The sequence below is a fragment of the Heloderma suspectum genome, chromosome 2 (genome assembly GCF_057233095.1).
Source record: "Heloderma suspectum isolate Gila_16-S chromosome 2, 16-S_ref, whole genome shotgun sequence".
In the NCBI taxonomy this organism is placed as follows: Eukaryota; Metazoa; Chordata; class Lepidosauria; order Squamata; family Helodermatidae; genus Heloderma; species Heloderma suspectum.
In genome coordinates this window covers 362,058,230-362,190,603 of record NC_139459.1, presented here as the reverse complement: position 1 = coordinate 362,190,603, position 132,374 = coordinate 362,058,230, and the positions used below count along the sequence as shown (strand labels likewise).

General features: G+C 46.8%; 2 protein-coding genes and 2 pseudogenes across 8 annotated transcripts; 3 read left to right on the top strand and 1 right to left on the bottom strand.

Annotated features, from left to right (window-relative positions):
- LOC146355665 (zinc finger protein RFP-like) overlaps positions 1-7,190 on the bottom strand; it is an 18,400-nt pseudogene extending 11,210 nt beyond the window's left edge.
- Positions 7,191-29,812: 22,622 nt separating this feature from the next.
- Positions 29,813-66,605, top strand: LOC146355664 (E3 ubiquitin-protein ligase TRIM7-like). Of its 6 annotated transcripts, none has more exons than XM_084841089.1 (9): positions 37,463-37,665; positions 38,726-38,829; positions 48,103-48,263; positions 53,445-53,540; positions 54,144-54,374; positions 55,475-55,497; positions 57,338-57,453; positions 60,924-60,956; positions 65,089-66,605. In XM_084841089.1, exons 3-9 carry the CDS (start codon positions 48,105-48,107, stop codon positions 65,604-65,606), a joined length of 1,176 nt encoding a protein of 391 aa, XP_084697215.1. In that variant the 5' UTR covers positions 37,463-37,665; positions 38,726-38,829; positions 48,103-48,104; the 3' UTR covers positions 65,607-66,605. The 6 variants fall into 6 exon arrangements, with proteins under 6 accessions (XP_084697216.1, XP_084697217.1, XP_084697218.1 ...); XM_084841088.1 differs by having other exon boundaries at positions 38,683-38,829; XM_084841090.1 differs by lacking the exons at positions 37,463-37,665; positions 38,726-38,829; positions 48,103-48,263 and adding exons at positions 29,813-29,969; positions 31,000-31,272.
- A 4,461-nt stretch (positions 66,606-71,066) lies between these two features.
- LOC146355663 (zinc finger protein RFP-like) lies at positions 71,067-84,552 on the top strand. Its single transcript, XM_084829959.1, has 6 exons — positions 71,067-71,348; positions 71,758-71,853; positions 73,180-73,272; positions 73,682-73,912; positions 75,111-75,133; positions 84,306-84,552. The coding sequence occupies exons 1-6, from the start codon at positions 71,067-71,069 to the stop codon at positions 84,550-84,552; spliced, it is 972 nt and encodes a 323-aa protein (XP_084686085.1).
- A 3,031-nt stretch (positions 84,553-87,583) lies between these two features.
- LOC146355662 (zinc finger protein RFP-like) lies at positions 87,584-92,847 on the top strand (annotated as a pseudogene). Its single transcript, XR_014788646.1, has 4 exons — positions 87,584-88,062; positions 89,680-89,775; positions 90,120-90,350; positions 92,821-92,847. The product of XR_014788646.1 is annotated as a zinc finger protein RFP-like (transcript).
- Positions 92,848-132,374: the final 39,527 nt, after the last annotated feature.

Here is a 132,374-nt window from a genome sequence, read left to right as displayed (position 1 = left end):
ATCATGGAGGCACGTCTCAACAAGGCCCAGCTGCACCCCCTTTTTCTCGGCTCCAATACTGCACATTTTTCTTTCGCCAATTTGTGCAATTTAATACCCGCACACCTTCTCCGGGACATGGAATCATGCGGTGTGCATGGCTGCTGGTCTTAGAGTGCACGCACAAAATACTTGGGGGTGGCTTGGTCTTGATCTTGAATGGGCAATTAACAAAAGGCATATCATACATGTGCGCAGGCCACACACAGATAGACAAATGGAGCGTGCATGATGAGCGCCTGCACTTCAAAAAATTTTCACACTGCTGTCCATGAAAGCAGGGAGTTTGAAGAACCATGAAGATGTACGATGGGGTGGGTGCTGCTGCTATACGAAGGGCTTCCCCCACCCCTCATTCACCACTGCTGTCCCCCTCTGCCCTCTCTTGTGTTTCTCTGACACAGACACTATCGGGGGAAAATGTCCTGCTCGCCTGCCTGCTGTCAATACATGCCCCACTACTCAATACCTCGGTCAGAGAGTATCGTCATCTTTATGTGTTTTACCTCAGCTCTAACCAGATCAAAACTGTATGTCATCATGTTCCTGTATGTGACGGAGCTGGTTGTCAGCACTGTTACAGAATTTGCTCCTCTAGACACATGTACAAGCTTGGGTGTATTATTTGAATACGCATTCCTTTTTAAAGCACCTTTTAATGTTGGCAATAGGGCGTGTCGAGCAAACGGTGAGCCAGTGACTCTCCCAGACACTGGCTTCTTCAAATAATGGAGATTTTCTCAAATCAGAAGAATTTCAAAGAGAATCTCATCAATTGGGGAAATTAGATAGTACAGCATTGTTCATAAACATGCAAAATCAAAACGATCCATTAAGCGAACAGGAGTTCCTAACGCTGCTGGCCTAACGCTGCTGGGAGAGGAAAAGAAAGGTTTGGGGTGAGCTTTCCAAATTTGGGAGGAAAGAAAGGTTTCAAAAGGGGCTTGCCCTAGTGCAGGGTGGTGTGGTCGGGCTAATCCCAAGATATTGTCAGAACACACACACACACATAACAGACAAAGAGTGTGAAGGGTAGGAAGCCACTCCCTGTACAAGAACCTCCGAAAATAGGGTAGAATTTCAAAGATACCTCTCCCTGGGTCTCTGTGACCCATTCCTGAAGCTGACATTGGGGGCGCTGTGGTGTTACAAGTCTGTCTATAATGAGTCTATGGTTGTGGTTATGAATTCCTGTAATGGGGTGGATTTGCACATGTGAGCTGATGGGCTGAGAGAGTGAAGGGGAGGTGAAGTGTGTGTGGTATATAAAGCTTTGTTAGATAGTGAGTAATAAGATCAGAGCTAGGATTTGTGAGAGGCAGGATTTTAGGATTGAGAGCTGATTGGGAGAGAGACGTCTGTGGTGATTTGGGATGTGATTGTTTGAGAGCGTGATTTAGAGAACAGTTCACGAGAGAACCTATATTAAGAGAACCCTTAAGAGTTACCTGTTTATTATTCGACCACGTATTGCTGTAATCAATCAAGCTTTCCCTGTTTATAAATCCTACGCCTTCTGCTTTTGGCTACGTGAGAGGGAGGTCATAAAGGGAACAGCACAAGGTTATAGAGAAAAGTCTGTGTGTTTCCTCACAGCACGAGGATAGAGTAAAGGGTTGGGCCTCAGCCTTAAAGGTCCTGGGGGCAGTGAAACTCAGCGTGTGAGAGAGAAGGTGGTTCCTGGTGGGGGTGAGAAAGGCCTCGGAGAAGGGGAATTCTCACCAAGGAGAAGCCAACTCACCAACGCCTGAGTCTCAGCAGGCGCAAGAAAAATGTGTCTGTTTAAATGGGGGTTTGCAAAGGATCTCTGCTTATGGCAAGGCGAGAGCCTGAGTGGCCACACTCGGATGGGACTGGGCAAAACATGGCAGAGCAGTGAGAGAATCATGCCTCTTGGCAGTTCTCTCTGGACTTGCCCACAGGACTCCGGAGTTTGTCCTCCGAGACTTGGGTGGAACTCCTGCTGATTGTGGGATGGCCAGGAGACCGACGTGTTTCTACACTGTGCTCTCAGGATGGTCCTGGTCCCACAGCTGTGAATGGAACTGAGCTAGAGAGTCGGCGCACCGAGGACTCAGATCAGGCAGCCTTTAGACTGTTTGAACAAAAGTGTCACGCCTAGTATGACAAAAACACGAGGACCCAAGGAAGGCTTCTCCAATTGTCACAATAGCCGTTTCAGGACGTGAGCAATAGGCGAGAACTACTCTGTGGCCAGAACCATTATTTACACAACAGGTGTGGGATGAGCAGTGTAACCCGGTATCCCTTTTGCATGGATGTATGCCTGAGTGCACACTTTCAGACATGGGCTCTCATCACATCTGGCATTTTATCCCATTACAAACTGGTCCTTTTGACTTTGGATCCTTTCCGGGATTTACACTGGCCCTGTATACAGGCATCCCTCATAGTGCGTCCCTCCGCCCTATACCTTTTCATGGCAGGGCGGAGCTGCACGGAAAAATCAGGACAGAAGGGGGCTGCTGGCCCCATACCCCCTCCCCTGATCATTGATTCCTGTAACATGATTGATGGCTCCACCCTGTCCCTACACAGAAGGAGGGAAGTCGGAAGCCCTGGGCTGGATTTGGAGCCTCAGTGAAGATAACTGCAGATTTTTGAAGTGGTTTTCAAGGAGGGGAAGATGCCAAAGGATTAAGTTTGGGGAGACAAAGATCATGCCAGATGGAATGATGGATGTGCATCACCTACAGAGGCATGCTTTGAGTGCCAGCCTGGCTTTCAGAATGGCAGGTTTCTCCAGAGCTTTCCAAAGCAGGAATGAATCCTCCCTTTCCATATCAAAAATAGCAGAATATTGGGGTGTCTGGAAACAGCAGAAACATTCAGAAACTCCAGGTTTTACACCTGGATGCTAACTTAATCATGCTTTGGGGACCTCACTTTGGGGTGGTGCATGCATAAATAATTAGATTAACCTTTCCCTGTCCTGGATGTGCTACATATTTGCAATTTTGATTTGCTCAGGAATGCCAGATCTGACTTTGCGTTCCTGACTTGCAACACCATAAAGCAAGGTCACTTTGCTGTCAATTTTCCCAACTTTCTGTGGCAAGAATTCTCTTACAGGACCACCTCACAGTTGCCACCTGTTTAGGGGGTGTGCAGAGCCTGCCTTGGGCGCCTTCCCTCTGTGGATGAAGGAGGCGTGAAAGCTTTGAAGTCCGCTTTCGCCTTGAAGAGGTCCCTGGGCTGTGCCTAGGGACGGGCGGATTCCCTACCTTCCAGTCCCGGCTGCATTTAGGTTGAACTAAGGGATTTATGGCCACAAGTGGTGTCCACTACGCCACTTGAGGCTGTATTCATTCCTCACAGAGGTACGGTAATGGCGGCTGCCATTACCATATCGCCAGCAATACGGAGCCAGCATGCGGCTCCATGGAATTGCTACAGAGAGGAGCCGGCTCCCTAGCATTCCGGAGGGAGGTGGAGGTAAGTGATCCTTTCTGCCGCTGACTCCGGAAGCTGTAGTCTTTTGAATCCGGCCTCACTGGGGTCCACGGCAGAATTCTCCGCCATCCCTAGCTGTGCCTGTCACCATCTTACCTGCAGGAGTTCACTCGCAGGCTGCTGACACTTTGCCTCCATCTCCCAGATGAGAGTTTCAAGAGAGGAGAGTTCTTCAGAGAGTCTGGCCTGGTGATCCTCCCTGTTCCTTGCAATCTCCTTCTCCACCTCTTCCATCTGGGCCAGCAAAAGCTTCTCTTGTTCTTTCAGAAAGTGGCGTAGTTGTCTGAACTCAGCCACCATCTTTTTCCTCTCTGCTTTTGTTTGCTTCTGGAAGAAATGGATGGAAAGGGGAGAAACGGGGGCCAGGGTCAGAAATAGGGCCCCTCTTCACAGCATCCAGAGGCTTAAAAGAGTTTTATAGGAAAGGTACTTGTTGGTTTTCACAGATATGAAATCAACATCCAGTAGAGAAAGAGTTTCCTAAAGATGTAGAAGGCCCCACTCTCAGAATGGCCTTTCTTTCACCATTGCTACGGGAGGTCCGTCCATCCCAAATAATAGCTGTTTTGAACAGCCAGGCTGCCTTGGGGCTTTGGATTCCTCTGCATTTTACATTATATTTTACACCTATTGGTTGAAGCACTTGTCCCCTTCCTAGTAATACTGATACTTACAAGCAGGCCTTCATTTTCCTTTTCTGTGACTGCTTTAAATGCCAGAATTCTTTCTCTCTCTTTCCTCAGAATCTCCAGACGAGGATGGATCAGATCCTAAAGCAAAAACAATAGTTCACATTTGGTGTGTGTGTGTGTGTGTGTGGCTGAACAATATGCTTGTTACCTGCCATCCTTTTTTTACCTGGGGTGGTGGTGGTGGTGCTCTCAGGTTATTTCTCTCTCCCCCCCCCTCCCTTCCTTCCTTTCTTTCTTTCTTTCTTTCTTTCTTTCTTTCATTTCAATACCACCCAATAGCTGAAGCTCTATCCCATTGTACCCTACGAATAAGTTACCTTATTCGTAGGGTATAATGGAGTCTGGGGCTGTCTTTATATGGGGCATTTATAGTGCACTCGTGGTTGGTCACTCAAGGAAGTTTGAGGGTCATTTACATGAAACTCTAGGGTACATCCAACTGTTTTTGATCATTATCCCGCAAAATAATAATAAAAAAACACCCTGAGATTATCTTGTTTGCATGTAAATCCGTTATAATGGCTGTGCGTAAATGTGCATTTCCCACTATACCCGCAGCCTGGGAAGAAGAAGCCATGGGGCAGGGCAGGAGAATCAGAACTGCCCTCCCCCACATCCTCCAGTGCCTCTGCCTGTTGACCTGGGCTGGGAGGAGAGTTTTCTGGGCCAGGCTAGGAGAGCCTCAAAGCGAGCGGGAGCTGGGTGGGGAAGGAAGAAGAAGACGGCGACCCCTATGTAAACAGCTGACAGCAACTAAGCCACACTCACACCCACACCCCTGCGCTGCTTTGCAGAGAGAGTGCGCAGGTGAGTGAGCGAGCAATGCTTGAATCCCTTGGGAGACCCACTGATTCACTGCTTGCTCTCCTCCCTGAGGCTGCAGAGAACTTGCCTGGGTAAAGAGCAGCAAATTGCGAAATCCTAAGCCTCATGTGGTTTAGCATGGACTGAGATGGGATGGGGGGGGCACATCACCACCTGTCAGAACTGATGCAGTTAACTGCTTTCGGAGAGTACTTTGAATTTGAAAAAGAAAATGTTTTTTCTGTCACTATTTCAAGGCCTGCCCTAGAGCTGAAATGGCAAGGGAGCATATTCCTCCGAAGCTTTTCCTGCAAGGAGCACCAGGCCAGACTCAACAGACTGACTGGAAGTCTGCCAAGGCAGCTGTCGCCACAGCGCAAACATGGCAGAGAGGGCAGGAACCTCTCAGGCGGGCAGAAGCCCTGGGGAGGGTCCCAGCTCCTGCAGCCCAGCTCAGATGATGCTTCCCAGCGACAGAGCTTCCCTTCGTCCTGAGATGGATGAGGCTGTGCAGGATATCTGGGAAGATCTTGCAAGCGTGGGGCAGGGGGGATAATAAGCAAAGGGCCTGCAGCTCCTCCCCGTCAAGCTCTTGAGAGCTCGGAAAGTTCAGGGTCTCCTTCTCCTCATTAAAAACAAACCCAAAGTACTGAGTCCTAGTGAGCATTTGCAATGCATGAGCTTAAAGCACACTTAAATGTTTCACGTCCCATTGGTTTTGCAGCTGGAATATCCAGAGCACAGAGGGAGAGACTGAAGACACACACACACACACCACCACCACCACCACCACCATCACCTATGGCAGTACGGCCCAGTGGTTGAAGGTAATCCTGCACTCTATTTAACAATGATAGAGACAGAGAGATAGATTTACTTTTGAGTCTTTCTATATTGGCCATATACAACTGAAAGTTATAGAATCATATCTCATTGTAATGGGCTTTGGCTATATAGAATGAATATTACAGTGCACACTGTACAAAGTTTGCTGCTGGAGGCCTGAAACGTTGTGGCAGAGTGAGAGAGCAGGACGTGTGAGGGATAAGCTGCTGCAGGCGATCGGAGAGCAGGGAGGGAGCTTACTTCCACCGTCTTGCCCCCGCTGCCCTAGGATCAGCAAGGCTGCCAGGCTGCCTTCATTTGGCGGGAGGGGGCGGAAGAGGATATGCTGGTGACTCTCGGGGCGGGGGGGGGGGATCAGTGTTGAATTGGAGGCCCGCGTGTGATCTGGGAGGGCGGGAGGCCAGTTCTTTCCTCTCCACACCATGCCTCATTTCATGCACCTCTGCCATGTCTCCCCTTCCTTGCCTTTTTTTTCTCATTGAAACAATCCCAAACATTGTAACCTTTCCTCACAGGGGAGTTGCTCCAACCCCTGTGTCATTTTGGTTGCTCTTCTTCATACATATACATATACATATATATATATATATATATATATATATATATAACTTAACCCATATTTGGTATAGAGTGCAGAAGGGAGAGAAAGAGTTAAACTCCCCCCCCCCCTCACACACACACCCTCCACCACCCTGAGTCTTCTCAGGCTTCCCATGGCTGCTATTTACTTAGCAAAAACACCCACGTTAATTGCATTCATGTTGTGAAGCACCCAGAGAGCTTCTACATGTAATAAATAATAAAAGTTTTCACCCGAATACAGTCATATTGGAGTGAATTTTCAGAGAACTTCCTGAGAGGAGCCCACAGCTATCCCCGCTCCAATTCAAGTTCTGCATTGTCTTCCTGCCTTGTACTCCCGGGAAGCCTCCTCCAGAGGAACCACCTTGTGACCTCTGTGCTCCTTGGCTCTGTCACACACCACGCAGATGGGGGATTCGTGGTCTTGGCAGAAGAGCTGCAGGGGCTCCTGGTGCCGCTCGCAGACTCGCCCCTCCCCGCCTGGCCCTTTGGCCCCCTGACCCCTGGGTTTCTTGGCAATTTCGACAACGTTGGCCAGCCGCCGATTTGGCAGGAGGCTCCTCCTCTGGAAGGTTCCTCCGCACTGAGGGCAGGAAGCCTCAGTGTCCGACTCCCCCAGCACTGGGCCGGGCAGGCTCTGCAGAAATTGTGACCACACTCTGCAGTGATCACGGGGTCCCTGAAATACTCCAGGCAGACGGGGCAAGTGGCTTCCTCGCAGAGGCCCTGGACGGGGCTCCCAGCAGCAGCCATGGCTGCTTCACATAGAAGGACACAGCAGTGGAGCCAGTTTCACTTTCGTCTCAGGCACTGGGTGTTTCCCTTCCTGTGCATGACTCGAACTAGAACTCACCAGCCACTGAAAGAGACACAGTGAGCTGGAGGAAGCGTCTCTTTATAAAGACAGTTCATTTGCCAAAGAATGGGCCTGAATTTAGGGGAGGAAAGGCCACATTTCGATACGCTGAATGTTTTATTAACACATTCCAGGGTGGACTGAAGAAGAGGGGGAAGAACGGAGAAGAGGATGGGGGAGTCCTGTTTCTCCAGTGGTTTCTGTTCTGCTGGCAGAACAGCTAAGCTGGAACCAGGCCCTTGAGTGCTTTGGCAGAGAGGCAGCATGTTAATATAGCAAATAAATGAATGAATCCTGCTTAGCTTCACATCAGGAACAGTGACTGTCTCATGAATGGCAATGAGAGTATTTTTTCCCAACACAGAGATACAGACCAGGAAGCTCCTGCATGTGGCTTCAGAGAGGATGACCACCGCAATGCGTTTGCGAGAAAACCAAAACCCCAAGTAAATGCTCGAACTTCCATTTGCTTCCAAAAAATTGAAACTAAATTGTCCTTTTTAAAAATTGTTAAACTTTCCCGGTTATGAATGCTATTCGACGTCGAAGTTAATGCTTAACACCAAGAACAGGACTGTAATTTAAGGTGTTATGTGTTTTTAAAGACCCTTCAAAAATGTTGAAAATACAACTTGGAATAACATTAAATCGATCTTTTACCCAAGTTCAGACTGTACGATCCCATTTCAGGAAACTGCCCCATTAGGACAAAACTTCCCGGAAGCAATTTTGCACGAAATGAGTTCTCCGAGGAACAGTGCTGCCACCTTGTGACTAGTTGAGGTAATGACTGGGATTTGTCCTGCTCACGGAACAGCAGCAGCTGATGTGGAAATGGGTCAAACGTGCCCCTCGCGCACAGTGCTGAGTCTGACAGCAGCAGGCTTTTAAACTGGGAGGCCTTCCAAACCCGCCTCCAGCCTGGCTGGTGCAAAGAACAGCCCATGTTTCGTTTCTTTATTTGAAGTATATTTATTCTGCTTTTCAGCCGGAAAGGATTAGAACAAAAGAACATATGGAAAGTCACACTGATTTGTCTATGGCACAAAGGCCGTTACAAAGTACAAACTATCTACGTAACAGCCTCTACTCTTACTGAAACCTTGAACAGAGGAAATTCATATAGGAGGCATTCATGCAGACACCTTAGCAATGGGGAGGACCAACAGTTCCTTCAAGAACGTATTCTGTAGAATCTCAGCCGCTGAGATTAGTCCCTGCCCCCATATCTCCACCCCACATAGAAGACTGGGGAGTCCTTTAGCTATATTTAGCTTCCGAACGGGGGCTACCAGGGAGCCACCTTCATATCTCCCAAAAGATAGAATTGCTTTTGCTGTTCTCCTGGCTGAAAGGTTTGGGGCCTCCACATGAAATTTCCAGCTGCCAGTATAAGAGAAATGTACCCCCCAATATTTGAAGCCGGGACATTGTTCACTCAGATGTCTGACGAAGCACTATCTATGAAGTCATTTTCAAACTGTACAATTCAGTTTCAGTAAACTGCCCGCGGCAAAGACAATTATTTTAGGGATGTTGGAGAATTTCGCCACGGACTCCAGTCTGTGGAGGAGTGGATTACCCCCCTGGAGGAAATTCATGTAGAGGAAACAGAGGAAATTCATATAGAAGACATTCATATAAAAGGAAATCGTACTGTCAGGGTGGACACTGAGCCCATAGAATCCCAGAGTAGTTCTGATTCTGAGGAAGAGCAGTCGCTCCTGGGAGGGGAGTGCGCTCCTCTTTCCCAGGGCCGACAGCTGATGGAGATTCCTCCCACCAGCATTCCTAGCTTAGATAGCAGTCCAGGGAGTAACGGAGCGCCGATAGCAGACTTGGTGGACGTGCGACGCAGACGCAGAGAGCGGCGCCAGATGGAGGGCGCGCAAACAATGGCTGCGCCCAGAGGATCCAAGGGAAAAGGGGAGGGACTCTCCCTAGTCCTTAAGTTCAGGGGTCTGCCAGTAATTCCCTTTCAAACTGGGACCAACTGTTCCAACTTAGGGCATAGGTACTGTGCTGCTCAGATCTAGTTGGAAACGGTATAGTTGTTAAGTTGTAAAAGAAGAATAAAGCTTTGAAAGGAATCCCTTTGTCTGTGTCTGGACTTGGCTACTGGATTAGACTGAGAGAGGCCTCCAAGGAGCCCTTGACACGTACAAAGGAACAGAATTGAAAAGGAAGGCTAAAATTTGACACTGGTAACACAATATAGACCCCAGTGACAATGCTAGCAGGACATTACAGCAGGACTCCTCTCTGCGGTCTACACCCAGCTTCTTTAAAAAGATTCAATGGATTTGGGGGGGCTGCTACAGCAAAAGTTGCAACCTTGATCGTAATCCCTTTGTTATAATCTGCCAACAAATTGCAGATAATAACAGGCCAACCGGCTCCTGCTCTTAGGAGATCTCCCAAGAAATGATCCCTAATATCTTTATACAAGGAACAACGTAGCAAGTCATGCACCACAGCTTCTATGTCCCCTGCACCACAGCTACACGTCCACTCTACCACAGGGCTCCCTTTATGCTTCCCCTCCAGGTGTGCTGTCGGCATGGTTTGGAACCAGAGGGCAGTAAAGACCTTTCTGAGAGCAAAAAAGGTCAGCTCTTGAAAATACTGCGATAAGGATTGTTCTCTCTTAAGAGAGCTGAACCATGGGGAGGAGAAGGCTTGACATTGGCTGGCAAATACGTTTTCATAAAAACCTGCCTCAGGAATTCTGTCTCTGATAAAAAGTGTATCCTTATGGACCAGAAGAGTCTGAGCATCCTCTAGAGAAGAGTGTGACAATTACGGGCCCACCCGCCCTTGACGAGCTGTTTGTTAAAACATTGTTTCACCCAATTACTTTCCTCAAAAAAGATCAGTCTTTTCCCATAGAGCATAACTGCCGTATAAATTCTTGCCTTGTTGCAGAACTCAGAGTCAGAGAGACCACGGAGTGAAGGAAAAAGAGTTTCTTTATTTAACGCGCGGGCTTAAGGCTGGAATCACTTCCAAAGAGCCAGAAGCCTCGATTTACATCAGCACATTGTTTTTATAGACATTGTGACACATAGAAAATGGCTCCTCCTCTCCCTCCCGTGTGGGGTTGCAGTCCTCAACATTTCTTCTCCTAGCACCATTGTTTATAATACAAGAAATGGGTTATAGGGTAGCCATGATAAGCAGAGAACAGAAGAGAACAGCAGAGAACGAGATATATGACTCTATGCTGACCTTAGCCTTTGTTGACAAGATAAGAAATTCCTGTGTCTCGTCAGCTTACAAACATATATTTCAGAGAGCAAGAGCTCAGCAAGAACATGAAGCATGAGGCTGCATGAGGCTACTTAGTCTGACCCCTGATATGGCTGCTACATTCCCCCCTTAAATGCATAATTTCATTACAATTATAGCATTTCATTATGCAAATAGACATTTTGGTTTGTGGAGCATAACACAGGACTCTTATAGCAACCCTCTTACTTAATATCTTGTTGAGCTATTAGAGCGTAGAGGGCGGCAGTTTTACTAGCCGAGACATAAAACAGATTGGTTAAACAGCGCATAAGACAAGGAATGCAAAGGCATAACAGTATCTCTATGAACAACACTGGTAGAATTAGGATGAACAATGCCTTAAGTCAGCTAAGATCTGGAAGCCAAGGGGTTAACGAATTTTGCCAACTGTTTTCTTATTGTTATGTTAGCTACTATATTATGCATGCAGATTATTGATTTGAACATCTACAGCATTACTATTATTAGTCAAATTAAATGATGGAGGAGAAAAAGATAAAAAAACCTGTTTGCAGGTATATCTTTTGGCAAACAAAAATGTTTTACTCCAGTGATGTTAGCCAGGTGAAGCCAGTAATTATCAGCGAATTGCTGGGACAGATTTCCCTCTCTAGGGGCAGACCCCCCTTTTTCGCACCTTATTAAGGAAACACAATGCAACCCTACTAACACTACAACACACATGTTTGATCTTCTTTGGGATCTGACCGTACGCTGGGCAGCTATTTACCTGGCAAGCTGCAGTAGGGTCTAGTCCCCTTCTTCAATTCTCTAGTTGCAGGTCTGACCGTACGCAGGGTGGACAGTCTCCCGGTGTGCCCACAGTAAGGTCTAGCCTGAGTCTTCTTACTGCTTTTTCAGAATAATTTTAAAGGATTTTTGAAAAGGAAAGAAATCCTTTCAAAGGATTTCTGTTTACAGTCTACTTTCCCCCTCTCGCTCTCTTGACTCGTGTCCAATGTATCCAGGGTTTAACTCCAGCTGCTTTTATAGCTGCGGGGGTGGAAAGTATGACAGTTTTCAGTCTTCTCTACTTGGGAGTTAAAGGGTTATTTTTTCCCTCTTTAACTCATACTTCATCATTTGGTTGGAAAGGATGAACTTCTGTGATGGGAACTGGGGGCTTATTTTCTAAGACAAAGCGACGCTGGGCTTGAAGAACTTTGCCCAGTGTTTGGACTTCTTGTTTAAGGCTAACGTTTGCTTGCTCTTGATGCCGCTCCAGTGTCAATCATGAAGTCAATGTCACAGCCCCTCACAGTCAATGTCACGGCCCCTCTCAAGCTGTCTTCTCTCTCACCCGTTCTGGCTCCTTTAGTTTTCTTTTTTGTGTATTTGATTCATTTTATTTGGGCATTCATGCCACCAATGTCCATCTTGTCCACATGGTTCTTTCTTAAGAATCTTCTGCCTCTGCTGGGTCTTCTTCTATTTTTTCGTCCACGTCTTCTTGGGCCTTTGGGTCGAGGGGGGTATATTGGCGATAGGCATCTAAAAGATGCTCCAAGTACGCTCTGGGGCCTCAGTGGCACCTTGCAGCACTTTAGACACCTTGGTCATATTAAATGACTTCTTCATACCTGCCTTCATGGCTTCTAACAGCAGGGTTTGATACTGGGTGAGGCGCTCTAGCCCCGCTTGTGTTTTGGGATTCCAGCGGGGGGGGGGTACTTACAAGGAGACTTTATTGGGTAACTTACAGCACACAGGCGTACCTAATGGTTGGATCAGACAGCTTCTCTGAACCACGAGCTATTGGGCTAAATGGGTTTTATACCATACATGTTACCCATGAGGCAGCACAACACTAGCAAGCATTTTTAGCATATGCTACAAGTGTTTGGTTCTCAGGCACAGCTTTCTGTAAACAACTTCGCTTCCCAGCAAAATGCTTGATAACACTTTTATTTATTAGTATGGGAAGAGAAATCTCTCTTTCTTTCTTTTGCTTTCTTTTTCTTGCTGATCTGCCTGTATTGCAGATCATGTTTCAAACTTTTTACATAAAACTCTCTTCTCTATGCACCAGCCTTGTCTCTTTATTTGTCTTTTTTCAAGTTAAACTCACTTACTTAAACCTTTCTGCCCTACACTAGTCCCAATGACGCACATTTGGGATAGGCTCTTCTTCATTTTCTAGTTACATTTTCTTCATCTTAAAGAACTATTACATTATTGTGGCTACTTTACCCCAGGTAATAAGGTCCAGGCATAATCAGCTGCTTCTAATTCACCCTGGGGGCAACTATGGCCATGCTTCTTCTTTATAAATGTTCTTTCTCTTTGCCTCTTGCCTTCTCTTTCTTCTTTTTTTCCTTTCTCTGTCTGCCACTTTCTCTATTTCTCTGTCTTTTTCTACTTGCCTCTGTCTTTCTCTACTTGTCTTTGTCTTTTCTCTTGTCATCCATTGGGAACCACACTCAGTATCATTTGGAGTTGCAACTAACACTAATCTGCAAATATCACATATATTTTATGATATTTAAGAAATCATAAAATATACACAACAAACTTTTTCTGCAATTTAACACAATGAATGGAAAACACTTTTTGCATGGTAAGGCATGATGGAGCAGATCCAGCAATTAGGGGGGAGAAAGCTCTCAGGGCTATCTATCACTAGACAAGCTAGCCAGGGATTTACAACATCACCCCCCCCCCTCTTTTCTTCTCTTCCCCTTCAACTTGGTACACGAAAGCAAAGTGCCGAAACTCAGGACGCTGGGGGGTGATGGGCATCGGCTTATACTTGCATTTTTCAGGCAGCCATTAATCTTCTTCGGGGAGGCGGTGGGGTGATTTGCAGGACTTCAAAAGCAAGCTTCTCAGTTTGTTTGTATTTGTAAATCCCAAGCTTAAAACAGGACACGATGAGGTACAGGGCAGCTAAATCTTTGCTTTGGCACGGGCAACAAATAACTCGGGTCAGCTTTCTTCGCTGGGGTCTCAAACAGGAAAACAGTCTTAATTTAAAGTTGTAACATCACTGACAGCGTCAGCCAGCCAGCTACACAGATTTCACTGTTTTTTTAAGACAGTTACTGCAATATCTTCTTTTCTTCTCAATCAGGTTGGGTCTCTCAGCTTACATAGTTTATTGCAGCTTCCAGGAGCATGGTAGTAGCGTGATTTTAGCTTGGCCAGGAACATGCTGTCTGGTTTCTCAGTCTCTTCAGCACACACACTCAGGCAGTCTAACACTGGACACTCAAGTTAGTGAGATTTCTTCATTGCAGGGAATCCCACGGCAAAAGCTTAACGGTTACACTCTTCAGAAATCATATAGCTGATGGTCTACAGGCTCTATGAAATTTTAGGACAGTTCAAAGCTAAACACGGCTACCTTGACAGAGATCTTCATCGTGGTCTTTCCGCTGCATTCTGCCTTGGGACAGTCTTATGGCACACTTTTCACTCGAAGAGGGGTCTAGCCTGTGCCCTGGGGACTGATTCTTCACTTTTATTCTCCATTTTGCGCCTTCATCTTCTGGGTCTTCATTTCCAGTTTCTATTTCTTAGGGATTTCATCTCAATTAGGCGAGGTGATGATGTTACACAACTCAGAACGTTGTGGGCAATTTTCCTGCCCCCCCCCCCCCTCGGCGCACTAGGCTAACAGCTACTTCTTCGGCCTCACACTCCCATGCTCCCACGCTTCGTTAAAAGCCAGGCTGTCCTGCAACATTTCTCTAATTAACAGCCTCAGGTCGTGTTCTTTTTTCTCTCTCAACTCGACCTTGAGCTTTTTGCTGTTTCCTCTCTCTATTCTGAATCTTTAATATATATATATATATATATATATTCCTTTTTTTTAAACATACATCTCAAGGGGGTGCAAGTCTTGCTTCCCCCACCTCCCATAGCCTCCCTCCTAAGATGAAGATGGACACAAAGAGGGAAGGGGATTGGTCAGCGAGTAAGGGGTCTCACTGACCGACACAAAAGGAATTTCACACCACGCACTTTGCTACTGGCCTGGGCACCCGGACGGTCAACGGTATGCAACAGAAACCGCAGTAGCCACTCACACAATCATCAATTTCATCACTTCATTCATATGTCCCTGCCACCCACTTTCCCACTTTTCCACTAGAGCGAAGCAGTTTCCTCAGCGCCTTGCTGAATATTAGTGCCTGCTCGGGGGAGTGATCAAGTCCCCCCTCCACCCCCAATCGGGTGGGTCACCTTTTGTATACGTATACTAACACTGACCTTCATAAGGTGGGGCCCTCTTTTTTTCTGCCCAGTGGCCTTTCTCCTAAAGGCAGGGCCCTCTTTTTACTCCATATACTTGCCTTTCTCCTGAAGGCTTCCAATGTGGGTTTCAACTCAATTGCAGCTGCAGTATAGGCAGGGCTCAAGTTCCTTCCTCCGCTTCCCAAGGTTCTCTTGCTGCTCGCTGCCGTTTGGGTGGTCCTGGCGCAGGCTTTCTCCCGTTCACCCGACAAAAAGGTCGGTGGCGCCAAGAAAGGGAGGCATGCGCCGAGCCCTCCCTCCCGGTGCGGCGATTAAGAGCAGGCAGCTGCCACCTCTCTGTCTCAGAGCCTGCCACATCCGAGTCATGGCACCATTTATGTTGCAGAACATACAGTCAGAGAGACCATGGAGTGAAGGAAAAAGAGTTTCTTTATTTAACGCGCGGGCTTAAGGCTGGAATCACTTCCAAAGAGCCAAAAGCCCCGATTTACATCAGCACATTGTTTTTATAGACATTGTGACACATAGGAAACGGCTCCTCCTCTCCCTCCCGTGTGGGGTTGCAGTCCTCAACATTTCTTCTCCTAGCACCATTGTTTATAATACAAGAAATGGGTTATAGGGTAGCCATGATAAGCAGAGAACAGAAGAGAACAGCAGAGAACGAGATATACAGCTCTATGCTGACCTTAGCCTTTGTTGACAAGATAAGAAATTCCTGTGTCTCGTCAGCTTACAAACATATATTTCAGAGAGCAAGAGCTCAGCAAGAACATGAAGCATGAGGCTGCATGAGGCTACTTAGTCTGACCCCTGATATGGCTGCTACAGCCTGAATAGAAGGCAAGTCAGCTTCCAGTCTTAGCAATGGGGAGGGAACTCCAGAGGTGAGTGCCTTCAAGAACTTATTCTATATAATCTCAACCATTGAGATTAGTCCCTCATATCTCCACCCCATATGAAAGTTGGGGGAGTAGTTTAGCTACAGTATACGTAACGTCCGAACGGGGGCTACCAGAGAGTCACCTTCCTATCTCCCATAAGATACAATTGCTTTTGCTGTTCTCCAAGCTGAACATTTTGCTGCCCCTGCATGAAATTTCCAACTGCTGTTATAAGAGAAAAGAAGAAATTCTAAAGGCACAATTACAAACAATTCCAACAAGAAGAAAAGGTGGAAGACAACAGAAGAAGCCAATGTGGCTTCACAAAAAGCTTAGGGATGACCTGAAAACAAAAAAGGACACATATAGGAAGTGGAAAGAAGGCCAAGCAACAAAGGAAGAGTACAGGCAGGTAGCACAGAATTGCAGGGATGGTGTCAGGAAGGCTAAAGCTGAGAACGAGCTGAGGTTAGCGAGGGAGGCTAAAAGCAACAAAAAGGCTTTCTTCAGCTACGTGCATAGTAAAAGGCAGAGGAAAGAATACCTCCTCCTCCTCCTCCTGAAGCATTATATAATGATTGTTTCCTAATCAAGGTTTTGAAGAGAACATCCAATCTGGTCTTTCTGACATTTTGAGTATGCCTAAGTAGTTCTTTTTTTCATATTCCTGAATGCAAATCAACACCAAAGATGCCCATACAGCTGAGGGAGACAATAAAGAATTCTCTGGGGGAACATAAACATTAATGCAAAATAAGGCAGCACCATTTTAAAAAACGGCCTGTGGAGTTAAAATATGGCCATTGGGTTGAGTGCCCACAGTTGGCAGATGTTCTCCAATCCCACATTAATGAGGATTGCCAGACCACCACTAAAGCGCCCCGTTTTAGGACGCCTCACTGCTGGAAGAGCGAATAGTCTATAACCCTGCAGATGCAGGCTAGAGACATCCCCCACCCATGTCTCTTGAAGGAAAACTGTAGAGCACTGTTGTAAGTACTTCACCAATTCCTTGTCAGCTAGTTTGCTAGTCCAGCCAGAGACCTTCCAAGACATTATGTTCCAAACTAGAGGCCTCATTTCCTCGGTTTTGCTTCTTAGGCAGCAGTTGTGAGGATCAGAAAAAGGCCAGCCATTCTCTTTCATGTAAGCAGGTGAAACAGAATTTAAATGGAGGTTGAACCCGCTGAAGCCAAGCCCGCCCCTAAAAAAAGTTCCACCTCCTTCAAAATCAATCTGGGTTGAAATATGTGTATACAGTCAGGGCCAGAAATATTGGAACAAGGATAACTGTTTTGGCAGTTGGCCTCCGTACACCACCACATTGAAGTTGAAAGGAAACACACCCAGATGGGAGCAAAGTCAGGACTTTCAGCTGTAATTCAAGGGGTGTGACAAAAGTGGGGCACTAACCATTCAGGAAGGACAGCCAGTGGCATACACACACGCCCATCCTTGGGGGCTCATAAGTAATGAACGAATGGCTGACAAGCAGCTGCATGGCCAGGGGTGGCCTGTTTCCTGGGTACCCCATGACCAAGCAAGCAGATAAAAGGCCTGGAGGTGGTTCTGAGTGTTACATGTGCATTTGGTAGCTGTTCACTGGAACTCCCAACATGAGGTCCAAAGAGGTGTCCATGTGAGTGAAGGAGGCCATCGTTAGGCTGAGGAAACAAAATAAACCCATCAGAAAGATCGCAAAAACAGTGGGAGTGGCCAACACAACAGTTTGGGACATCCTGAAAAAGAAGGAATTAACTGGCAAGCTCAGCAACAGCAAAAGGCCTGGAAGACCATGGAAGACAACTAAAGTGGATGACCGCAGAATTCTGCTAATGGTGAAGAGGAACCCTTTCACAACATCTAGCAAGGTCAAGAACGCTCTTGCGGAGGTAGGCATGTCATTGTCAACATCTACAGTCAAGAGACGGCTTTATGCATGTAAAAATAGAGGTTTCACAACAAGGTGCAAACCACTGGTAACGCTCAAGAATAGAAAGGCCAGATTAGCCTTTGTCAGCAAACACCTAAAAAAGCCTGTCCAGTTCTGGAATAAGATTCTTTGGACTGATGAAACCAAGATTAACTTTTACCAGAATGATGGGAAGAGAAAAGTATGGAGAAGGAAAGGAACAGCTCATGATCCAAAGCATACCACCTCATCTGTCAAACCTGGTGGAGGCAGTGTTATGGCATGGGCATGTATGGCTGCCAATGGAGCCAGTCACTGGTGTTTATTGATGACCTGACTGCTGAGAAAAGCAGCAGGATGAATTCTGAAGCGTATAGGGCTATACCAGCCGAATGCTGCCAAACTGATAGGACGCCGCTTCATATTGCAGATGGCTAATGACCCAAAACAGACAGCAAAAGCTACCCAAGAGTTTCTCAAGGCAAAGAAGTGGGATGTTCTTCAATGGCCAAGTCAGTCACCTGATCTCAACCCAATAGAGCATGCTTTTCACTTACTGAAGACAAGACTGAAGGCAGAAAGACCCACAAACAAGCAGCAGCTGAAGGCAGCTGCAGTGAAGGCCTGGAAAAGCATCTTGAGGGAGGAAACTCAGCATTGGGTCATGTCTATGGGTTCCAGACTTCAGGCAGTCATTGACTGCAAAGGATTTTCATCCAAGTATTAAAGGCGATCCTTAAGTTTGAAATGATGTTGGCTTGTTCCATTACTTATGAGCCACCAAGGATGGGTGTGTGTATGCCACTGGCTGTATTCCCTGAATGGTTAGTGTCAAACCCCTTGAATTTTTGTTCAAACCAGTGACTGGCTCCATTGGCAGCCATACGTGCCCATGCCATAACACTGCCTCCACCATGTTTGACAGATGAGGTGGTATGCTTTGGATCATGAGCTGTTCCTTTCCTTCTCCATGCTTTTCTCTTCCCATCATTCTGGTACAAGTTAATCTTGGTTTCATCAGTCCAAAGAATCGTATTCCAGAACTTTTGTCAAACCCCTTGAATTACAGCTGAAAGTCCTGACTTCGCTCCCAACTGGGTGTGTTTCCTACTTTCCTTTCAACTTCAGTGTGGTGGTGTACAGAGGCCAACTGCCAAAACAGTTATCCTTGTTCCAATATTTCTGGCCCTGACTGTATGTGTGTGTGTGTGTGGGGGGGCGGGGTATGCCTTATCTGTATGCTATAATCTACTGCTTGACTGCTTGAAGTGTGCACAGGGAGTATTTGGGTGAAAGGGGCTTGCTTGGAACTGGATCGTTAATTCGCTTAAAAAGTACTTGGAGGCCAGAATGTCTTAATAACAACTTGCTTGTATATAAAATATAAGCATTTTTCCTCCCCCCTCCCCAATTCATGACCATTATTTTATGAATTTTCTTTATCAAGAGAGTATTCCTGCAATGAATTCCATATTTTTCACATGCTGAAGTTTTCACGTTGAGTCGTTTAAAGGACAGGAAACACCCAGTCGCTGAAAACTGAGATAGCAAAACTAACTAGGGGTGTATGAAACCCATTTGCCATTCCGTCTGGGCGTCCGTGGGGGGGGGGGAGGCAATCTATCCCTCTTCCCGGAATCCTGCCTGGCCGGCTACGCTCCACGGCGAGTCCTCAAATATTTTGGCCACCTAATGCGAAGAGAAAACTCCCTGGAAAAGACCCTGATGCTGGGAAAGATTGCAGGCAAAAGGAGAAGGGGGCGGCAGAGGATGAGATGGCTAGATAGCATCACCGATGCAATGAATATGAACCTGAGCACACTCCGGGAGAGAGCGGAGGACAGGAAGGCCTGGCGTGCTATGGTCCATGGGGTCACGAAGAGTCGGACACGACTGAACAACAAGGCACATTGCAAGCCAGGCCTATGCATACATTGAAGCATTATAAAACAGATGAAATGTTCTATACTCACTTGTAACAACATCTGCAGAGATTTTACAACAGACTAACAGATAAGGGTTTTTTTTGTCTTAGAGTTTCTTACAGGTGTAGTTTTTGACACTGCATAGAATCCACAGCCAAAGAGGGCAGGAGCCTAGGGATGTTGGGCAAATCCGCAACGGATCCGCTCTCTCTGTGACTGTGGTTGGTTGTTTTGGTTTGTTGGGGGTGCGGTCCTGATGACGATAGCAGTGATGTCAGGGTGGTGAGCGTGTTGGTGTATACTGACCTCCTGGCTTGCCGCCATACGGCCATGCTGTGACTGAATGCATGCACCGACTTTTGCTCCCGACTTCGGCTGCTTACTCCACAACACAGAATGCCCGGCATGCCAGCATTCTAGCCCTTGCTGGTGCCTGCTGGGGCGGGGTTTGGGCAGGTCGGTGGAGATATTACATCTCTATCCCAACCAAATCACCAGTAATCTGCCAGGGGAGGAAAGGGGCAGGAATCACGGAGGAAGTTTTGCAGCGCCCCCTGTGCATGTAATGGCTTCTCTCTCAAAAGTAGCCCATGAAAAGGGAAGGAATGGAATATAATGAATTAGAAACAACTGTGTTTAGGAGCCCGATCTCATACCGCGTTGAAACCGGATGGAGAAAGCCCCGGTACTGGTGCGGATTTCTGCCCCCATGTGATGAACCCCTAGTTGGTAGCCAGTGCAGATGCTTTAACGTGACTGAAATATCTGCTTAGCCAGGTGCCCCATTCAGCACCTTTGCCTCCACATTCTCCCATGGCTACATGTCTGGACCAAGCACATGGTGAGCCTCACAGAAAGTGTATTACATTAATATAATTATGGTGGCCAGACTATCCCTCTCCAGGAAAGGGCAGAGTCGATCCGCTAGCTGAAGCTGGTAATAGGTAGTCCTTGAAAGAGGAGTCACTTCCGCTTCTAATGACAATGGTGAACCCAGGAGTAGCCCCAATCAACATACCTAATTTTTCTCGGACACGTTTTCTCAGGGTCAGTTATCAGTTAGAACAAGGTACAGAGCATCTTCCTAATGGGAGAGCTCCTGTTCAGGATCCAGCCAGCCCTGCTCCAATACGCCATTCCTTCCCCCTTTTCCCTTGTTCAGAGGAGGGTTCAGAGGACGGCAACAAAGATGATCAGGGGACTGGAAACAAAGCCCTATGAAGAGAGACTGGAAGAACTGGGCATGTTTAGCCTTGAGAAGACTGAGGGGGACATATGATAGCGCTCTTGAAGTACTTGAAAGGTTGTCACAGGGAGGAAGGCCAGGATCTCTTCTTGATCATCCCAGAGTGGAGGACACGGAATAATGGGCTCAAGTTACAGGAAGCCAGATTCCGGCTGAACATCAGGAAAAACCTCCTGACTGTTAGAGCAAGATGACAATGGAGCCAATTCCCTAGGGAGGCGGTGGGCTCTCCCACACTGGAGGCCTTCAAGACGAGGCTGGACAGCCATCTGTCGGGGATGCTCTGACTTGGATTCCTGCATTGAGCAGGGGGTTGGACTCGATGGCCTTGTAGGCCCCTTCCAGCCCTACTATTCTATGATTCTATGTTCTTTTCCAAATGCCACTTAGTATTCCACAGCTGTTGAGCTTATGCTTATGCATGGGCCTGGTTCCTCCCCCCCTCCCTGTTTTCCTTTTGTACTGTTGTCCTTCTGTAAACCTCAGAGATCTCCTGATCTTGCAGACACCTTCCTCTAGTCTCTAAATGGGCCTGTTTTGGCTCCATTGCTCTTAGTACTCAGGAACTGAGTTTGCTACGAGCTGGGACTATTGGGAAATCCACAGAATAAACAAGGCAGCAGCCAGGCATGGCAGCCCCTGGACCCTCTGAAGTTCATCTCAGCCTTCCAGGGTTGGCTGTGCTGGCTGCAGCAGTTCCTGGAGGCTTCCCTCAAATCTCTCCTTTCCCAACAGGAATTGCATGGGTGGGGGGAGGGAAACCAGCTCCATCAGGAGCCACCACATGCAGCCTTGTGGTTGTTGTAAGGTCCTGACTCAGTCCTGGAAGCCAAGCAGGAGGATGTCTGGGCAAGCTCCATTGGCAGCAGGCTCTTGAAGGTGAGAGCCATGATGGAGGACAGAGTGGATGAGGAAGAGTGAGGCACACTCAAATGTTCAAATTTTAGTTTTTAGAACGGATCACCCTCAAATTGAAATGCTCTTAATAATGTTAAGCATTAACCTCTACATCCAATAGAATTCTCATGTCTGTGTGCATGTTTTTTTTTTTTTTTTTTTAAATAGGAATATATAGGAATAGAACATATTCCAATCCAGACTGGTGGCTGTTTGGTACACACATGTCTTGATATGTTAAAAAGAATGTGTTGTGTGTGTATGTATGTATGTATGTATGTATGTATTGGCTGCCTTTCAGGGCAGAAGCCCTCCCAAGGTGGCTCGCAACAATAAAATACATAAAAACAGTTAAAATATTAAAAGTGATTAAACATAAACACAATGAAAGCTGACAATTAAAGATGAAAATAAAACCACCAGCAGCAACAACAGCAATAATAGCAACAACAGTAATCATATCAAGAGAAGACCATGGTAAAATAATATGTTTTCAAGGCCTTCTTAAAAGCCTGCAATGGTGGAGCATGGCAGACCTCCAATGGCAGCTTGTTCCAAAGGTGTGGGGCCACTGCAGAGAAGACCCTCTCACGTGTGATCACCCACCTAACTGCTCTCACGGATGGGCAAATGAGAAGGGCCTCTCTTTCTGATCTTGTGTATGATTTTGGGATGCATCAAAGGTTACTGGGGAAAGACAATGGGAAGGATCTGACATTGTGCTAGAGGAAACCGACGCTTGCCCAAGTTCAGTGATAGAAGTCATAGAATTGTAGGGTTGGAAGGGGCCTACAAGACCATCGAGTCCAACCCCCTGCTCAATGCAGGAAGCCTGATTCCCAGGTGGTCTCCCATCCAAGTACTAACCAGGGCTGACCCTGCTTAGCTTCTGAGACCATGTTGTGCAAGAACTGGGTTCCACTAGCACAACGTCAACAGCACATTGCAGCTGGACACCATTGAGATTTCACTGGTAGTATACCTTCCATGGAGGCAATGATATAGTACTTTCCCATTAAGGGATTAGTGATTAATTAGTGGCGCTCCCCCCAAGATTACCACTAAATCACAGATCACATCTTTCTCATGGATTGCCAAATGAAAATCATGGGTCTGCTGCTTCATGGCACCACCATGTGACAAAAACATGCATGCAAGGTATTGATATTAATGGATCATTAAGTTTTTTTTACAGGGGAGGCTTCCAAAATCACTCTCGAATCACAGCTGTAGCCATGGATTGAGCCATACAAATCATGGATCCCATACTTCACAATTCCAGCATGGCAGGAAAACTTGGACTTGGGGCTGAGATCTTCATGGATCCTCTGGATTTTTACATGGTACCCCCACCCCCCACCCAACCACCATCATGTCACGAAGCCCGTGCTTACCCACAGACAGACAGCACAGTACATATCACAGATCTGCTGCTCCATGGCACTGCCATGGTGCAAAACATGGATCTGAACCACAGATGCCAATGCATCTTCTGGAACTTTATAGGATGTGCCCACAAAACCACTGTAAAATCACAGGCCACATCTACTGCCACAGGCCAAACCATAAAAATCATGGATCCCATGCTTTACAACCAGATCCTCTGGATTTGACAGGGGATTCCCCACCCCACCCCAACCTGGCCATCAAATCAGAGATCACATCCATTCTCTTGGATTAGACCAGGACAACCATTGATCCAGTGATTTCACTGTCCCACCATGGTGCAAAAAAGCATGAATATGACAAATGCAATACTGTGAATTTCTATTATTTTTATACCGATCCCCACAAAGCCACTATAAAATGAGAGATCACAGCCACATCCATAGACTGGACTGTAAAAATCACAGATGTTATGCTTCTTGGAACTGTTATCGTATAAAACCATGGTTTCAGGGCAGAGATCTTCATGGATCCTTCTGATTTTCTTTACATGGGATCCCCCTACAGACCAAGGTCAGTTCACTGATCATTTTCATGCCCATGAAGTGAGCTGAAGAGGATCTGTGCCTTCATGCATGTTTTTGCGCCATGATGGTAAAAATAATCCATGATTTTTTTTTTTTTGCAGTGATCTTTGATTTGACTTTGGTTTCAGGTGGGTCATATATAAAAATCATGAGGATCCATGTGTCTCAGATCCATGTTTTTGAGCCATGGCGGCAGCAAAAGGATTTAGATCTGTGATGTTTATGATTCTGTCTGTGGCGGCAGAGGTGATCCGTGATTGGATGCTGGTTTGGGGTGCAGCCCATGTAAAAATCATATGAAATCAAGAAGATCCATTTTTAATTTTGCAGATCCAGCATTTACAAGGAACTGCATCCCAATAAGATGAAAAAATATTGGTTTGAAAATTGTGAGATACCCTTTTATTGGTAAAATGGACTGCATACCATAAATCCATAAATGTGTTTGGTCATGTTAATGAAATATGGAGGTGGCAAAAAGCCCCACGATTTTGCATGAAAACACGCTGTGCTCAGGGTGGGTGGCTGTTTGATTCGGCGGCGGCAGGGACAACAAAATACACAACAGGGGCTGCAGGCAGTCTGTGGGACCCATGTTGCCCACCCCTGCTCAAGAACCAATAATTCCTCAGAGGCAGAAGAGAGACAATGGGTGGGTCTGCACGTCACACCAAGCCACCCTGAGAAGAAGCCACGGTGGGTGGATGGCTTGTCCATTACTCCTGACAGACTATAGCTGAGGTTTTTTCTCCCCCTCCTTCCCCTCAGCCCTCAAGCTTGACTCCAGCATGTAACCCAGGCACCTCTGCAGCAGAACCCTTCTTGTCTCCTCATCCTGGCCCCCTCCCTGCTCCAATCACAACCCCTTTTCAATCACCACTTCTTCTTTTTTTGGTGCTTTGGGAGTTTCCAAATGTTTCCATAATTTTTAACATTATTTCCCCCCCCCCATTCATTTGCAAGTGCACAAGAGCTCAATTTACCCTGTCCGATACGTGTAGCCTTGCCTTTTGATGACTTTGTATGTTGCAGCTGTCCATGGGAACTTGGAAGTAGAGTAGGCAACATACAAGGAAACTGACAAGGCAATAGGCTAATTTGTACACAAGGAAACATAACACTAAGGGGGAGGAGGAACCCATTTGCGCAGTTGAGAAGCGTCTAAAAATGCAAGAGCAGTAAGGGCACCAAAGGGGGAAGGGAGCATCTCCCACTTGGCAATGTGATCCTCTCACTTTTAAGCATTGAACTGACCCTTGTGAGTGTCCTCCTCCCATTCAGAACTTCTCCAAGTCTCCAGCAAGTCCAGAAAGGGGAGATATTGGCTCCCCCATTTTTGTGGCTCTCTTTCACAGCAGTTACTGCTGAGGCTACTGCGCGTCAGTGGATCTGCACAAATCTCCCTGACAGTTTTTTTTTTTGAAAATCCCTTTAGAACGTGGCAACCTGGTATGGAGTGAGTGGGACCCAATTGGTGTGTGCGCGTGTGTAAATGCTGCTGGTGCACCCCATTTGCTCCATCCCGTTCAGCCACCCTCTAAAGTTTTTTTTTTTTTTTTAAGTGTCAGGAATATTTGCACAAATATAAAGGCTTCGAAGTAAATGATGGAGAAATTTGCAAAACTGCAGGAACTGCTCCAAAATGGGGCAGGGGAGTTAATAATTCCTGTTTCTGGAGTAGCTGGAGACTCGGGGAAGCATTGAAAACTTAGAGGACACCAAGATATGTCAGTTCAACGCTTGAAAGCAAGAGGATTACATCGCCAAAGGGGAGATATTTCCCCCCTTCCTTTGGTGCTTCTTGTTGTTCAGTCGTTCAGTCACGTCCGACTCTTCGTGACCCCATGGACCATAGCGCGCCAGGCCTTCCTGTCCTGCGCTCTCTCCCGGAGCGTGCTCAAGTCCATATTCATGGCATCGGTGATGCTATCTAGCCATCTCATCCTCTGCCGTCCCCTTCTCCTTTTGCCTTCAATCTTTCCCAACATCAGGGTCTTTTCCAGGGAGTTTTCTCTTCGCATTAGGTGGCCAAAATATTTGAGCTTCAGCTTCAGTATCTGTCCTTCCAATGAGCAGTCAGGGTTGATTTCCTTTAGGATGGACTGATCTGACCTCCTTGCAGTCCAGGGGACTCGTAAGAGTCTTCTCCAGCACCACAGTTCAAACGCATCAATTCTTCGGCGCTCAGCCTTCCTTACAGTCTAGCTCTCACAGCCAAGGAAAGGTTCCTCCTGTGCGAGCACCGGGTCATTACTGATCCCTGGAGGGATGCCGCTTGCACTAGCGTTTTCGTGGCAGACTATAGTGGGGTGGTTTGCCATTGCCTTCCCCAGTCGTGACTACCTTTCCCCCAGCAAGCTGGGTACTCATTTTACCGACCTCAGAAGGATGGAAGGCTGAGTTGACCTGAGCCGGCTACCTGGGACCCGGCTTCCGCTGGGATCGAACTCAGGTTGTGGGGAGAGTTTTGGTTGCTATACAGCCGCCTACCACTCTGTGCCACACAAGGCTCTTTCCTTTGGTGCACTTACTCCATTTGCCTTGTTTCCTCATTTCTGGTGCTTCTGAATTGCGCTACTCAGTCTCTCCTTTCTCTTACTATTATTTCTCCTCCAGTTCTTTGCAACTCTACACAAATTAGCATATAGGCAGCCTCATCTTCTCAATTTCCTTGTATGTTCTCTACTCCACTTCCCCGCTCCCTTTGACAGCTGAAACATACAAGGACATTGACCAGGCAAGACTACACATATCAGACAACTGTATGGGTGCTGTTGCATACTTGTGAAAGATCAACAAACCATGATCATAAAAATACAACCCCAGCTGTGCAATTTTGAGGTGCATGGGTGGATACGTGCATGCACACACGCACACATATATATTAAAGGTGGCAAACAAGTGACAGTCCTTCCAAAACACCATTTCAGCATTGGTGGAGGGCAGTCTTGGTAAGGGAGGCTGGATGAGATCGCAAAGACTGGCATGGGCTGTTTTGCTACTCTTCCCAAGCGGCTGTAGCCATTCCTGGAAACCCATGATAAAATTGCTCTCCTGGGTTTGGATGACACAAAAACCCGCCATGGGTATGAACAACCATACAACTCCACTTAGATTTTCTGCCTTGGTCAGTTTTGGAATCCCCCCTTTTGGAGCCTCTCTCCAAATGGATGGCATGAGATGCTTGGCATATGAGAGGTGACAGGGCTGCTTCCACAATTTCGGAGGTCAGAGACATGTGACATATAATTTCACGCCAATTACACTTTGATCCATGTTCCCATGCCAAGTCGACTCTACGGGGAAATGCTCATTTAAAAATGGGAAAGAAAATGTTTTTGTGGCAGACCTGGATGGAGAAGATGATTTTTCCTTTGATGAATTATTGGGTCGTGATGGTGAGTTTTCCCCATTTTTGGCTTTGCGAGATAAATTTGATTTTCCTGCTGGGGCTGAATGGCAATACTTGCAACTGCAACACTAGTTAGAATCTAGGTTCGGTCCCGCTGCTTTCACAGCCTCGGAGTCCCCCTTATTACTGAGAATACTTATTGAAGCTGATCAGGTACATCGACCCATGATTCATGTTTATAAATACTTATTATCAGTGAATAAAGATGATACATGGGGTCTTACGCAGGAATGGAACAGGGAACTGGATTCTCCTGACCAAGTCAGTTGGTCTCAAACTCAGTGGTGTCACTCTGTGTGTGTGTGTGTGTGGGGGGGGGAGAGACACATTTCGGCATCAGCTGCTGCTGCTGTTGTTCCATGAGCAGAACAAATCCCGGTCATTACATTGTGTGGTCACAAGGCAGCAGTACTGTTCGTCGGAGAACTATTTCTGGGCAAACATTGTATTGGCCAAGAAGTTTTGTCCTAACAGGAGAGTTTAATGAAATGGAATGCTATAGTTGAAACTGGGGTAGTTATGAATGCAATGTTTTCCCACGTTTTAATCCCAACATTTTTGAAAAACACACAACACTCTAAAATTGAAGTTCCTGTTGCTGATAATGTTAAGCATTAACTTCTTCATCCAATAGCATTCATAACCGGGAAATGTTAACAATTATCCTCTCCCCTGCCCCCCTGCCGAAAATATAGTTTGAAATCTTTGGAAACAAATGGAAGTTAGAGCACTTTCTTGGGGTTTTGGTTTTCTGGCAAACTCATTTCAGTTGTCATCTTCTCCGAAGCCACATGTTCCAGCTTCCTGATTTGTGTCTCTGTGTTGGGAAAAATACTCCCATTGCCACTCATGATATTCTCATTTTTCCTGATATGAAGCCTGGCAGTATTCATTCACGTATTTACTATATTATCCTGCTGCCTTTCTGCCAAAGCACTCGAGGGCTGGATTCCAACTCAGCTCTTCTGCCAGCAGAGGAACAGGACTTCCCCATCCTCTTCTTCCCCTTGCAGCCCTGCGCCCCCTACATCTACTCCGGAGGACCCCCCAACCCTGTTCTAATGACCAGCTGATATGGAAGCAGTTTGGGAGGACGCATCTGATGGAGCTGATCTTTCCATGGGGCTGGTGGGGTGGCCCTGCTTCCCATCTCCCCCTGCTGTGGCCTTCCTGGGGAGAGACGGTCCCCCTGCGGCTGGACTGAAATTTGCAGGGCTACGGGGCAAAGCATAAGGACACAATCTATGCATGTTTAGACATGGCTGGCTGGGGAATGTTGGGAGTTGTAGGATTTTTTTTCTTTCTAAACAAGCACGTGCTTGCACCCTAAATGTGTTTTTCCTGATAGGAAGCCTGGCAGTATTGATGTATTTATTCCATAGATCCAAGTCCCAAAGCATTTGAAAAGGGAACGGCAGCAGAAAACCTGTGGGGTTTCACTACATTGGGTGGCCTCAGTCCTGAGTGGGATACTCTAGGGAAAGGTGGTTCTCTTCACAGTGGCCCCAAAAGGCCATAGGTGACTGGGGGAGATTAGCACCACAAAGAAAGATGAGTAGACAAAGGGAAGGGGTGAGCTGAGAGAGGTCTGTGTGTGTAGCAGGGAGTCATCTGTGCCGGAACTGAGACTGAGGGCGCTTCCAGGCCAGTCTTTGACTGCACCATCACTCTGCCTCATTTATGGAATTGGGGGGGGGGGTCCTGATGGCGTTGTCTCCTACTCCTAACCGTCCCATGTTTTCCCACCACTCCAAGAATCAGGAGGACAACAGAAGAAGCCAATGTGGCTACCCAAAAAGCTTCGCAATGGTCTGAAAATCAAAAAGGGCACATATAGGAGGTGGAAGGAGGGACAGGGAACTCAGGGAGTGTACAGGCTAGTCAGGAGCTGCAGAGATGGTGACAGGAAGGCTAAAGCCCAGAATGAGCTGAGGTTGGGGAGGGATGCTAAGAATAGCAAGAAGGGCTTCTTCAGATACATTAAAAGTAAAAGGAGGACCAAAGTAACAGTAGACCAGCTGCGTAGCAAAGATAGCAAAATGCTGACAGGTGACAAAGGAAAGGTGGAACTGCTGAACTCGTATTTTGGCTCAGTCTGGTATATCTAGTATATTTGACAAACAGGCTGAAGGGCAGCTTGAGGTTGACAGAGAGACAGTCAGGGAATACCTAAGCACCTTAAATGAGTTCAAGACTCCGAGTCCAGATGAATAATGAATTGCATCCCAAGGTGTTGAAGGAGCAGGCAGATGGACTCCCAGAACGTCTATCTACTGTCTTTGAGAAATCCTGGAGAACGAGTGAAGTACCAGAGGACTGGAGGAGGGCAAAGTTGTCCCTATCTTCAAAAGGGGCAAAAAGGAAGATCCAGGGAATTATGGACCAGTAAGCCTGGGATCAACACCTGGGGAGATTCTGGAGCAGATTCTAAAGTGTTTGACCTGTAGGCCCCTGATTGGGGTGATCAGAGGTTGTTTATAAAATGTGGGAGCAGCTTGCGCATGGCATGCGTCCCCGCAAATCATCTTTTAAATCTTTTACCCCACAATTTGCCACTGTGATGTGCAAACCAGGTGAAAATATACAAATGTGATGCTCCCCCCTAAGTTCATGCCCAATTTTCATAAAATAAATTTTCTTTATCAAGAGACTGATCCTCCTGGAAATCATCACATGCTGATGATTTCGAGATGAGTCATTTACAAGCAGGTAAACGCCCACTTACTGAAAGCAAAGAAAGTGGAACGAATTCTGTCTGCCGTGTGTGGAAGCCATGGCTGCTGCTGGGGGTCCCGTCCAGGAGCTCTGTGAGGAAGCCACTTGTCCCATCTGCCTGGATTATTGCACGGATCCCGTGACCGTTGCAGAGTGTGGGCACAATTTCTGCTGAGCCTGCCTGAGCCAGGGCTGGAGGGAGTCAGGGGCCGATTTCATTGTTCGTTCCGTCGGAGCTGCGTTGCGAATTAACACAATACTACACACAATAACACAATACAATTGTAGTAGTAACACAATACTATTAGTGTTGCGAATTAACAGTGGGGGCAGTAGATGAAGTATTAAAGCGGGTTTCCTGAGCTGGGGAGAGCAGAGAGCGGGGAGCTGGGGAGGAGGGGGCGCGGCTGGCATGTGGGACTTGCTTGTGAGTAGATGCTCATAGCAAACCCTGCATACGTGTTTCTGAGGCGGGCGGGCGGGCAGGCAGGCAGCCGTTACCTCGGGAAATTGAGCCCGCTCTGAGAGCAGAGAGCGTGGAGCTGGGGAGGAGGAGAGAGCGAGTAGCATGCAGTCTCTTAACTGCCCAGTCAACAGGCTCCCCCCCCCCCACAAACATAGGCTCGATGAAGTGCTTCTGAGTACATGTTTATGAAAATCCCCCACCCTGGCACCCACCCTTGCTCAACTGCAAATCCACAGGCATCCATCATTTCTCGGCTGTGCTGCTTCGTAGCTGCACGTCTCTGCTCTCAAGCTCGATAGGTAAAGTGGGAGGCTGCGACGTGGAACTGAAGGCAATGAGTTGCTTCCTGGGAGACACGTCTGCCCCTCTGCTCTCCCCCCGCCCCAGGCTACTCTCCCTTCCACCAATCAGCGTGGCTTCCCCCAGCCCGCTCCTTCATGCCTCTGCAAGTGCGGAGCGGCGAAGGGGGGGGGCATCGCTGACCACGCTGCGATGTCAATCCGAGGAAGGGACGGACAGCTCAAACCCCACAGTGAACCCGAAGCAAGTGGAAACTTCGCAGCCAATGGACTCTGAGAAAACCCGGATTTCTCCATGAAAACACACACACCCTGCAGTGAACCCGAAGCAAGTGGAAACTTCGCAGCCAATGGACTCTGAGAAAACCCGGATTTCTCCATGAAAACCATGACTGGGCTGTGAAGCGGGAACTGCGTCATCTGCCACAAAGGTCTTCCCTTCGAAGCAGCACCGGGGTAAATGGCTCATGTAGATGGGGCCAGGGACAGAGGCCCCCTGCCCCCAGTGCAGAGGAACCTTCCGGAAGACGAACCTCAGCCCAAATAGGCAGCTGGCTAACTTTGTCCAAATATGCCAAGAAATTTCAACATTGGGAGGTAAAAGGGGCAGAAGGGAAGGGGAGAGTCTGCGAGCGCCACCAGGAGCCCCTGAAGCTCTTTTGTAAGGACCATGAAACCCCCATCTGCGTGGTGTGTGACAGGTCCAAGGAACATGAAAATCACAAGGTGGCTCCTCTGGAGGAGGTTTCTGAGGAGTACAAGGTAGGAAATCAATCTTGATGGAGAGGGGGAGTAACTGTGGCTTCTTCTTGGGAAGTTCCCTGTAAAGTCACTCCAGTAAGAATAAGAAATCACTGGGGCTAAACTACTTATATATTCCATTTCTATACTGCACAATAGGGACACAGCATAAATGCAATTAACATACATGTTTTTGTTATGTGAATAGCAGCTAAGGGAAGCCTGAGAACACTCAGGATGCTGGAGGGTGGTGAGGCTGCTTCGCTACTAAGCCCGAATAACGAGGCGAAGCGGGCTGATTCGGAGGGGCCTCATTGTGATACGAAGTGGATCAGACAGCACTGAGGCACCCTGAAGTGAAGTGGCTCCTCCACAAGGTGCGTTGTCCACCTCGGAGATCTGTAGCTCTTCTTATGCCTCCGAGCAGCGCAGACAGGGTGTCTCCAAAATGTACCAGGTTCTGAAAGATTATGCGGAGGGGGAGGGAGAGGGGGAAGGGGGGAAGGCGAGAGGACGAGGCGGAGTGAACTATCTATTTCTTTTCTGGAATTGATGCTCCAAAAACATAAATTAAAGAAAGGTTCCCCCCCCCCCCATTCTTTGCTTGCTCTTGGCTCTTATCCTCCTTCCCTTCCCTGCCTCCCTCCTTTATTTCTTAAACTTTACATGTTTTCCTTAAAAAAATTAAATATAAAATAATAAATAAAACCCTTGTCTTGGCTTGTAGGGAGTTCTGTATTTGTTCTGTATCTCTCTGTGTGTGTGCTTGTGTTGTGGTCAAGCAAAGCAATGCGTCCACATTGCAATACAGCGGGCAAAACACTGTCCTGTTTCAGGAATAATTTGCCCTGGTGGGCAAGGCACTGTCCTGTTTCAAGAATAAATCTGCCATGGTGGGCAAGGCATTGTTGATTTGCTTGTGGCCCCAGGCCACTCTTCCGTACAGAATGTGAGGTCAGTGCCTGTTGCCATGTATTAGCTCTAGAACTAGCACAGGTCCCGCCTGGCAGGGTTGCTGTGTCTTCCTGCCTTTGTCAGAAGACCACTGAGAGCCTGAGGTCATCGGAGGTCACCAACGGCAAAGTTTAAACTGGATAGTGATATGCACTTGCTACACTCTCAGCCCCTTCAGTTCCTTTGCATCATTTTTTAAATTAAAAACTGTTTGAAAATTGGCAGGTGTGGTGTGGCTAAACCCCCCCCCCCCAAACATAAATATAAAATATTCATTTTGTGTGTGCTAGAAAAAGAAAAAAGCACATCACTAAAAAAAACAAAAACTCTGCCAGCCTGCCTGCCAGGTAATGTCTGAGCCAAAGAGAGTCTGAGCCTGCGATTCTTCTGAATAAGGGTTGGTTTGCACTTCAGAGAAACCTACAGCAGAGATTAGGGATAGTGACCTCCACTTCAACACACTATCCCTTCTGAGTCTGGGGAGATGATACTGGAGGGCACAGTCAGGCAGAGATGAAGAGATGCACACAGAAGCCCCCTGGCATACAAGCGCAGTGTCCACCCACCCTGGGTCTCCCTATGATGTTCGCAGTCAAGGTGGTGGCAGGAGAGCCGCAAAGACGGTTTCATGGAGAGTCGTTCCGCCGTTCATGTTTAGGGGAAGAAAGAGTTTAAAAGCGGAGGGGGATGCTGCACAGACCATTAAGGTGAAAGTGTGCTTTAAGTCCCTGTTTTTTTTTTGGGGGGGAGGAGGTTTAAAGGGCGGGATGCTGCACACACAACTTTGCTTTTTCGCTCCTTCGTTAAAGTGAAAGTGCACTTTAAAACTCACTTTAAAGGAAAAAACAAAAGGGCTGGAGTGGAGCAGAAGGGGGCAAGGGAGGCAGAGATGAAGAGATGCACAACTAGGATGTCATCCGCTGGCTCTCTTTGCCATTTCCTCCCTGTGTATTTTCCCTTTAGCGCTTTGTCCTGCTTTGTGTGGGCATGTGCTGGGGGTTTTATTTCTGGAGTAAACTCATTGGCTGTAAGGCTTTCCTTTCCTGGGAGTCCTCCTGGACTCTGAGCTAACTGGGGAAGCCCAGGCGGCTGTGGTGTCCAGGAGTGCTTTTTACCAGCTTAGGCTGGAACATGAGCTGCGGCCCAATCTGGAGAGGACGGACCTTGCCTCAGTTATCCATGCACTTGTAATGTCCAGGCTGGACTACTGCAATGCACTATACGTGGGGCTGCCTTTGAAGATGGTTCAGAAACTCCAGCTCGTGCAGAATGCGGCCGCCCGAGTCTTCGTGGGGGTGAGGCGATTCGATCACATAACGCCTATACTGCGCCAGCTGCACTGGTTACTGGTGCATTTCCGAGCCCTGTTCGAAGTGCTGGTTTTGACCTTTACAGCCGTAAACGGTTTGGGACCAAGTTACTTGAAGGACCGCCTTCACCCATATCAGCTGGCCCGCGCTTTAAGATCAGAAAGAGAGGCCCTTTTCATTTGCCCACCCGTGACAGCAGTCAGGTGGGTGACCACAAGTGAGAAGGCCTTCTCTGCAGTGGCCCCACACCTTTGGAACAAGTTGCCATTGGAGGTCCACCATGCTCCATCATTGCAGACTTTTAAGAAGGCCTTGAAAACAGATTATTTTACCTTGGCCTTCTCTTGATATGACTGCTATTGTTGCTGTTACTGCTGTTAACATAATTGCTGGTTTTATTGTTGTTTTTATTGTTCTTATGTTTTTATCACTTTAATATTTTAACTGTTTTTATGTATTTTATTGCTGTAAGCCGCCTTGGGAGGGCTTCTGCCCTGAAAGGCCACCAAGAAATATTTGAAATAAATAAATAAAAATAAAATAAATAACTCTCCAAAACCAGTTTCCCACCTGATACTTTTGCAGTGGTTGGGCGGGTGGTACAAAAGGTCTTGGTGGGACACATTACTAGGAGGAGCGGGGGCCATAGCCAGAAATGAAAATGGGATTGACATTGGAGCTATGAATAATAAGGTGTTCAGAGCCAGATGATATTTGTACTCCATGACACAGTTGCAGCAGTGCTAAGTGGACATACAACCCCAGATTGTACATCAAAGGGCCAATTTAACTTTGGCTTTGTATAAGAATGTCAACCTGAGCTTGGCACGTACTCAGGTAGAAACTAGTGAAGCTTTACTATAAGCTACCATTGTACACAGAATGTGTCACCGTGCAAAATGCCGACCTGATGTTATTACAATGTAGGCTGACCATACGTACCATTTTAAACGGGACAGTACCGTTTTTTTTCATATTTCCCAACCGTCCCGTCGTTTTAATATAAATGTCAATTTTGTCCTGTTCTTAATTTTTTGTAAAAAACTAATCAATGAGTGCAGGAAAACTACTAGTGGGATGAAAGAGGGAGCTCCGTTTCCTTTATCCAGCCAGGGCCAGGCTTCTTGAGCTAGCCACGCTCAGAGGCCGCCCCCTGGCTTGTCTGCAGTGGCGGGGAATTCAAGAGGTGGCCGCTAAGCCCCATTCAGCATGTGGGAGCCAGGAGGGTGGGTCATACTGTTATTTCTACCATCATTCCAACCTTAGATATTCTTTCTTTCTGCCCTACATTCAGTCTGATTCGGGCTTTTCAGACTCGTATTTCGGCCCAACAGGCTGTTAGCTGCTTTTTTATTACAGCGGAACTCTCCGCTGTAAAAAACCCCGTCCTGTTTTTGTCATCCCAATATCCCGTTTTTGTCTCAAGGAAATATGGTCAGCCTATTACAATGTCATATGTCACAGTTACACAGAGGTGAGGGGCTGAGTACCCTCCTACAGGAGGACAGACACAAAGGGAAAGTATGTTAACGTTCAGTGGCCACAGGTAAGAGCTAAGGTAGAAGTGGTCATGCAAGGGAATGAATACATTGGCAACCTCTTTGTGGCAATGCCAATTGTTCTCCAAAACAGGATGTGGATTCCTTATTTTTAGGGTGACTGGGAAGTAGACAATGAGTTAACCAACAAAGCCTTTTGTGACCAACAGGGAGAGGCCCACCGGGTAGGTGATCGCTTAATGACTAGCTTTGGGCCTTGTCTGTTACTGACCTGAGCCATACTGAAGAAGGGGGCCTGTGTACAAGGGAAGCTTTGGGGGATCAATCCCCAAAGGTGACGGAGAATGGACATCACTGTCTGTGTGTCATCACTGCACAACGGCAGGCCCTAGTGTGTGAGGACCCCCTTGTACAGACATGTAAATCTAATGTCACGTTTGTCAAGACCGAACAAGGGTTTACTCGATATAAAACAGAACAAATACAAGCTTGGGAAGGACAAAATCATAGTCTCGGGCCGATTTTTGTGAGCTGCCCAGAGAGCTTCGGCTATGGGGCGGTATAGAAATATAAGAAATGAAATGGAATGAAATGACTTTTTATATTCATCAGCAAGGACCAATTTAAAATGCAAGCTCAGTTGAATGTTTGGTGAAAGTTACTGATGCGATAGAATGATATCAAGATGGGAATGAAATTTTAGGATTGTCTAAGCAAGTGCAAATTTCTTATTGGGAGTTATGAATAGGGTTAGTTCAATGCACTAGCTAAGGTGACATTCAAGTTTTGGAATGTATCATGATGCTTTACCCCATCGTTAGATTGGTTCTATGTATCATGATGCTTTACCCCATCGTTAGATTGGTTATTGTTTGCTTTATATATTTATGCATCTTTGCTTTATATTTAGCCTGTAGACTTAGAAAAATATTGTACCTGCTTTCCTTGCTCAATGGAACACCGTGCATGGATGACCATGAAAACTCAGGGGTGTAGTGTAGCGTGTTTGACACCAGAAAACTGGCAAGGAGTCCAGTGAGTTTCCACAGCCATGCCCTGCACAGTTTTTTAAATGTATAATGGCCTGTCTAGCATAGAATAAAGGACAGTTTTTTGTATACACAGAGTAGGCCCTACAAAGAAGCTTCCAGGTCAATAGTTACGCAGCTGCCTAATTTCCTCTGTTTGCTTTACTTTTCTATCTCACTGAGGAGATTGTTTGATTGATTGATTGATTGATTGCCTTTATATCCCGCCTTTTTCCTCTTGCAAGGAACCGAAGGTGGCTTACATTATCCTCTTCCTCCTCTCCACTTTATCCTCATAACAACAACCCTGTGAGGTAGGTTGGGCTGAGAGGCTGTGAGTGGCCCAAAGTCACCCAGTGAGCTTCCATGGCTGAGTGGGGACTAGAACCTGGATCTCCCAGCTCCCAGTCCAACACTCTCACCACTACACCACACTGGCTCTTGTGTTGGAATGTTGGGACCTCTTAGTCATAGAGAAGGTAATTAATCAACTTCCTGTGATGCTCTGAGCATGTCATAGAATATCGGGAAAGGGTATAAAGGATTGGGCTAAGGCCCACCCAATTTAGTCTCGCTCTATGGGGGGAAATGTGTAGAACCAGCCTGGAGAACTTTGGTCCTAGGAACGATGTTTCGTACACTGCTGATGGGGACCCCGGTGTACAGTCAGCTGCAATGAAGGTGCCAGCTTCATCGGCTGAAGAGATGAGTGAGCTTTATTTGCACTTTTATTCTGCATCCATTTTCTATCCATAAACTGTCATTCCTTTCACAAGTGGTCTAGTTTCATCTTGGCAATCCAAATAATCTGTTTTGACTAGGCCCTGAGTAGATCAGGCCTCCAGATTAATACAGTGGTAAACAATGTAGAACCATAAGAAGCAATAAAGAGTGTCCAACCAGTGAGACCTGGGTTCAAATTCCTGATCAGCTATCAAGGCTGCTGGGTGGCCTTAGACAAACAACTCTCAGTCTGACATACCTCACAGTGTTATTGTGGGGATAAAAATGGGATAATCAGGGGGATTTACTATATAGTCCATTGTATGTATATATAATCCTTTACTGGTTCTGCCTCCACAGGCCATCTGCAAGGCACGTCACACATGAATGGGGACAGAGGTAGCCAAAGTGGGAGGTGCAGCGCAATCCTGTGCACACTTACCCGGAAGGGAGTTCCATTGTGTTTAATAGAGCCTACTCCAGGTTTATTGTGCATAGGATTAACCCTATAGCAATGTTTTAAATGGGGCAAAGTATGACACAGAAGAAACGGGGGAGGGACGCTCCCTACTGCCTTCTTTGCACAGGCAGAAAGCCCCTCCCCTCCTTGTCCCTGAACCTACTTGCAGGGGTTTGGACTTTGTACTTCAGGCTTTGGGTTCATAAATGATAAAGAATGTCCTGGAGCAGCTGTTTCACTCTGAAGCAGCAAAAGGGCAGGAGCACAGCAACAAGAGCGTTGGGCTGCCAACTGCCCAGACTCCTCAAATCCATTCTTTATCACAACCCTGTGACTCTCCATGCAGGAAGAGTAAGACACTGACAGTCCACAAAGAAAGGAGAGACTGCCTTGTGACTCCACACAGCTCATCCTTGATTTCGGCTTGACACAACTAGCAGGTAACTCTGGCATGATGGTTGGGGAGCCTGATGGATGGAGGAGAAGAGCATTCAGTGCTTGGAGCCCCCGGCCTCTTTTCCTGACATCTACACCCCAGCAAGAACAGGGATCAGCCATGGTGTGCATGTCGGGAAGGGGTGGTGGTGGCCTGGGAGTCATGGGGAGGGGGGTGGCTTGAGGGGTGAAGGATGCAGAGGGCTGCAGGTGGGATGTGAGGAGGGGATGTTCCCTGGGCCAGCACAGGAAAGGGGCATCAGGCTTAGGAACAGGGGACCTATGGGGATGGCAATATGCAACTATCTGAATCATTGTCCACGGCCACTTTCTCTGCAGAACCAGCCCAATCTAGCAAGCAGAAAATTCACTCCTCAAATTTCAAGCGGGAGATGAGCAATCAGTTGAAGGCTGTAGATATGAAAATGAATATGCCCATCATTTCAACAGAGCCCTTAAGACAGGTGCAGAATCCAAGGCCTTGGGCCAAATCCATTCCTCCTGGGGCCCCAATCTGACGGTCTGGGGTTCCCCAGAAGGCCATGCCCTTTTCCCTGGTGCCTCCTGTTTCCCCCCAATCATTTGGTGGTTACCTGCCTGTTGTGCAGTTTTTTCATCATTCAAAAGAGTTGAAACACCTCTCCTAAGACTCTACTGGCAGCGAGCGCTTTAAACTAAAGATGCTGGTGTTTTTAGCATTTTTGGCCTTGTCCCTTTTGTATTTGGCCCAACCCACTGGTGGAATACAGCCCCTGAGAGCTTCTTTAGCCCCTTAGAACTTCCAAATTATTTTGCTGTCTTCTGTAATCATTACGGCTGATGTTACCAACGAGCAATTTCATGCTGCCACTTTAAGGCATCACCCTAAGCACCTTCAATCAATAATCCCCATTCTGCCTGGGTAGGATACACAAATGGAAAGTGTGTACAGACATTATCCATAGACCAGAAGGGGCCAAGCTCTGTACCAGAGACACTGCCACCTCTGGGGCACACATTCAGATTCACTATCATCTCTTCAGATTAGATCACTTCACTCAGAATCTGAATATTTCCTCGTCGCAGACCTGCTCCAAGACAACGCTGTGATTCAGCACGAGACTTCCTGATCAGGAGCACTCAACCCCATTCCTGGATAAGAAGGCTTTTTTTTCCCCTGACAAGAACAGGTAAGATTCACATTCTAATTCAGTGGTAGGGAACCTGTTACCTTCCAGATGTTGTTGCACTACCACTCCCGTCACCCTGACTATTGTCTATGTTGGCTAGAGCTGATGGGAGTTGGAGTTTAATGACATCTGGAGGTGCACGTCCCCCACTAATCCTCCGTCTTTCCAACTTCCTCTTGTTCTTGTCTCTCCAACCTCTATCATGCACCTAAAGCCCATGGATGTTGCCTACCCCGGCCTAATCCTGAGTCATACACACATTGCATTTGCCCCATGGTGCCTAGGTGTCCTATGTACCCCTCCCTATCCTTAGCCCCCACTCATCTCCTTTTCTGGCGCTGAGGGGCTCCCTTCCTCCCTCCTTGCCACTTGCACTTTCTCTTTATCTGAATCTCCATAGTTATGTTGATAGTTCTGTTCAGATGCTATTTCTTCATTAGTACTATCTGAATGCTTCTTAATTCTTCCTTTCAGTAATAAAAACTTGTCCAATTATTCTAATTGCTGGTCTTCGCCTCACGGCTAATGTTTCGTATCAGAGAGTCTAGTTACCAATCTGTCATTTCTACATATCCCCACATTCTACACTTGGGTACCCTATGTATTGCCAAAGCGTGAAGTGCCTCTCCGTGAGGCGATACGTGTGCATACTTGTAACATATGAATGTACATGTATGCAAGGCTGTGTGGTAACATTATGTGCTTGGTTCATGTGTTGATCTCTGGTAATCAGCTCTCTCAGGACAAATGCATATTCTGTTAGGATCACGCTAGACCACATGTGAAATCATGATTGGATTTCACATACCTGTCTTTCCTTTTTTAAATTGCAGGGGTGTGTGTGTGTGTGGGCTGATTAAGACTGGGATAAAAATACAAGTAAGGAGGCAATTAACTATTTCCCCCCCACACCATGGTCCCAGTGAACTCCCCCCGCCCCCGCTGCCAAACTGCTTTTTGCTGCAGGAGGGAAGATGGATTTGCACCAATGGAAGCTTCCCTCCCAGGAAAAAAAATATTAGCTTCAAGGGGAGGGATTGTCATAAAGACCACAGTGCAGGAGAAAGGGTTAAATATCCCCTTCCCACATGTTGCACTGCTGATTCTCATCCGGTCCCCTAACGCCTGTTATTTAAAAAAGAAAAACAAGACATGTGAATTACCATCACACCTATTGTACAGTTTTGCACTGAGATGTCATACTTCAAACAGACTTTGGATTCACAAATGTATTGCATATTCCAAGAAGCCCTGCCTATCAGATAAATGTTCCCATCATAAAAGATGGGGGAGAGCAGGGCTTTCAGAAACCACCACCTAGGGCCTAGAGGGTGGGGTTTCTGGGATGGGGAGAGGCCTCAGATGGGCCAGAGGTTCCCTACCACTGAGTGATAAAATGATGACTAATTAACTTATTTGCTGACATGTACAGTAGCAGTTAATATTATACAGAAGAAGTAATTTCCATCTCTGTCTCTCAAAAGAAACAAAGGGCAGCAGCTGAAATAACAGTAGTATGCGGTGCCAGCTGATAAGAGACGTCAAAACTTCCCTTCACTCATTTACTATCATCCTATGATATCTAGTAAATTCTTCCTCTTCCTCCTTCTCCTTCTTCTATCAATGTATAGACTGCTTAGTCATCTCTAAAAAAGCATCTCAAAGCAGTTTACAAGATAAAATTAAAATAGAAAACATCCACTGTTAAACATTAAAATCAGAAAATATAAAACATCTCAGTTAAATATGCTTAAAAAATGACACCCTTAATTAAAACCTTTAGCACTCAGTCATATGCATGTTCAGACAGAAAAAAGGCCTTCAATTCCCAGGGATGCTGGGAGTTATAGGACTGTTTTCTGTCTAAACATGCATAGCTTGTTGCACCCTTAAAATCAGAAAACTAGAACTGGGCAGCACAATCAGTGAGGGAAGGCCTGGGTGAAAAGGTAAGACTGGAATGAGTCATGATTTGAACTCCTTTAGGTTGCACATGAGGTTTTCTTTTTTAAATTTTAAATGTTTTTACCCTTTGTTTTGAAATACAATACTCCGTGCAGGTATAGCTCATGAAAAAGTAAGGTTTAGCAGACTTCTCTTTAATGTGCTACTGTAGAATGAGTAGGGATGTACGAATCCCCCACCTGCCAGTCTGGGGCGGGGGGGGGTCGGCAGGGGAGGAGGCGATCCGTTCCTCCCCCCGGAATTCTCGTTGGCTGGCTTTGCTTTGCAGCGACTCTGCAGAGCCACCGGCCAGCTCCGTACAGCAAGCGATATGGCCGCCATTGCTGTGCTGTATCACTGAGCACTCACTTCATGAGGGGATCCGGATGCAAAGGGGATCCGCTGCGCCATTTGCGTCCCTGTTTTTTCACGCGAAAGGCTATGCATTTGTATTTACGTAGATATTTGTGTAGCCTATCGCATGAAAAAACAGGGATGCAAATGGCATCTGCTACGCCATTTGCGGCCGTAAAGGTTTTAGATTAAGCTAAATGCAGCCATAAATGGCTGCATTTAGCTTAATCTAAGACCTTTACGGCCGCAAATGGCGTAGCAGATGCCATTTGCGTCCAGATCCCTTCCTGCAGTGAGTGCTCAGCGATACAGCACAGCAACGGCGACTGTATCGCTTGCTGTATGGAGCCGGCCGGCGAGGAGGATCCGGCTCCGCATGGGTCCGGCGGGAGGCGGAGGTAGGTGGGGCTGTTCCGCCACGGTCTCCGGAGGCTGGATTCAAAAGAATCTGGCCTCAATGGAGTCCGTGGCGGAATTCTTGGACATCCCTAGGTATGAGAGCTTTTTACATGGGGACACCTTTGAATATATACCATCTGATGTGGTACAGACCAGAATTGCAAGCAGTAGTTATTCCAGGATGTTTGAGTCCCAATCCCCAACCTGCATGAAGCTCACAAGTGACCTTGCATGTGACATAGGTAATTGAAGGCCCAACTGTCTACTAATGTGACTATCACTGGAAGGGTCCAGGCATGGTGCTGTGCCTCAGGGAAATCTGCCTGGCAGGTTTCAGATTAGATATTGACCCTTCATTTTAGAATCAAGGAGAACTACAGTCCCTGCAGGTAGAGCAATACGATTGCTGGAAAATAAACAAGGTGTGTTCCAAGGAGTGCTTTTGTACCGCTGTCTGCATTAGACCCCCCTTCCCCCCCAATCTGCTTTGCATTCATGACCCTGAAGTTATTTGCCCCAATGTGCAGCATGTATGTGGAATGGGCTGCTGCTGGAGTAGAAAATTGTTGCTTGCACTACGATGACACTATTGTTGCCTGGCTCGGCCTACTTTCCTCACCCAAGAAATTCAGAACTGGATTAGTAGACAGCCCCTGCTCCAGCCCTAGGGCTTAGTCTCTGTTGGGGTTCATCAGGAGCCACTTGGAATAGGAATTTCTGTTATCAAACACCCAATGTAATAGTAAGAGTGCTACTGAGTATAGAAAGAGTGCATTTCTCTCTTCTCCTTCTTCACCCAAGAGACAGGTGCCTTGGCCAGGAATTAGGAGGCAGAACCCCCAGCTAGAGATGTGCCAAAACATTATATATGCAGAACCATTCCATCTATTCCAGTTTCAACTGCATAATGGTTACATAGAACAGTTCCAAAATAATGTCATTCCGGGAAGGGCTTGTAACTAGCAAGAGATGGAACTCTTAGTTTTGTTATAAACATTATGATGCTACATCGTTCCTGGAAGGCTTTTTATACTACCTATCTACTTTAATGATTACAACAGATTAAATCATTAATATAGGTTAAAACAAAGCAGAAAAATTAGATAATTCACACTGTTTTTAATTAAACGTGTTATTGCACCTAAAATAATGAAATTAATAAAACATAATTGGCATACTATACAATTGAAATCAAAAGGAACTTAATTTTTTTGTTTGCTTCGGTAAGTAAATATTAAATAAAACTGAAATTAGTTTAACAAATTGATTAAATATATAATAAAAAAATAAAACAGCTTACTGATGGACTAGAGTAAATATAGACCAAGTCAAACTGCAAATATAATATCCTTGTGAAGTAGATAAGAGTAGTTAAAACACAATACTGTTAGCCTTTGATAGTACTGATTGCTGATTGCACATTAGATTTATATAAAATAAAAAAAGGAATAGACCAGACTAGATATAATATATAATTAAATTAAAATAAAAAATAAACAGGAACATATTACTAATATTTATTTACAATAGCAAACAATTAAAAGCTACTTACATATCATAACAATATAGGTACCTAAACCTTATTAAAATTATAAGGTACTTTATAATCTCAGGAATTTTTCAGTGGCCGTTCAGATCCACTCTCCCCTTCCTCATTAATACTATAGAAAGTTGGGGGAAGGAGAGAGAGAGAGAGAGAGAGAGAAGAGACCATGACTGCTTTTTTTCATATTTATACTGGTATGTTCTTTATTTAAAAATCTTTCCATTCTCTGTTTTGGGGTCTGGAGAAATTCATGGTGCTGGGTTGTAAAATGCAACAAAAAACTTTGTTTCCATCTTGTTTAAACTACCCCTGCCATGACTAGAAAAAAAAAAAAAATCTTTCAGTGGCCTCTGCTAGAAATTGATTTCTCTGTGTTGCTATTCTGGATAAATTGGGGTGGTGGTGGTGATGGTGGTGGTCTAAAGTGCTTTGAAATTGGGGCCTTTTTTGTCCTCCATTATACTTGCCTTAAGTAATGAATTATGGTCCATGCCTGGCCACCATTTTGTAGTGCTATACACAATGTTTCTCAGGTTGTCTCTCCACGAGTGATTTATTGCACTCTTGTGATTGGCCACTTGCAGACGTTTGCGGGTCCTTTACATGACACCATCAACCTCCAGGATGTCTCCCATGCTTTTCCCCATTTATCCTGCTTTCAAAAGTTCAGAGATAAGCTGATTTTTTTTTTTAAAAAGTGGGATATTGCTAGTGCATAATGCTGGCGTAGCACTATAATTCGGCCACTAGATGGTGGTGTTTCATTGAAAATATAGAAAGCTACCAAGAAAGGGCCTTTTCAATTCCACGTCATGTGACGTGTTCGGTGTTTAAAGAAGCCCATCCGAATCGCACCACAGAAACAGGAGCAGAAAGCCACGGTAAGGCTGTGGGATTTTTCCATAATGTGGAGAAGCCCTCAGTCTTTTTTTTTTTTACCCTTTCTTTTGGTGGTGCAAAGTAACGCCTTAGAACAGACTGGTTAAATTTCTCCTGTTTTCTATGTGCTGGGCAAAATTAATGTTCTGAACCCAATAATTATGTAACCCATACTCAGCATCGACTTGAATTGCCTGCTGCCTCAGTTTTCCTGTGTCTAAAATGGGTCCCCCCCGCCCCCTGCTTCCAATAATTGATAAGTTGCCTTAGAACACATAATCCTGGCTAAATTCCTCCTGTTTTGGGCTTGCTGGGCCACACTTAAAAAGCCTGTGATTATCTGTTTCTTCATATAATGGTCATCCATATAACAGAACTTCTGGTCACAATCCTTACTCCTGTAGGTATCCTTGGCTCCGCCTCCAGTGATTCCCCCCCCCCCCGGCTCCACCTCCAGTGATCCCCTTTCTGCCCCACCAGTTAGATTGGCCATGAGCCTCCACTGGAAAGAATACACTATTTGGAACGTGGAACTAGTTAAAATGTGGAATGGTTATAATGGATAAACTATGAAAGTAACTTAACAGACAGGAACTCTACTAGGAACGGTAACTCTTTGGAACATTTGGAAATGACACAACATGGGAAAGTGAAGTAACTGAAGCCACTTCCAGTCCAGTCGTTCCCATGAGCCAGGAAGTTTGGGCATTTCATGTAGACATCAGACTAGGGATGTCAGAGACTTCCGCCACGGATCTCGGTGAGGCTGAATGCCAGTGCATTTGGCCCCCCGAAATCCGTGGCGGAACGAAGCCCCCCCGCCCCCCGAAAGGCGCGCGAAACGGGACACCTACATGCTGCCGTTTGCGCTGCTTTGCGAATGGTGGCCATGTCCGCGGCCGCCATTTGCTTCTTCACTATAGCCGTGATAGGCTACATAAATACTTACGTAGCTTATCATGGCTAACGCAGGGACGCCATTTGCGTCCCTGCGGAAGCTGTGATAGGCTGCGTAAGTATTTACGTAGCCTATCACGGCCAAAAAAAGGGAACGCAAATGGCGGTGGCTACGGCGGCCGCCATTTGCGTTCCCTTTTTTTGTGTGGCTGCGATAGCCTACGTAAATATTTACGTAGGCTATTACGACAAAAGAGGGGGTGCAAATGGCGTAGTGGCTGCCATTTGTGCCCATCTCTTTTGCTGTAATAGGCTACGTAAATATTTACGTAGCCTATCATGGCCAAAAAAAAAGGGAACGCAAATGGCGGCCGCCACAGCCACTGCCATTTGCATTCGCTGTCGTTTTTTTTTTGCCGTGATAGGCTACATAAATATTTACGTAGCCTATCACGGCAAAATACAGGGACACAAATAGCGACGGCTGCAGGCTGTCCAGCGGCCGGATGTCCGGCTGCGGGCGGCCCTGGCCAGCAGCTCCGCGGAATCGCCATGGAGTGGAGCCGGCCGGAGAGAATTTCGGGGGGAGGGATGGAGCGCCTCCCCCGCACTGCAAATATCACCCTTCGAAAAGGGAAGTGACTTTCGTACATCCCTACATCAGACTCATGTCATGGGGTCGGGGGGAGGAAGGAAAAACAACACTCAAGCTAACACTCACCACCTGATCTGTAGTTCTAATTCCACATTGTTTCATTTTGCTCACGTGCTAAACGTTATATTGGAGCTGGATCGATTGAGGAACATGTTATTTCTGAAACTGTTCCAACTTTGGAATGTCATTATTTTAGCAGTTATGTTATTTAACTCCCATCCCTAACCCCAGAAGGTAATGGGAAAAAAAAGGGACTTGGAAAGGGGAAGACATCCATGGACCCAGTTTGGTAGCAACACCACACACTTCCTTCCTCTCTGCCTCTCTCCACATTCCTCTCTCTTATATGTCTCCGTCTTTCTCTCCTGTATGTGTGTGTATGCGTACACACACACACACACACACACACCCCTCCTCAGTTTGTCTCTTCCCTCAACTAATTTTTCAGAAAAAAACAGACGTAGCCATGTTGGCAATTAGAAAAAAAATCCAAAATTCATTTTGGGCATACCTTTCATTAGGCGAACTCAAGGATCACAAAATATAATACAAGCATTCAAGTTCTATAGAACTCTTCATCGGGCAGAATGGTAAACAGAGCAAAAAGAGTGGGGGTGAGGGACAATTTATTTATTTATTTATTTATTTCTATACTGCCCAATAGCCGAAGCTCTCTGGGCGGTTCACAAAAATTAAAACCAAACAACACACAATAAAACAATTTAAAATACATAGAACATTAAAACCACAATATAACAATACAACCACAATAAAACCTAGCAGCAGTGCAGGAGTTTAAAATACAGATTTAAAACAGCAAAGCTAAAAATTTAGAAAGCTAAAATGCTAAAATGCCTGGGAAAATAAAAAGGTCTTCACCTGGCGCCGAAAGAAATACAATGTAGATGCCAGGCAAACCTCACTAGGGAGCTCATTCCAGAGCCGGGGTGCCTCAGCAGAAAAAGCCCTCCTCCTAGTAGCCACCCGCCTCACTTCCTTTGGCAGGGGCTCACGGAGAAGGGCCGCTGACGATGATCTTAAGGTCCGGGCAGGCACATATGGGAGGAGGCGATCCTTCGGGTAACCTGGCCCCAAGCAGTTAAGGGCTTTGAATGTTAACACCAGCACTTTGAATCGGGCCCGGAAATGGACTGGCAGCCAGTGCAGCTGGAAAAGTACTGGCATAATATGAGCTCGCAGGCCAGTCCCTGTTAACAATCTTGCTGCCCTATTTTGGACCAGCTGAAGTTTCCGGACCGTTTTCAAAGGCAGCCCCATGTATAACGCATTGCAGTAATCCAGACGAGAAGTTATCAGAGCATGGATAACTGTAGCTAGGCTATCTCTGTCCAGATAAGGGCGTAGTTGGTATAGCAGCCTAAGCTGATAAAAAGTGCTCCGTGCCACTGAGTTCACCTGTGCCTCAAGTGACAGTTCTGGATCCAAGAGCACCCCCAAACTACGAACCTGGTCCTTTAGGGGGAGTGCAACCCCCTCCAGAACAGGTTGAATATCACCTAGCCGGGCAGACAAACCACGCACTAACAGTACCTCCGTCTTGTCTGGATTGAGTTTCAGTTTATTGGCCCTCATCCAGTCCATTACCGTGCCGAGGCACTGATTCAGAACAGCCACTGCCTCACCTGGTTTTGATGAGAAAGAGAGGTAGAGCTGGGTGTCATCATGGCACCTCAGCCCACACCTCCGGATAACCTCCCCCAGCGGTTTCATGTAGATGTTAAACAGCATGGGGGATAAAATAGAGCCCTGTGGAACCCCATGGCACAATTGCCATGGCACAGAGCAATAATCCCCCAGCACCACCTTCTGGAATTGGCCATCCAAGTAGGAGCGGAACCACTGTAGTGCAGTGCCTCCAACTCCCAACCCAGACAACCTATCCAGAAGGATACCATGGTGGATGGTATCGAAAGCTGCTGAGAGGTCGAGGAGAATCAACAGGGTCGCACTCCCCCTGTCCCTCTCCCGGCAGAGGTCATCCCACAGGGCGACCAAGGCAGTTTCCGTTCCAAAACCAGGCCTGAAGCCCGATTGAAATGGATCTAGATTTTTGCTCTGTTATTATTTCTGATGAAAAATTCTGGATTTTAGTGTTTCCAGACTAAATAATAATAACGGATTTTAGTCTTTTAGAGTGAATGGAGTTCTCATGTATGCCAATTTGTCATTCATGGTGACAACTGGTGGTCAGTGAGGCATTTACAGAAAGGAAAACACTAAAGAAAGTGTAACTAAGAGGTTTTCTATGAGGCTTTTATTATGTGCTCATCATTCTTCACTTGTGGTTGTTTATGGGTGGTTTAGAGGACATTAGCATCATCCAGTTTCACACCTGATTTTTAAAAGCAATTTCACTAGGTTTTTGTGGAGTGGGGAAAATCCAGTATTTTTGTGAAAGTGAAACAAAGTGCTAGTCCCCACTAGTGTAACTGTGTTATTCTGTTATATGGCGGAAAGTATGGAAAGGCAGGAAAGGAAAATAATCCAGGTACAGCTCTAATCTTAATTCTGCAATGAAACCAGAAGTAGAAACAGCCTTGTCTAGAAAAGCTCTAACTCTGTTTTCCTTGTGAGACAGCCATGGCTGCTGCTCGGAGTCCCATCTGTGAGAAACACCAAGAGCCCCTAAAACTCTTCTGTAAGGACGATGAAACCCCCATTTGTCTGGTGTGTGACAAATCCAAGGAACATGAACATCATAAGGCGCTTCCTATCGAGGAGGTTTCCCAAGAGTACAAGGTAAGAAATCATTGTACAGCTTGATAGGGAAGGGGAATAGCTGTGAATTCTTCTTGGGAACTTCTCTGTAAAGTCACCCTAATAAGAAATTTTGGGGGCTAAACTAGATATGATAATTGCGTACCATGAGCACCATGGCATCCCCTTGTCCCTTTTGTCACTAGCGTCCAGAATCTAGTTGAATCTCATCCCAGAGTTGCTAGCCCTAGTTCCATCCAGGATTGTCGTATGTACTCGTCCTTTTTCTGGTGCAGAAAATTTTTATACTCCTTACGCAAGCAGATGTAAGTGGTAAAGTTTTCTAAGGGTGCAATCCTAATTAGATAGGCGCCGCCCCCGAGCTCGGGGCGACTGCCTATCCAAAGCAAGGCAGGAGAGGGATGGGGGGATTGTTCCCTCTGTGCCTCTCTTGCCTTGCTATCTTTTGGTAGACAGCTGTTTTCAGCTGTCTAGCGGTGCAGGGGCCGACCGGGAGAGGAAGCTGCTGTATGACACATAGGATGTGTCGTACGCACAGCTCTGCTCTTCCCACCCCGGAATGCCCCCCGGCCCCAGCCCTTTTCAGTCACTCCGCACTCCTCTTGTGAGCGCAGAGGATGGGGCTTCTCCGCACTGCCTCCGAGGTCAGTTCCAGGAAATGAGCATATCCTATGGCCCTCTAGACAGTGTCTAGCGGCCATAGGATTGCTCTCTAAAGAGTCTTCTTTTAGTCTCCTGATTGCTCCTGCCAACCTGCGTTTCTGAGCAGTATACTGCTTATCAAACCAGCCTTGGCTAGTGTGCAAGCCTAAATCGGACGCTTTGGTAGTGACCATAAAGGGTCTAAGTTCTTGTACTATTTTTTCATAAGTTCCCAGGGGATCCGGAGAAGTAAGAAATGGCTCTCTCAAAAATAACATCTTGGCAGTCACTAGGAATACGTTTACTACTTCTTGCAGCTACCATTTCAACACAGCCTTTTTTCTCCTTGCGTTATCAGATTATCTGCAGAAGCAAACACAGGTAGGTATGGACGGAATACTTACCTTCCGTTCTGTTCTGTTTCCGCTGGGGGGGGAAGGCGCTCCGTCCCTCCTCCCGGAATCCTCGTCAGGGGGGGCGATCCGGTCCTCCCCCCCCGGAATCCTGCCCGGCTGGCTCCGCTCCGCGGCCAAGCCATGGAGCCACCGGCCAGCTCCAGCTGCCCGCAGCCAGACATCCGGCCGCTGGGCAGCCCTGCAGGGACGCAAATGGCGGCTGCTGTAGCTGCCGCCATTTGCGTCCCTGTATTTAGACATGATAGGCTACATAAATATTTACGTAGCCTATCACGGCAGGGGGGAAAAAACCCAGCATATGCAAATGGCGGTAGCTGCCGCCCTTTGCGTACGCTGGGTTTTTTCCCCCCTGCTGTTATAGGCTACGTAAATACTTACGTAGCCTATCACGGCCTCTGCAGGGACGCAAATGGCATCCCTGCATTAGCTGTAATAGGCGACGTAAGTATTTACGTCACCTATCACAGCTAGGAAGAGGAAGTGAATGACGGCCGCAGGACGGCCGCCATTCGCAAAGCAGTGCGGATGGGAGCAGGTAAGTGCTCTGTTTTGTGCGCCTTTTGTGGGTTGGGGGAGGCGGGGACTTCGTCCTGCGCGTCTTTCGTGGGTTGGGGGGGCGGGGGCTTCGTTCCGTGATGGATTTCAGGGGGCCGAATGCACTGGCATTCGGCCTCACCAAGATCCGTCGCGGAATTCTCTGACATCCCTAAACACAGGAGGCACTTTCCCAGTTGGTAACAGAAGAGATATTTGAATTGGCATGTGATCACTCTCTGGTCTAGCAAGAACTTTAAAATTGTTGAAACAGGATAAAGCCGATTGTGAGAGGATCATAAAATCTATCACACTCCTATCCCTCGGGCCAACATATGTATATAAGTTCGAATTTGTATCTATATCTGTTCCATTGCATATATGTAAGTGAAACTTTAAAACAAGAGCAAAAAGGAATTGGCCAGCTTTGTTAAACTGAGAGTCATTGGAACTTCTGGTAGGGAGAGAGACCAGATCTTCTGGTATGACTCCCACTTTCTTGCCCATTTTACAGTTATTTTGCCCTATTCTAGCACCCATATTGCCTCCTATTAGAATTTTTGGGTCAGTCTGTGCTTTAAATAAGGTGGAGAAGACCTGATTGAGTTCAGTCCACATAGAAGTACCTTCATGCTTTGAATTCTACAGAGGGGGTGGGGTGGGGTATACATTTATTGAAAAGATTTTTAGTCCTGAAGGCCAGTCCACCTGAAGAATTAAGATATTACTGCTAATGCTTACATCAAGCTGTAAAATATTTGAGTTCCTATCCACTGAAATCATAGTTGCTAGGCCGCCCTGGGCATGACCTCTGCTATCTGATTTACTTGCTGGTTGGATGTGTGCAAGGTGCCCAGGAAAGGTGGGAACAGCCGTAGAGGTAACCCAGGTTTCTTGAATAAAAAACACTTCAAACTGGGTACAAAACTGTTTACAATTTCCATCTACCAGTTTGGAAGCCCATCCTGTGACATTCCAGGAAAGTACTCTCGTTGAAGTAGTGATGCCAGCCTGTGAGGAGGAAAATAGTCAGCACTGACCAGCCCTCTTAGGCATAGCAACAGTTTGTTTATGAGATCCTGTTCCTTGAGATGTAATTCCACTATCCCTGTCACCACATGGCCTATCTATTGCTGGAGTCCGAGAGGGTGAAGTTGACCACCACTCACATACAAGTTCTAATCCTAAGGAGTGTTCATTTGCTGTACAGTTCTGTGCAGCATGATACACAGTTTGAGGGAGAAGCAGAGCTGTGGGCCTATTTCTCAGAGGATGCACAGAAGGAGGGGATAATAAATTATCTCCACTGTAACATTTTGCAATTTGTTTTCAAAGAATCCCAGCTCAGTTAGATTCAATTTTCCTGAAGAGATGGTCTTAGGGGGCTCAGTAGCAGATAGTGGCAAGGAGTATACAGATGGTATCAAGCAAGGTTGCGACTGTACTGCTGTTTGCTCATCTGCAACATTCTCCTCCAAGGGACTTAAAATAGGTGGGTTTCAGTGTTCCCGTAAGCCAGTGTCATCTGATTGCAGGGCTGGAACCTTATTTCTTTATTGCATTTATATCCCACCTTTTTTCCTCTTGCAAGGAACCCAAGGTGGCTTACACTCTCCTCCTCCTCTCCATTTTATCCTCACAACAACAGCCCTGTGAGGTAGGTTGGGCTGAGAGTCTGTGGCTGGCCCAAAGTTACCCAGTGAGCTTCCATGGCTGGGTGGGGCCTAGAACCCGGATCTCCCGGCTCCCAGTCCAACACTCTCACCACCACACCTCGCTGGCTTTTGCGAAGAGTCCAAAGTAGAGCGTCCTTTGGCTATTCTTCTCAACAGTGCATGGAGCCTGGTAATGACAGACTGTTGTTCCATTACTGGCAAGTAGGGATGGGTGGATTCCCTACCTGGTGTTCTGGGTGGGAATCCGCCCCCGGGGGGAGGCGATCCGTCCCTCTTCCTGGAATCCTCTTCGTCCGTCTCCGCCCTGCAGCAATTCTGCGGAGCCAGTTGCCGGCTCCGTATTGTTGGCGATATGGCTGCCATTGGCATGCCATATCACTGGCTGAGGGATCTCCGGACACAAATGGCATAGTGGACGCCATTTGCAGCCGTAAAGCTCTTAGATTAACCTAAATGCAGCTGTCCACTACACCATTTGTGTCTGTGTTTTTCCCTGCGATAGGCTAGCGGATTCAGGGGGGTGGGGGGTGGAGTTGAGTGCACCGGACTCTGGAGGCTGGATTCCTTTGAATTCGGCCTCATTGGGGTCCGCGGCAGATTTCTCTGACATCCCTAACCACAACCCACCACGGCTAATGAGCCACGGTGGGCTGCAGTGATCATGCAAACCAGGCCAATATCTCTTCCTGCTTTCCCAGTTGCTGAACTCTCACATGCCCCACCCTCTCACTCAGCTGCAGTTTTGCAAGGCTCCAGCAAGAAACTCTGTAATTTTTAGGTAATTCTTATTGTATATAGCCAAAGGCCATTACAATGAGATACGGTTCTATAAATGCAATTGTGCATACCATATACAAAGATTCAAGAGTAGACCAAAACATAATATCATTAAATAGAGTACAGGATTGTCTTCAACCATTAGGCTATACTGCCATAAACAATGTTTGTGTGTGTGTTTGTTCACACACACCCTGTGTTCTGGATGTTCCAGCTCTAAAATGAATGGGAGAAAAGCATATAACTGTGTGCTTAATGCTCATTGATTTCAATTGTTCAGTTAGGACTTCGGAGCCCTTAGGTCTCTGGGGTTTGTAGTTTAGTTTAGTTTTATAATGGAGGGAGGGAGACTCCATTTTGTTTTATAATGGAGGGAGACTCTGAACCTTCTGAGCTCCCAGATCTTGACGGGGAGGAGCTGCACGCTCTCTGCTTCTTATATGTCTCTCTCCCCACCCCGCTCCTTGTAAGATCTTTCCAGATATCCTGTACAATCCCATTCCTAATGAATTTTAAAATCTCAGGACAACGGGAAGCTCTGTCATTGGGAAGCATGATGCTGGATGTGGGCTGGGCTGCAGGTATTGGTATATTTACCAGGGCTGCATCTTGCCTCAGAAGTTCCTGCCCTTTCTGCCATTTTTGCACTGTGGTGACAGCTGCCTTGGCACACTTCTAAAATGGCTGCCCGTCTCTTGGTGTTTGGCGTTTGTAGCAGGAAGAACTGAGGAACAATGCGATCCCTTGCAATTTTGGCTCTAGGGAAGGCCTTGAAATACTGACAGAAAAAAATGTTTGGCTTTCCTCATGTATTCATTTCATACATTTATTACATTTCTATGCTGCCCAAAAGCCATAGCTCTCTGGGTGGCTTAAGATATCAAAAGATATTTCTAAAGTAGAGAATTCTGCAAAAGCAGTTAACTGAATCAGAGTTTCGACAGGTTGTGGTAATATGGCCCCCCTCAGCCCGTCCCATCTCAGTGCCTGTTAAACTCACTCTAAGTAGGTGTAGTAACCTATTTGTACGCTGCAATGGGATAAAGAAAGCACTTGGGAGCCCCCTTTGCCCGGTATAGCATTGCATGGTAGGGAGAAGTATGTTGTTCAACTCCTCTTTCTTCGAGCCACACCGGAACATTTTCTTTTCTCATCAGGATCTGATGCTTACTCGCCTGGAGATTCTGAGGAAGGAGGGAGAAAAAATTCTGGCATATAAAGCCGACACAGAAAAGGCAAACCAAGAATTGCTCGTAAGCGCCAATATTATTTATTTATTTATTTATTTTATTTATTGCATTTATACCCCGCCTTTCTTCCTCTCGCAAGGAACCCAAGGCGGCTTACATTATCCTCCTCCTCCTCTCCATTTTATCCTCACAACAACAATCCTGTGAGGTGGGTTGGGCTGAGAGTCTGTGAGTGGCCCAAAGTCACCCAGTGAGCTTTCATGGCCGAGTGGGGACTAGAACCCGGATCTCCCAGCTCCCAGTCCAACACTCTTGCCACTACACCACATCGGCTCTCATATTACTAGGAAGGGAACCAGTACTTGAACAAAGATGTGGGTGATGTAATATATAGTGCAGAAGAATCAAAGCCACAAGGCAGCCCTGCTCCACAGAACATCTGTTATTTGGAATGGCTTGATCTATCATAACAATTGTTAATGAGAGGTAATTCTGAGAGTGGTACATCTTTCAGAAAATCTTTCTCTATTGAATTTTGGTTTAATATCTGTGTAAACTTAAAAGGGCCTTCACTATAAAATGCTTACAAGGCTCTTGACGCTGTGAAGACTGACCCTATTCCTGACATTAGCCTCCTTTTCTCCCCTTTCCATTCACTTCTTGCAGAAGCAAACCAAAGCAGAGAGGGAAAAGACAGTGGCTCAGTTCAGACAACTACGGCAGTTCCTGGAAGAACAAGAAAAACATCTGCTGGCCCAGATAGAATTGCTGGAGAAGGAGATTGCAAGGAAAAGGGATGACCAGCTGGCCAAACTTTCCAGGGAATTCTCCTCTCTTGACAATATCATCCGAGAGATGGAGAAGAAGTGTCAGCAGCCAGCAAGTGAACTCCTGCAGGTAAGATGGTGGCAGAAACCATTCAGGACTCTCTTCAGGGGGACACTGGTTCCAGAAACTTTGCCTCCTTCACAAGCAGTAAGGAGGCCCATTTACTTTGATGTATTGAGAACCAGCCCTCTTACATACAGGAGCATCCAGGATAAACAAGACCGTATCTTTACCTTTGTATAAAACTAGCAGTTTCTATGTAGCGACGATGGAATCTCTTGCTGTTTCCCCCTCTCTGCAGTGTCCTAATGCCTCCAAATTAGACATTGTTCATGCTTTGCTTATGGCCTTTCCAAAAGCATCTGTTTGGCCATTATTGAGACAGGATGCTGCAATTAGGGATGTTGGAGAAATCCGCAGTGGATTCAATGGTGTTTGGATTTCTATGAATCCGACCTGAGGGTTGTGAAGCGGACTGGCTTTTCCCAAGTTACGTGGATTCTGCAGACCAGTTTTCCACTTTTTGGAGTGGGGAGTTGCACTAATTCACATTAGCGCAAATTAGTGTGAATTAGTGCTAATGCCAATTAGATCAAATAGAATGAAATGCTGGTTAAAAAAAATCAGATCCCATCAATGAGAGGGATGAGCGGAATGAAAGATGCCTGACAATCTGTGAAACATAGTCAGAATGGATTTAATGAATCCATACATCCCTAGCTGGAATAGATGGAGCCTGGTCTCATCGAGCAGGGTTTCTCTTATGTATTACTTCAGGGCTGGATGCACTGTCATTTTTGCCATCCCTCTTATTTTATAAGGGATATGCTACCTTTTGAGAGTGTTTTCTTACAATATACGAAGAGTACCAAATTTATCAGACCTTGCAAAGAAAGAAACAGGTAGCCCTCTCTAGCTCCCAGCACAGCCCCAACCCCCAGAGATATGTCCCTTAACATACATATCAGCTCCTCTCTCTTCTGAAAGCCTGAGACTTTGGCCAAGGCCTCTTTAACCACCATTATGGGAACGTATATCCATTTTCCTTAGTCCTTGAGTGGAGGGTGCTGTGCAGAACCATCACCAGTTGAATATACCAGAGTGCATTTTCCTAGAGTGATGTGTGGCGGGCACTGAGCTCCAGCTTCTGTCTCTCTTTTCCCCTCTAGGATGTGAGAAGCATCTTGCAGAGGTAAGTGGATCCCACCCATTTCTAGGATGCTAGGGCTGTGCATCTCTTCGGATCTGGATCCAAATTCTGAACCAAAGCAGGGTGATTCGGACTGAATCGGTCCAGATTCAAAGCGGATCCGGATTGGTCCAAAGTGGTCTGAAGCAGGTCGGATCAATCCGAATGGCTTCGGATCGCTTCGGACTGATCCAGATGATTCTGAAGCCCAGAAAGCCTGTCTGGGAAATGCAACAATTTGCTTAAGAATAGGGAGGGGGAGAGGAGGAGTTGGGAGTGGGGAACTGAGCTTTGGCAAGTGACATCTCTAGCTGCCAATAGGGCTGAACTTTTAACCCAGCAGTCTCCAATCACAGTGGTGGAGGAGGAGTTGTATATAAAAGGAGATTCTGCTTTCATTTCCCAGTGTGAGAGGGAGTTGGCAGAAGTGTAGGAGGAGAGTTATTATTGGATTGTGCTAGTGCAGCATTTACTTGTTTCTTCTTCCCAGTACCTACCCAGCCCTACTCATTTCCATTTCTTAGTGTTCCCTTTCCCTGAAATCCTTCTTCTAGATTGTTTAAATTCCCTTAAATTTCTTAGTGTTCCCTTTCCCTTAAATCCTTCGTGTGTGTGTGTGTGTGTGAGAGAGCAACACCAGTAGCCAGGCTGGCTTACCCCTAGTCCAGATAGTGCGTCCTGTACTTGGGCAGAGCAGCAGTGCAATAAATAAGCTCCAATAAGTTCAGTGTGACTTACTCCCAGGTAATGTGTATCTCCGTCACAGAGAGGTTTAACTTTTTTTTCTTCCCTTATTGAGAAGAGCCACAGGTCATCCAGTGAAGCTGAACAGTGGCAGAATCAGGACAGACAAAAGGAAAGTACTAGGGGAGAGGGGTTGTTTTGCACTTCAAAAATCCTACACCAGAGATTAGGGATAGTGACCTCCTAGTGGTCACCTTAAACACCTTCTGATTAGGATCTCTAATCCCCTGTTTGACTTGACAGTTTTTTTTAACCTTTATTTTTAGTTTTTGAGAAAAGTTTATGCATGGCTAGCACAAAAGCCACTGAACCTAATTGTTTGAAACTTGGCAGGTTCAGTCACCTCCATAGGGGCTGTCATATCCCCAAATTCCATGCACTTATGTAGAAGCACTGAGAAATTATAGGTCTTTGGTTTGAGAGATTTTCTTGAAAAAAGCGAATTTTACCTGTGCCTGCCTAGCACAAAAGCTCCTGGACCTATCTGTCTGAAATTTGGCAAGTTCAGTCACCTCCACAGGGGCTGCAAGGTCTCAAAATTCCATGCACTTATGTGGAAGCACAAAAATATACATAGCTCTTTGCTTTGACAGATTTTCTTGAAAAAAGCAAATTGTACCTGTTGCTAGCACAAAAGCCACTGGACCTATCTGTCTGAAAGTCAGCAAGTTCCATCACTCCATAGGGGCTGCCAGGTCTCCAAATTTCATGTATTTGTCATAAAAACTAAAGAAGGTATGACCATTTCTGTTTTCCAATGCAAGTCAATGGGAAAATATAAAATCCAAATAATTTGGATTTCCGAAACTTGCTTCGGATCTGGATTCTGAAGCAGGTCGGATCAGGTCCAAATTGGTCCAAAGCAGATTGGGCCAAATCTGAAGCTCTGAATCAGCCTCTGAAGCGTTCCATCCCACTCGCCTCCAGCCATGCCCACCTCTGCAACTGTTGAAGGGTTCTGACAATGTGGCCTCACCCCCCCCCCAAAAAAAACCTTTAGTCATCCCTGCTCCAGGCTTCCTGCGGTTTTCTTTTGCTCCATTCAGGAATACTGGATTGGAAGGGTGGTGGGTTACCCTTGTTTTTTTATTTCCACCAGGAGTGAGAAAAAGGCATATGAGAATCCAGTGGCTATCCATCCAGAGCTGAAGTGGAAGACCTGGGACTTCTGTGATATAAATTACCTTATAGAGGGTGTCATGAAGCAATTCAAAGGTGATGTAATGTGGCTGTGAGGATTTTATGCTGGTCGGGTCCTTACCTTATTTTGTTGCTACAATTTGTGGTAGCAGCAGCAGAGCTTCCATTTTGGCAGCTTGGGCACCATTTCCTTTCTCCCAGGAAACCCTGGATACAGTGTCGTTCTGGGGCATTGTCAGGGTAGAGGGGATGGTGATCACCACACAAAAAGATAGAACACACCCCTGTGTATATGTGAAGTTAGGATTTCTTCCCCCAACCTGTATCAGTTCTTACTTCCTTACACTGAACCTCCTGTTCATTTTGTTGCCAATCCACCCAGTTTAGAGACATCTGCTTGGAGCTTCTCAAAAAATGCCTGGATTTTCCCCAACCTGAATAATTTGAATATCATCCACAAACTTGGCAATCTCACTGGTCACCCTTGACTCCAGGTCACTCACTAATGAACTGAACTGGTCCTCGTACATCCTTTGGAGACTCCACTACTTCTAGATGGGGCTTTATCGCGCACTCATCATTCCTCACTCACAGTTGTTTATGGACACTTTAGATGATGTTGTCACCATCCAGTTTTGCTTCTGGTTTTTAAAAGCTATTTTGCGGGGGGGGGGGGGTTGGAGTGGGAAAAATCCAGTATTATTTGTGCTGGTGAAACAAAGCACTGGTCCCCACTAGTATAGTTGTGTTATTTCACTATACCATCCTGCCACCTACAGGTTATGTAGTGGATTGTACAGAGAGGCAGGAAAGGAAAATAATCCATGTAGAGCTTCAATCTTAATTCTTTAGTGAAACCGGAAGTAGAAATAGCAGATTGAACAGCCTCACCTAGAAAAGCTCTGTTGTGAGAACTGTCCATTTATTTCTCTTCTTCCTTTTCTTTAAATAGTTATGAATTCTTGACAGGACCCATCCTCTTGTAGGATGACAACTAAGCATACAGAGATGCCTTTGGTGAAGGACTTTTTCAACATCTTTTTGGAGGCTGAAGTATACAAAGTTTATGAGATTGCCTCTGTAGCACCCAAGGGCTGTTCCAGCCATAGAAAGGAGGATTAAGTACATCCTCTATCCTGGTTCTGCCTTTGGCCCTCATGGTTTTTCCTTCCTTTGGCCTCAGAAACGGAAGGGAAGGGGTTCACAAGTAGCCATTTCCTCCTCCTCCACCACCACCTCCTCCTCCTCCTCCAGCTCAGCCTTATCTCCCAGTAGCATGGGAAGCCGTCACCTCTTTGGCCTCCCACCAGCACCTGCCATATATAGTACGCCAATCATCACAATCTCACGAGAGCTCCTTGGCTTCTTGAGAGACTATGGGGCTGCACATTGCCCTCTGACAGCTCCTGAAAGGGGCCTTCCATGTACTGCTGCCCTGCTGTAGTTACTTAGTTTCTGTCGCTGCTCGAAATGGTGGGAAGATGGACAGGGAAGCGATAGCCCCATAGAGGAGGTAAGTGCATAGTCCTGGATAGCCTCTTAATTACATGCTTTCTAATACCCTTAGGTAGAATCCTATGCAGAATCCTATGCTTGCTTATACAGAAAACAGTCCTACAATTTTTAATTTTCAAAGGACATTCCAGGCACCTGGGCTAGATGGACGCTACTCTTTTTATTGGTATAGAAGTGAACTGACAACTGTTGGGGCACATTACACGTTCTGTTTACTGCTTCTCTAGCATTATTTCCTGCTATTTATTCCGTATTATCCAAAATATCACAACAGAAGTCACTGTGTGTGCTACGAGGTATCAGTGTGCAAGAGGGATATGGTGTCACCATGATGGGAGTGTATCAGTATGACACGAGGTGAAGATCTCGCCCAGATTTGCACATAACGCAAATTCATGGGTTGTTTAAGCCATGAATGGGTGGGGCTATGCTGGAGGGAGCAAGTGCCCTGCTTCTCACATGCCTGCCACTTTGGCTTTGCATCAGCTTTCATCAACAACCCAGGAACCAATTCAAAACAACCCAACAACAAACCATGGGTTAAAATTCTGGGTTGTTTAAAGAACCCATGGGTTGTCATTACATGTGAACTGGGCTTTTATATTTTATTAATTTATTTATTGCATTTATATCCCACCTTTTTTCCTCTTGCAAGGAACCCAAGGCAGCTTACATTCTCCTCCTCCTTTCCACTTTATCCTCACAACAACAACCCTGTGAGGTAGGCTGGGCTGAGAGTCTGTGACTGGCCCAAAGTCACCCAGTGAGCTTCCATGGCCAAGTGGGGACTAGAACCCGGATCTCCAGACTCCCAGTCCAACACTCTCGCCACTACGCCACATGACTTATGATTCCATGATAATGGACTCTAACTAACCTCTAATTACATGCTTCTTAAAACTCTTAGGGCACAATCCTGTGGGGATAGGCTAGGATAGGATGCGTCGTACCAGCATTTCCGCCTTCCCTGCCCTGGAATGCACCTCGGAACACCCCATTTTGGCCACTCTGTACTCCTCTTCGTTGCACCTATGGCCGTCTAGCCACTGAGTAGCAGCCATTGGTTTGCTCCCTTTTGAAAGCTTGATGAGGCAGAACATTCCTTTGGTTAAGCCATGCTGGTTCTTCCTCAGCAAGGTTTGTTCTTCTATATGTTTAACCCTTCCAGCTTTAATAAAGCTTTCCTCCAATTCACCTGGGACAGATGTTAATTTACCTTTCAGCATTCCTTTTTAATTATTGGCATTATATGCCCTATCTTCCAGTTCTCCAGTATAGACACCAATTTTAGGGGCAGGTTTCATATAAAATCAGACTTTATGCTGAGTGATTTTATCCTCCTTTAATGTTTGTCATAGAATTTTTTCATTTTTAATTATTTATTGTTAAATTGTTTTTCCTTTTGTCCCCCACTTTGGGAATTTGTTTACAACTTGGAAAGGAGTCTAAAATATTTTATATATATATATATATATATATATATACACACACACACACACACACACACACATACACACACACTTACTAGAAGATGAAAAATGTCTTGTTTGAGTGAAAACTCTCTGGTATATAGCATTAGTTCTGGACCCAGTGACTTGTTAATTGTAAATTTGTCCATTTGCCCTAAAATTTGAATTCTCATCAATTCTGTTTGATCTAATTCCTCCAACCTGAGGTTATTTGACTCTCCCTTTGACCTCCTTTTAGCTACTCCCTTCCTCTTCCTCTTTTGAAGTTGAATGTGAAGTGAAACTTGCCTCGGCCTGGAGAATACTTGAATGGGAAGCTACCCAGGAACCACTACCACCCATATTTGGTACTCTCAGTGTATTGAAGAGGGCTGCCAAGATTTGTTTCAGTTTCTACTTGATCCTTGACTATATATATATATATATATATATGTGTGTGTGTGTGTGTGTACACATACATACACACACAATGTTATGAACTGATATTTTTGTTAACAAGTTTTTTTTATAAGCACAATGGTGTGCTGCTTCAACTTTATTTCTCCCCCCCCCCTTCCCCAGATGCCCTGCTGCCTGGACTACAGCTGAAGAAAGGTAAATTTCCAATGAAGACCAAGTTCACAGGAGGAATAGGGTCAGAAATTTGTCTCATTGTATTTCATTGGGTTTAAATTGTTCTGTCCTGCAGACCGTGGAACCGTCAATAAGTTAACTATGCATAATCAGCAGTCCAGTAGTGATATTTGGGCTCTTCATATGTACAATGAATGAACAGACAGTGGGTGATGGCAGTAAGCTCCTCCTGTCCATGCTCTCCATGCATTCAAATGCACATTTGCAACATGTGTTCCTGTATACAAGGACCTGTGTATAGTTGGGACTCCATACAATCAGGAACCCTGAAAAGGCTGAGTTCCTAATCTTGTGGAGCCCTAGCCACCCATGAACTCTTCCGGATCAGCCTAAGGATCCATCTAGTCCACCATTTTGTTTCTAATGGTATCCAAACAGATGCCTCTGGGAAGCCCACAAGCAGGGCCTGAAGGCACAGTTGCTTCTCCCCAACATCTGGTATTTGGAGGCAGGTGAATTCTCTCGGCCCCCCCCCCCCCGTCCCCAGCAGTTGTCCTTCCCTGCCTTCAACTAACACTCTCAAAAGGTTATAGGTCCTGGAAGCTACTGAATACATGTCCTTGTCAGGGTGTTTTAAACAATGTTTTATTTTAATTTACCAACTAATACACTAAGTGGGAGACCATTCAGAATGCAAAAACTACCACCTGCTGTTGGTGTGGCCCTGTTGTTTCAGAGGAAGCTGCCTCATACCTAGTCAGGCCACCCAGCTCGGCTGCCACCAAAGCTTTCTGAAATTCCAACCAGAAATCTTTCCAAGCCCTACCCGAGCCCGGGGCCTTTTCCACCCAGATGTTGCAGGCTAATGCCTGGATAGCCCAAAAGGAAAGAGTCGTCTCAGGATGCTACAAAAGATTTTATTGATGAAAAGCCTGACATGTTTGGTCCTCTTTCTTTATTATTAGGCCTTCTTCAAAGGGCTGTAACAACAATCGTAATGGAATATATTTAAAAAAAAGAAAAAAAAAAGAATAGTAGGGCACATTGCCAGCAAGGCCTTTGCATGCATTTAAGAAGTATAAAACACTTTAAACATTCCATATACATCCATACCCACTTATAAAAATATCTGCAGAGATTCTTATAACAGAATGTTTCGTGCTGTAAATCACTGGCAACTGCAAAGACTATACTGAAGGCTATGTTTTTATACTGGTGGACAAGGTTTTTTTCTTAGAGGTTCTTACAGGTTCTGCCATGCCAGGGCAATTCACTCCAGGTCTTTCATATCTGGCCATAGGGAGGGGCCATAGCTCAGTGTGACATAGCACCTGCTTGGCATGCCGAAGGTCCCAGGTTCGATCCCCGGCTTCTCCAGGTAGGGCAAGGAAAGAATCTTCCCTGAAACCCTCAAGAGCTGCTGCCAGTCAGTGTCGACAATACTGGGCTAGATGGACCAATGGTCTGGCTCAGTATAAGGCAGCTTCCTATGTTCCTATCTGGACTAAGCTACAAACACCAGGGGGTATCTCAAAACTGCATGTCAGTTATGGGAATAGCAAGAATTCCTACTCTTCCTTTAGACCTTGTGGACATTGAGAATCTCTGCAGACATTTTTATAAGTGAGTATGGATGTATCTGGAATGTATGGATGTATGGAATGTATGGATTGTATGGAATGTATGGATGTATCTGGAATATTGAAACTGTTTTACACTGCTTAAATGTATGCACAGGCCTTGCTTGCAGTGTGCCCTACTAATTGTTTAATTTTTTTAATATGTATTCTATTTATGTTGTATCTAGGGATGTATGGACTGTGTAAACTCCACTCCGTCTGTGTTTCACAGATTGGCAGGCACCTTTTGTTCTGTTGTCCACTCACAGATGGATGCAAATATTTTTTTTCTGTCATGCGGAAAAATACGCAAATAATTACATAAGAGGTTTCATAAGAACATACAGTCAGGTCCAGAAATTATTGGAACAAGGATAACTGTTTTGGCAGTTGGCCTCTGTACACCACCACACTGAAGTTGAAAGGAAACACACCCAGATGGGAGCGAAGTCAGGACTTTCAGCTGTAATTCAAGGGGTGTGACAAAAGTGGGGCACTAACCATTCAGGAAGGACAGCCAGTGGCATACACACACACCCATCCTTGGCGGCTCATAAGTAATGGAACAAACCAACATCATTTCAAACTTAAGGATCGCCTTTAATACCTGGATGAAAATCCTTTGCAGTCAATGACTGCCTGAAGTCTGGAACCCATGGACACGACCCAATGCTGAGTTTCCTCCCTGGAGATGCTTTGCCAGGCCTTTACTGCAGCTGTCTTCAGCTGCTGCTTATTTGAGGGTCTTTCTGCCTTAAGTAAGTGAAAGGCATGCTCTATTGGGTTGAGATCAGGTGACTGGCTTGGCCATTAAAGAACATCCCACTTCTTTGCCTTGAGAAACTCTTGGGTAGCTTTTGCTGTCTGCTTTGGGTCATTATCTATCTGCAAGTTGAAGCGGCGTCCTATCAGTTTGGCAGCATTCGTCTGAATCTGAGCAGAAAGTATAACGCTATACACTTCAGAATTCATCCTGCTGCTTTTCTCAGCAGTCAGGTCTTCAATAAACACCAGTGACCGGCTCCATTGGCAGCCATACATGCCCATGCCATAACACTGCCTCCACTAGGTTTGACAGATGATGTGGTATGCTTTGGATCATGAGCTGTTCCTTTCCTTCTCCATACTTTTCTCTTCCCATCATTCTGGTACAAGTTAATCTTGGTTTCATCAGTCCAAAGAATATTATTCCAGAACTGGACAGGCTTTTTTAGGTGTTTGCTGACAAAGGCTAATCTGGCCTGTCTGTCCTTGAGTATTACCAGTGGTTTGCACCTTGTTGTGAAGCCTTTGTATTTACATTCATAAAGCCATCTCTTGACTGTAGATGGTGCCAATGACATGCCTACCTCCGCAAGAGCGTTCTTGACCTGGCTAGATGTTGTGAAAGGGTTCCTCTTCACCATGAGCAGAATTCTGCAGTCATCCACTTTAGTTGTCTTCCATGGTCTGCCAGGCCTTTTGCTGTTGCTGAGCTTGCCAGTTAATTCCTTCTTTTTCAGGATGTTCCAAACTGTTGTGTTGGCCACTCCCACTGTTTTTGCTATCTCTCTGATGGGTTTATGTTGTTTCCTCAGCCTAATGATGGCTTCCTTCACTCGCATGGACACCTCTTTGGACCTCATGTTGGGAGTTCCAGTGAACAGCTACCACATGCACATGTAACACTCAGAACCACCTCCAGGCCTTTTATCTGCTTGATTGGTCATGGGGTACCCAGGAAACAGGCCACCCCTGGCCATGTAGCTGCTTGTCAGCCATTCGTTCATTACTTATGAGCCACCAAGGATGGGCGTGTGTGTATGCCACTGGCTGTCCTTCCTGAATGGTTAGTGCCCCACTTTTGTCACACCCCTTGAATTACAGCTGAAAGTCCTGACTTCGCTCCCATCTGGGTGTGTTTCCTTTCAACTTCAATGTGGTGGTGTACAGAGGCCAACTGCCAAAACAGTTATCCTTGTTCCAATATTTCTGGCCCTGACTGTACATAATTTACCTTAGTACGTAACATTTACCATATTATTTCCCATTCCGTTCAACTTTTCCTCAGCTGAATCCTGCATATTTTCCTACGAATAATTATGCATTAATTTTGGGAAAGTAAAAAAATAATCTGAAAGTCCATGGACTCCACATGGCCTGAGGGGGTCACTCCGCAGCAGATTCTGCAAGTCAGATTCTTAGAAATCCAAGCTCATTTTAGTCCATCTCAAATATCTCTAGCATCCCTAGTTTTGTCTTACCCTTATCCTGTATGATTGTTGTTACAGACCTTTGAAGAAGGCGTAATAATAAAGAAAGGCTGAAATGTGTCAGACTTTTCATCAATAAAATCTTTTACAGCATCCTGAGACTACTCTCTCCTTTTGGATTCACTTTGGATGCTCACCCGCCTTTGCATCTAATGCCTAGATAGCCCAGTTGTCACAGATACTTGTCATGGCCTTCGGCTAGTGCAGTAAACTTCGAATGAATGAGTCGTCACAGATAATTGCACTTATCTTCTCTTCCTCATCTCTCTCCATTCTCAACAGCAAACGTAATTCTGGATCCGGCCACAGGTCATCGCAAACTCATCCTATCTGAGGGTTCTAAAAGCTTGAGAGTGACTGAGAAAAGTCAAGATCTGCCTAACAACCCTGAAAGATTCGACTTCTATCCCTTTGTGCTGGGACTTGAAGGATTCAGGGCAGGAAGGCATTTCTGGGAAGTCACCGTGGGAAGTGAGGAAGATTGGGCTGTAGGGGTCGCTAGAAAGTCTGTGAGGAGAAAAGGTGAGGTTGACTTGAGTCCTGAGGAAGGGATCTGGGCTGTGAGGAAATGGAAAGGTGCATTCAAGGCATGCAACCACCCTCATTACCCTCTTCTGTCCCTGAGTGGGACGCTTAAGAGGCTTCGGGTGTCTCTCAACTGTGATGGGGGGCGGATGGCCATTTTTGATGCTGATAGAGGGACCCTTCTCTACACATTCTCTGAAGCCTCATTCTCCAAGGAGACCCTGCTGCCCTTCTTTTATATACAGGGAAAAGCCCAGCTCAGGATCTCTTCTTAAAGCAGCCAAGCCTTCTTCACTGGCAATCTCAAATGCCCCTGGGAACAATGGTACATGATGATGCGGGGTCATTGGTTTTTCATGTTATTAATGGTTTTTTGCTACACCCAGGCACATCTCTAACAATGTGCCAATATTTTAGAATACTTTTCCGTATAAAATGGGTAGTATGGCCAAATGTTAGACCACACACGACCCTTTGATCTTTAATATGTCGCTGAGGCTTTAGAAGCTCTTCCCTGGATCTGCAGTCTGCTTTTTTTTTGCCTGATCTATAACACCAAGAGGATATCCACTACTACTCAGTTGTTGTCGTTATACAATGGCTTCTTTTTATAATCTGATGTTACTGAGCAATTCCGTTTAATACGCAGAAATTGCCCATATGGCAAGCAATTTTTTAAATGATGTGGATGGTGACTGGAATAGGATAAATAGGTGTTTCGATCTGTAGGCTTCCTGTATAGTCGGGTGTGTAATTGCTCTGATTCTTTTTCAACTACAATGTCTAAAAACTTACTATTAGAGCAATCGTACTGTATATCAAATTGTACATGAGGATCACATGTACAGATCCATTCCTTAAATAACTGTAAATAATCAATTCCCTCTCCAGACAGAAAAAATGCCCCACCACATGATTATCTCTGAAGCAAAGGGTTTAGAAGTGGTATATATAAACTTCTCCTCAAAATTAGCCGTATAGTGATTAGCTATTTCTGGAGCCATGGAACAGCCCATCACTCCACCCTTCTTCTGCCAATAAAACTTACTATTGAAGGAAAAATATTTTTTTCTCTAATGCCATCTGTGCTAAAGCCATAATAAAAGGTGTGGGTGGATGTGGGTCTTGTTGCCTTTGTAAAGCATCATGCACAGTAATTCAGGCTTCTCCTGTGGCATACTTGTGTATAAAGATTTTACGTCAAGCTTCATCAGTATATCCTCCCTCAGATACTAATATCTGTTAATTTTTGAATAAAGTGTGTGGAATCTCATACGTATGATGTCGTTAATGGAATAAAAGGTAATACAAAATAATCGACATATTTGGACAAAGGCTCCAAAACTGAATTATTTCCTGAAACTATTGGCCACCCTGGGGGCGGGTACAAATTTTTATCTTAGGTATCATTTTTATCTTAGGTAAAACAAAAAACTGGTCTTCTCGGTTTATCATTATACAGAAGATCATATTCTGAAAGGGAATTATAGCCCATCAATTATAGTTCCTGAAGAAGAGATTTTGTCTCAAAATGCGTAGAGCATTTTAGAGATCTGAACAACAAAAAAATGTAATTTATTTATTTATTTCATTTCTATACCGCCCAATAGCTGAAGCTCTCTGGGCAGTTCACAAAAATTAAACCAAACAGCACACAATAAAACCATTTAAAACATATAGAACAATAAAACCACAGCATAACAATACAACCAGAATAAAACCTAGCAGCAGTGCAGGGATTTGAAATACAGATTTAAAACAGCAAAGCTAAAAGTCTAGAAAGCTAAAATGCCTGGGAAAATAAAAAGGTCTTCAACTGGCACCTGAAGGAATACAATGTAGGTGCCAGGCGAACCTCACTAGGGAGCTCATTCCACAGCTGGGGTGCCACAGCAGAAAAAGCCCTCCTCCTAGTAGCCACCCGCCTCACTTCCTTTGGCAGGGGCTCATGGAGAAGGGCCGCTGACGATGATCTTAAGGTCCGGGCAGGCACATATGGGAGGACGCGATCCTTCAGATAACCTGGCCCCAAGCCGTTAAGGGCTTTGAATGTTAATACCAGCACTTTGAATCAGGCCCGGAAATGGACTGGCAGCTAGTGCAGCAGGAAAAGTACTGGCATAATATGAGCTCGCAGGCCAGTCCCTGTTAACAGTCTTGCTGCCCTATTTTGGACCAGCTGAAGTTTCCGGACCGTTTTCAAATGCAGTAACCCAGATGAGAAGTTATCAGAGCATGGATAACTGTAGCTAGGCTATCTCTGTCCAGATAAGGATGCAGTTGGTATACCAGCCTAAGCTGATAAAAAGTGCTCTGTGCCACTGAGTTCACCTGTGTCAGGGTTGGATCGGAGCCCAGAGAGCCTCAAAGCACTTCTGATTCTGAGGAAGAGATAGAGATTGTGGGATAGGAACCTGCGCGCTGTTCAGAGGCACAGCTGGAGGGAGAGCCCCTCCCTGCGCACATTCCTGAGAGTGCCAGTGACCCTGGCAGGGAGGGGGAGGGACAACAGGAGTTTCTGGATGCTAGGCGCCGGGACAAGCGGGAGATGGCTGATGCCGAGATGAGGCGCTCAGCCTGCTTGGCGCGACGGCAACAGCTGCGCCCCGATGCCCCACGGGAAAGGGGTGGACTCTTTCCTCCTAGCCCATAGGTTCAGAGGCTTCCCGCCTTTTCCCTCCAAATGGAGTCCAAATGATTCACTAAGGCTAGAACCCCCCTTGTGGGAAGCTTTCTTAAGTCTCCCTCTTAGGCTCAGGTAGGGATGGCGGAGAATTCCGCCACGGATCTCAGTGAGGTTGAATGCCAGTGCATTCGGCCCCCCAAAATCCTTGGTGGAATGAAGCCCCCCCGCCCCACCACCCTGCGAAAGGCGTGTGAAATGTTGGTCGTTTGTGCTGCTTTGCGAATGGCAGCCGCATCTGCGGCTGCCATTCGCTTCACGATTTTTGCCGTGATAGGCTACATACTTAAGTAGCCTATCACGGCTAATGCAGGGATGCCATTTGCGTTGCCGCCGCCATTTATGTTCCCATTTTTTACGTTTCTCTTTTTTTGCCATGATAAGCTACATAAATATTTACGTAGCCTATCACGGCAAAAAAAGGGAACGTAAATGGTGACGGCGACCGCCATTTGTGTTCTTGCACAGCTCAGCAGCGGCCGGATGTCGCTGCGGGTGGCCCCGGCCGGTGGCTCCGCGGAGCTGCTGCGGAGTGGAGCCGGCCGGCAAGGATTTCGGGGGGAGGGACGGAGCGCCAAGTCTTATGTGTCCATAGGCTTATATGCAAGATTCACGGCTCTATTTTGCGTCTAAGTCTATGGGCACATCCTGCCGATCGCCATTTTAAAAATTTATTTATTTAAAGAGAAGACATGGAGATCGGCAGGGACAGAGAGGAGGCAAATGGCTCTGGCTGGCAAGAAGCAGCCGAGTGCCATTCCGCCTCCTGGAGCAGAGGTAAGTGGCCCTGATCTGCTGCAGATTCCTGAGGCCGGATTCTTTGGAATCCGCAGCGGATTTCTCTGACATCCCTAGGTTGAATATCTGTTCAAAGAATTGTTATAGAGCATACTCAGGGGCGCGTTTGGGTTTTGTCCTTTCTGGACCCCATCTACATGGCACCGCTTTCACCCCCCACCCCGTTGCAACTGCACAGCAATGCGGCTTTGAGTCAGTATGTCCTGCGATAACACTCGCGATGTACTGAGCGCTTCCCTAACAGACGTGTTGTGCCATTTTTTTTTGCCATACTGAAATGTGCAGCTGCGCAGTCCCATGAGTGTGGGGGTGCACACGTCAGTGGCTGTTTTGTATTTGAGGGTCTCTGCTGTGTCTTTCCATCCCTTTTTAGGTAAGAAGTGGGTGTTTTGTGCCCCTTCATTTCTGTGCCATCAGTTTGTCAGGTCCCCAGCCCAAGACTCATGTGATGGTTCGCACTCACAAGCGTGAACGCTACGTGCCCAGCCATCGCTCTGAAATGGTGGCTGGAGCGAAGTTGGTCCTCCCCCAAGACCCCCCCCCCCCGGCCCTTGGGTATTGAGTCCAAAAGCAACCGTTGCGAAGATACGAAGCTGCAAAAATGTGTGAAAGTATGATTAAATAGATGAAAACGCCCCCCCTGTGCCTCTGTAACTGTGCAGCTGCGAAGGAATGGGGGGAGTAAAGAGGTGTCACAGAGTGACGCAAGCACTACGCATGCCTACGACACACCCACTGCAAAATGCAAATTCGGTCTGGGGAAGGGACAGATGACTCACAAGCACAGGGAAACCCGGAACAAACGATAAACATCACAGCAGAATGACTACTTGGAACTCCACATTTTCTGGGCGAAAACCACGGATGGCTGCAAAATGGAGACTATGTCATCTATCACGAGGGACCTCGACTTGCACCCGCCCCAGAGTAAAAGTGGGGTGTAGAGGGGCCTCTGGTGTTTTTTAGAAATTGTTTCATGTTGCTGTCTTAGGGGTGTGTGTGTGTTCTTAAAAAATAGATAGTCATTTCAAATGTTTTGTGATACGAACTGTAAGCCTCCTTGAGAAAATGCTTGTTTTTGAAAGGCGGCATATAAGTTCCTGAATACAAATATATACACAAAGAAACAAACCAAAACACACATGAAGGAGGCGAACCTGAAAAGGGCCTGAAGAGAAATGCATGCTCTACTTGACCTCCAGTTTCTTAATACGGCTAACGTGTCTGGGGAATACTCTTCGTAAGAGAAAGCAGGCACAATTCATGTCCTCAGCTAGACGTTTCTGTCTCACCTGGGAGAGGATGTCGCGCATCCGGTCATAACGACCCGCCAGGAATGTGCGCAGGGGGACACGGCGGGACTCTACCGGGAAGCGCTTCCTCGGTCAGTGTGACTGGCACAGAGGGTTGGGTGGAGGGGCTTCCTTGCTAGCTGTTCTGGGTCATTCCAAGGCTTTCAAAGTCATATGAGGTTGGGGTGAGGTAATCACAGGCTTCCACAGTATCACTTGCCACGGTGAGTTGTGTCACCGGCCGCTGGTGAGCGTGGCAAGGCTTCCTCCCAACCTGGGAGCGGCAAAGGTGGGTGAGGAACACCCGAGCAACTGCGCGGTGGTCCCAGCCCACTCCCCCCAGCTCTGCACTTGGGAGGAAGGCTGGGTGTGTGTGGCTGCTGCATTGCAGAGGCTCCTGTGCCGTGGAGCAGCCGGACAAGCAAGCTCTCCTCCACTCTCTCCTGCAGGGAAGTCTGGTGGGGCAAGTCACTGGCCTCTAGGAGGCTTAGGCACGCCGAGTGTGCCTTGCAACTGCCGGGATGATCCCCGCCCACCCTTGCAGCGCTAAGGCTGGGGGGACATTTGGGCGTTTGTTCTTCACGCTCAGCAACAGCTGGTACTACAACTCACCGTGGCAAGCAATGCCGCGGAAGCCTATGATTCACCCGCGACTGACTTGGCTGCAAAGCAGCCAGATTTGATCCTGGTGATCACAGTAGTTAATAAAACCTGCTTTTTAATAAAACCCCAGCTTTTATTTTTAAAAATCCCTGTTGTTCTAAATGGGGCACAAATTATGACCAGTCCCTGCCCCCCCCCCCCACAAAGGAATTTTACATAGCACAGAGGCGGCATCCAAGCTAATCCCACATTCGCAGCCGGCAGAGCTCCGGAGTGAGTCCCCTCCTTCCAACTCCCAGTTGCTGAAGGCAAACAGAGAAAACGAAAGTGCTCCTTTCTCTCCCGAGCACGGGGCGGCCATGGCAGCGGGGGGTCTCTTGAAGGAGCTCTGCGATGAAACTACTTGTCCCATCTGCCTGGAGCTCTTCAAGGATCCAGTGACCACAGGATGTGGGCACAGTTTCTGCCACGCCTGCCTGGCCCGGGGCTGGGGGGACGCAGACGCGGAGGCTGCCTGTCCGCAGCGCAGAGAAACGGTTCGGCAGAGCAGCCTCAGGCCACATCGGCAGCTGGCCAACTTTGTGGAAATCACCAAGAAACTCAGCCTTCGGGACGGAAAGGGGGGAGGAGAAAAGGGAAAAGTCTGTGAGATACACCAGGAGCCCCTGTTAGAAAAAGAGACTCCATAACTGGTTGGCGCCTCAGTTACGTAGAAGCCCGAGTGGCGGGAAAAATGTAGGCGGAGCAAGAAGGGAACCATACTGACGCGCTCATGACTAACGGCTTGGTAAGCTGGTGTACTGGCTGTTTATTGGCTATTGGCTTGGTAAGCTGATGTACTGACTGTTTCATTGGTTACTGGCGAGAACAATAGAAGTAATAAGGTATAAAAGGTTTTTGCACACGTCCTTCGGGGTCCAGACTGCTCTGCACCCGTTTTGCAAAACGATCAATAAAATAGTGTTGGATCCACTGCTGCCTGCCTGGCATCCTTTCTTTCAACCAGAAGCAAGAACTTTTTATCTAACACCCCTGAACCTTTTCTGTAAGGACGATGAAACCCCCATGTGTGAGGAGTGTGGCAGATCCGAGGAGCACAAATACCGCGAGGCGGCTCCTCTGGAGGAGGCTTCCCAAGCGCGCAAGGTAGGAAACCACTGTGCATCTTACTGGGGAGGGGGAATCGCTGTGGCTTCCTCGTGGATGGTGCCTCGTAGATTCATTCGGATAGCAGCCCTCTGCGGGCATTCGCCTGCTTGCATGTGAGGCCGGAGTGTGGAGGGGGACGTGTGCGCGCCCGGCTTCCAGGTAGACCTCCGCACATTGAGCACGAAGGTCTGAAGAGGGCTGTATAAGCTCATTCAGCTGAACATGCGTAGAGTTCCCATGATCTTGAACCCGAGGCATGGATCCTGTTGTGTCCTCTGGATTTTTACAGCGGATACTACAAAAATCACCACCAGTTCACAAATCATCTCTGTGGCCAGAGATTGCACCAGAAATCCATGGATCTAATGATTTACTGTGCCACGATGGCACATAATCAGAGATTTGAGGCATGGATCCTCCTGGATCTTTATGATTTGTGCAGGGAAAATCCCCCAAACAGCCTTATCACAGATGACCTCTGCTGCTAAAGTTGGAACCTTAAAGTAATGGATCTGGCAATTTGGGGCAATTTGTGATACGGCACAGCCTGGAGAGCTGGTGTCCTTACTAGGGCTGTTTGCCAACTCAGAAATTCCAGCACGTTCCACCATTTTGCACTGGTCTGAAAGCTGCGTTGATGCTCAGCCCTTCGAAGATGGCTCTTGGGTTTGGCCTTCCTAAAAGGAAGGAAGAGCCCCTCACTGTAGGAAAGGGCTTGAGTCATATGGCAGAATACAAAACACAGACGTGTTTCCACACTCCAGTGTTTGATAGTCCTGCATTGGTAGATTTCTGGATAATCCACTGATAGTCTGTGGATTAAAGATTTACATAGCCTATTACTTGAAGAACAGGGACGCAAATGGTGTCTGTGTAGTGGATGCTATTTGTGTCCCAGCGGCCGGAAGTCTGCCAGCAGCCGGAGGCGGCCTGCAGCTCCACGGACTCGCTGCAGAGCAGAGCCGGCCAGGGCCAGTGAGGATACTGGCGGGGGGGAGGGATGGATTGCCTCCCCCGCCCGCGGACCCCCACGGACCCAAGGTGAGGGGGTTTCCGCACACCCCTGCGGCCCAGTTGCTAACAGGACACGGATCGGTACCAGTCCGCGGCCTGGGGGTTGGGAACTCCTGGTCTAGTGGATATATAAGTGAATGTTACGACCAGAGCCCAGCTGGATCTAGCAACTTATTTGTAGACTACTATGGGATAAAGACCTCCTCCCCCAAACTGCATTAGCATATAGGGTAGGGAGCAAGTATGTTATTCAGCTCCCCTCCACCCCCACCTCAGTGAACTTAACCTGAATGTTTTATTTCTGTTTAGGCTCAGATCTGTAGCTGGATGGAGATTTTGAAGAAGAGACTAAAAATTCTGGCATATAAAGCAGGTGCAGAAAAGGAAATCCAAGACCTGCTTGTAAGTGGCACTGTTACTGGGAAGAGAGAGAGAGAGAGAGTGTGTGTGTGTGTGTGTGTGTTGTTGTTGTTGTTGTTGTTAACATCATCATTATCAATGATAATTAAAGCATTTAACATGTGAAAAACTGAATATAAAATGCAGAAGAGTCAACAGCCACGAGGCAGGTCTGTGCCTTGGAATATCTAAGATTTGGATGTCTGATCTCCCAAAGTAATTGTTTTTGAAAAGCCATTGCAAAAGTAGGCCCCGGTACATCTTTATGAAACTCCTTCCCTGCTGAATAGTGAATTGTATATCTACAGAAACTCACAGGTGCCTTTTCTACAAAGTTCTCTTGAAGCTGCAAAGCCTGCCTATATTCCTGACATAAGCCAGCTTTTCGCCTCTTTCTGGCTACTTATTGCAGAAGCAAACCAAAGCAGAGAGGGGAAAGACGGTGGCTGAGTTCCGACAACTGCACCAGTTTGTGGAAGTACAGGAGAAGCTTCTGCTCGCTCAGATGGAAGAGGTGGAAAAGCAGATCCTAAGGAAAAGGGATGAACACCTGGCCATATTCTCAAAGGAGCTCTCCTCTCTTGAAAGTCTCATCTGGGAGATGGAGGAGAAGTGTCAGCAGCCAGCGAGTGAACTCTTGCAGGTAAGACAGTGACAGAAGCGTCCCAGGATCCTCTCCACTGGAAGCCTGGCTCCAGACCTTTCTCTGCCTCCTTTCCTCCACAAAGTGTAAAGGGGCCCAATTAGTTTAGCACAGAGAACCATCCCTGTTACATACACAAGAATTAAAGATGAACAGGACCATGCATTTACCTTCATGTAGAACTAGAGGTTTCTTTGTAATGTTGTTGGAATCTCTTGCTGTTTTTACCTCTCTGCTAATGTGCAGTGTCCTAATGCCTCCCAACTAAGAACTGTTCATGCCCTCCTTAAGGGGCTTCCAGAAGCATCTTTTTGGCCACTATTGGGAACAGGATTGTGGGCTAGGTTGTTAGGTAGATCCTTGTTGTCTTCCTTCAGGGCTTCCTTCTTGTGTACTGCCTTAGGCCATTTCTACACAAGACATTTATCGTGCGCTCGTGATTGGTCACTCAGGAAGTTCGTCGGTCCTATACATGACATCGTCATCTTCCAGGGCACCTCCCACTGTTCACAACGTTTATCACCGTTTCTTTCATAGTGACAAAAGTCCGGCATTTTCCTTCCTCCCGCTATGAAGTGCAGTAAATCTATGGTGTACTGATGAAATGGTGTGTTATCACAGCAGTATACAGCACCATATAGTGACTTTATAATGAAACACACAGAACTTGCCCAGAAAGAAAAAAAAGAGAGGGGAAAAAAACCACGTGGAAAGGAGCTGATCATAATCCTGCAAGGATTCCAGAAGCAGAAGCCCTGGTAAAGTTGTGGGATTTTAGCTTCATGTAGAGAAGCTCTTAGAGCTGGGACGTTTTGTCATCACTGGTATCTCACTTAATTTAAAGGGTTATGCTACCTTCTCAGAGTATTTTCTTGGCATGACAGAGCATCAGAAGTATCAGACTGACTATATTGAGGGAAATGGGTTAGTACAGGGGAAATGATAGATAGTCCTTTGTAGCCCACATCTCCCAAATACCCCTCCCTTAACATACATGTACACTTCCTTCTCTGGTGAAGCCCCAAAGCCCTCTTTAACCATCATTGTAGGAAGTTACATCCATTTTCTCCAGTGCTTGAGCAGAGGGTGCTGTGTAGAAGCATCACCAGGTGAACATGAGAGGTCCAGAGGGCATCCCCATAGAGTGGTGTATGCCAGGCACTGAGCACCCTCTCTCTTTCTCTCTTTCCCCCTCTAGGATGGTAGAAGCCTCTTGCAGAGGTAAGTGGATCCTATATAATGTATTGGTTTTAAACTTATAAAAACATACACACAGCAACGTATCCAACATTTCATGAGATGGATTGTGTGTTCAGTCTGTGTTACAATTAGTGAATTCCTTATCATTCAGAAACCTCTGTCTTGTCACGTGGCTATATTTCTTTCAGCTCAGTGTGTCTTTCCATAAATTGTCATGTGTTGTCAGCGGTTTAAGATTGGTCCTTATTTTCATTTGGACATTGTATAAAACATCTCCAAGTCACATAGAAGTCTCCATCATGGCTGTGTTGTCTTTCTGTCCATTTTTGTTTGGTCTGTTTCCCCATTAGAGCAGTCATCCATAATCTCTGTTGCCACAGATCTATTGATATTTCTGAGCTTCCCTTCCAGAATCTTGCAATTTTCAGTCATGCAGCCGCATAAAAAGGTTAATAATTCTTTATGCATACGGTTTTTATTTCCTCCATCAGATGCTCTCAACAATCTAGTCACACATCAATTTGTTGTTTAGTTATTTGGGTTATTTTCATACGTTCTAGGAAAACATTTGACCAAAAAATTACTCTACACATATTTCCATGATGCTGGAAAGGCTCTGGATGGAATGTGGACAACATGGCCTTCCAAGCTCCTGGGGAGACAATGTAGCTCTCCAACATGTCCCAGACAAAAATAGGGACCTGCTTTTGAACTCACACCACTCTTATTAACCTACCAAGGATCACTGCCAGAGCTCTTTCCCTCCCCTCCCTCTTACATGGCTGAAGGCTCTTTTCTGTCTCTTCTCTGTTTGACTCTGCAGTAGTTACAGAAAAAACAAAACATATAAGAATGTCCCAAATGTGCTTATCTCTCTCTCAATACATACTAATATGCTTGCCCCACTTCTCTGAGTGGTGACAGGTTCTGAGGTGCATGGGTTTAGTTTCCTTTGAAAGGCGGTCACTGGAGGCTTTGGACACTTCGTAATACACATTTACAAACACGTGGGTTGAGCATAGGTGGAGGCACAGCTTAACCACTCCCATGGTCAGCCAAAAGCACTGACCCACTTCAGATCTCCTGAGAGAGGCACCCCCAAATCCCTTGATGCTGTTAGCTTACAAAGTCCCCAGAACTTCTCTCTCTCTCTCGCTCACTCACACACACACACACGTATGTGACTATAGTGATCTGTTTTAAATAGACCACTAACACCCACTACGTTCATTGTGTTTTCATATTGTTACAACATTATACTAGTATTACCTGACCTATTTACAGTTGTGTTCTTGTTCACTCATTTCCTATTGGTTTTCAAAACTGTGGCCCTTTCTTGTACTTAGGGATGGATGGACCCATCTCTGTCCGGGGCGGGGGAGCTCGATGAGCTGCCCTCACCCACTCTCACAGCCGGGACCCACTCGGTGAGCCTCCCTGCTCGCCCCACCCACTGCTCCCCCCCTCTGCGCCAAGGACTGTAGTCACGCCCTTGTGCTTTATGGACTCCTCCCACAGTGCTTCCAGGTGCTTGTCGAGCTCCGGGGCACTCAGCGGTTGGGTCCATCAGTGCCCCAGGGCTCAGCGAGCGGTGTCTGGGAGGCCGGACTTTTCAGTCTCCCGCACCATGCAGAGTCGAGACCTAATTGATTTGGGTCATTGGATCTTAACCTCGGCTGTTGGCCCATGCAAAGACGTCTTGGATGTTTCAACAGGAGGAACTGGTGGAGAAAAATCTATCCTTCAATTTGGATGGTCTCCTTAGTAACAACTCCCTGGAGTTATTTTCCAAATACTGGTTTTTGACCTCTGTCAATCACCAAAATCTTCCAAGGAACCCAGAGTATAAAGCAGTCAGTAGCTGGACTTGAACCACAATTTGGGGTGCTGGTAGAATTGATTAACTATGAAGTTATCATTGTTAACAAGCAACTAATGTCAGCAGAGAAGAATTCCACCTTGGAGCTTTCTGTGGATGAGTCTCCTTCTTGTCTAAATGAAATCGCTCCATTATTACCTCATTTGAGTTCCTTAGTTAAGGAGGTGGGTTTGCTGGACCCCAAGGCAGCTAAAGCTGATGCTCTCGATCAGAGTAGGAATAAGAAACCACCAAAAGGGTGGTTAGAAAAGAGGGAGGTTAAAAAAGGGGCCCATTAACACCCAAGGCTCTGAAGCTGGGAACTCGCAGGAGAAAAGGGCAAGAAGAAAGGAGAAAGCCAAAGGATGGCTTCCCTTCCTTTAACCCCCTTTTAAAAATATTGGATAACCAACAGGAGATCAATAAGAGAGGAAAGAAGAATAGGCAGAGTAAGGAGAGTGAAGGGAGCAAAAAGCAAGGGAATGTTCCTAGTCTATGGGCTAAAATCATCCAAGACAGCAGAACCCAGACTGATCCTAGAGATATAAGTCCTCCTGATTAGCAAATGCCTGTCAGCAAGAGGTCCCCACCCCAAGGAATCAATCAGCCCTCCCTAATTTTGATGAGAAGACATTTAGTCTTCTCTATCTTTCCCATCCATTGGGCCCACTCCCCATATGCAAAGAAAATTGAGCATTTTCTATATATACTGGGGCAGCTTGGTGTTAACCAGCTTAGCGGATCAGACATAGTGGGCACTGAGTACCCCACTACCTACTCAAACAGAAGAGTTTTGGTTTTATTTGCAGATACATCCATTGTTAACTATCTATTAAAAGGTAGAATGACTTTGGAGAATACTTGGATTACCAGGTACTTTAGGCAGTCAAATCTCCCTTGCTCAGTCAGTCTGGCAAAATTCTCCAAGTTTTACGTGAGGGAGGGGACGCCAAATCACCTCCTGGGAAGTGTTCTGGTCGAATTGGTTCAGGAGGACAGGAGAATGTTAGGTGCCAAAACATGTCTCAGGCTTGAATTTATAAAATAAAGAAAGTATGCACCTTGCAAAATAATGAGACAGCGGTGCAAGCCGAGATTTCTAACCCAAAGCTGGGAGTCAGTACTGCACAGGCACGGCTTGGTGGAGGTGATGAACTCCTGCCCAGATCCTGTTTGATTCAAGCATGCTCCTGGAAACATTGATGGTTACTGTTTCCCTCAGTTGTATGGGCATCTTTGGAGACTGTCTTAAAAGATGTTGATTCGCATTCAGGAAATGTCCATATTATCTTGGGAGGTGGCCTAAATGCGCATTTGGGACAAGCAAATGTGGAGTTATTAAAACAGAGAGGTGTTTGCTCTGTTGATTTTTCCCCCTTGGATAGGTATTCCCAAGACAAGAGGATGAATAAGAATGGCCAGAATTTCACGATGCTAGCATATAAGTATTTACTGTTGACTTTGAATGGCAGCTCCTTGGATGTGTCCTTTCTACACTACACATTTCTCCCATCAAAGGACGGGGGGGGGGGGCAGTGTAGTGGATTACTTTCTCATCTCTGCTATACTATTACCAGACATCAAAATATTCTCAGTGGCAGATTGCCCGGAGAGTGACCGCTGTCCTGTTAAACAAGTCATGCAATTGGCTGTTAAATCAATCTGGGACAAAAGGGCTTATCCTATTGAGTTGGTCACTTTTGAAACAGACGACTTAAATGGTGCAAATTGTTGAGCACCGGGGTTGTAGATTTGTTGTATGGCCCTATGTTGATGGGCCTTAAAAATAAAATTATGGAAGGAAACTTGGAGGTTACGGTGGGTTATCAACAAATTGTAGATTATCTGAAACCCCATTTAGCGTAGCGAGTTGCTGCTGATGCTTCAAAACGACACAATGCAAGTTGGTTTGACAGGGAATGTAGGAATATGAAAAAAGAATTAGCATTTTGAATTACTCAAAATGTCAGAAGGACTAGATCAGATGTTCTGTACAAAACCCTGATTCGGACATGATCATTATATAAGGCCCTATGGAAGAGGAAGAAGAAGGAGAAGGAGAAGAAGAAGAAGAAGAGAAGAAGGAGGCGGTATTCATTAGGCAAAGGTGGAAGGAGTTAGGTGACTGGCAGTAAGGCAGAAGGATGAGGTAAAATTTAGGGATGTCAGAGAATTCCGCCACGGACTCCAGCGAGGCCAGATTCTTTGGAATCCGCCCCCCCGGAGTCCGTGGCGGAATGGGTCAATCCCCCCCGCCACCCTGCGGAATCCCTCCGGGATGGACTGTACCTGGCGGTGGATGCGGCGGTGGATGCAGGCTCCTCTTCTGGCCGCTGCCGCGCTGCTGTGGCCGCAAATGGCAGCTGTCATAGCGGCCGCCATTTGCACGGCTGCCTTTCTTTGAGATAGGCTACGTAAATACTTACGTAGTCTATCACGGCAAAGAGCAGGGGCACAAATGGTGGCCGCTACGAAGAAAGGCAGCCATGCAAATGGTGTAGTGGCCGCCATTTGCATGGCTGCCTTTTGTCGTGATAGGCTATATAAATACTTACGTAGCCTATCACGGCTCAGCAGCCACGCAAATGTTCTCTTCAAAACCCTGATTAGGGAATGATCATTATATAAGGCCTTATGGAAGAAGAAGACGAAGACGAAGAAGAGCGAGAGGTGGCCTGTGGCAAACCGGTTTTGTGGGATCGGTTCCAGCTTCTTCCTTCTGATGAAATGGACACGGTGCCTTCATCTGCAAAGCTGACCACCTGCTTACTTGATCCTTGCCCATCTTGGCTCATTATGAGCTGCAGAGAGATGAGGGGATCAGGGCGGTGGTGAATGCCTCCCTTGAGGAGGGAGTGATGCCATCAGCCCTCAAGCAGGCAGTGATAAGACCGTACTTAAAGAAGCCCTCCTTGGATCCCCAAGTTTTGAACAACTTTCACCCAGTCTAGAATCTGCCATTTTTGGGCAAGATCATCGAGTGGGTGGTGCCAATGCAGTTGAAGGCACACTTGGAAGAAGCCAATTATCTAGATCCATTTCAGTAGGGCTTCGGGCCTGGGACAGAAACGGCCATGGTCACTTTGGTGGATGATATGAGGAGGGCTTTGGATAGGGGTGAATGCTCCTTCCTTGTTCTCCTTGACCTCTCAGCGGCTTTTGATACCGTTGACCATGGTATCCTCCTGGACTGCCTGGAGAGGTTGGGCATTGGAGACATAGTATTATGGTGATTCCGGTCCTTCCTCTCTGGCAGGTACCAGAGGGTAGAACTGGGAGAGGAGGTGTCAGACCCATGGCTGCACACTTGTGGGGAGCCACAGGGTTCCATCCTCTCCCCAATGCTATTTAACATGTATGTGAAGCCACTGGGGGCTATCACCAGGAGGTTTGGGGTGCGGCGTCATCAATATGCAGATGACACGCAGCTCTACCTCTCATTCAAATCTTCACCAGGGTTGGCCGTGGAATCCCTGTCCAAATGTCTGGAGACGGTGAGTGGCTGGATGGGGAGGAATGAGCTGAAGCTGAACCCTGACAAGACTGAGGTACTTTTGGTGGGAGACAAGAGGAGGTTGGGGGATTTTGACCTAGGGATGTATGAAAGTCACTTACCTTGAACGAAATTTGATTCGCGGTGGGGGGGAGGCGGAGACGTGCTCCGGCCCCCCTCCCCGAAATTCTGGCCGGGGGGGGAGGCGCTCCTTCCCTCCTCCCCGAAATTCTGGCCAGGGGGGGAGGCGCTCCGTCCCTCCACCCCCGAATCCTGGCTGGCTGGGCCACAAATGGCGGCGGCTGTAGCCGCCGCCGTTTGCGTCCCTGCAGTCAGCCGTGATAGGCTATGTAAATGTTTACGTGGCCTATCACGGCTGAGAAAAAACAACAAGAACAACCGTGCGTACGCAAATGGTGGCGCCCATGGGCACCGCCATTTGCATTCCTTATTTTGGCACGTGTAGTCTACGTAAACATTTACGTAGACTACAGCGAAAATAAGGGGAACGCAAATAGTGTAGACGCTACGCTATTTGCGTTCCACTTATTTTCGCCGTAGTCTACGTAAATGTTTACGTAGACTAGACGTGCCAAAATAAGGAACGCAAATGGTGGCGCCCATTGGGGCCGCCATTTGCGTATGCACGTTTTTTTTTTTTTTACTCAGCCATGATAGGCTACGTAAACATTTACGTAGCCTATCACGGTATTTTTTAAAAATCTAGCCGTGATAGGCTATGTAAATCTTTACGTAGCCTATCACGTTTTTTTGTTGTCGTTTTTTTTTTTACTGAAAATGGCGGCAGTGGCAGCCGGTCAGAAGACCGGCTGCTGCCGCTGCCGCCGAACCGCCGCCGGAGCTGCTGCCGCCGCTGCCAGGAAGATTCGCCCAAGGTAAGTCCTGTCCCGGGGTGGGGTGGGGGGGCAGACCGTTTCGCCACCAATTTCGGGGGGCCGAATGCGCTGGCATTCGGCCTCCCCGAGATTCGTGGCGAAATTCTCTGACATCCCTATGTTGACCTGGTGTTGAATGGGGTATGGCTACCCTTGAAAGACCAGGTCTGCAGCCTGGGGGTCATTTTGGACTCCCAGCTGTCTATGGAGGCTCAGGTGTCAGCTGTGAGCCAGACAGCGTTGTACCAACTCCATCTGATATGGTGGCTGCACCCCTACCTTCCCGACCATCTGCTCCCATCGGTAGTACATGCCCTGGTCTCCTCTCATCTAGACTACTGTAATGTGCTCTACGTGGGGTTACCCTTGAAGACGGTTTGGAAGCTGCAGCTGGTGCAGAATGCGGCGGCTCACCTGATTAAAGGAGCTGCTGGCGTGATCACATCACTTTGGTGCTGAAGGAGTTGCACTGGTTACCAGTTGTTTTTCAGGCCAAATTCAAAGTGTTGGTTTTAACCTTTGAAACCCTATATGATTCCGGCCCAGCCTATCTCAAGGAGCACCTCCAGCAACACCAGACAGGCCGCTCAACAAGATCAGCCTCGGATGGCCTTCTCTCTGTCCCATCAGCCAGGACAGCTAGGCCGGTGAGGATGAGGGAGTGAGCCTTCTCTGTGGTGGCCCCCACTCTGTAGAACTCTGTCCCTAGGGAACTTCGCCATGCCCCCACTTTAATGAGCTTCCGCCACGCATTGAAAACATGGTTGTACAGGCAGGCATTTGGGATGGGTTAGGGTATTTTTAAACAATGTTTTAATGTATAATTTTACTGTTTTATATTGTACTGTTATACATCTCCCAGAGTGGCTGGGTGACTGGCCAGATGGGTGATTAAGAAATTTAATAAATAAATTAATAAATAAAGAAGGTGGTATTCTTTAGGCAAAGGTGGAAGGAGTTAGTTGACTGGCAGTAAGGCAGAAGGATGACGTAAAATTTTGGAATATGGTCCGTTCCGGTTTATATGCCTCTAAGCTTCATTTTGGGTGCAATCCTATCAGGATAGGTGGCCGCTTCTGAGCCTGGGGGCGACCGCTTATCCAACGCAAGGCAGGAGCAGCGCAAAGAGGATTTTCCCCTCCACACTTCAGCCGCCCTGCATTCGTGGCTAGACAGCTGATTTTGGCTGTCTAGCCATGGGAAATCAGAGGGGGGGGCAGCGGTCAGATGACACATAGGATATGTCATAGCGGCATTTCTGCCCTCCCCACCCTGCCCTGCCCCTGGGAATGCCCCGTTTTTGCTGCTCCGTGCTACTTTTATGAGCGTGGAGTGTGGGGCCAATCCGTGCTGCCTACGAGGCAGCGTGGGTGTGGGTGTGGGTCAGTTCTCTGGGAACTGGTCTCGGAGCATGGGCTCCAAGGTCGGTCCCCTGGTCAGTTCCTGGGAACCAACATGTACTATGGCCATCTAGCCACTGACTAGCGGCCATAGGATTGCGCCCTTAGAAGCTCAAATTCCCGCCAACATATGGCAACAGTATTTCTCATGGCCCTGAACCTGTTGAGGAAGGACCACCTAGTGGACCTCCCTGTCTGGCCTCCGGTGACAACTTAAAGCCCCAGGGAAGACATGCTTCCCCCGAACTATTCAGATTTAATTTAACTTGGTGGGCTCCAATATTGGCCAGCCATTTCTGCACATTAACTGGCCAGGAATCATCCCTGCTGGATGGCGGTCTGGTATTACAGTTCCCCTGCATAAAAAGGGCAAGAGAACTGACCCGCAAAATTATCGGTCAATCTGCCTTCTGGATACAGGGTCAAAAGCGTGTGGAAGGTTTTTATTGAATAAGCTTCAGTCCTGGGCAGAGGAAAATGATATTTTGTTGGAAGAGCTGGCAGGGTTCTGTCAAGGGAGGAGCACAATCCATCAATGCTTTGTGCTCACCCACTTGATCCATAAATGCTTGAACCAACCAAGAGGAAGTTTGTAGGTGGCCATTGTGGATTTTACTTCCACATTCGACTTCATTGATAGGGACCGTCCTTGGTCTCTCCCATGCTAACATAGACAAGCATTTAATGTTTCTGATCTGGAAACTCTGTTCATGAGCACGGAGAGGCTAGTTTGGTTCTCTCTCTGGCAAAGTTGGTACCAGAAGAGGTGTTAGGCGAGGCTGTCTATTGGGCCCTTTCCTGTTCAATTTCTACTTGAACCATCTAGTTTCTGAGCTAAGTTCCCAAGACTGTTTCCCCCCATCAGTTGGAACTAGAAAGATTAAGATGCTGCTATATGCCGACGATCTGGCCCTCATACCTATTACTCAGGTAGGTCTGAGGAGACCTCTGAATAGATTAGGTAAAGTCTGTAGTCAAGAGAACCTGGTCATAAATCATTCTAAAACTAAGGTGATGGTTTTCGCTAGGTGAAAATGACTTCATAGATGGTGCTTCGCCAGACATCTGAGTGAACAATGTCCTGGCTTCAAATATTGGGGGGTACTTTTCTCTTATACTGGCAGTTGGAAATTTCATGCTGAGGCAGCAAAACTTTCAGCTTGGAGAACAGCAAAAGCAATTCTATCTTTCGGGAGGTATGAAGGTGGCTCCCTGGTAGCCCCCGTTTGGAAGTTACGTGTAGCTAAAGGACTCCCCAGTCTTCTATGTGGGGTGGAGATATGGGGGCAGGGACTAATCTCAGCGGCTGAGATTCTGCAGAATACGTTCTTGAAGGAGCTGCTGGTCCCCCTGCTGGAGCACCCTCCCCATTGCTTAGGTGTCTGTATGAATGCCTCCTATATGAATTTCCTCTGTTCAAGGTTTCAGTAAGAGCAGAGGCTGTTAGGTAGATAGTTTGTACTTTGTAACGGCCTTTGTGCCATAGACAAATCAGTGTGACTTTCCATATGTTCTTTTGTTCTAATCCTTTCCGGCTGAAAAGCAGAATAAGTATACTTCAAATAAAGAAACGACACATGGGCCGTTCCTTGCACCAGCCAGGCTGGAGGCGGGTTTGGAAGGCCTCCCAGTTTAAAAGCCTGCTGCTGTCAAACTCAGCACTGTGCGCGAGGGGCGCGTTTGACCCATTTCCACATCAGCTGCTGCTGTTCCGTGAGCAGGACAAATCCCGGTCATTACCTCAACTAGTCACAAGGTGGCAGCACTGTTCCTCGGAGAACTCATTGTCCTAATGGGGCAGTTTCCTGAAATGGGATCGTACAGTCTGAACTTGGGTAAAAGATCGATCTAATGTTATTCCAAGCTGTATTTTCAACATTTTTGAAGGGTCTTTAAAAATACATAACACCTAAAATTACAGTCCTGTTCTTGGTGTTAAGCATTAACTTCGACGTCCAATAGCATTCATAACCGGGAAAGTTTAACAATTTTTGAAAAGGACAATTTAGTTTCAATTTTTTGGAAGCAAATGGAAGTTCGAGCATTTACTTGGGGTTTTGGTTTTCTCGCAAACGCATTGCGGTGGTCATCCTCTCTGAAGCCACATGCAGGAGCTTCCTGGTCTGTATCTCTGTGTTGGGAAAAAATACTCTCATTGCCATTCATGAGACAGTCACTGTTCCTGATGTGAAGCTAAGCAGGATTCATTCATTTATTTGCTATATTAACATGCTGCCTCTCTGCCAAAGCACTCAAGGGCCTGGTTCCAGCTTAGCTGTTCTGCCAGCAGAACAGAAACCACTGGAGAAACAGGACTCCCCCATCCTCTTCTCCGTTCTTCCCCCTCTTCTTCAGTCCACCCTGGAATGTGTTAATAAAACTTGCTGATATTCAGCGTATCGAAATGTGGCCTTTCCTCCCCTAAATTCAGGCCCATTCTTTGGCAAATGAACTGTCTTTATAAAGAGACGCTTCCTCCAGCTCACTGCGTCTCTTTCAGTGGCTGGTGAGTTCTAGTTCGAGTCATGCACAGGAAGGGAAACACCCAGTGCCTGAGACGAAAGTGAAACTGGCTCCACTTAAAAAGGAACATACGGTTTCTAATTTTTGGAAGCAAATGGAAGTTCGAGCATTTACTTGGGGTCTTGGTTTTCTCACAAACGCATTGCAGTGGTCACCCTCTCTGAAGCCACGTGCATGAGCTTCCTGGTCCGTATCTGTGTTGGGGAAAATACTCCCATTGCCATTCGTGATACGCTCATTTTTCCTGATATGAAACCTGGCAGTGTTCATTCATGTACTTACTATATTATCATGCTGCCTTCCTGCCAAAGCACTCGAGGGCCTGGTTCCAGCTTAGCTGTTCTGCCAGTGAAACAGAAACCACTGGAGGAATGGGACCTCCCCATTCTCTCCTTCCCCTGCAGCCCCCGTGCCCCCCAAATCTACTCCAGAGGACCCCCCGACCCTCTTCTAATGACCAGCTGATATGGAGGTAGTTCAGGAGGAGGCATCTGATGGAGCTGATCTCTCCGTGGGGCTGGTGGGGTGGCCCTGCCTCCCCCTCCCCCTGCTGCGGCCTGCTGGGATGGCAGCTTCCTGGGGACGGGTGGGGCCCCGCCACTGGACTGAGGCTGGCAGGGCTACTGGGCTGAGAATAAATGTGTTTTCTCATCGCATGGAAAAGCCTTAAATTTGGACTCTCAACCTGTTTGCAGCCTCTGCTTGATTGATACATAAACTGTTGTGAAAATCAATTTAATGGTGTAGCTTTCAGACTGTATCAGTATACACAAACTCAATACTACGGTATACAGACTGACTGCAACTTGCAAAGGGTAATAGAACTTGTGGCAATCGCGTGCTGTGCGGAGATGTGCTGGCATTCCTTGTAGGACAGGTGAGTTGCAGTGCCGTGCTCTGTATGTCTACTCTGAAGTAAGTCCAGTTGCGTTCAACAGCAATTACTCCCATGAAAGTGTGTACAGGATCACAACCTGTGAAGGTAATTTCCCAGTGAAAAGGGTTTAGGATTAACGAGGGAGAGGATTAATGTGATGTCTGATGCCACTGTGGTCCCACAGTTCCAAATGTGTAATTTTATTAATTTGTTTTGTTTAATGTTGATATTTATAAAGATACCAAAATTAAGTTACTGCCAGAGCAAAAACAAAACTGAAATCCGAATTACAAGAAAATTAACGTCACGTTCCTCACATTCCAGCAGTGAAATCCAAAATAACTGCTCATTTGTAATGGCAATAGTTCCATCAGCAGCGCCAGAAGACAGAAGGTGGATGGTCCTGGTCAGAGTTGGGCCTGCCTGGCAGGTGTTAATCAGAACCCATGTGAATTTGTGTAACTCCATCTCTAAAAACTTCTTGCACATTCTGCTTTTCTTAATGAATGGGGTTTTATCACAATCAAACTAAGAGACACATGGAGGGGCCACAACGCTCACAAGATCCTGGAGAAAAATGCAGCCGTCTTTGCAAGCGGCTTTCTTTGCAGCATTCCAGTTTCTTAATATGTTTAATGTGTTCTGAGTATGTAGTGGGACTGGTATTTATTATTATTATTATTAGCAGTCATCCTGACATCTCTGCCACCCACAGTCCCCTCAGAATTCCCTGGTCCCCTTCAGCTTAGCTGCAATCCTCACAGTAGCTGGGGCGGGCGGGCGGTGGGGGTGTTAGATAAAAAGTTCTTGCTTCTGGTTGAAAGAAAGGATGCCAGACAGGCAGCAGTGGATCCAACACTATTTTATTGAATGTTTTGCAAAACGGGTGCAGAGCAGTCAGCAGTCTGGACCCCGAGCTAAGCAAGCATAAGTCTTTTTATACCCCCTCCCCTTTACAATTTTCTGTTAGCCACAAGACATGTCAACTGACTGAGCCGTTAGCTGACTCCTTAGAGCACGACTGTGTCAACATGTTTATTTCTGATTATGCTTATGTGACTGTCTCACCAGACTTCCCCTTTTTAACAGATGTACACTGCTACTGGACATGTGTCCGGTGGGCTCATAATTATGACTAATAGCTCAAAGGTCTAGCAAAGAGCTGACAGCCAAAGAATAAGAGGACAGTCTTTTTCTAACAGGGGGGATGTATATTGTTCCTTGTTGTAATGGAAAGTATTTTGGGATGGATTTGAATGGGTAAACAAGACCCATTCGCTTGAGGAAAGGCCTCCTCCCAGCTCAAGAACACTCCCAGAACTGGCTTGTTGCTGTGGCTCAACACGGCTGTCTTCTACTTTGGACTCTCCTCGGGGTGTGGCCGGGGGCACCGTGGCATTTACAGGAAGGGAAACACCCAGCGACTGAGGAGAAAGTGAAACCGGCTCCAGTGCTCTGCTCTTCTGTGTGGAGCAGCCATGGCTGCTGCTGAGAACCCCGTCCGGGATCTCTGCGAGGAAGCCACTTGCCCCATCTGCCTGGAGTATTTCAGGGACCCCGTGATCACTGCAGAGTGTGGTCACAATTTCTGCCGAGCCTGCTCGGCCCAGTGCTGGGGGAGTCGGACACTGAGGCTTCCTGCCCCCAGTGCAGAGGAACCTTCCAGAGGAGGAGCCTCCTGCCAAATCGGCGGCTGGCCAACGTTGTCGAAATTGCCAAGAAACCCAGGGGTCAGGGGGCCAAAGGGCCAGACGGGGAGGGGCAAGTCTGCGAGTGGCACCAGGAGCCCCTGCAGCTCTTCTGCAAAGACCACGAATCCCCCATCTGCGTGGTGTGTGACAGAGCCAAGGAGCACAGAGGTCACAAGGTGGTTCCTCTGGAGGAGGCTTCCCGGGAGTACAAGGCAGGAAGACAATGCAGAACTTGAATTGGAGCAGGGATAGCTGTGGGCTCCTCTTGGGAAGTTCTCTGTACATTCACTCCAATATGACAGTATTTGGATGAAACCTTTTATTATTTATTGCATGTTGAAGCTCTTTGGATGCTTGACATGAATGCAATTGACAGGCGTGTTTTTTGCTAAGTAAACAGCAGCCGGGGAAGCCTGAGAAGACTCAGGACGGTGGAGGGTGTGGGGTGTGTGTGTGTGGGGGAGTTTAACTCTTCCTCTCCCTTCCACACTCTATACCAAATATGGGTTAAGTTATGTATATATGAAGAAGAGCAACCAAAATGACCCAGGGCTGGAGCAACTCCCCTGTGAGGAAAGGTTACAGCATTTGGGACTCTTTTGATTAGAAAAAAAGGCAAGGAAGGGGAGACATGGCAGAGGTGCATGAAATGAGGCATGGTGTGGAGAGGAAAGAACTGGCCTCCCGCCCTCCCAGATCACACGCGGGCCTCCAATTCAACACTGACCCCCCCTGAGAGTCACCGGCATATCCTCTTCCGCCCCCTCCCGCCAAATGAAGGCAGCCTGGCAGCCTTGCTGATCCTAGGGCAGCGGGGGCAAGACGGTGGAAGTAAGCTCCCTCCCTGCTCTCCGATCCGCTGCAGCAGCTTATCCCTCACACGTCCTGCTCTCTCGATCTGCCACAACTTTTCAAGCCTCCAGCTGCAAACTTTGTACAGTGTGCACTGTAATGTTAATTCTATATAGCCAAAGTCCACTACAATGAGATAAGATTCTATAAAATTCAGTTGTATATGGCCAATATAGAAAATTCTAAATTAAAAAACAACAACAGATAATATTGTTAAATAGAGTACAGGATTGCCTTCAACCATTGGGCCATACTGCCATAGAAGATAGCTGTGTGTGAGTGTACCTTCAATCTCTCCCTCTGTGCTCTGGATATTCCAGCTGCACCACCACCACCCCATCCCATGTCAGGGCATGTTAAACTCAGGGGCTCACCACACGAGGCTTTTTATTCCACAATTTACCAGGGCTTCTGTTTCCTCATTCTAAGCAATATAAACAGCACCTCTTTCCACAGGCAAGTTCTCTGCAGCCTTGGGGTGGAAAGCGAATCATGAATCAGTGGGTCTCCCGAGGGATTCAAGTCTCTCTCTCTCTCTCTCTCTCTCTTTGCTCTGTCTCTGCAAAGCAGCACGGTGTGTGTGTGTGTGGGGGGGCTTTGTTGCTGTCAGCTGTTTACATGGGGGTCGCTATCTTCTTCTTCCTCCCCAGCCAGCTCCATGCTCGCTTTGAGCCTCGTGAGTGACCACGCTCGTGAGTGACCAGTCATGAGTGCACTATAAATACCTTGTGTAAAGACAGCCTCAGACTCCAAGTGGAAATAGTCCCTTATTTGTAGGCTACAATGGGATAGAGTTTTGGCTATTGGGTGGTATAGAAATGAAAGAAAGAAAGAAAGAAAGAAAGAAAGAAAGAAAGAACTTGAGAGCACACCCCCCCCCAGTAAAAAAAAAAAAAAGGATGGCAGGGAAGAAGCATGTTGTTCAACTCCTCTTTCTTTCTCTCTAAACTGAATGTGAACTATGGTTTTCACTGTAGGATCTGATCCATCGTCGCTTGGAGATACTGAGGAAAGAGAGAGAAAGAATTCTGGCATGTAAAGCAGACACAGAAAAGGAAAATGAAGACCTGCTGGTAAGTATCAGTATTACGAGGAAGGGAACAAGTGCAGCCAGTATGTGTAAAAATGTAACGTAAAATGCAGAGGAATCACAAGCCCCGAGGCAGCCTGGCTCTGCAGAACAGCTGTCATTTGGGATGGCTGAACCTACCGTAGCAATGGCTAATGAAAGGACATTCCGAGAGTGGGCCTTGTACACCTTTAGGAAACTCTTTCTCTATTGGATGTTGATTTAATATCTGTGAAAACTCACAAGAACCTTTCCTATAAAATTCTTTTAAGCCTCTTGATGCTGTGAAGAGGGGCCCTATTTCTGGCCCTGGCTCCCGTTTCTCGCCTTTCTATACACTTCCTGCAGAAGCAAACACAGGCAGAGAGGGAAAAGACGGTGGCTTAGTTCAGACAACTACGTCAGTTTCTGGAAGAACAAGAGAAGCTCCTGCTGGCCCAGATGGAGGAGGTCGAGAAGGAGATTGCAAGGAACAGGGAGGATCACCAGGCCAGACTCTCTGAAGAACTCTCCTCTTTCGAAAGCCTCATCCGGGAGATGGAGGTGAAGTCTCAGCAGCCAGCATGTGAACTTCTGCAGGTAAGATGGTGGCAGAAACAGCCCAGGATCCTCTCCAGGGGGAAAGCGGACTTCAAAGCCTTCATGCCTCCTTCGTCCACAGAAGGAAGGAGCCCAAGGCAGGCACTGCAGGCCCCCTAGGCACTTGGCAACTGTGAGGTGGTGCCTTTAAGAGAATTCTTGCCAAGGCAAAGGTGGGGAAATTGACAGCAAAGTGATCTTGCTTCATGCTGTTGCAAGTCAGGAAGGCAAGGTCAGATCTGGCATTCCTGAGCAAATCTAAATTGCAGATATGTAGCAGGTCCAGGACAGGGAAAGGTTAATCTAATTATTCATGGATCTCCCCCCCCCCCGAAGTGATGTCCCCAAAGCATGATTAAATGAGTACCCAGGTGGAAAATGTGGAGTTCCTTAGTGTTGCTGCTGTTGTCAGACTCCCCAATATTCTGCTGCTTTTGACATGGAAAGGAAGGCTTCATTCCTGCTCCGGAAAGCCAGGAGAAGCCTGCCATTCTGAAGGTCCGGCCCGACACTCAAAGCAGACCTCTGCAGCTGGGGCACATCCATCACCCCCTCTGGCATGATCATCGTCTCCCAAACACAGTCCTTTGGCATCTTCCCCTCCTTGAAAATCACTTCAGAGGTCTGCAGTAATCCACACTGAGGCTCCAAGTGGCAGCCCAGGGAAATCTGCTCAGCAGCCTGTTCAGGATCACCTGCCTGTTTCAGCTGGGAGTAGGGATGTACGAAAGTTCCGCCACGGATCTCGGGGAGGCCGAATGCCAGCACATTCGGCCCCCTGAAATCAGTGGCGGAACGGCCCGCCCCCCCAGGACGGGACTTACCTTGGGCGGATCTTCCTGGCAGCGGCGGCTGTGGCTGCGGCTGCGGTGGTGGTTTGGTGGCGGCAGCTGTGGCAGCCATTTCCAGGTTAAAAAAAATGCCGCCGCCATTTCCAGGTTAAAAAAACCCAAAAAACAAAAAAACATGATTGTTTCAAGCGGAACACAAGAAGACAACGGGGTAATTTGAGAGCTCATTATCTGTGATGTATTTATAAATGGAGCAAAGGGCATTTAGTGCAGGAGATGCCCTGGAGGGTCACGGCATCATGTAAAGAGCCTGCAAACTTCCGTGAAGGAGCAATCTCAGTGACAGGATAAAAGCCCTGAAGGAGCCCTGTCTCTCTCAGCGCAGAACATAGTTCTAATAGTACACACACTTCACACCCTCTTCACTCTCTCAGCCCATCAGCTCACATATGTGAATCCACCATATAACAGGAGTACATAACCAGAACCATAGACTTACTATCAACAGATATGTAATGTCATAGCAACCCAAATGTCAGCTTCAGGAACGGGTCACAGAGACCCAGGGAGAGGTATCTGTGAAATTCTACCCTATTTTCAGGAGGTTCTTGTACAAAGAGTGGCTTCCTACCCTTCACCCTCTTTCCCTGGGGTTTGTGAGTATTGTGACCATGTCTCAGGATTAGCCTGACCACACTAGGACAAAACCTCTTGAAACCTTTCTTTCCTCTCAAATTTGGAAAGCTCTCCTCAGACCTTTCGTTTCCTCTCCCAGCAGCGTTAGGAATACTTAACTGATTGTTTTGATTTTGCATGTTTATGAACACTGCTCAATTATCTAATTTCCCCAACTGATGAGATTCTATTTGAAATTCTTGTGACTTCAGAAATTCCCCATTATTTGAAGAAGCCAGTGTCTGGGAGAGTCATTGGCTCACCTTTTGCTAGATATGCCCTATTGCCAACATTAAAAGGTGCTTTAAAAACAAATGCATGTTCAGAGCACTTGCCCAAGTTTGTACATGTGTCTAGAGGAGCAAATTCAGTAACAGTGCTGACAACCAGCTCTGTAACATCCAGGAGCATCCAAGATGAACAGGACTGTGCACTCATGCTTGGACAGCATTGAGGTTTTGATGTAATATGGATGGAATCTCTTGCTGGTTTCACCTCTCTGCTAATGCATTTTGTGCTAATGCCTCGCAGTGAGGAACTGTTCAGGCCCTGCTTCTGGGCTTTCCAGAGACATCTGATTAGCCACTGTTGGGGACACAATGGTGGACTAGATGGACCCTTGCAGTGACCCAGGAGATGTAATCTTAAGTACTGGCCCAAGGCTGGATGTATTGTCACCATTGGCAATCCTCTGTGCAGAGGAATGAGTCCACACACAAAAAGGAACATGCAGTCCTCTTTAGCTCCCAGCACAGCTCCCAACCCCACAAATACATGTCCCTGAACAGACCCATCAGCTCCTCTCCCTTGTGAAAATCTGAGACTTTGGCCTGAACCTCTTCAACCCCCACTGTGGGAAGTCACATCCATTTTCTTTAGTCCTAGAGTGGAGGGTGCTGTGTGGAAGCATCACCAAGTGAGCATGAGGGGGCCAGGGGGCACCTCCATACAGTGGGGTCTGGCAGGCACTGAGCTCCCTCTTCTTTCTCTCTGTTCCCCTCTAGGATGTGAGAAGCACCTTGCAGAGGTAAGTGGATCCCACTCCTTTCCATGATGCTGGGAAGGGTCTGGATGGCATGGGAATGACAGGACCCTCCAGGCTCCTGGGCAGAGAAGGAAGGTCTCCAACATCTCACAGACTAAAGCAGGGACCTGCTTTTGAACTTGTAGCACTCCTGTTCTTCCTCCTCTCCATCACACATGCCGGAAGGCTCTTCCCTGCCTGCAAAACAGACATCCCATCCCAAATGTATGCATACAAAAACCCCACAGGCCAAACATCCCACCAAAACACCAGTGCAGGGAAAACTCACATGCCCCACCCCCAAACACAGGCAAAACGCAAACCATTCACCCTACCCCTAACTATGCACAAAGGAAACACCCCATCTCCCCTCTCACCCCCAGCCACACCCACTTTTGTAGCTGCCAAAAGGTTCTGTGGGGGCAACTGTGGCCTCAACTCCCCCCCCCAAGCAAAGGTTTCCCACCACTGCTGTAAGCTTTCTGCAGTTATCTATCTATCTATCTATCTATCTATCTATCTATCTATCTATCTATCTATCTATCATCTATCTATCTATCTATCTATCTATCTATCTATCTATCTATCTATCTATCTATCCTTACAATACTTATATACTGTTCCATATCAAAAGATTTCAAAGAGGTGAACAGCAAAGATAAAAGAATAAAACACCATGTTAAAACAATTAAAACATTTTAAAAGAAAGAAGTTCTCATAAGACTGAGTTTAATGAACCCCGGCTGTTCTCTCAAGGAAGAGGCTGGTCACTCAATTTGCTCCCTTCGGGAGTATTAGCTTGGTTACCTTTGTTTTTAAGAATGTAAGAGACCTGCCAGGTCAGAGCCAGGGTCCATAGCCCAGCATTCTGTTCGCCCATTGGCCGACCAGCTGTCAACAGGAAACCCACAAGCAGGACATGAGTGCAACAGCACCCTCTCGCCCATGTTCCCCAGCAAACGGTGAACATAGCCTCGCTGCCTCTGGTACTGACGCAGCACACAGCCATCAAGACTAGTAGCCGTTGATAGCCTTCTGCTCCAGGGATCTGTCTAGCCCCCTTTTGAAGCCATCCAAACTGGAGAGTGTGACACTGCTGCCCTGGGTTTGACCTTCTCCAGCCTCCATCTGAGGAAACTGAGAAGAAAACCCACTCAGGACGCCTCCCTCTGCTGGGTCAGTTGTCCTCACTGATACACACGCCTTCATGCTTTTTACTCTCTGGGTTAAAGAGACACTCAGTATGCCGAATTGGTTCCCTCTACCAAAACAGGAGAATTAACAAGGAAATATGTTTTTCTAATGGTAGCACAATAAGACAGTCCAACACGTGGGATTTTGTAGTTAAAAACAAAATTGTATTTAACATAAGAAGAGTTATAAATTATTATTAATCAGTCTATGCTTGGTCCTCACCTCCCTATGTACTCTACCTTTTCTAAATCCTAGTCCCCAAACCCCACTCACTCCATGTAGCTTCCTCAATCCCTGAGGCCCTGTCCGACTTCCGGCTGTCAGTTCCTTCCTTTCATAAGCTCGGGATCCTCACACACACACTAGCCCCGCCTGGGGCACATCTAACAATGCAGACACAGACATAAGTATAGCAGGCATAAGGTACAGTGGCCATCACTGCATCTTGTGGTAGCAAATTCCAAAGTTTGACTATGCCCTGTGTGAAGAAGCCCTCCCTTTTCTTGGTCCTGACCCCCCCCCCCCAATCAGCGACATCGCATGACCCCAATGGGTTCTAGTATTGTGAAAGAAAGAGAAAATCGCCTTCCCCTCCACATTCTCCATACCATGCATAGTTTTGTATACCTCCATCATTTCTCCCCTGACTCACTTTTTTTCTCCACCAGGAGCGAGAAGGAGACATTTGAGAATCCAGTGGCTTTCCCTCCAGAGCTGAAGTGGAGGATCTGGGACTTTTGTGACATAAATCCTTTTCTGGAAGGAGTCATGAAGCAATTCAAAGGTAATGAAGCACGGCTGCAAGGATCATATGCTGGGCATCATTGTATTGTGTTGGGGCTACAAATGGTGGTAATAGCAGTAAAGCTTCCATTTGGCAGCCTGGCCACCATTTCCTTTTCCTCTAGGAAAACCTCCTCTACATTTTGTTGCTCATCCATCTAGTCTGAAGAGGATGTTTTTTTGGAGCTTCTCAAGTTCTGCTTTGGGTTTTGCACCACCCAGAATCATTTGGTATCATCCACAAACTTAGCTTCTCACTCTTGACTCCATATCACGCACTCATGAATCTAACTGCAGGAAAGAGATAAGTAATGAGTTGCTTTGGGCCCCTGCTGCTTATAGCGATTGGGGGTCCTGCCCATTTATTCCTCTCCTTCCTTGCTGCTCACCCTGACACCATCTCACTCATTCATGGATTAAATAGCAGTGGTCCTCATTCACCCTTATCATTCATTACTTATCTCCATTGTGAGAACTGTCCATTTACTCCTCTCTGTCCTTTCTTTAAATCAGCTGCAGAACTATTTTGGGATGGGGGCCAGATTGCCCACCACCCCACCCACCATGGGCTGGATGATGCCACACTCCCCTTTTCCTCCCTTGTTCTGGAAGGAGACATGCAACGGTGCCTCCTCCCATCCCAGACAAAGAGACCCAGGCCACCCTGCAGCCACGCTGCTATCTCTGATCTGATGCGGGGCAGCTTGGTTGTTGGGACTCTGTGCATGGAAGAGTGTTGGGACATCTGGGGAACAGTGCTTGGTCCCTACCCAGCGCATCTGAGCCCCAGCGCCCAGGCCATTGTGCATCCCTGCTGCTATCTTTGATATCTTGTTCTCCCCCCTCCCCCAGCTGCCCTCTCCTATCTCAGATCAGAGTGAGCAGTGGGGGGGGGAGGTGGCCGGCATTGGGACTTGCCCCCACCAGGGAAAGTGGCCACACTTCCCATGTGGCAAGTCCTGCTGCCTCTCATCCCTGCTGCTGACTCCGATCTGAGACATCCTTTGCATGTGGGGAAGAGCGCTTATGTCAGTTGGAATGGAGAGAGTGTAAGACCAATTTAGGGGTCAATATGCTTCATCTCATATTCTGTTTGTCATCTACCGTTCCTTGATAAGTTAATGCAATTAGTTTTATCATTGCTTCTATGGCAGCCACATTGCAACTGCTTCATTTATTGTGCATTAATCATTTTTAAGCGATGTATTGTTTGTGTTATACCATGTCTTCAGTGCTTTTTTTATTTTAATGAATATGACTTTTCACCATTTTGTTTGTAATTTCAATAAATTTTAAATTGATCTTAAATTGAAATTGAATGGATTTTTGGTGTGGTTCTGGCTTAATGGTCATTCCTCATATGCTCAGTGGATCATATTAAAATGGAGGGACAACCCCCCCCACCACCTGATGTTCACCTGCCTCCCATGTACCTGTTAATCAGGATGTCCATTGTGCAAGAATCCAGCCCTTTTCGGGCCTGTCGGATCCCTGCGCCACCCCTGACTCAGCTTGCCTGTGAAGGTGAGCCAGGGGTTGCTCCCAAAATACAGGAACTTGTTCTCTTCCCCCCCCTGCACCCCCCAGTTTGTGGGGGAGGGAAAGAAGAGAACAACCTGTTACCACCGCCACCATGCACAGTCCTCCCTTCTCCTTGCCAGCAACTGCAGGGAGAGCGGGAGAGTTGCGCACGGTGGCAGGGAGTGAGCCCTCCCTTCCTGCCACCGTGCAAAGGCAGAAAATCTGCCCGCTTGCCCGACTCACTGTGGACTGAGTTGGGGCAGCTGGTGGATGCCGGACCAGAGTCCAGGGAACCAAGCTGGAGAAAGCTCACTGAGCTCCACCCCCCAAACAGATTCCTCCAACATCCCTAGCTGTGAAAGACGAGGAAACAAATTACGGGGGGGAACGTGGCTGAATACACAAGGATTTAAACCCAGACTTTCAAGAGCTAAGCCCGTGGTCCCCAACCCTTTTTGGACAAGTGTTCACATTTGGAATATTGAGGATCATGGGCACTGTCACAAAATGGCTGCCATGAGGGGGCTTCCCCAGTCACAAAATTGCAGCCAAGGTGGGCGTAGCCATTCACAAAACCCCCATTCGGTAAGGCTACAAGAAAAATCAGTCACTCACTCAAGAACCTACGTACAAGGTGGAGGCGGGGGTTCACACATACAAGCAAGGCACCCACCACCATCCCACAGCCACCCCCCCCCAAGAAAAACACACGCCACCATCCAGCAGCCTAGGAAACAAAGCCAGACAAGCGCACACATACACGCAAACCCCAGCCAAACACACACTACACCGGCGGTGGGCAATACCCGCTGATTCCCGCCTCAAACCCACTGGGTTCTGCAACCCCCAAGGAAATAACTGCTGGCTGCTGAATTTGCGGCTGCTCAATAGCAGCACACCAGCTGCAAAAAAGCTACGTCTTCCCTTAAAAACAAGGCACATGGGGAGCCTGCACCACAGAGTGAGTCCACGCCCCCCCCGGAGCTCCTCGTGTGCCTTTCGAAGAAAAAACACGGCTTTTTTGCTGCTGCGCTGCACTGCTGAATTGCAGCTACAAATTCGGCAGTGTGGCAGGAGCTGCCAAAAGGCCGGGGGGGGGGATGCCCCCCACGGGCTGTGTGTGGCCAACCCCTGCTGTACACCAAACCAAAGTGAGCTCACAGACGCCACAGGCGAAGCATCTCCCATCTCTCCCCACCAACCCACCTAGCCTCCCCCATGACGCTCCCTGCCCCCGCCCCCAAGGCACCCCACTTCTTTTCTCTGCTGGGCTGCAGCCGCTCCCCATTTTTATTCTCTATGAATCCTTGGAAATCACGATGGACCAGGCGCCGGCACTTCACTTTGCAGCATGCCGGCCCCCCAGCTAAACAACAAGAGAAAATTTTTAAACATTTTTAAAAATAAAGGGCAGGGAGCCTGGTGGGCGCCAGGGGAGGAGTCCACGGGGGACCCCAGAGCAAAGCACTTCAACCCTCTGCCTGAATGGACGACTGCCTCAGATTTGCTTTCTCCACACCTGGAGGTCAAAAATCTCAACTTCTTCTCATCCCATGTCTAAAGAATACTCTTTCATACAACAAGGAGTCTTATGGCATCTTCAGTAGGAATAAATGTTTAAGTGTGTGGTGATCACCTAAACCAGGAGTGGGCAACTAGTGGCCCTCCAGTTCTTTTGGGCTACCATTTCCATCATCTCTCACCATTAGCATTTAAAGCATCTGGAGGGCCACCGGTTGCCCACCCCCATCTAAACGGCGTTGTTGTGGATTTCGCCTCTGTGGAGTGTCACCAAGTTATGGTTCTGTATTTGGGAAGTCCTCGGATGCCAGTGAGCGGTCTATACTGTTTTAAACACCTCAGATTCAGTGTGGTTTGGATTGCAACACTTAAAATATAACTTATGACAATTCCAATATATTGCTAACCAAACTTTCCAGCGGTTCTTTGTTTTATTGTTTTATTATTTATTACTAACATTTATAACCTCCAGCAAAGGAGATCGTTACCTTGTCGTGGTGCTGGAGCTTGAGCACCTCAATGACGCCATGAGCTAAACCGTGAAGGGACACCCAAGATGGGAAGGTCATGGCAGAGAAGTCAGACTAAATACGAAGGTAACGGCAACCCACCCCAGTATTCTTGCCGTGAAAACTAAATGGATCAGTACAACCAGGGATATGTCGGTATACCATCGGAAGATGGGACTCCCAGGTTGGAAGATGGTCAAAATGCTACTGGGGAGGAACAGAGGATAAGTTCAACTAACCCCAGATGTGATGACGCAGCTAGCTCAAAGCCAAAAGGACGGCTAGCAGCCGACGGTGCTGGTGGTGAACGACAAATCCGATGTTCTAAAGATCAACACACCATAGGAACCTGGAATGTAAGAGCTATGAGCCAGGGCAAATTGGATGTGGTTACTGGGGAGATGTCAAGATTAAATATAGACATTTTGGGTGTCAGTGAACTGAAATGGACTGGAATGGGCCACTTCACATCAGATGACCACCAGATCTACTACTGTGGACAAGAGGACCACAGAAGAAATGGAGTAGCCTTCATAATTAATAATAAAGTGGCTAAAGCAGTGCTTGGAGACAATCCAAAAAATGACAGAATGATCTCAATTCGAATTCAGGGTAAGCCATTTAACATCACAGTGATCCAAATATACGCCCCAACCACAGCTGCTGAAGAAGCAGGAGTAGATCAGTTCTATGAGGATCTGCAGCACCTACTGGATAGTACGCCAAACAAAGATGTTATTTTCATTACAGGAGACTGGAATGCTAAGGTGGGTAGTCAAACGACACCTGGAATTACAGGCAAGCATGGTCTGGGAGAACAAAATGAAGCAGGACATAGGTTGTTAGAATTTTGCCAAGACAACTCAGTGTGCATAACAAACACTCTCTTCCACCAAACACTCTCATCCAGGACCTGCAGGAGAAGCTGCCGCCATCGGGGAAGAGGCGTGCCTGCTGCTGCTGCCGCTGCTGCCACCAACACCAGGCCTTCCCTGTGGACTCCTGCCTGGCGTTATTTTTAAGGGGATTTTTAATAGTTTTGTTGTTGTTTTGTCTCTTTAATTTCTGGGGGATTTTGTTGTGTTTTTAGGGGTGGGTAGCCTGCCTGATAGGGGGGAGTGAGGGGGCATGTGTCCACCTGATGGAGGTAGTGGGGGGAGTGTTGGGGGCCAGAACATACCGAGGCTGGGTGGCAGGTGCTGGCGGGGCACTAGGGGCAGGCCAGGCCAGGCCAGGTAAGGGGAACAAGGGAGAGATGTGTAGTATCTGTCCCCTGCTCCAGGCCTGTCCAGAGCCAAAGGATGGCTGGGGGAGGCGTGACCCCATCTTCTGGCCTTTGTTTGCTGCTCTGCAATGCCAGGTCTGTTACCCAGAAAACCTCCCTCATCCATGACATGATCCTGGATGAGGGTGCAGACCTGGCATGTATTACGGAGACCTGGCTGGCCGAGGCTGCTGCTCCAACCCTTGCAGCCATGTGTCCAGCCAGATTTTCATATGCACAGCAGCCGAGGGCTGGGGATCGGGGAGGGGGAGTGGCTGTTATCTACCGAGAGTCCTTGGTCTTCACCAGACCCCCTCTCCGGGAGACGAGGGTTGCTGAGTGCATGTACTGGAGGTTGGGCCCGAAGGGCAGTCTGGGGATTCTGCTTGTGTACCGTCCACCCCGCTGCACAACTGACTCCCTGGCCGAGGTGCTTGAAGTTGTCTCTGATGTGCGTGTACAGTCCCCTAACTTATTGGTGTTGGGGGACTTCAACGTACATTCAGAGGCCATCCTCACAGGAGCACCTCAGGACTTCATGGAGATCATGGCTTCCTGGGAGCTGCACCATATTCTAACTGGGCCCACCCATGTAGCCGGTCATGCGCTAGACCTTGTGTTTGTTTCTGGAGAAGCGGGGAGTGATCTGGAAGTCGGGGGTATATCCACCCCCCCCCCTTGTCATGGTCAGATCACTATCTGGTGACGTTGGACTTCTCGGTTCCACAACCCCTCCGCAGGGGTGGAGGACCCATTAAAATGGTCCGCCCCAGGCATCTTATGGATCCAAATGGATTCCTGAACGCACTTGGGGATTCTCTGGGGCATGCCAATGGACACTTGGTCGAGACCCTGTTGGGTGGCTGGAATGCCGCAATCACTGGGGCATTAGATCGGGTGGCTCCGAAACGCCCTCTCCCCCTGAACAGGGCTCGTACTGCACCATGGTTCAATCCATGGTTATGAGCTCTGAAACAGGAGGTGAGATGGCTAGAGTGCTGGTGGCGGAAGTCTCGCTCCAAAGATGATCAGACATGGGCTAGAGCTGTATCTTCAGCCTATCACGTGGCGGTGAAGGCAGCAAAAAAGGAATATTATGCTGCCTGTATCGCATCTGCAGAGTGCTGTCCCAGGAGGCTGTTCTAAGTGGTCCGGAGCCTGGTCGGTCCTGTGGCTCCTGAACCACTGGAGCATTCTAAGTCTTCCTGTGAGGCCTTGGCAAGGCACTTTGCAGATAAAATTGAACAGATTAGGTGTGTTACTCCGCACGCTGTGGATACAGTTAGTGAGCGAGAGGCGGCCTGTGGCAAACCGGTTTTGTGGGATCGGTTCCAGCTTCTTCCTCCTGATGAAGTGGACAAGGTGCTTTCATCTGTAAGGCCAACCAGCTGCTTACTTGATCCTCCCATCTTGGCTCATTATGGGCTGCAGACAGAGACTGGGTGAGGGGATCAGGGTGGTGGTGAATGCCTCCCTTGAAGAGGGAGTGATGCCATCAGCCCTCAAGGAGGCAGTGATAAGACCACTCTTAAAGAAGCCCTCCTTGGATCCTCAAGTTCTGAACAACTTTCGCCTAGTCTCAAATCTGCCATTTTTGGGCTAGGTGATTGAGCGGGTGGTGGCGATGCAGTTGAAGGCATACTTGGAAGAAACTGATTATCTAGACCCATTTCAGTCGGGCTTCAGGCTTGGGCATGAGACAGAAACGGCCTTGGTCGCCTTGGTGGATGATATGAGGAGGGCTCTGGATAGGAGTGAATGCTCCTTCCTTGTTCTCCTTGACCTCTCAGTGGCTTTTGATACTGTTGACCATGGTATCCTCCTGGACCGCCTGGAAGGGTTGGGCATTGGAGACACCGTACTGCGGTGGTACCAGTCCTTCCTCTCTGGCAGGTACCAGAGGGTAGCACTGGGAGAGGAGGTTTCGGACCCGTTGCCACTCACTTGTGGGGTGTCACAGGGTTCCATCCTCTCCCCGATGCTATTTAACATCTATGTGAAGCCACTGGGGGCTATCATCAGGAGGTATGGGGTGCGGTGTCATCAATATGCGGATGACACGCAGCTCTACCTCTCATTCAAATCTTCAAGGTTGGCCGTAGAATCCCTGTCCAAATGTCTGGAGACGGTGAGTGGCTGGATGGGGAGGAATAAGCTGAAGCTGAACCCTGACAAGACCGAGGTACTTTTGGTGGGAGACAAGAGGAGGCTGGGGGATGTTGACCTGGTGTTGAATGGGGTACGGCTACCCTTGAAAGACCAGGTCTGCAGCCTGGGGGTCATTTTGGACTCCCAGCTGTCCATGGAGGCTCAGGTGTCAGCTGTGAGCCGGACAGCGCTGTATCAACTCCATCTGATACGGCGGCTGCGCCCCTTCCTTCCCGACCATCTGCTTTCATTGGTAGTACATGCCCTGGTCTCCTCTCGTTTTGTTGTTGTTGTTGTTCAGTCGTTCAGTCGTGTCCGACTCTTCGTGACCCCATGGACCATAGCACGCCAGGCCTTCCTGTCCTGCGCTGTCTCCCGGAGCGTGCTCAAGTTCATATTCATTGCATCCGTGATGCTATCTAGCCATCTCATCCTCTGCCGTCCCCTTCTCCTTTTGCCTTCAGTCTTTCCCAGCATCAGCGTCTTTTCCAGGGAGTTTTCTCTTCGCATTAGGTGGCCAAAATATTGGAGCTTCAGCTTCAGTATCTGTCCTTCCAATGAGCACTCAGGGTTGATTTCCTTTAGGATGGACTGATTTGACCTCCTTGCAGTCCAGGGGACTCGTAAGAGTCTTCTCCAGCACCACAGTTCGAAAGCATCAATTCTTCGGCGCTCAGCCTTCCTTATAGTCCAGCTCTCACAGCCATACATTACTACTGGGAAAACCATAGCTTTGATTAGACGGACCTTTGTCGGCAAGGTGATGTCTCTGCTTCTTACTATGCTGTCTAGGTTGGCCATAGCTTTCCTCCCAAGGAGCAAGCGTCTTTTAATTTCATGGCTACAGTCACCGTCTGCGGTGATCTTGGAGCCCAAGAAAGTAAAATCTGTCACTGCTTCCATTTCTTCCCCTTCTATATGCCAGCAAGTGATGGGGCCAGATGCCATGATCTTCGTTTTTTTAATGTTGAGTTTCAAACCAGCTTTTGCACTCTCCTCTTTCACCCTCAACAAGATGCTCTTGAGATCCTCTTCGCTTTCTGCCATTAGGGTGGTATCGTCTGCATATCGGAGGTTGTTGATAATTCTCCCAGCAATCTTAATTCCGACCTCTGATTCATCCAACCTGGCATTTCTCATGATGTACTCTGCATATAAGTTAAATAAGCAGGGTGACAATATGCAGCCTTGTCGTACTCCTTTCCCAATTTTGAACCAATCGGTTGTTCCATGTCTGGTTCTTACTGTTGCTTCTTGACCCTCGTACAGGTTTCTCAGGAGACAGGTAAGGTGGTCTGGTACTCCCATCACTTTCAGAATTTGCCACAGTTTGTTGTGATCCACACAATCAAAGGCTTTAGCGTAGTCAATGAAGCAGAAATAGACGTTTTTCTGGAATTCTCTTGCTTTCTCCATGATGCAGCGAATGTTGGCGATTTGATCTCTAGTTCCTCTGCCTCTTCTAAACCCAGCTTGTACTTCCGGTAGTTCTCGGTTCGTATACTGCTGAAGCCTAGCTTGTAGGATTTTGAGCATCACCTTGCTGGCATGTGAAATGAGCGCAATGGTGCGGTAGTTTGAACACTCTTTGGCGTTGCCCTTCTTTGGAATTGGAATGTAAACTGACCTTTTCCAGTCTTGTGGCCACTGTTGAGTGTTCCAGATTTGTTGGCATATTGAATGCAGCACTTTAACAGCATCATCTTTTAGGATTTTAAATAGCTCGGCTGGAATACTGTCATCTCCGCTAGCTTTGTTGTTACTAATGCTTCCTAAGGCCCACTTGACTTCACTCTCGAGGATGTCCGGCTCAAGTTCAGTGACCGCACTATCATGGCTATCAGGGACATTCAGATCTTTCCTGTATAGTTCTTCTGTGTATTCTTGCCACCTCTTCTTAATCTCATGTGCTTCTGTTAGGTCCCTGCCTTCTTTGTCCTTTATCATGCCCGTCTTCGCACAAAACGTTCCCTTGAGATCTCCAATTTTCTTGAAGAGATCTCTAGTCTTTCCCATTCTGTTGTTTTCCTCGATTCCTTTGCATTGTTCATTTCATAGAATCATAGAATAGTAGGGTTGGAAGGGGCCTACAAGGCCATCGAGTCCAACCCCCTGCTCAATGCAGGAATCCAAGTCAGAGTATCCCTGACAAATGGCTGTCCAGCCTCGTCTTGAAGGCCTCCAGTGTGGGAGAGCCCACCACCTCCCCAGGTAATTGGTTCCATTGCCGTATTGCTCTGACACTCAGGAAGTTTTTCCTGATGTTCAGTCGGAATCTGGCTTCCTGTAACTTGAGCCCATTATTCCGTGTCCTGCACTCTGGGATGATCAAGAAGAGATCCTGGCCTTCTTCTCTGTGACAACCTTTCAAGTACTTGAAGAGTGCTATCATATCTCCCCTCAGTCTTCTCTTCTCAAGGCTAAACATGCCCAGTTCTTTCAGTCTCTCTTCATAGGGCTTTGTTTCCAGTCCCCTGATCATCTTTGTTGCCCTCCTTTGAACCCTCTCCAGCTTGTCTGCATCCTTCTTAAAGTGTGGTGCCCAGAACTGGACACAGTACTCCAGATGAGGCCTAACCAGTGCTGAGTAGAGGGGAACTAGTACTTCCCGGGATTTGGAAGCGATGCTTCTATGAATGCAGCCCAAAATAGCATTTGCCTTTTTTGCAGCCACATCACATTGTTGGCTCATATTCAGCTTGTGATCGACAACAATTCCAAGATCCTTCTCGCTTGTAGTGTGGTTGAGCCACGTATCCCCCATCTTGTAACTGTGCATTTGGTTTCTTTTTCCTAGGTGCAGAACTTGGCATTTGTCCCTATTAAATGTCATTCTGTTGTTTTCTGCCCAGCACTCCAGTCTATCCAGATCACTTTGAATTTTGTTTCTGTCTTCCAAAGTATTAGCTATCCCTCCCAATTTTGTGTCATCTGCAAATTTGATCAGCATTCCCTGCACCTCCTCCTCCAAGTCATTAATAAAAATGTTGAAGAGCACTGGGCCCAGGACTGAGCCCTGCGGTACCCCACTCATTACCTCTCCCCAATTTGAGAAGGTCCCATTGAGAAGCACTCTTTGAGTCCGATTCTGTAGCCAACTGTGGATCCACCGGATCGTTGTTTCATCTAGCCCACTTCGAGCAAGTTTGCTCATCAGGATATCATGGGGCACTTTGTCGAAAGCTTTGCTGAAGTCGAGGTATATGATGTCTACAGCATTCCCACGGTCTACAAGGGAGGTGACTTGATCAAAAAATGAGATCAGATTTGTCTGGCAGGACTTGTTTTTGACAAATCCATGTTGGCTTCGAGTAATCACGGCATTGTTGTCAAGGTGCTTCCAGATGGATTGTTTTATGATCTGCTCCAGAATTTTCCCAGGGATTGATGTCAGACTGACTGGTCTGTAGTTCCCAGGTTCCTCCTTTTTACCCTTTTTGAAGATAGGGACAACGTTAGCCCTCCTCCAGTCATCTGGCACTTCCCCGGTCCTCCATGATTTCTCAAAGAGAATAGACAGCGGTTCTGAGAGTTCTTCTGCCAGTTCCTTTATGACTCTAGGATGCAGTTCATCTGGCCCTGGAGATTTGAACTCATTCAAAGTAATGAGGTGTTCCTTGACCATATGCCTGTCGATCTCAAGCTGCAATCCTGCCCCTTCAGCCTGTACTTCGCCTTTGCCAGGGGGGTCATAGACCCTCTTTTGGGAGAAGACTGAGCCAAAGTAGGAATTGAGCACCTCTGCCTTTTCTTTGTCCTCTGTTATCATTTTGCCATCCTTATTTAATAGCTGAACAACCATTTCTTTCCTCTGCCTTTTACTATGCACGTAGCTGAAGAAAGCCTTTTTGTTGTTTTTAGCATCCCTCGCTAACCTCCGCTCGTTCTCCGCTTTAGCCTTCCTGACGCCATCCCTGCAATTCTGTGCTACCTGCCTGTACTCTTCCTTTGTTACTTGGCCTTCTTTCCACTTCCTATATGTGTCCTTTTTTGTTTTCAGGTCATCCCTAAGCTTTTTGTGAAGCCACATTGGCTTCTTCTGTTGTCTTCCACCTTTTCTTCTTGTTGGAATTGTTTGTGATTGTGCCTTGAGAATTTCCTTTTTTAAAAGTTCCCACCCATCTTGGACTCCTTTTCTCGCTAGCATTGCTTGCCATGGGACCTTACTGATCATTGTTCTGAGTTTATTAAAATCAGCTTTCCTAAAATCCAGGGTACGCGTTTGAGTACACTCGGCTTTTGCTTCCCTTAGAACCAAGAACTCAAGTACAACATGGTCGCTTTCCCCCAGAGTTCCTGTAACTGCTACTTTCTCCACTAAGTCATCTCTGTTGGTTAGGATCAAGTCAAGGATAGCCGATCCTCTAGTTCCTTCCTCTACTTTCTGTAGGAGGAAGTTATCCGCCACACAAGTCAGGAATTTCCTGGAGGGGCCATGTTTTGCAGAATTTGTCTCCCAACAAATATCGGGGAAATTGAAGTCCCCCATTACTACTACATCATGCTTCCTTAAAACATTGGCTATTTGCTTTTCAAAAGTTTCATCCTTGTCTTCTCCTTGATTGGGTGGCCGGTAGTAGACTCTGACCACCAGGTTCCTTTTATTCTTTGCTCCATTTATTTCAACCCAGATGCTCTCGATGGGGCTACCAAGCTCCTCCTCCTGTATTTCTGTGCAGAGATATGTATTTTTCACATACAGTGCAACCCCGCCTCCCTTTCTGTTCCTCCTGTTCTTTTTGAACAAGTTATTTAAGAAGGCCTTCTTGTCTTTCCTTGCTATTCTCTGGAACTCTGCATTCAGTTGGGTATATCTTCCCCTTTCTCCCTTGCTTTTCGCATCCCTTCTTTCCTCAGCTACTTGTAAAGCCTCATCAGACAGCCACTTGGCTTTCTTGCATTTCTTTTTCTTTGGGATGGATTGAGTTGCTGCCTCCTGAACAATGCTACGGACCTCCGTCCATAGTTCCTCAGGCACTCTGTCTATCAGGTCTAATCCCTGAAATCTATTCCTCACCTCCACTGTATATTCATCAGGGATATGATTTAGGTCATACCTGAACGGTTTAGTGGTTTTCCCGACGTTCTTCAATTTAAGCCGAAATTTTGCAAGAAGCAGCTCATGATCTGAGCCACAGTCAGCTCCAGGTCTTGTTTTTACTGACTGTATGGAGCTTCTCCATCTTTGGCTGCAAAGGACATAATCAATCTGATTTCGATATTGACCATCTGGTGACGTCCATGTGTAGAGTCGCCTCTTGTGCTGTTGGAAAAGAGTGTTTGCTATGATCAGCATGTTCTCTTGGCAAAACTCTATTAGCTTTTGTCCTGCTTCATTTTGTACACCAAGGCCATGCCTGCCTGTTATCCCGGTGATTTCTTGACTTCCTACTTTAGCATTCCAATCCCCTATGATGAAGAGGACATCTTTTTTTGGTGTTAGTTCTAGAAGGTGTTGTAGGTCTTCATAGAACCGATCAACCTCAGCTTCTTCGGCCTCAGTGGTTGGGGCATAGACTTGAATTACTGTGATGTTGAATGGTTTGCCTTGGATTCGTACTGAGATCATTCTATCATTTTTAAGATTGTACCCCAGTACTGCTTTTCCCACCCTTTTGTTGACTATGAGTGCTACTCCATTTCTTCTAAGGGATTCTTGCCCACAATAGTAGATATGATGGTCACCTGAATTAAATTCGCCCATGCCTGTCCATTTTAATTCGCTGATTCCCAAGATGTCGATGTTCAATCTTGCCATCTCATGTTTGACCACCTCCAGCTTACCTTGATTCATTGATCTGACATTCCAGGTTCCTAAACAATATTGTTCTTTACAGCATCGGATTTTCTTTTCACCGCCAGACACATCCACAGCTGAGTGTCCTTTCGGGTTTGGCCCAGCCGCTTCACTCTTTCTGGCGCTACTTGGAAATACCCTCTGCTCTTCCCCAGTAGCATATTGGACACCTTCCGACCTGAGGGGCTCATCTTCCGGCGTCATCTCTTTTAGCCTTGTGATACGTTCCATGGGGTTTTCTTGGCAAGAATACTGGAGTGGGTTGCCATTTCCTTCTCTAGTGGACCACATTTTGTCAGAACTCTCTGCCATGACCTGTCCGTCTTGGGTGGCCCTGCACGGCATAGCTTATGGCTTCACTGAGTTATGCAAGCCCCTTCGCCACAACAAGGCAGTGATCCGTTTAGACTACTGTAATGCGCTCTACGTGGGGTTACCCTTGAAGACTGTTCGGAAGCTGCAGCTGGTACAGAACGCAGCGGCTCACCTGATTAAAGGCAGCCACTGGCGAGATAACGTCACTCCAGTGCTGAAGGAGTGGCACTGGTTACCAGTTGTTTTCCGGGCCAAATTCAAGGTGTTGGTTTTGACCTTTAAAACCCTATATGGTTCCGGCCCAGCCTATCTTAAGGAGCGCCTCCAGCAGCACCAGTAGGGGTGGACGAAAGTCACTTACCTGTTGTCGAAGCTTGTTCGCAGTGGGGAGGAGGCGCTTCGTTGCTCCCCCCGCGAAGTTCAGGCCGGGGGGGAGGCTTCCCGCCTCGCCCGGCCGAAATTCAGGCTGGGGAGGAGGCTTCCCGCCTCGCCTGGCCGCGAACTCCAAAGTTTAAAAAACAAAACAAAAACGCCCCCGTGATAGGCTACGTGACGATTAACGTAGCCTATCACGGCTAGATCTGCAAAGTCATCCGTGATAGGCTACGTTAATCGTCACGTAGCCTATCACGGGTGACTTAAAAAAAAAAAAAAGCGCATACGCTAATGGCGGCCCCCATAGGGAGCTGCCATTCGCGTTCCTTATTTGGTTGCTGTAGTCTACGTAAATGTTTACGTAGACTACGGCGAAAATAAGGGCAACGCAAATAGCGTTGCCCTTATTTTCGCCGTAGTCTACGTAAACATTTACGTAGACTACAGCGACCAAATAAGGAATGGGAATGGCGGCTCCCTATGGGGGCCGCCATTATCCGTACGTGCTTTTTTTTTTTTTTAAAGTCACCCGTGATAGGCTACGTGACGATTTACGTAGCCTATCACGGCTGACTTTGCAGATCTAGCCGTGATAGGCTACGTTAATCGTCATGTAGCCTATCACGGGGGCGTTTTTTTTTTTTCTTTGATTGGAATGGCGGTGGTGGCAGCTGGTCGAAAGACCGGCTGCCGCTCCCACCCCGCACGAACACCCGCCGAACTGCCAGCTGGACCCGCCGCCGGGAGGGACATTTGGCAAAGGTAACTCCCGTCCCGGGGGGGGGGTGCGAGGGGCGGGGGGTGCGGAGAATTTCTCCCCGAAACTTGTTCGGGGGGCCGAACACGTTGGCGCTTGGCCCCCCGAAGTTTTGGGGAGAAATTCTCCGCCATCCCTAAGCACCAGACAGGCTGCTTAACAAGATCAGCCTTGGATGGCCTTCTCTCTGTCCAGTCAGCCAGGACAGCTAGACTGGTGGGGACGAGGGAGAGGGCCTTTTCTGTGGTGGCCTCCACTCTGTGGAACTCCCTCCCTAGGGAACTCCGCCATGCCCCCTCTTTAATGAGCTTCCGCCATGCATTAAAAACGTGGTTGTTCAGGCAGGCACTTGGGGTGGGTTAGGGTATTTTAGAAAATGTTTTTACTGTAGAATTTTATTGTTTTAAACTGTTTTATTGTACGCTGTACATCGCCCAGAGTGGCTGGGTGACCAGCCAGATGGGCGATTAATAAATCTAATAATAAAAATAATAATAAAAAAAATTATACATGGACTTCACCAGATGGTTGACACTGAAATCAGATTGACTACATCCTTTGTAGACAAAGGTGGCGGACAACTATACAGTCGGTAAAAACAAGACCTGGAGCTGACTGTAGTTCAGATCACGAACTTCTTATTGCACAATTTAGAATGAGACTAAAGAGAATAGGGAAGACCCACAGATCAGTTAGATATGCGCTCACTAATATTCCTAATGAATATGCAGTGGAGGTGAAGAATAGATTTAAGGGACTAGATTTAGTAGATAGGGTCCCAGAAGAACTACGGACAGAAGTTCGCAACATTGTTCAGGAGGCGGCAACAAAAAACATCCCAAAGAAAAAGTAATCCAAGAAGGCAAAATGGCTGTCTGCTGAGACACTGGAAGTAGCCCAAGACAGAAAGAAAGCAAAAGGCAACAGTCATAGGGGGAGATATGCCCAATTAAATGCAAAATTCCAGAGGTTAGCCAGAAGAGATCAGGAATTATTTTTAAACAAGCAATGTGCGGAAGTGGAAGAAGATAACAGAACAGGAAGGACAAGAGACCTCTTCCAGAAAATTAGAAACATCAGAGGTAAATTCCAGGCAAAAATGGGTATGATCAAAAACAAAGATGGCAAGGACCTAACAGAAGCAGAGATCAAGAAAAAGTGGCAAGAATATACAGAAGATCTGTATAGGAAGTATAATAATATCGGGGATAGATTTGACAGTTTGATCAGTGAGCTAGAGCCAGACATCCTGAAGAGTGAGGTTGAATGGGCCTTAAGAAGCATTGCTAATAACAAGGCAGCAGGAGATGACGGTATCCCAGCTGAACTGTTTAAAATCTTGCAAGATGATGCTGTCAGGGTGATGCATGCCATATACCAGCAAATTTGGAAAACACAAGAATGGCCACCAGATTGGAAAAAAATCAACATATCCCCATACCAAAAAAGGGAAACACTAAAGAATGTTCACACTATTGGACAGTGGCACTTATTTCACATGCCAGTAAGGTAATGCTGAAGATCCTGCAACGTAGACTCCAGCAATTCATGGAATGAGAATTGCCAGATGTACAAGCTGGGTTTTGAAAAGACAGAGACCAAATTGCTAATATCCGCTGGATAATGGAGAAAGCCAGGGAGTTTCAGAAACACATCTATTTCTGTTTTATTGACTATTCTAAAGCCTTTGACTGTGTGGATCATAACAAATTGTGGCAAGTTCTTGGTGGTATGAGGATACCAAGTCATCTTGTCTGCCTCCTGAGGAATCTGTATAACGACCAAGTAGCAACGGTAAGAACAGACCACGGAACAACGGACTGGTTTAAGATTGGGAAAGGAGTACGGCAGGGTTGTATACTCTCACCCTACCTATTCAACCTGTACGCAGAACACATGATGCGACGTGCTGGGCTTGATAAAGCCAAGGCTGGAGTTAAAATCACTGGAAGAAACATTAACAATCTCAGATATGCAGATGATACCACTTTGATGGCTGAAAGCGAGGAGGAGCTGAGGAAACTTATGACAAAGGTGAAAGAAGAAAGTGCAAAAGCTGGGTTGCAGTTCAACCTCAAAAAAACCAAGGTTATGGCAACCAGCTTGATTGATCACTGGCAAATAGAGGGAGAAAACGTGGAGGCAGTGACAGACTTTGTCTTTCTAGGCACAAAGATTACTGCAGACGCTGACTGCAGCCAGGAAATCAGAAGATGTTTACTTCTTGGAAGGAGAGCAATGACAAATCTTGATAAAATAGTGAAGAGCAGAGACGTCACACTGACAACAAAGTTCCACATAGTTAAAGCAATGGTCTTCCCCATAGTAGCCTATGGCTGCGAGAGCTGGACCATAAGGAAGGCTGAGCGAAGGAAGATAGATGCTTTTGAACTGTGGTGCTGGAGGAAAATTCTGAGAGTGCCTTGGACTGCCAGAAGATCAAACCAGTCCATACTCCAGGAAATCAAGCCAGACTGCTCACTTGAGCAAAGGCAAAACTGAAGTACCTTGGCCACATCATGAGAAGACAGGATACCCTGGAGAAGATGCTGGTGCTAGGGGAAGTGGAAGGCAAAAGGAAGAGGGGCCGGCCAACAGCAAGGTGGATGGATGATATTCTGGAGGTGACGGACTCGACCTTGGGGGAGCTGGGGGTGGCGATGGCCAACAGGAAGCTCTGGCATGGGTTGGTCCATGAAGTCAAGAAGAGTCGGAAGCGACTGACCGAATAAACAACAACAACTGAATGATTATATAATTGACTTTGGTTTGACTTATACCTGGCTTTGATTCTTGACTTTAGTGTCGACTACATACGTGACTTCGATTCTGTTGATTCCATTTTGCTCTGGAAACAGCGACACAGAAAGCTGCCAGGAACAATGATTGCGCCCCGCATGGGGACTGCAGGGCCAGAGTGAATGTGAGGTGCACCTGCTCCTCCATTGCTTAGATTGAAGGGAGCTACTTCCATGTCACTGCAAAAATGTGCAAATGTCGGTCGGACTACCATGCCACTGCCCAGCAGCTGACCCATGCGCTTACTTTTCAAATTGGGCAATTCAGAGCTTAGGGGGGAAATAGGGTCCCGTCTTGAAGGCCAAGAAGGTCAAGTACCACCTGAGCACCCCGATAGCTTTTCTTTTGACTCTGGGTAATGGATTACCTTCTACTGTACAGCTCTTGCCCTGGGCAGCCAGACAGATTTGAATAACTGAACCTCCTTTTCATTCCCCAGAGCCAAACGAGCGTCTATTTCAAACTATTGTTGGAAAACATGGCAGAAAGCTGAGGTAGAATGACTTTACAAAAGAGATGATACTGGAATGCTAAAGGCTGAAGCAGAGGAATTGGATTGTGAAGTAAGAAAAAATAATGATGAATTATGAGAAAAATCCAGAAAAAGCAGGACAGGACTTAGTTGTGCATTCAGCCTAACTGTTCTAGACATTTGTGAAATTGTTTTTGGTTTGGATAAAGATTGTGCTGAATACATAGAAGAACTATACAGAAAAGATCTTAATGTCCCTGATAGCAATGATAGTGCGGTCACTGAACTTGAGCCGGACATCCTCGAGAGTGAAGTCAAGTGGGCCTTAGGAAGCATTAGTAACAACAAAGCTAGTGGAGATGACAGTATTCCAGCTGAGCTATTTAAAATCCTAAAAGATGATGCTGTTAAAGTGCTGCATTCAATATGCCAACAAATTTGGAACACTCAACAGTGGCCGCAAGACTGGAAAGGTCAGTTTACATTCCAATTCCAAAGAAGGGCAACGCCAAAGAGTGTTCAAACTACCGCACAATTGCGCTCATTTCACATGCCAGCAAGGTTATGCTCAAAATCCTACAAGCTAGGCTTCAGCAGTATGCGAACCGAGAACTACCGGAAGTACAAGCTGGGTTTAGAAGAGGCAGAGGAACTAGAGATCAAATCGCCAACATTCGCTGCATCATGGAGAAAGCAAGAGAATTCCAGAAAAACGTCTATTTCTGCTTCATTGACTACGCTAAAGCCTTTGATTATGTGGATCACAACAAAATGTGGCAAATTCTGAAAGTGATGGGAGTACCAGACCACCTTACCTGTCTCCTGAGAAACCTGTACGAGGGTCAAGAAGCAACATTAAGAACCAGACATGGAACAACCGATTGGTTCAAAACTGGGAAAGGAGTACGACAAGGCTGCATATTGTCACCCTGCTTATTTAACTTATATGCAGAGTACATCATGAGAAACGCTGGGTTGGATGAATCACAGGTCAGAATTAAGATTGCTGGGAGAATTATCAACAACCTCCGATATGCAGACGATACCACCCGAATGGCAGAAAGCGAAGAGGATCTCAAGAGCCTCTTGTTGAGGGTGAAAGTGGAGAGTGCAAAAGCTGGTTTGAAACTCAACATTAAAAAAACGAAGATCATGGCATCTGGCCCCATCACTTGCTGGCATATAGAAGGGGAAGAAATGGAAGCAGTGACAGATTTTACTTTCTTGGGCTTCAAGATCACCGCAGACGGTGACTGTAGCCATGAAATTAAAAGACGTTTGCTCCTTGGGAGGAAAGCTATGGCAAACCTAGACAGCATAGTAAGAAGCAGAGACATCACCTTGCTGACAAAGGTCCGTCTAATCAAAGCTATGGTTTTCCCAGTAGTAATGTATGGCTGTGAGAGCTGGACTATAAGGAAGGCTGAGCGCCGAAGAATTGATGCTTTCGAACTGTGGTGCTGGAGAAGACTCTTACGAGTCCCCTGGACTGCAAGGAGGTCAAATCAGTCCATCCTAAAGGAAATCAACCCTGAGTGCTCATTGGAAGGACAGATGCTGAAGCTGAAGCTCAAATATTTTGGCCACCTAATGCGAAGAGAAAACTCTCTGGAAAAGACCCTGAAAGACTGAAGGCAAAAGGAGAAGGGGACGACAGAGGATGAGATGGCTAGATAGCATCATCGATGCAATGAATATGAACTTGAGCACACTCCGGGAGAGAGCGCAGGACAGGAAGGCCTGGCATGCTATGGTCCATGGGGTCACGAAGAGTCGGACACAACTGAACGACTGAACAACAAAGTGGTATTCTGGCAGCATATAGGATTCATTCCTGCTGTGTTGGTAGGAATAAAAAAAAATACAAAGATGTATCTTGTTAGTTTTTTGAGCACACATGTAAAAATGTCATTGTTAAAATAGTATGAGTTGGTACTTCTTTGATTGCGAATAACATGTATTACTGGTAGTGAAGAAAAGTTATGACAATGGATTTCTGACGGCTTGTTCGAGAAATTGCCACATTTGTAAATAGGGGATATCATTTAGTTAATGTCTTGGATCCAGATCTACTGCATTGATACAAGTAGACTTCCCTGCCTCCTCCTTCCCATGGCAGCTACTAGTTCGCAGTTCTAACTTCTTCTTTTTTCACTTTTGGGGAAATTTGCACAAATTCACATTGTCACAAAGGAACAAATGAGCATTAGTTAATGCAAATTTGTGCAAATCTCCCCAAAAGTAAAAAAAGAAGTTGAAAATGCACAAATCCCCCCAAATCCGACATTTCCATGATTCAGGGGTAAATTCATATTTTTAGTCTGTGGTTTTTAAAACAATTTTTAAATTTTTGTAATTGGTACGGTCGATCGCTGCTCCATTTGCGCCATTCTCCTGTTTGTGCAGAGCAAGCATTGATAGCAAACATGAATGGGGCACGCAGATGTTGTCAGGCTGACATATGGCTAGTGAGATCATGAGGCAGCCAGGTAAGGGTTTCTTCTGCTCTTGCCAAATGACTCTGTGGCCCAGTTTGCGCATAACGAGAAGCCACCACGGGTGTTTTCCTGCGGGGTTTGTCATCAGGGCGGGCGCCATCATTTTAGGTACTCAGGGAGTGCCATAGCTTCTTGTGACGTGCAAACTGAACCCATTTTTTTCTTGAGAGTTTCTTCCTTGAGACAGCTTAGGGACACACACCCCTTCTAGAACCAGGGTACTCAGAGGATGAGCCAGACTTTCACCAGACCTTCAAGCAGGTGATACCCCTGAACCCCCGAGTGCCATGATGGTGCATGCGTTCCACTCTGGCCACCCCGCCATCTCCCTGTCCTCCCCTTTCCCCAGGATGTCTCTGGGTCCTGCCTGCTCCGAGGAGCATTCTGGGAAAGGGAAAGGAAGGGGGTGAGCAATCTGGGGCCGGCGCTTCTTTACTTGGCTGGCTGCTAAAACTGGCTCCTTAGAGTGGAAAATGGGAGAAGGGATGCCACTGCTGTCAGATGAAGAGCAGTGAGGGTCAACTGGGGGGGGGCTGAACGCTTCATTGGGAATAACATGGGGGGCTGGAAAGGGTCAGTGGGAGCAACTGGGGGGCTGGGTAAGGGAGTAGCAAGTGATCCAGGGGCATTCTGTTTGTGTAGGTAAAGTTAGGGGTGTGTGCTTTGCCTGTGTTTCGGGGGTGCGGTGCATGCCAATTTTGCCTGCATTGGTGTTTGGGGTGTGTCCGTGTGTGTGTTGCCTGCTGTGTGTGTGTTTGAGGTGGGGAGTGTGCTTTGCTCTGGTTGTGTGTGTGTGTGTGTGTTCTGTGCATAGCTTGCATCTGTGTGTGGGTGGGGGGTGATGTTTCGCCTGTGTGGGTTTTCAGAGGGTTCCTTTTGGGGGGGTAATGGGGGTATCTGACGTGGCCCTTATGGCTCAACCGGAACTGCTGCCTTATACTCAGTTTCTTCAGCAAGTTACCTGACCTCTGTGATAAGGCAGGCTCCCATGGCAGCCATATTGTAACCCACGCCCCTCCCCCATGGCAGCCATTTTGCAGTGATGCCACAACACTTTTTAAGTAGCTCTGTCTACGGGCGCAGAAGAGGAGATCCACAGCATCTGCAGCAGATGGTCTCCAGGGCCTGTAGGGTTGCTCTGTAACAACCCTCCTTCAGAAGTAGGGCAAGTGGGGCTCACTACTGTAGAGTAAAACGGAAGTGGGCTGCACCTTTCCACCACCAAAAAACAAACAACCTAAAAGCAATTGAAATCTATTTAAACCAAGCTATCTCTTGATGTCTCATGCATTTTGAGCCCCTACAGGTTGTTTTAAAAGAGGAATGTGGTTTATATAAAAGCATTATCCCAGATATAAAAAAAGAAAACATCACGAATAAAAACGGCCCCAAAGCAAACATCTTAACCCCAAAGTCTTCCTAAAAGGGATGGTCTTTGCCATACAACAGAAATCCCTTAAAGGTGGCCTTCCCTTGGGACAGAGCTCAAGACCCTAGGCTCAACTACCAGAGTGAAAGCAAGAAGAACAAAAGAAAACCAAACGATGATGCCTGGATTTTAAGAACAGGGAAGTTCTTATGGATATACAAATAGATACATATTGTACCATATTTAGCTTTTGCAGTCTATATTATTCTACGACACTATGTTGGTGTATGGGATTTTCATGCTGAACTGGATTTAATTGATTCATACTGTTTTTGCTTTATTATTGCTGTTCTAATTGTACTGTACAACAGCTAGGTAGGTTGTATGAAGCATTTGATAAATGTAATAAAGAAATAAATAATGAGATATTTACAAGCAGCGTTGGGGTGCTCCTTTCTCTCTCTGTGTGTGTGTGTGTGTGTGTGTGTGTATGAGATTTGGAAACCATTGCAGAGTACACGAAACAGAAAGTATAGCCATGTGTGATGGACAGGAGGGGAAAGACCTCTGGCAGTGATCCTTCGTGGGTTAATAAGAATTTTGCAACTGCAAACAGAGGTCCCTGTTTTTATCTGTGAAATGATGGAGACCTGGGGGGCATCGTCTTCTCCTGCCATCCAGGCCCTTCCCGGCCTTGTGGAGCACCTCTAACGGAAATGAATGAGATCCACTTACCTCTGCAAGGTGCTTCTCACATCCTGGAGGGGGAAAGAGAGAAAGAAGAGGGAGCTCAGTGCCTGCCACACACCACTCTAGGCAGATGCCCTCTGGCCCTCTCATGTTCACCTGGTGATCATAGAATAGTATCATAGAATAGTAGGGTTGAAAGGGGCCTACACAGGGGAGAGGAGCTAATGGGTGTGTTAAGGGACATGTATTTCTGGGGCTGGGAGCTAAAGAGGGCTACCTGTTCTTTTCTTTGTGTGGACTGATTTCTCTGCACAGAGGAATGCCAACAGTGATAATACTTCCAGCCTTAGGCCAGTACATATGATTAGCCCTCCTGGGTCACTGCAAGGGTCCATCTAGTCCACCATCGTGTCCCCAACAGTGGCTAATCAGATGTCTCTGGAAAGCCCAGAAGCAGGGCCTGAACAGTTCCTCACTGGGAGGCATTAGCACAAAATGCATTAGCAGGGAGGTGAAACCAGCAAGAGATTCCATCCACATTAGATCGAAACCTCCAATGCTGTCCAAGCATGAGTGCACAGTCCTGTTCATCTTGGGTGTTCCTGGATGTTACAGAGCTGGTTGTCTCAGCAGTGTTACTGAATTTGCTCCTCTAGACACATGTACAAACTTGGGCACGTGCTCTGAACATGTATTCGTTTTTAAAGCACCGTTTAGTGTTGGCAGTAGGGTGTCTAGCAAAAGGGGAGCCAATGACTCTCCCAGACACTGGTCTATTCAAATAATGGGGGATTTCTCAAGTCACAAGAATTTCAGATAGAATCTAATCAACTGGGGAAATTAGATCGTTGAGCATTGTACATAAACATGCAAAATCAAAACGATCAGTTAAGTATTCCTAACGCTGCTGGGAGAGGAAACGGAAGGTTTGGGGAGAGCTTTCCAGATTTGGGAGGAAAGAAAGGTTTCAAGGGGGCTTGTCCTAGTGCAGGGTGGTGTGGTCAGGTGAATCCTGAGACATGGTCACAATACTCACAAACCCCAGGGAAAGAGGGTGAAGGGTAGGAAGCCACTCTTTGTACAAGAACCTCCTGAAAATAGGGTAGAATTTCACAGATACCTCTCCCTGGGTTTCTGTGACCCGTTCCTGAAGCTGACATTTGGGTTGCTATGACATTACATATCTGTTGATAGTAAGTCTATGGTTCTGGTTATGTACTCCTGTTATATGGTGGATTCACATATGTGAGCTGATGGGCTGAGAGAGTGAAGAGAGTGTGAAGTGTGTGTACTATTAGAACTATGTTCTGCGCTGAGAGAGACAGGGCTCCTTCAGGGCTTTTATCCTGTCACTGAGATTGCTCCTTCACGGAAGTTTGCAGGCTCTTTACATGATGCCGTGACCCTCCAGGGCATCTCCTGCACTAAATGCCCTTTGCTCCATTTATAAATAGATCTCAGATAATGAACTATCAAATTACCCCGTGTTCTGCTTGAGTTCCGTCCATGAAAAGAGGAAACGTGGCAAGAAGAGGAGAGAGATCAATGAAAGATATGGAAGACTCAGATAAGGGGAGAAGAAGCAGGGAAGGGGATGGGGGAAAGGAAGTGTGTGTAAAGGGAGTCGTTGTGATCCTGCATTTAAAACAGAAGCAGAAAGCACCGTTTTTAATGCAGTATTTTAGGCTGGTGTAGAAATGCCCTCAGATAGAGATAGTGAGGGAGGGATAAGATCAGAGATAGTGATGAGACAGGTTTGAGGGATGGTTTAGATCAGAGCCAGGATTTGTGAGAGGCAGGATTTTAGGACTGAGAACTGAGAGAGAACTCTGTGTTGATTTGGGATGTGATTGTTTCAGAGGGTGATTTGTTACCTCTCCTTTTCTGCACAGGTTTTTGGGTGCAATCAAGCTGGAGGCAGTGGGGTGCCTCTTCACCATCAAAGAGAGACGGGGAGGCAGGAGGGTTTTCACAAAATTCCTCTTGTCTGTGAGAGAGGCGCTTCTTTGGGCCAACGAGTCCTAACTATGGAGATGCCGGGGTGGTGCTTATATACCCCAAATATGAGCTTTATTATTAAGCTCATATTTATTATAATTACTAATTATTATTATTAAAACTGAAGCCATGGTGTGAAAAATCCTGTCTCTGCTGGCTCAGTGAAAGTACGATGTGTGTGCTAGTTCAGGAGTTAACTGACCGACAAGCCTTCCTTCCAGCTGCGTGAACAGGCTGCTGAGTAGATTTCCCTGGGCTGCCACTTGGAGCCTCAGGGTAGATAACTGCAGACCTTCAAGTGATTTTCAAGGAGGGGAAGATGTCAAAGGATTAACTTTGGGGAGACAGTGATCATGCCAGAAGAGGTGATGGATCTGAATCAGGTACACCAGTCTGCTTTGAGTGTCAGGCCTGGCTTTCAGAATGGCAGAGCATTCCAGAGCTTTCCCAAGCAGGAGTGAAGCCTTCCTTTCCATGCCAAAAGCAGAAGAATACTGGGGTGTCTGGCAATAGCAGCAACATTGAGAAATTCCAAAATTTCCACCTGGATACTCAATTTAATCATGCTTTGGGGACATCACTTCAGGGTGGGACATCCATGAATAATTAGATTAACCTTTCCCTGTCCTGGACCTGCTACATATTTGCAATTTTGATTTGCTCAGGAATGCCAGATTTGACTTTGCGTTCTTGACCTGTAACACCAAAAAGCAAGATAACTTTGTTGTCAATTTTCCCACCTTTGTTCAGGCAACAATTCTCTTAAAGACACGATCTCACAGTTGCCAAGTGCCTAAGGGGCCTGCAGTGCCTGCCTTGGGCCCCTTCCTTATTTTATTTACAATATTTATATACCGCTCCATATCATAAGATTTCGGAGCAATGAACAGGAGGCATGAAGGCTTTGAAGCGTGCTTTCCCCTTCAAGAGGATCCTGGGCTGTTTCTGCCACCATCTCACCTGCAGGAGTCCACTCGCTGGCTGCTGAGACTTCGCCTCCATCTCCCGGATGAGACTTTCAAGAGAGGAGAGCTCCTCCAAGAGTCTGGCCTGGTGCTCCTCCCTCTTCCTTGCAATCTCCTTCTCCACCTCCTCGATCTGGGCCAGCAGGAGCTTCTCTTGTCTTCCAGAAACTGACATAGTTGTCTGAAATGAGCCACCATCTTTTCCCTCTCTGCTTGTGTTTGCTTCTGCAGGAAGTGTATAGAAAGGAGAGAAATGGTAGCCAGGGTCAGAAATAGGGCCACCCTTTACAGCATGAAGAGGCGTAACAAAATTCATTAGGAAAGGTGCTTGTAAACTTTCACGTATATCAAATCAACATTCAATAGAGATCGAGTTTCCCAAAGATGTACAAGGCCCCACTCTCAGAATGGCCTTTCATTAACCGTTGTTATGGTTGGTCAGTCCATCCCCAATAACAGCTGTTCTGCAGAGCCAGGCTACCTCGGGGCTTGTGATTCCTCTGCATTTTACATTACAGTTTTACACATCTACCTTGAAGCACTTGTTCCCTTCCTAGTAATATTAATACTTACAAGCAGGTCTTTATTTTCCTTTTCTGTGTCTGTCTTAAATGCCAGAATTCTTTCTCTTTCTTTCCTCAGAATCTCCAGGCAACGATGGATCAGATCCTGAAGTGAAAACCATAGTTCACATTTGGTTTAGAGAGAAAGAAAGAGGAGTTGGACAACATGCTTCTTCCCTGCCATCCTTTTTTTTAACCAGGGGAAGAATCGGACACGACTTAACGATTGAACAACAACAACAACAACAAATGTGTGTGCTCTCAAGTTCTTTCTTTCCAACCAATAGCCATTGTATCCTGTTGTAGCCTACAAATAAGTTACTATATCCACTTGGAGTCTGAGGCTGTCTTCATACAATGTATTTATAGTGCGCTCGTGACTGGTCACTCATAGACGTTTGTGGGTTATTTACATGAGCCCGTTACCCTCCAGGGCACATCCAGGTGTTTTTTATCTTTATCCCACAAAAAAAAACAGAAAAAAAGAAAAGACAACACCACTCTGAGAATGTTAATATCCTGTATTGTATTGTTAAATGTATTGAATTGTATTCAATTATTGTACTGAAAAATGTTAATATCCTGTATTGTATTGTATTGTATTGTATTGTATTGTATTGTATTGTATTGTATTGTATCGCTTGGTTGTTTGTTGTTGGTTTCTTTGGCTATCACCTGCATACGGTTGCCTAATGAAGGAATGAACATGTTTGGAGTGTAATACACTGACTTTTCACAAGAAGCAGTGGTTGTCTGAATGATAAACTTCTGCATTTTTGTGATATCACTTCATGCATCAGGCATAATGATCCACCAGGAATGTGTAGTGGAGTGAAGTGGGGAGAAGGGCTGTTTGGGATTGACAGCTTGGAGTGTTTGCAGGGAGTATTTTGGTGAAAGGAGCTTATGTGGAACCAGGTGTACTCTGGATCATTCATTGGCTTTGAAACTACTTGAAACTATTTGGAAGCCAGAAGAATGCGTTAATAAAAACTTGCTTATATAGATTGGCTTGCTTCTCATGTCATGGCAGAAAATTGTGGATCACTGAGCTAGCAAACAGCAGCAACTGATGCTGAAATAGGTCACACACCTCGCACACATAGTAATAGCACTGAATGTAACACCAACAGACTTTTAAAATAGGAAGCCTTCCAAACCTATCTCCAGCCTGGCTGATACAAAGAACAGCCCATTTTTCATTTCTTTATTTAAAGTATATTTATTTTGCTTTTCAGCCAGAAAGGATAAGAAAAAAAGAAGGAATATGGTAAGCCAAATTTATTTGTTTGTGGCACAAAGGCCATTACAAACAAACCAAAAGTATAAAATATCTACGTAATAGTCTATACTATTACTAAATACTCAAGCAGAGGAAATTCATAAAGAAATTCATACAAAAGGAAATGGTATAAAGGAACAGAATTGAAAAGGAAGGCTAAAATTTGACACTGGTGACACAGTATAGACCTCAGTGACAAAACTAGTAGGACATTATAGCTGGTGATCCTCTCTGCAGTCTATACCCACCTTCTTAGAAAAAAATTCAGTGGAATTTTTGGGGGCTGCTGCAGCAAAAGTTGCAACCTTGATCGTAATCACTTTGTTATAATCCACCAACAAATCACAGGTAATATCAGCAGTAGGCCAACCTGCTCCTGCTCTTAGAAGATCTCCCAAGAAATGATCCCTAATACCTTTATACAGGGAACAATGTAACAAGTAATGCACCACATTTTCCCCCTCCTCCACACCATCAATACATGTCCACTGTACCAAAAGGGGTCCATTTATACTTCCCCTCCAGGTATACTGTCAGCATGGTTTGGAACCAGAGCACAGTAAATAGGGCTATACATCATTTTGGTGCCCAGTCCAAATACCAAAGTGAATCTGGCTGCTTTGGAGGTGCCTCGCTGAGATCTGAAACAGATCAGACCAGCACCGAGGCAGTCTGAAGTGAAACAGGCCACCACCAAAGTGCCTCAAGGATTTGGAGCTATTCTGAACCTTTCTGAAGCCCAGACAGCCTATTTTTAAAATGTATCAACCTGCAAAAGAACAGGGAGGAGGCGAGGAGGAGGACGGAGGGGGGAAGGGGAGAGGAGGAGGAGGGAGGGAGCTTTGGTGAATGGCGATTCTAGTTGCCAATTAGGGCTGGACTTAATCCAGCAGTCTCTAATCAGTGCCTATTAAACATGTCTTCTCCAGGATTTCTTTGACTTCCTGGATGGAAATCCACGGGGGATCCCTCAAGGATTACTGAAATTTTGACAATTCCAGAGTAGTGAACTAACCAGTGCCCCAGAGCGCTGGTCTCCTTTTGCACTTTGGAGGGAGAGAAACAAGTTTGCCTCACTCTTTGCCTCTCCATGGGCCAGTTGGACTTGACTTTAGTTGTCAAGTTCTGTGCTTTGGCCTGTGTAAAACTGAGCACCATAATCAAAGATGGAGTCCAGGCTGAAGCCAAAGTTTGTTAACCCGGATGGGTGGATGGGAAAGGGAACAGTTGGCGCCTGGTTGTAGCAGTGCAGAGCTGGGCAATAAGGCATTGCTGGATGAACTGACTGGTCTGTCTCCAGTTAGGACATCCTGCAGGGGGCAGAGGACCTATTTTGATGGTCTACCCCCAAAGGACTATGGAAACTGAGGGATTCCTGAAGAGTTTGGGGAAGTTTCCAGATGGCATGGCAGTTGCCCCTCCATCAGTGTCTGCCTTTAGACATGTGTGAGGCTGAGCGCCTAAATCCAAGGCTCACATCTGTTGCACAAAATGCTAGTTTCGCCCCCTGGAGGCGAGTCCAGTTTGCCCCAAAGAGGAGAGTCAACTTCAGGCTGGGTCCAACTCGATTTTATTGTTTGCAAACAGTTCGACAAAGGAGCTCACGCTCAAAGCAGAGTCGACCCTGGGCAACCTCCGCGCTACAGTTTTATCACTTCAGCTTGCATTCCTTAGCCAGCGTGTCACTTTGATTGGTTGCTAGCAGTTTGCTTGGCAACCTTATCTTAGGGTTACTGTCTGCTCATTCCAGGCACGCGCAGCTCTTACAATACTACGTGCTGCTTAAGACACATACAATGGCTTTTAGGTTACATTTTTACTACAATTCCCCCCTCAAAAGGCTTTTCTCAAATTTATACTCTCTTTGGTCCCGCGGTGGACTATGCACTTAAAGGCGCAAACTATTATCGCTGTGGCATTGATGGTTTTCTCTAAACAGCAAGTGAGGCCTAGGACGCCTTTGTTCTAGCTACTAGAATGCTGACAACAAAAACACTTTTTTTTTGAACTTTTGGAACTCAGTTTTGTTCCGTTCATCAGGAACCCTTGAAACGAGAGCACCCTCTTTCTGTAGAGCTACTTGAGTCCTTTCAGGGGTTCATTATTCCAACGGTGACCTTCAGGTGGGTCAGCTTCCGGTGTGACCCTCTCTGGTGCAGGTGATGCCTTTATTCAGTGTGATGAATCCACTTCTTTTCTTTGGTGACTTTCATAGCAATGGGAGTGGTAAGTAGGATCTGAAACAGACCCTTCTGCTTCTTGGTAGGTGGTTCATCTTTCTAGGACTGGATTAGCACCCAATCGCTGGGATTGAGATTATGCACTGGAGCATCTAAAGGCCAGGATTGGTGCGGTGTCGCAAACCTGTGAAAACAAAACAGACTGCAAAGCAGTAACATAACCTTGAATCTTAAAACTTTTACTTTTAAATTTACATTTAAGCTATCAGCCATAGGTAATATCCGAGGTGGGCACTTATGGAACATTTAAAAGGTGTCAATTTAATACTTCTCTTGGGGGCGCACCATACTCGAGTCAAGGTGATTGGCAAGGCCTGTGGCCTTTCAACTTAATTTTTAAACAAATTTTAATGAGCATTGTCTTTAAGGTGCGGTTCATCTTCTCAACTTGACTTGTAGATTGAGGTTTCCAAGGGGGGTGTAGCTTCTAGTTAGTTATGCCTGGGCCACTACTTGCGTCACTTGTCCAACAAAATGGGGCCCCTGATTTGATTCACTCTCTTTAGGTAACAAGAGCTTAGGGATTACTTTTTAACAGGATCTTGGCTCCTGTCTGAGCGGTGCAGTCAATTGCTTTTATCATTACTAGCAGGTACCGATAGCCATGAGTCTGGGGCAACTCTGAAAAGCCAATTTGAAATCTCTGAAAAGGATAGTAAGCGCATGGGCGACTTCTCATTTGAGCTGGGGGCTCAAACATCTTTGAATCATTTTTGAGGCACAAAGGGCAGTCAGCCACTGTTCTCAGGTCTTGGTCTAACCTGAAGGAGGTGCTATCTGCCTCGGGCGCACTCAAAATCGGGGTGTTAAAGGGGGATGATCCCTTTATTAACTAACCATAATTTTTGAACTTCTCAATGAGCGGCTTCAAGCCTGCACAGGTGGCTTTCTTCAGAGGATACTGCCTCACGCACACAGGGCTCTCCCTTTTTAAAGAAGATTTTAACTGGTGTCATGCATTTGCTTAGGCAGGGGTTCTGTCTGCCCACACACATGGATTAACATTCTCTAAAGTCTCAGTCCCTTTGGCCTCTGACACAATCTTGATTGCTTGAAGGGCCATTCGATAATTTGAGCCCTGCATTGCTGGCAGCTGTACTACAATCTGATTATCACGGAAGAAGATTTTAGCTTGCAGTTTTGTTAACAAGTCCCGCCCCAAGAGGGCAACCAGGTATGCAGATGAAACTACAAAGGCATGTTCCAATATGTTATTTCCAGTCTTCGTGAGGAGGGGCTTACACATGGGCAATTTAGTTTGTTTGTTTTTCCCTTTTAATTTCTTTTATAGTTACATGCTTTCCACTTTCTCTTGCCGGCGGGCTTCACAGGGATCATAGAAAATGTGGCTCCAGTATCTACTAGGGCTTTTACAGTCCTCGCCACCAACCCTTACTTTTACCTTGGGATTCTCCCGAGCGTTTGTTCGTAGGGTGGTGGCCCTTCAGCTAGACTCCCCCCCACTGGAGGACCCTGCCAGCATTTGGCAGCCTTCAGGGTGAGTCTCTTTTCTCTTTTCTTTCAGCTCTGGACAATCTTTCTTCCAATGTCTCTTCTCTCGGCAATACGCACATTTATTGAGCCCCGGTTGGCCCTTTCCTTTTCTGCCCCCCCCCCCCGGTTGCTTCTGTGCTCTCAAGCTGCTGTTTATATCTCCGCCCATGGTGGCTGCCAGCATTGCCTTTTCCTTTTTCCAGGAATGGCACTTTTTTATGTGCTCTCATGTGCACCATAGCTCTAAAAACTTCATGATCTGGGGTCTGATAAGGCTAAAGCAGGCGGTGATATTAAGGCTTGCTTCAATTTAAGAAAAGCCTTTTTTATTTTAATTGTCCACTTCTAGTGGGTAATATTTTTGTTAAAGCTTTATACGGGGGCTTCACCCCTTTTTATGGCTACTATAGCCTCCCTCTTGTAACAGGCACACTTATCTTTTGGCTTGCCTGTTCTGCAAATCATGTTTCAAATTCTCTGTGCCATGCACCAGTTTTAACTCTTTGTTTTCTCTGCAAGTTAGGTTGTTTGCCATTGCTTCGACAGAGACTCGCTTGCTTAGATCTTCTTACTAATTTCAACGACACACATTTGGGATAAGCTTTCTTTCTTTTTTAAGCCTTTTTGTCTGCTACTTTCTTCTGCCTTCTTTTATACCTTTTTCATATCATTAAAATCTAACACCATGACTGGAAAACATTTGTTTTGTATAGTAGGGCATGGTGGAGCAGATCTAACCATTATACTGCTCCTCTGACTGCATGGTCAGGGCCCATCAAAATCAAGGGAAGGGCGTTCTCATATGTGGAAAGAGTTCCAAGCCACCATTTTTGCATCGGCAACTCCACACTGCATGAGTTTTGGCAGAGTGTCAGGTTTGCCTCTGAGCAAATGGAACGTCAGAACAGTTCAGATTTTGAGAAAGAGCTGGAACACATGGGGCAGGAACTTTCTTAGGCTTCAGAAACACAGCTGGGCTTAGAAGTATCACGGGAGAGTGGGGGACTCTTTCTCTCTCACCTCTTAAGAGAATTTGCTGCCCCCCTTTTTAAAGGGAAACTAACTTTCGTAGTTTCTCTTTGAACTTTTTGAAGGCTGTTTCCTTTGTAGTCTATGAATCTCTAGAAATTTGTATCTGTATGCTTCATTAGGGTAAATGAAATCAAAGCTTTGGAAATCATAGGATAGTAGGGTTGGAAGGGGCTTACAAGGCCATCGAGTCCAACCCCCTGCTCACTGCAGGAATCCAAATCAGAGCATCCCTAACAGATGGCTGTCCAGCCTCGTCTCCAGTGTGGGAGAGCCCACCACCTCTCTAGGTAATGGGTTCCATTGTCATATTGCTCTAACAGTTAGGACGTTTCTCTTGATGTTCAGCTGGAATCCAGCTTCCTGTCACTTGAGCCTATTATTCCGTGTCCTGCACTCTGGGATGCTCGAGAAGAGATCCTGGCCTTCCTCTCTGGGACAACCTTTTAAGTACTTGAAGAGTGCTATCAGATCTCCTCTCAGTCTTCTCTTCTCAAGGCTAAATATACCCAGTTCTTTCAGTCAAATGCAGCTTTTTATCTGAGTGTTGAAATCACAAATCAAACTGTACACTGAGCTGATCACAAACAAACACACAATCTACAACAACGGGAGTTTAAGGCTATGACAAGCCTCACAGTACTTTTTATGGCAAGTCTTTAACTGTCTAAAGTTCCAGTCCATGTGCAGAGTGCCTCTAACAAAGAAGGCTTTGGGCCATAAAGAAGGGATGTTCTTAACAAAAGCTCTGTGTCTCTTCATCAGTTCGAATGGGAAGGTGTAACCTTACACCTCTTCTAGATTCCTCCACAGATAAGAACAGAGCAGTGCTGCTCAGCTTTCCAGCTGTGATGCTTTTCTTGTGTTTTTTTTTTGCAAATCTCACTCTTTTGTCAGGTCCTCACAGACACCTTCCAGCCTCTCTGCTTGCTAAGGCTAAACCAGCCGCGGCGAAGGGGGGTTAGGCAAGTCCCCCTTGGCTCTGCTCTGAGCAGGCTGACAGAGATAAGCTTACACAGACCCTGATATTTTAAGAACTTGCTCTGTCTTTGTTTCTTGATTTTGCCACAGTCTTTAAGTCGTCAAACAAATCTCTTTCTTCAGAAGTTGCAACGTTTTTCAACGGCTTTTGCTTCTTCTAACAAACGTGGATACGGTGGCAGACAAACTGTCTCTGGAGGGCCCCCTCCCTCTCCCAACAACCTCTCCTCCCAACCTAACAGGCCGAATCAGACCGGGGGGAGCTCAGGGCACCTTGGACAGGGTCTCCCAGTCTTTAAGCTCCTTCCGTGGGGCTTGAATCAGGGAGAACAGGGGCTTTGGGCTTCACCTCGGAGCATACCATCATGACTTTACAATATTGAACTTTATATTCAACCTTTTCTCGCCTTCAGTGGATTTTGGTTGGCACTCATCCAAATGCTGATAACCTCACCTTCCCTGAGGCAAATTTATCTCTTACTACTTGATTCAGACACCACCCGGGGTCTCTTGCCCCTGCGGTCCTTTGCCAGTAACACATTTACACATTTACACTTCTGTAACTAAGGGGGATTCTTTCCGCACCAATTTAACCAACTATCAATATAGGCGAATTGATCCCATTGCCCATTATTCACCACATTTTTATATACAGCATTTACAAGATTTACACCAAAGGATCCTATGTCTGGCCAACTAATTCCAAATGCTGGCCATTCCAATTGACAGAGTGTAACCAGCTTGCCTTTCGACATCTTAGTACACGGAGTCTGACAAACCTCAGACGCTTGACTTTGCTAAAGTTCTTTAGCATGCATCCCAAGGGAGTGGCAGAGCTTTCTAAACGGGAGCTACCCGCCTCCATTGTGCCTACCTCTATTTGAAACCATACACGGAGCCTGACAAACCTCCGACACTTACACGGAGTCTGACAAACCTCAGACGTTTACACAGAGTCTGACAAACCTCAGACGCTCCGAAGGCAACTCAAACAGAAAGACAGAAGGGAAATCAAGTACTTACTCTGCCCAACACCCTAGTGCCGTCTCTTCAGACCCATTCAGCCTGGTTGACTCAATCAATGGAGTCCACGCCTTTAACCTCCTGGGTGTCCCGACCCCCGTTCTCTGGTGCCGTGGCAGACCTCAAAGGCGGTCCGGCGCGCCCCACAGGCACCTTTGCCGGTTCTGTCGTTTGACCCCAGGGTGGTCCAAGGGACTCCTGACTGCTCGCCAGTTTGTTGCACAAAATGCTAGTTTCGCCCCCTGGAGGCGAGTCCAATTTGCCCCAAAGAGGAGAGTCAGCTTCAGGCTGGGTCCAACTCGATTTTATTGTTTGCAAACAGTTCGACAAAGGAGCTCACGCTCAAAGCAGAGTCGACCCTGGGCAACCTCCGCGCTACAGTTTTATCACTTCAGCTTGCATTCCTTAGCCAGCGTGTCACTTTGATTGGTTGCTAGCAGTTTGCTTGGCAACCTTATCTTAGGGTTACTGTCTGCTCATTCCAGGCATGCGCAGCTCTTACAATACTACGTGCTGCTTAAGACACATACAATGGCTTTTAGGTTACATTTTTACTACACATCTGAGGAGTCAAGGCAGCATGGGCCTTCCCTTTTCTATCCCCAGATAGATGGTCTAGTTGTGTGCTAGAACTGCAGCCTGAATGTAATCCTGCAGAAGGCTATTAGAGAACCTTCAGACCTAGGACGACACGTCTTAATTCTGTCAAACTTCACCTCTACACCGTCATTGATGCCTGGTGTTCAGTACTGTTGCTGATCCCTCAGGCTAGAGATGGCATTCTGTATGCTAATGTTCCCCAATCTCATGCCTCCCAGATATTTTCCCTAGAACTCCCATCATTCCTAACCAGTTTGGCAATTGGCTATTGTGGCTGGGAATGGTTGGTGTTGAAGTCCAAAACATTTGGACAACACTGGGTAGAGGGAGACTGGTCTATACCAATTATACCAGGGATGTAAAACGTGTCCAGGTACAACCACAGTTGAGGCCCCAGAAGTACTTTGCTGGGTTTGCCCCATGCGAGAGGAGGTGCACGAAGTGTGACAATCAGAGATTATCAAGCCCTTCTGAAGCAAATGGAGACATCTGATTGTGGTGGTGCCAAAGCCTGGCAAATTGGTCGGTGCATTCAGTGGGCAAAAAAGGGATGGGGAGAGAGTTACGGTGGCTCCCAGTGGCCCTCCAATACATCTAAGTGGCCCACATGGTCTCCCTGAACACCTCCAACATGCCTCCATTCTCCCTCCACCCAATTTACTTTGATATGAACCTCTGTTCACAAAGGACAGGAGGCTGGAGGAGCTGAGCTAGTAGGACAGGTGGGCAGGGAGGGGTTACAGGCTGATGCTTTCATCTCCAGCATGTCCATTTTGTGGTGGTGCCCAGGATAGTTTCTCAAATTGCCAAATGTCCCCCACTGGCCAAAATAAACTTGCCTCCCCCTGGTGTAGACAATCGTGAGCTCTGTCCAAGGCAGCTTTCTTCCGAGTCTTTTTACCTCAGAGGGAGCAAATGCCCAAGGTTCAGTTTCATCTAGCTGAGGGACTTTTATCCATGGAAATATTATGGGCTGCAGTTTCTCTCTATACTTAAAGATGTGTTTGAAATGTGCTTTCAGCCTTTTGGTCATCATACTGAGCCTGTAATCCTTAAGATATCGTCTTAGCTGAAGGCAAAGAACACTTTTCAATCTTGGTTTCAACACCAGCAGTTCCAAGGGCCTTAATACAGCCACTCACAACTTCTGCTAGACCACATGCAGCATCCCCACTCACCCCTGGAGCAGGATGGGATTAGTCAGCTACTCTTATCAGGGCCAAATATGAATTTCAAGAATCAACTGCTAGCAGGGCATGCCTATGTCCTTCTTTTTCACTCTGCTACCCAATCCTGATATTGTACAAAGATTTGCCTAAACACTCCCATAGTCCCAGATCTTTGGCCATGCTGTCTGGGCTGATGGGAGTTGTAATCCCAAAACAACAACAAATACATCTGGAGTGCACCAGGTTGGGGAACGCAGATTCAAAGCAAGGCTTTTTGTGTCTTGATGAGTCTCAAGGAATGCCACCATTTGTTGCTATTAATAGTGCTATTAATCGTCATAGAACTGTTTCTGCAAAACGATGTCTTTCTGAGGTCTCTGAGGCAGTGCCAGCGGGTGCCAGTGTGCCCACAGAGACCTCCCAGGGTGTCTGCCAGGCTCTCAGCTCCACTTATAGCCAGAGTGAAAATTACAATAGTGCAGAATTGAATGTCTTTTCATTCATGCCCTGGGCCACCCACCATTCTGACTGGCCTGCAGACTTGGGTGGGGGGAAAAAGGAAGAGAATAGTTCTCATCATTTATATATGTATTTGCTACATTTACCTCACGTTTTCCCCTCTTTCAATGAGCACAAGGTGGCTCACATGGTCCTTCTCCACTCCATTTAATCCCCACAACAACCGTGTGAGGTAGGTGAGGCTGGGAGTCAGTGAGTGGCCCAAAGTCACCCAGTGAGTTTCATGGCTGAGTGGGGACTTGATCCTGGATCCACAAGCCCCAGTCCAACACTGTAATCACTACACCACACTGTGAACAAAGAGCAGAGAGAGACCAATTGGAACTATTTTCTCTCCTCTCCTGACTGGTAGTGTCCAATGACAGCCAAAGAAATGGGAGAGAGGTAGATAACTGGGGGGGGGGAGGAAATAGGGAGGGACCTGGGACCCTGGGAGGAAGGAAACATGGAGGCACCTGGGAGAGAAAGGAAGGGGAGACAAGAGGGACCAAAGCCTGGGGGAAAGAAAAAGCGGAGGCAGCATGTGAGGGGGAAAAGAAAGTGACGAAGGAGCCACAGCTGGGGATGTCATGAGAGTCTGCAGAGGGGGTGTGTGTGTGGAGTCCGATGGACTCCCCCTTGCCTGCCCTCCCAGACTCTGCTCACTGAACCCCAGGGAGCTCGAGGACCTGCTCAGTGAGGACCCTGCAGCTTAGCAAGTGCCCGGCAGCTGCCTGTCCTCCCTAGTTAGCTGCCACTGTGTGCAACAATGGTGGCTCCGGTGCTTCCAGGTAGGTAATGCTGTGTACTTGGCAGCTGTTCAGGGCCCACGTATGCAGCATTACGGGCATGAATGGAGTGTTCATGCCTGCAATGTTGTGTAAAAGGGCCCTTTATGACTGCCAAGTATGCAATGTTACCTACCCAGAAACACCTGGGCCGCCATTGTTGTGCACAATATCAGTTCTCGAGGGAGGACAGGCAGCCTTGTGGCTGCATCAGGCACTCACTGGGCCACACCGAGGCTCGCACAGCACCATAAGCAGGGCTGGGTGGTGGCAGCAGCTCAGTGAAGCTGGGCGCGGGTGAGTCCATCCATCCCAGGAGCCTTGGACAGGAGGGGTCCAAGTAGGATTGGGACCACAGTGTGCACCAAGGGGCATGGCTCGTTTCTCATCCATCAGGGGTCCTGATGAAACCTGCCTCCCTCAAAAGAAAACTGCTGTTTCCACCAGAATGGAAGCTCTCACTAGTGACAATGGGAACTTCATTGCACAGCAAAGAACAGCCATGGGGGCCTCCAATCCACAGAAGACATAGCTTGAAAAAATAACCCTGCCTCCCCCTGCTATGGTCCAGATCCAACACCACTCTGGTTGTTATTTATTTGCAATAATAATATCAGGACACAAATGCTTGTCATGTGATACACATCTAGTTCAACCCTTAAACCAAAGGTTGTTTGATCATAGAATTCTCCATTAGCTGAGGGGGTGGGTGGTACTGATAGTAAGAGGGGCAACGTCCCCATCTAAATAATGCCAAATTGGTCATGAAATCAGTATATCTAGGCACTTAATGAGTTAAAACAGAATGTGAACAGTCTGCAGGCTTACAGTAAATCTTGTTAAATGTCTCTCTAAAGACTCTACTGCTCCTTTCATCTCAAATGTGTGACTA

Bases quoted from the DNA above. Each gene is read 5' to 3' on its own strand.
- LOC146355663 (XM_084829959.1), top strand. From the start codon at position 71,067: ATGGCAGCGGGGGGTCTCTTGAAGGAGCTCTGCGATGAAACTACTTGT. The intron at 71,349-71,757 runs GTCTGTGAGATA...CTTTTCTGTAAG, and splicing joins GGGGAGGAGAAAAGGGAAAA to GACGATGAAACCCCCATGTG. The intron at 73,273-73,681 runs GTAAGTGGCACT...TACTTATTGCAG, and splicing joins AGGAAATCCAAGACCTGCTT to AAGCAAACCAAAGCAGAGAG.
- LOC146355664 (XM_084841089.1), top strand. From the start codon at position 48,105: ATGGCTGCTGCTCGGAGTCCCATCTGTGAGAAACACCAAGAGCCCCTA. The intron at 48,264-53,444 runs GTAAGAAATCAT...TTTTCTCATCAG, and splicing joins AGGTTTCCCAAGAGTACAAG to GATCTGATGCTTACTCGCCT. The intron at 55,498-57,337 runs GTAAGTGGATCC...TATTTCCACCAG, and splicing joins GTGAGAAGCATCTTGCAGAG to GAGTGAGAAAAAGGCATATG.